Raw genomic sequence first — 144179 nt, 5'->3', positions numbered from 1 at the left:
TGCTAGCCAAATACAAGATTAAGCATCACCATTCTTCGCCCTATAGACCACAGACTAACGGCGCGGTAGAAGCGGCAAACAAGAACGTTGTCACAATTCTCAAGAAAATGACTGACAACTATAGAGATTGGCCAAGCAAGATACCCTTTGCTTTGTGGGGGTACCGTACATCTGTCAGACGCCCACCGGGCTACTCCTTTCTATTTGACCTACGGCATGGAAGCCGTACAACCAGTCGAGCTAGAAATACCATCCTTGCGTATTCTACTAGAAAGTCAAATCCCGGAGGCCGATTGGAAGAGGGACAGATATGAAGAACTCATCCTCCTGGATGAACGTAGGCTACGCGCCTTACATAATGTCCAAACATATCAAGCCCGTATCAAACGAGCTTTCAACAAAAGGGTTAGGCCAAGAAACATCAAAGAAGGAGGCTTAGTCCTCAAATCGGTTAGAGCTCTTTTACCTGTCGACCCACGAGGAAAATTCAAACCTAACTGGGCCGGACCATATCTAGTCAAATCCATACTCCCAGGGGGTGCGGTTAGAATCACAGACTTAGATGGGAATGAGTTTTCAAACCCCACAAACCTCGACCAATTGAAACGGTACTATGCCTAGAATAGGACAAAAACGCGCCTCGCGTAAACCCTTGTGTCGCTCTTGTGGCACTAAATAAACGGCCCCTGGCCAAGCTGAAATAAGCTAAGTGTCACTATGCTCTTGCATCTTGACAAAATTGTCATCCTCATATCATCAAATAAACTAAATTCGCACCTTCAGAGTAAGCAAAAGCTCATGCTTATCTTTCTACGTTCATCACAAGCTCTTGCTTCGAACAATTATTCTTTTACATTTACTTGAACTACGTGCAAGGGTTTGATTTCGCTTTTTTAAGTGAATACGTAGGCAATCCTTCACGGGATTCAACCCATTATATCTAAAAATAAAAAAAAAATGTAAATAGAAGGACATCTGCATTGCATTTGAAATTCGACAAGAATAATAAAGTAGAAAATCTCAACGGTCTCATAACCATTTAACCTTTTTATTTCATTCACTTTCTAATAATAATAATACGACAAATAATAAAAATAGAATAGGCTAGGATTCTAAAAATCTCTCCTTTTTTATTACAACAATAATAATAATAATCAAATAATAATAAAGAGACTTGGGCTATTCCTCCATCTTCCCCTTGCCCTTGTCACTCTTGTCATATTTCTTGTCACGACCTCGAGCCGGGCGCTCTTGCACCACTTCAGACCTTATCACCAACGGTCTTTCTCGAGGCCTGACTCTTCCGTTCTTGCCAACCACCATTTCCGCAACAGGAGTAGTCTTTGATTTCTTCAAGGATGAATGACTTGAAATCCACTTCTTCTTCTCCCTCCGTCGATGATGCTTCTCTTTCTCTCCCTCGCGCACCTTGTAATCAACAGGCTCGCGTTTCCTCAGTCTCTCGCGCTCTTCCGGAGTTGCAGCCTTTCTCCACCTCAGATAAGAGTCCGACACCCACAAAGCATTGGCGGAGAAGCTCAAGAACCACATGTTTCTTTGGGCCCATTTGATAGCCCACTCTCTTCGGCTCTCTGTAGTAAGCGCCACAGCAGTCTGCGGGACGGTATCAAGCCTAGGGATCGTCTGCTTCAACCCAACTTGCCTCATCAATCTTTCCGGAAAGATGCATACCATAAACTCCAATCCCGGAATGCGCACAGACCTAGTGGGATCCAAAGAAGATACTCCAGTGACAGACTTGAGGTGCCACCACGGTACAACCCACCTGATCAACGGGCCATCATCACTTTTCAGCTTGTTCTTCCAATAGTCGCAGACCCGGGTGAAGTCCACCATGTACAACCGCGTCCTCATCGCAATCATACGGGAATGATAGGAAAGTGCATGAACTGGGGGCTCGATCAGTCGGAGCCGTTCCATAAGCCAAACCTACCAAAAGCAGGTATTAGAAGACAAAAAAAAAACGAACAAAAAAAAACGAAAAAAAAAAAAATGTCATAGAGGATGTCTTTTACCTGCAAAATGATGGGACTCCCCAAAAACGGCAGATCGCGGTTGGATTTCCTATTATCCAAACCCAAGATAATCTCCCCTAAGCACAAACAAGCTGGGCTCCTGCGCAGCTCCATTTGCTCGATAAGACCCAAAAGACGGGGATCACCTCGCAAATCTTCATCAACGTGTCCTTGGAAGACATACACGTGCAGCAAACAAAAACCAAATGCCCTCCTCCTGGCAACATGGGAAACAGTAGGGTCGGCCCTGTTAATGAATCGGTCTACAAAGTCCAACATTCTCACGCCTTTCGGGGTAACTAGACGATCCACCTCAAGTCTAGTCAGTCCAAGCAAGTCTCTGAATTTGCTCTTATACCCTTGTGAAGTGGAAGGAATGGCAGGTAAATGTTCGAGGTCCCACCCACCAATAGCGGCAATTTCTTCCGGAAAAGGACAAATATCACCACCTGGGAACGCGAAAACATGATAATTTGGGTCCCAATAGTCAACGCAAGCATCCAAGAACGGTTTTACAACCTTAATGAGTTTCAAACTCAATAAAGACCCAAGGTTATGAGCACCCATGTCGTGCTTCTCCACATTCGAGAATTCATTAGTCCATTCCTTCAAACGGATCTCCAAAGTATTCATGATGACAATTTTCTCTGGAAAATTTATTTTGGGAGTTTTTATGTGAATTAACGAAGAAGAGACGGAAGAATTATATGATTTAAAGCTTCGTCGACGCTTCTATTTATACTAATTGCTGTTTCAAAAATCCGCCGTAACGGACAGGAACAAAGGCGCAAAGACTGGCTGCGCCTATTCAAAGGGACGCACTCATGCCGCGCCTCTTCCCCAGTCTCACTTTTGTGATTTCCGCGTTTGGATCTTTCCTAATTCTATAACGAATAATTTCCTATTCCTACGGGATTTTATTTTGGTAAATACGAGCAGTTTACCATGTTTCAAGTTTCCTAAATTCGCGGGCACGCATTTCGAGGCGACGTCGACACCTTCGCCATTTTCATCACACTTAATTCTTTTTTTTTTATCATTATTTTAATTCATTTATTTATTTTTAGGAAATAAATTTCATTTTCTTTTTTAGGAAATAATTTTCTTTTGTTTTCATTTTTAACGACTTTCAACATTTCCGCATCTCTAACTTACAGATTTCCCTTTTTCTTTTTTTTTAGGGGGTAACCCTCCCTACCGTCCGGTCATTTCCGACAAATTTCCGGCAAATTTTTTGCATTTTTGTGCTCTTTTGAGTCTCATTTTGCGCTGATTAAAGGCCTTATGTATATAAAATGTATGTTTTGCGTAATTTCCATGTAAATTTCGGCAGCATGACGGCGTAAACCGTTGTCTACCAAACCTGTTCAAGAACTAACCTGCAGTACAAGCAACACAACCCAAAGAAAAAAGGCACTCAGGCCATCGTATATACAACTGTACAAGCAAAATGGGGGCTTGCACCCCGAATAAAGTCCAAAAGTCCAAGCAAACTGGGGGCTTGCGCCCCAAACAGAGTCCAAAAATGTTTCAAAATCAAATGTCCAAAATGTACAAGCCTACAAAACTACACAAAACTACTGTTGGGCGCCCTCCAACTCGGCAACTCTGGCCGCAAGAACGGCATTCTCGGCATCTCGAAACTCGAGCTCCCTCAGCAAGCGAGCGGTCTCCTCCCGGGACTGGGCCAACTCTCGCTCCAGCTCGCGGTCACCCTGTAAACAAGAAATTGGCTCATGTCAATCAATTCAAGCAAGATCAAAAATCGGAAATCAAAAAACTACAAAAGAAATCAAATGAGGTTCATGCCTGACGACCTCGACCACCGACGAGTGCCTCGATGGCAGTAGCTCGCAGCCGGTTGGCCACCCTCCAAAGCGCCACGAAACGGGACGGCGCGACCTGCATTTTCAAAAGAGATTCTCAGCAAATTGAACAAGTTCAATCAAATGTGTTCTTACACAAAAGTTATATAAACAAGAGGCTTACCCTCCGAATCGATGATCGCCGATCGTCTAGGCCAAATCCATCACGCCTACGTCAAGTCACGCAACTCGGAGATCGTCGTCCTCCCGGGCGTCGGTGTACTCGAGGGTCTCGGGGTATACTGGGGGCTCGATGCCCGCCGCCTCAACCTCCTGCAAAGACAAATAGCTCTCGTTAATCGATGATCTTTCGTCGCAATTCTCGAAATCTAATCAAGCAAAAAGTAAAAGATACTCACCACTACCGCCGACGCCAATTTCCTCAGTAGAGGAACGCCGAGTAGTCCTCGCCGGGAGAAGAAGGTCGTCGCCACGACACCGCCAAGTCCGCCTCCCTCTCGGCCTCGAAGGCTCCATAAACATCGTCCTGGGAGGATCGACGGGAACCGTCAACGCGTCCCGAGAGCACCGACGAGCCAACCGCTCGCCCGGATACCACACAGACCCATCGACGTCCAACAAGAAGCCGACTCGGGCTCCTAGGTCGAAGGACCTCAGCGACAAAAGGAGGCGCTCTAGCATACTCCGCCCAAGGTCTGGGCACCCACTGCGACAATGTAAAGGCAAAGATCATTCCTATGATCAATTAAAAGCGAAGTATAAATGAATACAAATGGGATACTCACGCTGCTCAGCTGAAGGGCGTTCACATCCCGCCGGTAGACATTGTGAGAAGAACGCTTGCTCTTCGTCCGGCACATGACCCAATCCCTCACCACGGGATAGGCCCTCTCCAGCGGCTCCGTCCTCTTGGGCGCGAGACTCGGGAAGTAAGAGTACACCCACGCCTGTAAAGCAGAATAATCAATGACGATCTTTCGTGATTTAATAAAGAAAGGAATTTACTTTGGTCCAAGGAAGGTTCATACCTCCAACAGAGTCCAGTCCGACAGCGCCAGGAGAAGTCCCCTTCTCCATCAACTCCGGACGAACCATGGCCCTCATAAAGCGGATGAGGACCGCAAAACCAGCGAGTGACCCAGGTCCCAACGCCCTAGGGAACTCAGTCGAAAAGGAAGGGAAGAAGCTTCGTCGATAGCCTCTCGCCCTTGTCTCCGAGGTAAATCGAAGACAGAACCACCAAAGCCACAAAGCGAGCCCTCCGCTCAATCAGTACAGGAGGAGGAGCCGTCTCCCTCCCATCGATCGTCACCAGGCCACGGGTCTTCCCCAGCAAAGTAGTCTCGAACGTAAGTCACTGGGTACCAAACCCGGCAGATCGCAACAGCCTTCGGCGACAAGTTCCACCCGATCAATCTCCTCGCCTCGGCCGAATCCGCCCTCATAGCGCCTCTCCGCCACACCATCTCCTCGGCCCCACACGGACACTGAAATCATGCCATAATCCTCCAAAGTGACTCCCACCTCACCGAAAGGTAGGTGAAACGTGGAAGTCGTATCCCAAAACGATCCAAGAAAGCGCGGACCAGGCTAAGGTTAGCCCGCAACTTCCTCTTCACGATATCCCTCCCGCAGGACACGAACCAGAGGACCGAACGCTCCACGCTCGATCATGGCCCTCTCCTCCGCCGACAGCTGCTCGTAGTGCTCCATCGCCGTCGTGTAACCCGAGAACGACCTGATGTTCCCGGCCTCCTATTATGATTTGAAACAAAGCTATCTTTAGTTTTGACTGAAATTTGAAAGAAGTTTGGACAAAAAGAACGAAAGAGGATGAATAATGAGTAGTGAATTCTTATTTACCAAGCTCTTCACCGTCCTGTAGGACAGGTGACCCTCTGCAGCCCACACAAGGTGCCTACTCTCCCAGGTCTCAGCCCACGCAGGAGCTCCTCTCAGCTGACGGCCTCCTCGCCCGACGTTGGCCCGTCTCGGGGCCTCCTCCTCCTCGGCGGCCTCCTCCTCGTGAGTCTCGTCTCCAGCAGCCATCACCGCAGCGGTGAAAGCCTGCTCTAAAGCCTCCTCAACAGTAACAACGTCTATCTCCATGGGAGCTCTCCCAGAAGTAGAAGCCTCATCACCTGCAACATTAAAATAAATTCAGGCCGCGTCACATGACGACGAGCCTTTGTTAAGGAGTTTTCGAGCCCTCAAGGCCCTGAAATCGCCCCTTTCTGGTCATCCTTGGCCACGTTCCCACCAACCCGATCACTCATGTGGTAAATTAGGTCAAGTCAAGTCCGGTTCAAAGCCTAGTTCCGGGTTCGAGTCGAAAATTCGGCAGCATTTCGTTATAACGGCGATTATGCCCTAGAAAGTGTCCTGAAAAAGTTGTCACAAACCAAAATTCCGAGATGGTAGGAGGTTTACCCATCATCCAAGGATCCCAAATATCAAATTTCATCGCCAATGGGCAATCCTAAGGCTATTTTCGAAGCAATTTACGGTTCAGCTGTAAAACCGCCTCAAATTTCATTCAAAGGCTCAAAACTTGATGAAAATTCGAAACAAACACATGGTTATGTTCCTAACATCACCTACTATCCATTTCTAGTGTCAATTTGGCATGGCAAATCCATTTGGGGGAAAAGCCCCAAATTTTCGATCAAAAGGGTCGAAAACCCTAATTTTCGCGGCTCAAAATTCGACAAATACAGAAGATTAATGCAAGATTAAGACACATACCTCGATTAGTCATGTTTAAATCAAGCTTTTGAATCTAACCTTGGCGGAAATGGTGAAGATTTGAGAAAGAAATGGTGTGAATTGTGTTTCGAAATAATGAAAACAAACCCCTCTGATTTCGCGTTTTTACGCAGGAAAGCCAATTTGGGGAAAAGACGCAGCAGGCGCTGCGCCTCTTCCAAGAGACGCAGCTCTTGCTGCGCCTCTTCCTTTGGTTCCCTCCATACGGATTTTTCAAAAATTCGTTATAAGTTCGTTATTTGTGGGCCCATCTTTGGTGCGCCTCTTCCTCGATGCTATTTTACTCTTTTGGCCCATTCGACGATTTTCTTTCGTTCCGGCCCGCATTTCACCAGCCAGCAGCGGGCTGTTGCATATTATTATTCATTTATCCCCGGCGCAGCAGTATTTTGCAGTATTGCTCACTCAAGATTTCTCCCATGACGATCAAGATGTTCCTAGTCGTCAAAATATTTGTCCCCAGCGCAGCGGTATTTTGCAGTATTGCTCACTCAAGATTTCTCTCACGACGATCAAGATGTTCCTAATCGTCAATATATTCCCCAACAAGAGTTCGCTTGAGACCAACGCAAGCAGATTCAACCTCAAGTTTTGCAAGAGTTCGCTTGAGACCGACGCAAGTGGATTCCCCAGCAGTTTCTACCGACGTCCTGCTGCTTTCGATATTTATTCTTCACGGAGTTCGCCAGGGTTGAAGGAAATGTAGATCTATATACATATTTAACATACTCATATATGTCTAATTAATTTGTCATAAAATTAAAACGGATTTTATGCATGCAAACATTAATAAAAGAGAAGAGAAATAATGTCCTTACATTGTAGATTTCGGCTATTAGGGCACAAGAGAGATCACCTTTCTCTTCTTGTTCTTGAGCTATTCCAATGGATGAACAAGATCTAAGAATAAGATCTCTCCCCAAGCTTTATACCCAAGGCTTTCACTTAATCTAATTAATATTATAAGTACTAGTATAATATTAATCTTAGTAGAAAATTGAACCAAAACTCTTTAAATCACATAATAGTTTCGGTTTTTAAGAGAGGAGAAGAGAGGATTTTTCTTCTCACTAGAACTTGTATTTTGGATGAGTAGTTAGAATGAATAATACACACATTACATTATGGTGTATATCAAAAATAAGAAGAAAAAAACAAGTGGTTTTTCTTCTCTAAAAATCCGGCCAAGAGGAGGTGGAAAGGAGCCAATGCATGGGCTCATTTGTCTTCACAATGCACTATAGGCATGTAAGGCTACTAAAGCAAAACAATCATTATGTTTAGCTACTAATTAAACAATTTAATTAGCTTAAACCTCTTCTTTATTTCGGTCCATATGATAATATGGAATCCATATTATTTTGTCAATTGTCAATATGTAACATGTCACATGTAACATAATTTGTAATGTATTTTTTAACATATTAAAAATCAACGTATTAATAAAAATACGTCACATACAAAAATTGATTTAGTAATTCCATAATTACTGTGCCGAAATAATTTTTACCAATTTATAAATCACAACTGATTGTATTTATAACAATTCATTCAATTTAATTGTTACATTAAACAATTTATTTCATCCGAGTAATTATACAATTTAATTACTCAGACCGTATCTCATTTAATCACATTTCAATTTGATACGTAAATTTTACTTCCAAAATCGTCCGTCAATTTTCAAGTAATTTAATTAACTCGCAACATTATACGATTAATTAAATAATCAATTAAGAGTATTGCCCTTTAGGTATGACCTAGGGGGTCAACTGATCACCACCGTCACACGACAGTAATGTCAAACTCTAGTCGCCCAATCATTACCGATATATGTTGACCAGGTTGACAAGAATAATATTACTTCCCAATTGTATTCTTTAAATGAGATTTAATAATGATATTTAAATCATATGATCGCACTATTGTTGAGGACACATTTCCCAACAATCTCCCACTTGTCCTCGACAAGTGTGCGTCACCAATTCTCTTGTCCTATTACTATCTCCCACTCAATGCAAGGTGTCTTTCAGGTCGTACTTGCAAGTGATCATATCGAGAGTGGTTTCCTCGATCTGGAGAATAACTGATTGACCGGATTTATCCACTCTGGATACCTTCCGAGCGTGGCCACGCATTTCCAGTTCATTACTCCTCGAGTGGCCCTGAGATATTGTTTTAACCCTGACAAGGGGATGGACAATTCCTATCGCACTCATTCCCTTCGACTAGCCACAGCCATCATAACCCAAAATATGCCCATTTGACCCCATTTACGAAGGTCGTAGTAACACAAATCAAAGTTAATCTGAAACTGTGCCATCTTAGGTGAATAGTCTTTAGTCAAAAGAATCGACTCATTAGAATACTATAGCAGCTCTCGCCACGACCAGGCTATATAAATTTGCCAAAACTCTATAAGCGGTCATAAGGCCCGACAAGGTGTTCCTAACATCTGCCTATGTGATCGACTAGTCATCTCACATGACTGTATGGCACTTGAACTTGCCATCAATCGCATCACACTCTAGTCACTTCGAGACGTCACCTCATATAAGTGACTATGGGCGAATACTATGCTAATCCGTGTTCACTTTAACGGGGTTCAATTGTCTCTACAACCCGTTTGGATGTAACAAAGTATAATAAAAGAGTTTTAAAATAAAACTCGAACGACAAATGCGATTATCACACATGTATAGTCAATGCCTGATTACTCTTTCATGTTCTATAATCTAATTTGATCTTGTACATAGTTGTTCATTTCAATTCAATTGAAATGACATGACTCATCATGTTTAGCCTTTGAGAAGGCTTTGGTTAGTAGGTTTTATCAACTTCTTGTACCTTACTCAACCTTACTACATATTCGTTTTCCTTTGTAATGTATACATTTGCATCACAACACTTTCTGAGTACGTGTCGAGATCCAATCAAGACACAGGCCCTCTTAGCCTAAGAATAGCTCCCACTGTTTTCACAGTGTGCGGGACTCATCCTCTTGCACATCTCATGATTGCAAGTGTACTCAATTTCCGTTATATATATATCTCTCATTGTTCTTTATTGCCTAGAACGATTCTAGAAAATCTACTTCTTAATTATCATAGCCACAATGGTATCTTAACCATCCTGATGTGTTTTGATTATGGTTTTGTCGGAAACCATGCGCAACCTCAATTGTCAATTGTCACTTGTGTAACACCCTTACACAAAATTGCATCATAAACACTTTGCTTTACTTCCTTAATGCTTCTGCAAGCACTTAAGGGTAATCTTTATATACTAGGTAAAGATTACTTAAATTCGATTTTGAAAACAATTCATCATACTCAAAGTATATGAAGTGTTATACATCATTACTCATTTAATTGATCCGGCAAGAAATTTTAAGCAAATGGAATCAATCAAATATGTTCAATTTAATTAAACTAGTCATGAATCTTATCAACATAAGACTTCTTACTGACGCTAATATCATGTGGATTTATCTTCATAAATCCGGATATTCAAGATGTATTATAATACTCCAAAAGTCTTAAATCATTCTCGATGATCAATATGTCATCCACATATCGGACTAATTAAAATTTCCGTAACTCCCACTAAACTTCATGTATAAACACAACTTCTCGACATATCGAGAAATGTTTTATCACATGATCCAAAAATGTTGATTCCAACTCATTGATGTCCTACTTAAGACCCTCTCTTAAGTTTCACATTATCTTAGGATTGCAAGAATCTTCAAAACTCAAGACATGTATTGAATACATTCCTTCTAATTGAAGAAGTGGGTTTTAGATTCACTTGCTATGTATTTCATAACCTCATAATGAAACACAATCCCTAAGAAGATCCAAATAGACTTAAGCATTTCAATTAGTGCAAAACCCTTTGCATCCAATCAAATTTTGAAATTTGTCTTTATTAGTGCAAAACCCTTTGCAACTAATCAAGCCCTTTTATTTTGGATTTTCATGGCTCTAAGCTTTATATTGAGTTGTGACTTAAACACTCTCATGTAAGTCATATGTTCATTACTTTCTAGAAGTAATCAATTTGAATCAAACGATTTCTTTGTAAGTTATAAGCTCTTTACTTTCTTAAAAGTAGCATGAATCCATCATTTTTAACAAGTGATGAATTTTAACCTCCTAGGTTTTGAAGAAACAATGTCTCACACAAAACGTCTCATGTAGCCAAGAAAGACCAGTTTCTTGCGACAACGTTTTACACAAAACATCTCATGTAGCCAAGAAAGACCAGTTTCTTGCGACATAACATCTTGTGGCTCTTTGTGGCTCTTTGAATAATTTCTCCCACTCTGTCTTCAAAAATAAACTTGTATTTTAGAAAGACAGCTTCATGAGCCGCAAACCCGTCGTACTCGTGATAATTGGAAAGGGAAAAATGAGCATTTGTTTCTTGTGAAAACTTACAAACATGGTACCCTTACCATTTCATATCTCATATGATTCGTTTTAGTGGAAAAATAATTTAGACAAAAATGATAAAAACCCCAAAAGGATCAAGTAACTCAAAGTAACTTGATTGAAATCCAAACCATATCGAATAGCGTTTGATTTCTTATCCATCCACACATTATTTCATAATGCGTGCTAAGAGAGATTAACTTGTGATACTATATCACATTTCCTTTGGCTTATATCAAAGTCTTCACTTTGATAATCCCATCACGACTAAATCGTGATTCCTTGAACTCTTGAACTTCTTCAAAGATTTCTTTATTTACCTTATTAAGTGAACATATTAGTGTCAACTTAAATCGTTGGTAAAAGATAATGATCAACCTATTTTGGATCGATGATATACAACCTCGATCACCTTTTCAACCAAAAGGCACGAGACATCTTGCTTTGAATACAAGATACACATATACCATTAACAATCTAATGGTTTCAAGAGTACTCGATAACTCTTTGCGTTCATCATTCCAAAATTTAAGGTTTAATCTTGGGTTACCAATTTGAGTCTTACATCATCTTCATGATATATCATTCTAGTTTGGTTTAGAATATAATCACCTTGATGATGGGCTAGCCATACATCAAATCATGGTGTAAAGGGTCACAAAGGTGAAAACCTCTTTTGTATCTTAACAAGTTTATATTCTTATTTAGAGTTTATGTACTTAATAGTCACAATTAAGTACAACTCCAAACCCAAAAACTAGATTGAGTACACAATTACTCTATCTCTCGATATTGTTGTTGCTAGTCGTCATATTCTTATCATCCCATGTATCAAACATAATGATGAAAACCACCACCGGTTTCTAATATTGACGAAGTAGTACTAGCAAAATTTATGTCAATCATATAAACATTTATAGAAGAAGATCCCATTAGATGTCCCACAACTAACTTGTTGATTCTTCAATAATTTGGGGTAGTTTCCTTTCTCGTGTCCAACATTTTAAGACAATGGAAACTTTATCGGTCGGGATTGATAGGTTTAGTATCGTCATTCTCAACAACTTTACTTTTAACATTACCTTGTATCAATTCCATTATAATCTTTACTTCTTGAACCTCGTCCTCATCTTAACAGGTTAAGAGAATGCTCCCACTCATTTCAATGAGTCTTTGCTTTGAGAAGCAAAATTGAATTCATGAAGATTACTCTTCATTTGTTCGTTTTAGTCTTAAAAACTTTCATTGAAGTGGTTGCGTTATTTTGGTCAATTACGAATTCTTGACAAAACTAATTACCAAAACAATTTTATCGCTTCGATGTACTTAATTCATTTAAGTATATGAAACATAATCCATTGTAAGTAGATGTGTTAGTCTAGAATCAAAAACCTGTTTGATAATGAATAACATTAATCTATACTCCTTTCAAGAGATCCTTATCAATGGTTCATTTGAGGTTTTAGAAGCAAATTCATATTTTGTCTTTAGTTACGATATTTTAATGGAGATTTGAATCAAAAAACGAAATGATATCGTATATGAATTGTGGTAAAGAAATAGAACAATATGATAACGGAATAGTGGAAAACAAAACATTCATCGTCATATTAATACTTGTAAACAAGTATAGCATTTACATAGTGACCTCTACCCAACTATGATAAATGATTCCAAGATCCAAATTCATATTAACTTGGGCACGGGGTAGCCGATGAAACCCTTATCAATATAACTCGGTGGATTAACTCTTTAATCGATTCTACTTTTAGAACTCTCGGTCGATAAATTTACTCTAATATTTATCTATAGCCCAAAACACATCAACAAGGGCACCGGGTAGCCGATGAAACCCTTATCAATTACTTTTGTTGAGTTCAATCCAAATTTCGAATAAATGTGTCCATTATCCAAACCCACATTAACTTAGGCACGGGGTAGCCGATGAAACCCTCATCAACATGAATTCGGTGGATTAACATTTATCACCCACTTCCCCTACGTAACAAGGTTTGTACCCCGGGGTAGCCGAGTGCACTCCCTCGCGAAATAGGTTTTCATGGTTTCTACTATTTGGTAAGGCTATGTCTCAATTAGTTGTTTTAGCGAGAGGTCATGTCAATTTATTATCTATCACGTTTTAAGTGAACTAAAGCGGTGAACTACGATAATTCGAATTGACACGGTCGATAAACTCGATAAAATAACAATGCATGTTTAGTTATGGCGATTTAGCGATGCATGTGACATAAAATAAAATGCAAGCATAAAAGTAAATAAATCCTAGTATGGCCTTTCCTAAAAATAGAAAAACTATTAATCTATTACATATTCGGAAACCAACTCCATTGGTCCCTTGAACTTCGGTTGTGACACGCATCTCGAGGTAACACCGTCTTTATGTATCGCCATTCTTGAAGTAATCCGTCTTTTGGAACTCCTAATGAATAAAATTACATAATAAATTACATAATTTCCTATTATACATTTGTAACTAAAATAAAATAAATCTATTAAATTACAAAACGGTGATACGAGATCACAATAAAAATTACAACCGAATCGATATTCCCATACATTTCGGGAAATACCAATTAAAATCTAAGGCCATACTAAGTAAAATTACATAATTCAAAATTACATAAATTAAAAATTATGACAATCATAAAGAAAATGCAGCATTATAATATGTATGAACATGCTCAATTTTTTATGCTAAATCGCCTTTTAAATAGCCAATATCGCATATTACTCGGTTTTTACGGATTTGCGTGATTTCAACATTTTATAATCACAAAAATGCATAAACTCATATTTATGCATAAGTTAATTACCCTAACCTCTTAGGACTCAAAATATAGTCTTCACTAATAATTTGACCATAATTAACCTTTATTTATAAAATTGTTCATAAATGGACCAAAAATTACAAAAATAAGCCATTAAACTTCAAATAAATCGAAAAATTTCAAATAAATTCAAAATTTGAAATTTAAATTCATGAACATTCTGGAAAAATTCCATGACACTCATAATGTTCAAAATCTTAGGTTAAAAATTTCGAAAATTTTCCGAAAAACAATGTTGCGGTTTATCGATATTTAATAAAATAATCATAAAAACATGGAAAAATTATTTTCATTAACTTTTCAATTTTAGATCTGAAAAATATAATAAAATGCAACATTAGACGTTTTTCCTAAGTCATAGATTATATTTTATTAATTTTTCACTAATAATGTCACTATTTATGTCATTTTTCTTCAAAAATTCATAAATCATGCTAAAAGACTTCTTTATAGCCAATTATTTTACACACATCTTGTAAAATTGCATGTGACAACATATAAATTTTCTATGACCAGATTCGAAATTTAACTCATATTAACCTATTTTTCTCTTAAATCCGAATTTAATAATGAAAAATTCATTTTTCGAGCATAACAAGTGCAAAAATTATGAAAATTTACAGGTTATCTCAAAATAATATATGTAACAACATATCCAAAAACCAAGTGAAAATTCGAAGTATAGATAATTTTCGACCAAAAATGACATTTTTACTCATAAAATCACATTTAAATGTCATTATTATTAAATATGAACAATAAAAATCCGAAAAATTAACCAAAATATCCTAAAACACTTTAGGACCAGAAATATTAACATGCATGTCATAATTTCGTGATATATCATAATAACACAAATTTTACAAGTTTTATTTGTTATTCATATAACTTGGAAAAACTTTTAACCAATTTGCATGCAAACAACCGTGGCTCTGATACCGATTGAAGGAAATGTAGATCTATATACATATTTAACATACTCATATATGTCTAATTAATTTGTCATAAAATTAAAACGGATTTTATGCATGCAAACATTAATAAAAGAGAAGAGAAATAATGTCCTTACATTGTAGATTTCGGCTATTAGGGCACAAGAGAGATCACCTTTCTCTTCTTGTTCTTGAGCTATTCCAATGGATGAACAAGATCTAAGAATAAGATCTCTCCCCAAGCTTTATACCCAAGGCTTTCACTTAATCTAATTAATATTATAAGTACTAGTATAATATTAATCTTAGTAGAAAATTGAACCAAAACTCTTTAAATCACATAATAGTTTCGGTTTTTAAGAGAGGAGAAGAGAGGATTTTTCTTCTCACTAGAACTTGTATTTTGGATGAGTAGTTAGAATGAATAATACACACATTACATTATGGTGTATATCAAAAATAAGAAGAAAAACCAAGTGGTTTTTCTTCTCTAAAAATCCGGCCAAGAGGAGGTGGAAAGGAGCCAATGCATGGGCTCATTTGTCTTCACAATGCACTATAGGCATGTAAGGCTACTAAAGCAAAACAATCATTATGTTTAGCTACTAATTAAACAATTTAATTAGCTTAAACCTCTTCTTTATTTCGGTCCATATGATAATATGGAATCCATATTATTTTGTCAATTGTCAATATGTAACATGTCACATGTAACATAATTTGTAATGTATTTTTTAACATATTAAAAATCAACGTATTAATAAAAATACGTCACATACAAAAATTGATTTAGTAATTCCATAATTATCTTTGTGCGAAATAATTTTTACCAATTTATAAATCACAACCGATTGTATTTATAACAATTCATTCAATTTAATTGTTACATTAAACAATTTATTTCATCCGAGTAATTATACAATTTAATTACTCAGACCGTATCTCATTTAATCACATTTCAATTTGATACGTAAATTTTACTTCCAAAATCGTCCGTCAATTTTCAAGTAATTTAATTAACTCGCAACATTATACGATTAATTAAATAATCAATTAAGAGTATTGCCCTTTAGGTATGACCTAGGGGGTCAACTGATCACCACCGTCACACGAATTTACGAAATGTCAAACTCTAGTCGACCAATCATTACCGATATATGTTGACCGGTTGACAAAGAATAATATTACTTCCCAATTGTATTCTTAAAATGAGATTTAATAATGATATTTAAATCATATGATCGCACTATTGTTGAGGACACATTTCCCAACAAGGGTGTCATTCTCCGTAGGCATCTCGAGAAAGAAGTTCCTTCAGAATCCGTGTGACCCCCTAATGCCTTCAGACACCAAGTTATCTTCAGATCAAAGAGTTGTGCCGAAGCGTCTTCAGTTCCGTTTCACCCAGGGGTATCTCAGGTATGGTTTCTTCTTATGGCTGGCGAGCCTCCTTACGTAGTCTAATGGACTTTAAACGACCCTCCCCGATAGTCGACAGACTCTAAAACGTTCCCGACGACAGGTCCTTGGTTCAGACCCCTTGAGCCGCCTCGCGTCGCCATAGTCGTCAGGTTGTAATCTTCGATTGACCTGATGGCTATACTTTGACTTTCGCCTTGCCAAGCCTCGGTCAAAGTGGGGCTCAGAGATACCTCATTTCGCACCTCCCGCAAACCACCCGGTGATGATTGGGCCGCATGTTTGATACGCGGAACGATTTGTGATTAAATGAAGATTATCGTCAAGTGATTACTCAAATATTAATGTCGACCTCTTAGTTGTCATCTACGCCCGATACGGTCGTTTTTGGCGTAATTAGAGTACATTCGAGTCCGGTCAAAAACCGTCTCCATTTTCTCGATAATCGTTAAATCCCGAGTCGAATATTCTCGGAATGTTCCGGATATTTCTATTCCATATTTCATAAATTTTATCTTTTGGCAAATAATATCCCGTAATATTCATAAGATAATCGAATTATTTCCGTCCTACCATAACTCAAACGCGAAATCTTTCTTCAAAGAGGAAACCTCCTGGGAATAGACGCAACAGTCTTTGCGCCTCTTCCAAGAGACGCATGGTGCTCCGCGCCTTTCCCAGTGCCCTTCTTGGCATGTCTTACGTATCTTTTTCATATCTTTCCGAGATTCACTTCCAAAGAGTCTCCGAAACCCTATTCCTTCACGTGATTAGTATAAATAGGAGCCTTCGCTCCTCATATTTCTCACGCGAGTGTCCGCCCTTCTCTTCTCCCTTTGCATTCTAGACTTTGTTCTTACTAATTGGCGCCTACGTGCTTGGACTTCCGACCACGTAAGCTCGGATCTTTCCGGGTACCAGCCTCTCCGTTGCATGACCGACCAATTTGACCAACTACACCAATAATCAATCTAATTAATCGATTAATCAATCGTTTTCCTCTTACGAGGGCACTCTCTTTGCATTCGCGTCGAGCATCACTAGTCGATATCTTAGTTCATCTCGTTTCGTCAACATGTAAGTCTGAGGGTGTATATTCCTCTTTTATTTATTGTATTTTATTTATTGTATCATCCATTGTAAGATTTATGTCGAAAACACCATTAAAACCGATTTCTAAAACCGTGCTTTAAAACTCTTTTTTTTGCGGATTTCCAGTAGACAGACGTCGAGAAAAGACGCAGCAACTGCTGCGCCTCTTCGAAGGAGCGCAGTTCCTGCTGCACCTCTTCGTGAGGCTGCCGCAGTTCCTGCTTCTTTTCTTCTTCCTCGTTCTCTGTAATTCGCTTCTTTTTATTTGTTATTTGTTCGTCCGTTAATTCTTTGATATAATCGTCACTGATAATTCACATGTATATTGCATCATATAATTCATCATTCATTAGCATGTTTAATCATCATAAATCCGACTTAAATCCTAAATAATCCATATTTACGGGTTTTCGTCATTAAATTCAAACCCGGATTTTATAGATTCAATTTGTTCATATTGAGTTTCTGGAATTTGTCATTGATATAGTTTAATCTGTTTAGTCGCATGTTAGTCACATATTCGTTGTATATCCGTCGTATTTAGCCTAATTGACATATTTTCATTATCTCATGTAATTAATTCATTCACATCCCTCTCATTCATGTTTATCGCTTTCATGACCGTCATTCACATGTAATTAATCTGTTAATCACTTTCATCCGAGTAAATAATATAATCAATCCTTAAATTTACCAATCGACATTAACGATTTGCGCTTAAAACTACGACGAGAACTCACCCTTGGAATGACGCAAAGAATCGCTGCGCCTCTTCCAAAGGGCGCGATCTCCGCTTTGTTCCAGATGAGTTCGTCCTCGAACTCCTTTTCTGCCTTGACATAGATTAATTAGTCTACGTATTTACTAACTAATATCCGTAATATCACCTTCTGACTTGTTCGTGATTTATTTCTTTTATTCTTTTATCCTTTTTCTCAAATCATCCGTTTTAAAGGTATTTTCGACATAAATCGCCTATTCCAATGTAATTATTGTAATTTCCATTATTGTAATTTTCATTATTGTATTTCTTTTGTTGTTTGTATACTTTCACATGTAAATCAACCTTAAATCCCTACTTCGACCCAATTGTTTGCTAATTACATGTTTCACCGACTTAGTTAATTCCCACATGTTAGGATTAAAACTTGGATGTTGCATTGCATGCATATAGCCGACGATATATCAAGTACGAATAACTTCCCTAATCATTAGTAGAGGCCGCTATCGAGGCGGGCGGGATTAGGTGTTCGATCAAAAGAGCTTCCTAATACGTACCCTCACCCCTTACTCCAGATCTCCGTGAGCACCCGTGTTCATTGGCATCCACGAGAGTCATTCTAGACATAGAATGCTAAGGGTAACGATTGCTTAGTGTTCATGTCACTACTTTGTGTCTTGACATGACACGAGGTACTCGAACGGTTCCAATTTCCCATAAAAATTGGTGGCGACTCCATACAAAATGCAAACGCTTGTCTCGTTTCTCACCAAGCGCCCCCGTGGGCGGCCCGCTGTCCACAGATAGCGACCCAACCGACCATGCCGAGGCTTTCGAGTCGTACATGTCGGTATGGGAGCAGCCTGATGAGGTGTGGTGCCGAGTCTTCCCAACGACCCTGCATGGGATGGCCCAGAGTTGGTACAAGGGGCTACCTAATGGCTCAGTATACTGTTATGCCGACCTGAGAGACAATTTCCTAGCCCAGTATGCTTGCAACAAGAGAAGGGCCGTGGAAACATCGGATCTCCTAACTATCCGACAGGGGGAGGACGAGTCCCTCCGAAGCTATGTGAAGAGATTCGACGCAAAAGTTCAGCAGATCCGTGAGCTGAACACCGAACTGGCGGCCTTCGCACTGATGAAAGGCCTCCCGAAAGGCGAGTTCAAAAACGAGCTGATCAAGTGTGAAGACCTCCACCTAGACTCCTCCAGAAAGATGGCCGACCGAGCCGTAAAGGTGGAGGACTATCACAAGACCTGGGTAGGCCACAGTGAAGCTGGGCACCCAGAGAGGAGGAGCCGCCGGGACAACATTGATGAAGGTCACCGTGACGTGAATAGGTCACGGCCCGAGAGATTTAATAGGAAACAGAACTCGGCGGGCGCCGGGGGGAGTTCGGGACCGTACAACTAGAAACGGTACAGTAGTCTCACCCCCCTGGTCGCCTCTCCGGCCGAGGTCTTCACCCTAAGCAAGAACGATGGACAGAAGTGGGCAAGGCCCCCCAAGGCGAGGGGGGACGGTAACACAAGCCAGTTTTGCGAATACCACGGCCACACCGGCCACAAAACCGACAACTGTCGACAGCTAAGGAACGCCATCGAAGAGCTAATCCGAAAGGGGAGCCTCAGCAAGTATGTAGCTGGAGGCCCAGGAGCAAGCGCCGATGGGGCGAAAAGAAAATCAGTATTCCAACGGATGGGAGTGATCCAGGTTGTCATCGGGGGAAACGAGAACGGTGGGTCAGCTAATGGGCACAAACGGCACCTAAATGAGTTGTACCAAGCCATCAACTTTGTGCCCAAAACAGCGATCCCCGCATCCACCATCCCCGATATAACCATCGGAAAGAAGGACTACGAAGGAGTCGTCACCCCGCACAGCGACCCGCTCGTAGTCCACCTAGATATAGCCAACCACTTGGTCAAAAGGTGCCTGATTGACACAGGCGCCTACACGAACATCATGTTCAGGGAGTGCTTTCTTAATCTCGGTCTGAAGATTGGAGACCTGAGCCCCTGCACTAACCCGCTATACAGCTTCTCTCGGACCGGGGGGGAAGCACAAAAGCTCGTCTCAAAGGACGAGAGAGATGAAATAGTCAATATCCAAATATCCAAGTATCGGCCAGGGGGTGCAACATGCAATCCCTCAAAGTGGCGAAGAAGTCGGAGAAAGGGAAGAGCCCATCCTTGCAGCAAGAGGGCGACCCGATGAATACCGGCTGACAGACATGGAGGGTGTGCCTCTGATGAGCCACTGGAACACTGACAACCTTAGGAACTATTTCATATAGCGGCGGAGGTGTCCGAGACCGTTGTGGGCACCCCAACGCGTGATTATGTCTAATGGAGAGTGATCCAAGTTTTCCATCGAAATGAAGAGTCCCCTCCGTAGTCGTACCAAGGTAGACGCCGCGGCCAAAGCCGGGCAGTCACTAGTAGACGCCACGGCCAAAGCCGGCAAATACTACAAATGCAATTGATACTGTGAAAGCGACCAACATGCTTAAGAACGTATAAGTACGCTTGAGAACGCAAATCTGATCGCCTCGCCAATCCGGAGTGGCAAAGGAAGCGATCAATATGTCTATAGATACGAACGCTTGCCGAGCCGTAACCTCGATTGCCTCGCCAAAGCCGGAGTGACGGGGAAACGACCGATACGCTAACATGTTCACAACAGTTAGCTTGGGAAGCGCAAATCCGACCGCCTCGGCTAAGACCGGGAGTGGAGGAGGAAGCGACCGACATGCCAACATGTTTAAGAACGTATAAGTACAAACAGAACGCAAATCTCGCCTTGCCAATCCGGAGTGGCAGAGGAAGCGATCAATATGTCTATAGATACGAACGCTGTCGAGCCGTAACCTCGATTGCCTCGGCCAAAGCCAGGAGTGACGGGGAAACGACCGATACGCTAACATGTTCACAACTGAAATAGTTGGGAAGCGCAAATCTAACCGCCTCGGCTAAGACCGGGAGTGGAGGAGGAAGCGACCGACATGCCAACATGTTTAAAAACGTTTTACAGTTGAGATACGCAATCTAACTGCCTCGGCCAAGCCGAAGGTAAAAACGAAAAAAGCGCTCAATATGTTTAAAAACGTAAGAAGACAACTGAATGGAGGATGAGAACAAAGCCTCGGCCTAGCCGAAGGCAAATAAACAGACTTTATTAAAAATGTTTACAAGTGGGGCAAAACAAAGTCGACGGCCGTCCCCATAGGGATAGCCTAAACACAACCTACCAAAGTTTAACAAAAAAGAAGAACAACAAAAGATTACAGACATTAAGACTTGAAGCGCCAAAAGGATGGCAGGGAGGAAAGGCTCAATAGTTGGCCCCCGAACAGCTGAAACTGTCCGAAGGGCCGGGTGAATCTGGTGACAACCGCCCGTCTCCCTATGCTTGTTGCTGCTCGCCACCGGCAGCGAGCAAAGATCACCAACGGTGGGCGGCCCGAGAAGACGGCTTGCAGCTTCACTTGCCTTTGCCCTCTCAGCCTCCTCTCTGGCCTCCTTCACCTTAGCATCCCGGGCCGCCTTCTCCGCAGCCTCCTGAGCGGCCTTCGCCGCCTTCGCCTCATCCGCGGCCATGGCCTCCGCAGCAACGGCCTTCTCATCCAAAAGCCTGTCAAAATCTTGCCACGGGAAGGGGCCTTCGGGAAGAAGCTCTTTAATCGCATCCCTGGTAGCATCTTCAGCTTGGTCCCGGTACCGGGCACACATGTCAGGGATGATTACGGTCTTCAGCGTCTCAATATCCTTCTCCCTCTGAGCAAGGATAGCCTTTGTGTTCTTATGCTCCTTCGCCTCGGCCAAATGCAGGGACTTCCATCTTTTCCTCTGCTCAACCATGGCCGTGTAACCACCCTGAAGCTTGTTCCTCTCCTCCCGCAGCTTAGCAGCATCAGCCAACGCAGCCTCAACCTTGGCTCTCTCGGCCAGGACCCCCTTCTCGGCCTCCTCCTTAAGCTTTCGCTCAGCGAGGAAGTTTTTCATGGTGGCCAGGAAGTCCCTCTTCGACCTCTCGGCCTCCTTCTTAGCAGCGGCAAGCTCAAGCCTAAGCCGTTCGAGCGCAGGAGCTGCTTGAGCCATGAGCTTTTCTTGCTCGATAATATGAGTGACGGCTAGTTCAGCCCACTTCCCCAGCCTCTTGGCCAACCTTATGCCTTCCGCCCTGAGCTGAGCGGGGGAAACCTTCTGGGATGAGGAGTCGGCGGTGACATTTTGATCGCCCGTCTCCGCACACAGTCGCTTCTCCAATTGTCGTTCAACAGAACGACAAATGGCGACTCACCGATCTACAAAAAATCCAGACAAAGCATCCATGTCAACATTCATCGACATATCGTAAAGCCCGTCATCGGGAATGCCTAGGGAACCCGCTAAATCCGAGCCATGGGTTAGATCCGTCACGGTCCTAGCCTTTTTTGGGCGAGGGGTCGGCCGACCCCTTCTCTTTCCCCTCGCCTCGAATAACAAAGAAGAAGGCGTTGTTTCCTTCCTCTTATTTGAAGGAGGAGGACCCTCCAGAACGGTGACGTCCTCGTCAACATTGACGACCACCGTCTCCTTTTGGACTGCGGGGATTGAAGATTGAGTTGGGGTCGACGTCGTAGCCGCCGTAGACGTTGCTTTTGGTCTCCGGCGCGGCACGTTACCGCCGATCTCCGCTTGAGCCGCCGCCACATCCATTGCCTTCATCGCCTGCTCCATAAGTTCGTGAGGGGCCGGTCTGCGATCACGTGGCGCGGCCTTAGGATGCAGCTCAACAACTCTCCCGTTCCGGTCAAGTCCCAACTTGTTTAGAATGGAGACGGAGAGATCCCGGCCAAATCGATCTACAAGAAACAAAATCAACAGTTAAGCAAAAGAAATAAACCGAGGCTCAAATACAGAAGCATAAAAGCAAAGGTGGGCCTCACACCGACCCCACTCACCCTGGCCGAGGGCCGGTATGAGGCCGACGTGGCAAAGCGTCTCGTCTTGAAGGACGATCTGCGTCGGGGGCATCCATCCCTTCGGCGTGCCATCCTTCTCAGCCTCGAACAGGCTCATTGCCCGCTCTTCGTCCTCCTTAAGATAGACCTTCTTGGCGTCCATCTTAAGCTTATTCCGGGAGACATATCTATCATGCTCCCCCGAATCTCACACCGCAAATTGACGCGCGCGCCGAAGGACCGGCAAGGGATAGTCCTCCTAACCTCAACATATACCCACCGCCCCATCCAAATTCCTTGCAAGATGTCGCATGGAAACAAGGACATAACCCGCTCGGTCTCGCACGCCGTACCACCCCGAGCCGCCTAGGTAGTCTGGGTCAAGATGGTGGAGCCGGCGGAAGAGGTTCACCGTTGGGGCCTCCCCTTTAAAAAGACATAACCATACAAAGCCAATAATAGTCCTAATGGCCAACGGATGCAGTTGTGCCACGGCGACATTCATGGCTTTAATTATGGCCACGACGTGTTCATTAAGAGGAAATCGGAGCCCATACTCCAGATGTCTGATGTACACGCCGATACAGCCTTCGGGAGGGCAACAGACCACCTGAGGGGGATAACAATTCTATACCCCCTGCCGAAGGAGTAATGGTCTTCAAAAAGATCAGGCCCGGAACAACTAGCGAACTTGTTCGTCCAAACACGATCAGGATTGATCGAGCAGGCATCGCCGTGCCACAAGAAATGCGGCCTCTCTACGTCAGAATGGGTCCTTTCCTCATCATCATCATCAATACCCTCCAAAAATTTCTCATCAATTTCAGGAGAAGGCGACAAGCGCCCCCCGAACCCTATCGGGGTGACAACCAGTGGCTCCTGTCCATCAGGATGCGGCGGTTCGCCCCCCGGAGTAGAGGTACTAGGAAGAGCATCAGCAGCAGACATGGTGACAATAAATACTTAACAAATAAAAGTTGGGAAAAATTTGTTTGTTTACCTTGGAAGAAAGTGTTACGCCGAGTAACGCTTCGAAAAATAAGAGAGAGAAAGAAACTCTTCGAAAAACTAGAGAGAGAAAATTTTTGAAGAAAATGAAGTTTGCAAATCAAAATGAGGGGCACACTGCTCTATTTATAAAGCAAAGCCCATCCAAAGGGACCAATCGAGCAAAGCCCATGAAGCGTCCACCAATCGGCACTGTGCCACGTGTCAAGCATGCAACCACGGAATGTCAATCGACATACAGTGATGAATCTTCTTCGACACGCTCCTTGGTATCTACTTGCTAACGGCCACCGATCAACCAAGCTTGGCAAAGACGGCGGGGCAATCAAAAGCACACGCACCCTCAACCTTGGTCTCGCCAAATATTTTTTCTTTTCCACATTGGATGTCCATTACACAACCATGTGGAGGGGGGATATGGTACGGCCCGAACGGTAACCAAGCCGAGGAAGAAGTTCAACATGCACGAATACGCTCAACACTCATCGAAGGTCCATACCACGGCATGACTACGCTGGGGCAAATTGATGGGGCATATTCGCACCCGTGACCGAGTCAACACATTGAGCAAGGTCAAAGATAAATGACAAGAAGTCAACATATTAATGTTCCTAACCGACACGGGATGTCGGCTGTCACTGGTCTCGGTCTCGGAACTAGCCGCCGAGAGGCATATCCGCGTACTCACATTCGGTCCCCTCGATGGAGTCAACCAGGCTCGCGCCCGGCATGGGTCCCTCGGCCGAGGGTAAGATAGTCTTTCCACCTGCTAGCCACTTGGCCACTACGTGACAAAAGGTGAAAGTCTATAAATACTCCACTTCTCTCATTGAGAAAAGGATCCCAAACTATCCGAAAAACACCTAATAATCTGGTATAAAACTCCCTTATCTCTCTACAATATACTTTGCCAAGTTAACACACAACTTATCTCTTTAAGTTTACTGACTTGAGCGTCGGAGTGAGTACACTCGGTACCAAGCCGAGCCCTCAGTTTGTTCATCTTTACAGGAGAGAGCGAAAGGAAGAGACAAGCAACGACGTCATTCTACAAGCTTAAGTGGTCATAATCCTGCTCCGGAATTACACTCGGAACACAACCTGTTCGATTTCAGCCTCAAATAACGAGGTTTAACACATTTTTCACGATAATCCGAGTTTCGGCGAATGTTGGTTTGTGGCACACCGGCACCCCCAAATGTCTTCCGTTGGTGCTCATACTTTGCGTGGCCGCTTTATTTGACCCGAGGAACTTTCTATGTGATTTCCGAAAAATTTTGTTCCGGGACCCCGGAATCTCGAAAAACCGTGTACTATACACTTCAATTTCTAGTTCGTAAGGTCGTGGGACCTGTTTCTTTTTCTCTCTGTTTTTCAATCACGCGTCCGAGCTCATTTCAGGAATCAACCTGTTCGATTTCAGCCTCAAATAACGAGGTTTAACACATTTTTCACGATAATCCGAGTTTCGGCGAATGCTGGTTTTTGGCACACCGGCACCCCCAAATTTCTTCCATTGGTGCTCAACCTTTGCGTGGCCGCTTTATCTGACCCGATGAACTTTATATGTGATTTCCGGAAAATTTTGTTCCGGGACCTCGGAATCCCGAAAAACCGTGTATTATACAATTCAATTTCAGTCGTTCGGAAGGTCGTACCGAACCCTGTTTTTTTTCCCTGTTTTTCAATCACGCGTCTGAGCTCATTTCAGGAATCAACCTGTTCGATTTCAGCCTCAAATAACAAGCTTTAACACATTTTTCACGATAATCCGACTTTCGGCGAATGCTGGTTTGTGGCACACCGGCACCCCCAAATGTCTTCCGTTGGTGCTCATACTTTGCGTGGCCGCTTTATCTGACTCGGGGAACTTTCTATGTGATTTCCGGAAAATTTTGTTTCAGGACCCCTGAATCTCGAAAAACCGTGTATTATACACTTCAATTTCAGCCGTTCAGAAGGTCGTACCGGACCCTGTTTCTTTTTCTCCCTGTTTTTCAATCACGCGTCCGAGCTCATTTCAGGAATCAACCTGTTCGATTTCAGCCTCAAATAACGATGTTTAACACATTTTTCACGATAATCATGTATTATACACTTAAATTTCATTCGTTGTTCCGGGACACTGTTTCTTTTTCTCCCTGTTTGTGTGGCTGATTTACAGACATCTTTGTTCCGGAACCCTGAAACTCCCAAAACTTATGTATTATACACTTAAATTTCATTCGTTTCGGAGGGCCTGTCGGGTCATGTTTATTTTTCTCCCAGTTTTTCTAACACGTGTCCGAGGTCGCTTCATGAGTTATTGTATTCAATTTCAGCCTTAAATAACAAGTATTTATCTATGTTTAAGGAGTTCCCGATTTTTGTTAGAGACTCGTTTATACGATAGCGGCCCTCTCAAATGAGATATGTTGCTTCTCAAAACTTGTGTGTCTGCTTTATCTAACTCAACGAACCGTTCGTATGATTTACGGATATTATTGTTCCAAGACGCTCGAATGCGGAAAACCGTGTATTATACACTTAAATTTGAGCCGTTTGAGAGGTCGTATTGGGTCCTGCTTCTTTTTCTCCCAGTTTTCCACACGTGTCCGGGGTTGTTTCATGAGTTACCGTATTCGATTTCAACCCTAAATAACAAGTATTCATCTACTTTTAAAGATTACCGATCTCGTCCGAGAATTGTTTATCGCGTACCGGCACCTTCAAATGTCCTTTGTTGATTCTCAAAATGTGTGCATCTAAGAGCCGTTCGTATGACATTTTTCTTTCAGGACCCTCTAATTCCGAAAATCGTTTATTATACATTTAAATTTGAGACGTTTGGGATTCTTAATTGACAAAGTTTCGGAGAAATACCTCCAACAAGACACAAAAATGTGTCTCGAAGATTCATCCTCTTGGCTATAATAACCAAAATCAAGATACCAAAGAGGCCCTTGAACCATCGAGAATGTGCAAAAATGCACTTACGCCACTAGGACGTAGAAAGAAAAGGTGGAAAGCACTCAAGCACACCAAGATCTATCTCTAGAGGAGAGAAAACTTATACACTGAAAAACAATCCCTGCGGAGAAGAAACTCATAGCCTAGAAAAGCGCGGAAAGAGATAGCTAACTATATAGAAATCAACTTACATAGTCCCCTAACCAAAATCATGCCGGATACAAAGTTATAGTCGTCATTATTAACCCCTTAATAATCTGACGAACTATCACCCCAATGTTTAAGGGATAGGACACCCTTAGTCAAAAGAAGGTTATTATGTGACGAACTACCACCCCAATGTATAGGGACTGGACACCCTTACTCCCTTAGCCAATAGGAGGAGATTATTATTTGGAATACCGAAAAACAAAATACAACGATTAAACACCATGAAAAGATTGTAGTGAAGACCACCGCATCTAACCCAACCAACACCACTACCAAACCGGCAAACCCCTACTCGAACCTACCAAGTCACTTCCGAAACAGAAAAACCCCACCATACAAGAACTCATTCTAGACGAAGAAAACGGCTACCCCATTAGCCACATCAAGACCAACGAAAATGGCCCGGCAGTCCCTGAGACCCGAACCAACCTTACATGCAAAAGACCAATAATGTCCCACACAGAAATCTGACGAGGGAGACAATACTGGACATACAGATGTAGCCCGATAGGTGAGGGAAGGGGCGAGGGGAGGGGGGCACCAAATCGGCCAGACCTATAACCATAAAACAATACCACAATGCAAACAAGATGAGATAAACCCATCGACATAAAACAGGGACAAAGAGCCTTACCAGGGGTTTGGGAAGGGGCGAGGGGAAGGGGGGCACACCCTGGCCATGGTTGCATACAAGTCCGGTGCAGACAAGACCTAGAAACGGAGGCACGAGAAGGCTTGTGGATCAAAGAAGCAAGCAACAGTCATAGCCAAACGGCCAGTCGAGATGGGTCGAGATGAGCCGAGCCGCGTAAAGAAAAAAGAAAAGGAATGAGATCAGACCAACAAGGCGAGATTAAGGGAGGCGAAGTGACAGAAAAGGGAAGTAGTATGTGGGAAGAGGAGGCGGCGGATCAAGAGTACATTAAGCTTAACTACATATATCATCTATATATGTCCGTACAACTTTGCACGGGTTCTGAGCTAGTTAATGGAATAATGCTGAACTTCTTGTTCTACCCATGAGATTCTAGCTAAAAATCTAGGCGTAAGTATTTCTATCGTAAACAGGCAAAAGAAAAAACACACACACACAACGTACAATCACTAATCCTGGAAATCGATACCACAACCTTCGATATTATTGCAAAGATTATGTTAGGAGCTTTGGGAAAACAATAACAGGAGGGGTATAAAACATCCAGTAAGTTTCCCTTGTGACGGGTCAAGTATCACCCACACGGGTAAATAAGACAAAAGTGTCTAGGGAATTCCAAATGGCTTGTCTTTATCTACCCAATTGGCTTTTATTTGACCTATCACAAGCTTGTGACGGATATTGCCCATCACAAATGAGAATTTATATGTCAGCAAATTGGCTGAGAGAACAGCAAGCAGACAGTTAGTTTGCAGTTAGTTAAGGTTCAGGAATCAGGAGCATTTCAGATGAGTACCTGACCTACTGAAGTTTGGCCAAAATGGGTATGAGATTAACTATAACTGGCTATCTCCATATTGAGTTACCGACTTTCCGGATTTGCTCAAATACCCGACTAATTGTCAACTGATTCCACTTATTCGTAATTGTATTACGATGCATTATGATATTTGGCTGAAATCCATCATATTGTAGCTAACAAGTTCGTATTGTGTGTTCGTAAATCGTACAGTATTACATAAAAAATAAAGCGGAAAGGGAGGTGAGGGGGAAGGGGAGGACTTAGTTTTCCCTCAAAATCATTCCAGGGAAATAATCTGCCAACAGAGGAGTCCATTTTCTGTTCCCTCCAAATCCTTCCACTTCAATATATCTAACCAAATAAACAAAATCATCTAACTTCAAATCCCTCCCTTTCCTTTCCCTTCAAATTCCCTTGTCCGAACAAAGGGAAAAGGTTTCCGGAAGGCATGTTATAATTTTACCATGAAGATTTCACATTTACTGAAACACAGAAATAAAAATTTGCTTTTGTTTAACATTTGCCAATAGAGAAACAGAAGACAGAAAAGGAGGTGAACCGCCCAAAAAAAATACAAATGCCTCACACCAGCTTATGTACCTGAGTCCTGACTTGTTGGGTTATAATTATCAGTTTTCCTAGTGTTAGAACGCTGGACGATATACAACGACCTCATAATAGTTGATGCACCTCACTTATTGTGATCATGGAATGAGGCGCATAAGCTATTATGAAGTCGTCTGTCGTCCTATATTGTCCAGCTGTCTAATCGTAGTAGAACAACAGATAAATATAACCGAACAAGACAACAATAAATGCTTTACAAAGTCGCAAATACAGTGTGATCATAGAGTCAAAAGAACCAAAATGTTTAACTGCTGTTTTGTACATTTTACACGGTATATCAGATCAGATATCGTTTTCTTTCTATGTGAAGTCCTTTCAAATTATTCCTATAACCTAAAATGTAGCAATATAAAGTGCCTTTACAAAAGCCTCCTCTTTGTAACTTCTAATAAGCTGGAACCCAAGAATTTATTACTTCAGCTCCATATATATGTATGAAATTTACGTTTCGGTAACAGCGTTAGAGGAATAATATGGAAGAAAGAGGCAGCATAGGTAGTGGCAGTGGGTAAGAGGGAAATAAGAAGCCACGACGGCTAGCGCTGAGCACGAATCGGATATCAAATGCGAACACCACTTTTGGATTGGATATAATATCAGAATAATCCAAAATTCGATATCTGATATCCGATCCGAAAAATTCCTGATTATATGTCACGAAAGTCAAGCTCAGACATGCATGCGGATAAAGCCTCTCTTACCTGGAGATTATTAGAACCCATGTCAAGAGCATCTTTATAAAGCCTCTTAGCCTGCTGCAATAACTTCACTCTGTCTCTACTGCTGTTTGGCCGCAGTCGTGATCTTTGCTGTAGTGCCATACCCCATCTATATAGAGCTGCAATATCGGCAATGTAATTAAAACCTCACAGAATAAAAACAACACGATGGGGGTTGCGAACTTGCGATTATTGATATTCATAGAAGAAAAAAACGTATTTTGGGTACCTTCTGGTGCACAGACATTGCTCTTGGACATCATCGCATCAAATTTATCGATCGCAGCCATGAACAACTTATCAGCATCTGGAACTGCTTCCTGAATTTTTGAACAGAACAAGACATTAGGCCATCATTTTAGACAAATTAGCATAAACCATATAGCTTTTGTGTTGTGCCTTGTCTACAACATCATCACCGGCCCAGTGTCTTAGGGGCTCACCCACATGCGGATTAAGAGGGTCACGTCACTCAGATGTTTGCAAACATACCCACCCATGTACGGCGTATTAACAACGCAAAAAGGTGGTTTAATTTGCTCTTAGTTGGAGCAAGTTGAAGTGTGCAAACTCACTCTGAGAACGAATCCCTGAGCCAAGTTACACAGACTTGGCTGCCAGTGTCGCCCACAAGGCCACAACTATACTGTGAAAATTCGTGTTTTCCCCAGAGTAAGTTTCCAAAGCCGTGTTGTGTCAACACAAAAGTGTGGCTTTGAAGTAACATAGTCCATGATCGTCCAATGTCTAGCAAAAAGACCATGTTATATAGAACTAACAAACTCTGCCTATCGGAATAAGGTAGAGCGAAGGGAAATACAGAATTAAAAAATGGCTTACAGGTCCAATATCAGCGATCAACTGCGCCCGAAAGAAAAGGGCAAGCCCCCAATTATATAAGGCTCTCAAGTCATTTCCGTCAATTGTCAGAGCTGTCCTATACTTCCTTCCAGCTTGAACTAAGAGAGTCTCACACTCTTCACATGTTTGACCTAGAAGAGTTTCAATCCTATCTCGATTTGGCCGTGCCTCATTAACCGACAAGAGCAAATCATAACTTTCATAACTGAAATTCTCATTTCTTAAAAGACGGTTTCTCAATGCCCTAGTGGTTCTCAATTTCAGCTCTCCATGAAGAAGATAGGTGTTACCCAACTGACCTATAGCAAGCAAACTCATTGGTTTCATAGTTATAGCTTGAGAAAGCAAGTTGGCAGATTTGTGAAGCATTTCTTCGGCAAATATCTCATCATTCCCCACTTTTAAACACTCCTTGGCTTGTTTCAGAAGACCATTCGCTTTTGTGAGGTAGTCATTAAACATCAAATCGTCTGAAACCGTAGACGATGAAAAGGGACCTTCATCTTTCTCCGCTCTAGGTTGGTATTTCCTTGTGTGGAGTTCATCTTCTACATTCATCCTTTCTTGACTGAAATCATCATTATAATTTCCAAAATCCACATTTGTCATGCTTCCATTAGAATCATAACCTCCAATGCGGTCGCCAAAATGCTGTTGGCTACTCCAGGAATTCCCATTCTCCTCCTGTTCCTTGGTGAAGCCAACTTCTTTGTAGCTACTAATTATACTGTCATCTGCTGTCCATTTCCGAAATTCCCTGTGAGACGACATATTAAAGCTAAAACTTTGATTATCCACCAGTCTCGAGCTTTGATAATTAAATCTGTCGTTGCCATCATCTAGAAAACTTCTTGAATCCATTTCACTCATTTTGCGACTTTGTGAAATCCTCTCCATTTCCTGGTTCCTCTCACCCAATTCATTCATTCCGCCATCAATACTCAAACCCACCCTAGAAGCACTACCATTTACACTAGACACGGAGTCTAACGCTTGCTCAACTTCAACGCCACGCATATCTCTTCGTCCTCCCTTATCCACTTCCTTGGCAATACTTCCTCTCCTAAACACATTTCTTTTACTACTCTTCGGCGCTCCATTATCTCTAACAAAACTCCCGAAGAACCCCATCAAATCAAACCCATTCCTCCCAAATTCTTTCTTATTCCGACTACTCTTTTGATTGGACTTCTTCACCGTCTCCTCCAACTCACAACCAAAATCCTCAACCACATTTCTAGCATCTAAAACCAACCCACTAATTGACTCCAACACATCCACATACCTCTCCAACTCACTCAATTCAACACTCTCATCATCAATACCTTTCTTCACAACCCTTTTCAATTCACCAACTTTTACATCAAACCCATCAAACAATTTCTCCAAAATTCTCAACTTTTCAACATGAACCCTAAAAGATTCATCTTTTGAGCTAAACCCTTTTAGGGTTCCATCATTAAAAAACCCTAATGAAAACCCAATTCCAAAAACAATAACAACAGCAGGAAACACAACAATTGATGAAACCCTAATCCTAGAAATTACCAATGCAACAACAAAACCTAAAATACAAGTAAATAAATACTTTTTATCATCAATTCCAATCAAAAAGATCAACTTTTTAAGATAATTTGACTCACCCAACTTGTCTGAGTCAATCTTGACTCTTAAATCGTCCCAACCATTGAAAGAACCCTCTGATTTTGCAGTGCAGGAAGCTCTGAAACAACTGTTAATGGTGGGTACAGTGTTTATTGGAGAAATAAGAAGATTTGGGTGTAAATAAAAGCTGGGTTTGATGTTAATTTGAGGAATTGATGAAGGGAATTTGGGGGGAAAATTAGGGTTTGAGTAATGAGAGATCATAGTCCTCATCACTGGGATTCCTTCTGCTACATTCCATGTGATTGACGATCACAAAGTTTGCGGAGTGAACTTACTACGGAGTCGAGTTTTGAGCATTCATTGGTTCAGTTAGGCTCCGTTTGGCACGATACTTCAGGTAGTTTATTTGACCAAAATTTCAGCTACCTGATTTTTTTGCGAGTGTTTGGCAAGTAGCTTATTTGGTCAAATAAGGTCGACTGAAATGAAATCTTACTCGTAGTAGCATTTGAGAAATCGTATCTCAAATGACTTATTTTCCATTTTGTAACCCTTTATTCTATAATATTAAATAATTTTCATATCCTTTTACGTCATTTTTACCAAAATCATTCCTTTTCAAATTTAGTTTGTCAAACACATTTTTATATAATCGCATTCTTATCGGCTCCTAATTTTCACCTACCTTATCGCTTCCTTTTTCGTATTTCGCTTAGCTTTTTCGTTTTTTTAAATACCTTTTCGCCAAATACCTTTTCGCCAAATACCTTTTCAGACAGTTTTGTTAAACAGAGCCTTAGGCTTGCTGAAGACGGGTCGGAGCAAGTAACGGGTAATGTCACTCACAAAACGGATAGGGGGACAAGGTGGGGTACTCTCATGTGTTTCCCTCTCTCCTCTATTTGGGTCATTTGTGAGAGAAAATGGTATCAATCACTCCAAAGTGACGGATACGTGTCGTCTTCAATGAGATTTTGTTTTTGGTTTTTGGTATAGCATTCGGTTTAGTCGGGATTTAAGTTGGTACGGTTATTGAATTAATGTTACAAATTTTTAATGTAATTTCATTATGACTTGGCTTTTTTTCCCGGTTAAAATGAGTTAAACTAAATTGAATAGAGTTGAGTTTAGCTAAATAAAACTGCAATAATTTATGAAGAGTTTATCTGAACTAAGTTGAACGAAGCTGAATTGAACTGGATTGGATAAAGCCGAGTTAAATCAATTAAGCCAGAAAGAACGGACCGGAGTGTTTTGAGGTTTAACTTTGGAACAAAAAAGAATTTTACAAGATATTTGCATCACGGTCATGTCATTTGTTCCATTATTGTTTATTGCCTCATGACGCACAAATATTATCCTACAATCAGTTGTATAATAGCATTGTATAACCGCCACAAAGTTGTTGAGCTCTTACACAAAGTTGTTGAGCTATTTTACAAGTTATTGAGCTATTTTACAAAGTTATTAAGTTTAAAAATTATTCTATTAAGCTCAATAACTATGTACCATAGCTCGATAATTTTGTTAATAAAGCTCGACAACTTTGTAACAAAGCTCAATTACATTGAATAAGTTGTATATACTACCAGTTATATAATACATTAATTGCTCAGAGTCTTAATACTCTTATAAAGTGAAACACATCGTACCTTAATGAAAAATTTTATACAATCACTTTAAGGATAAAAATACTCATATAACTAAATAATTTACGTTTAGTTTTGGCTGTCCTACAGTAAATTGGCCTATTTGCATACATATATTTCGTACTAGATTAACTTTTATCTTCCCTTTTTTAATGCAAAATAGTTGGTTTATTTTGAAAAAATAAATGTTGAAAATTTTAGAATATGTACGTGTATAAAACTACTACTCCACCATTCAACTTTTATCTTTACATTTTAATTTAATAAAATACGCACATATATTGGAGAATTGGAAAGATACAAATTGAATGAAGGGAGTATATGTTAGGGTAAATTAAGTATAACTCCCTTATATAATCCATTTTTTGAAACTTACACCCTTGTATAAACTTTTTTGAGACTTACCCCTATAAAATGTTACTTTCTTCAAAAATCGCTCTCATTTAATGATTCCGGCTAAAATAACGAGAATATTTCGGCCAAAATTAAAATCTGCTACTTAATTTGTTTTCCTTATGACTTATATTGTGCTTACCTATTATATATATGCTCAAATTAAATCATCCTCCTCTCTCCCAAATCTATTAAATCCTTTTATTCCTCTTTCTCCAATTAATTTTTTCTGTCTCTTCGGTTATCAAGGTCATAATCTTTTTCTCCTTAATTTCAAGTTTTTTTTACGTTAAATCTTTTTGAAAACTGAATATTTGCAGATTTTCAATTAGGGTTTACAATGGCCACATTAGCTATGATTGTCATTATTGGTTGTGTCTCATTAACCATTAAGACTATTATGTAATCTTTTGTTGGATTGGTAATATTAGTTGAATGAAAATGGAGCAAAAAAAAATTGTTTCTCATCTAGGATTAGTTGAACGAAGTTTTGATTGTAGATTAATAGTGTGTTAGTTTTATGAGAAAAATATATAAAGAGATGAGTGGCTGATAACAGTGATAAGCTTCTAATGTGTTTATCAAATAGGATTATACATCCACTTGTATAGTTGTACCATATGCATGGTACAACTAAGGTTTAAGAATCCGAGCTTATATGTATTCTTTCTAAACTAATTTAAAGTTTATGTTTTTAATTTGTAAATGGATGAGCTTAATACTTTCTAATAAAGCTCGTATTATTTAACATAAAACTCGGATACTTTATCGCAAATCACATTTTCTACATTGTACAACATATACAACTAGTTGTATAGTCCATAAATTGTGTTTATGATGTGTTTTTCAAAAGTCTATTGCAAATCAAGGGCAAATTTGTCATATTCTATATTTTTTTTGCCGAAATTATTAAATGGAAACAATTTTTGAACATAGTAACATTTCATGGGTGTAAATTTCAAAAGGAATTATATAAAAACATAAGTTTTAAAAAATAAATTATATAAGAAAATTATAATCAGTTTATCCTATATATTATCCAAGATTCAAAGTCGTGCAGTGCATACTATAATACAACTTGGTCTATAACTCTCATTGTCACAGTTAGATATTTCAAAGGGATGATTATCAAGCCACTCAAATAGTAAAGTCAACATTTAAAGCAAGAGGAACCGAAAGCAATGGACAAAATAAAATAAACATAAAAGGAGTGAAGACGGAGGACCACCTTTTTGTATTATAATCTTATCTTAATAAATACAGAAACATTTCATGCATCCACATTGATCCACGTCACCATATGTAGTTTTTTTTTTCTTTTTTGTTTTTTCCCATAAAATAAATCGTGGGCCCCTTTGCCAGTTAGATGAATTAATTTCTTTTTCATTACAGATTAACCGTGTTTATAATCTGATAAGTTAATATGTTTATATAATGATTACTATTCCTTCCATTTTATAATTTTAATAATATTAAGTAAATAATATAATATAAAATATCAATAATGTTCCCAAAAATTGAACAAAATAAAATTGATAGAATAAGGGCCTTTAAAAAATTACGGAGTAGTTACATCAATCTTAAATAATTCTTTAAGCATGCAATTACCAGATTTACATATTTTTAATTCTAAAAAAGAAATTATCATTTGATTCTCATGAAGTATAACTATTACCAAAGAAAAAAATAACGTAATATTTTTATGACTAATTAAAAATAATAAAGAATCTCAAAAAATTACTTTAAACGCTACAAGGAAAAATAATGAATTTCATCAATACCGCTGAAAACAACAAAATTAAAAAAAAATTGGTTAACACGAACACAAAACAAAACTTAAATGAGTCGGGTTAGGGTTGAACATTTTTACACGAACCCGATACGAATAACCCATTTATTTAAAAGTGACATACTATGTTTCGGTTGAGTCAATAATTCAACCAAACAACTTAAAAATAAGCATTTACATTCATCATTTTTGTGATATTACGCCTATAAAGCTTAGTTTATTTGATTAGTTTATTGGGTTAAGTGGATTAAGTAGTACATTATTTTATATACTTGATCCGTCGAATTTGTCCAAATGTACATAATGTCAGGCCGTTTTTCCAAGCAACTCAGTCATAGCGTCGTCCCAAATGATAAATTCACATAGTGTTCCGTCTTCAATGAGATTGTTAGCTATTTATAATTTTCCATAAGTTGCATTAATATAGTATATACTATATATCATATTTTAACGCTGAATTTTTGCATTTTTTTTTCACGGATTTAAAACATGTCTAAGTTTTAAGCCCTCGCAATTTTTAGACGTGTTTTAGTCAACATTTTTTAAATGTTAATCACTATATCAATGTTCTTAAAAATATAACCGTGCAATTTTTGCACGGGTTGAAAACTAGTACATTATTATTATTCAATTAGTCTTGCTGAAGACGGGTCGTAGTAAGTGACGGATAATGCCATTCATAAAACGGATAGGGGGACAAGGTGGGAGCACCCCTATGTGCTTCCCTCTCTCCTCTATTTGGGTCATTTGTGAGAGAAATTGGTATCCGTCACTCCAAAGTGACGAATACATGCCGTCACAAATGAGATTTTGTGATTATTATTCATCATAAAATGAATGGCGTTTATATTAATTGTATTTTATTATGGGTTTTCATAATACTAACTTCATATTTTTTTGGCCGATATAAAAAATATTACTCGTATATGTGTAATACATTTTCACGAAGTGACAAGAATAATACTGTAATAAGTGTGAAAATTGTAAGGAGTATTAAATAGGCCATAATTCCTTTTACAATCTTATCTATATAAATTCAGAAGACAATACTCATTGTACAGCGCGTCACGTCATAAATGCATTTTTTTTTTTTGAAAATCCAGGTTATGGTGGGACCCATGAGTGTGCAACGTATTTAATTATTCAGATATCCGTCTTTTCGAACATGCGCTAAATTCCGTGTCGCAACAAATTATATAAAATAATCTTATGGAATACTTCTTCGAATTAATATTATGATAAAATTTTATACAATCCGTGTAAAGAAAATGCATAACATTTACGCAGAATTAATTAGAAATGCGATTAATGTGATTAAATTACATATTTTATGAAACAAAATTACACAATAAAATTACAGAAGGAATTACAGTTATATACAGGATCGAACATACAACGGAAATGAATTACAAAAATGAATTACATGTATTTTTGTTAATATTATTGTACCACAAATTCACAACATAATTTTTTAAAATTACAGGGTACAAATTTTCTTTTCCAAAAAAAGATACTGCCGCATATGTACTTGGAATATAAAACTCGGCATGTTAACTATCAGCCGCGCACACCGAAATTGAAACATTAATTATGTACATCGTTGATTTAGACCAATTAGATAGGTACAATATAAATGCAAAAACAAATATACATAAAAAAACATTCATTCTGACCCAAATACATACCCGTGCAATTTTGCACGGGTTTAAAACTAGTTGATATTTGATACCAATTCCCTATATACTAAATGAATAGCCATTTTCGCAAATTTTCCCTCCAAAAAAAATTCCCTATATACTAAATGAATAGGCATTCTTACAAATTTCCCTCTAAAAAACATTTTCCTAAATAAGGTAGCTAATAACTATTTTTTTGGTACATTAAGAAGCTAATAATTAAAATAATTTATTTGACTGATGCTATTATTCAAGAATAATTTGACTCATACTAGGTATAATACAAAATTATAAACCATTTTAATTACCTTCGAGGCAAAAAAAAAATGAGAAAATTTATAAATTGGAATCATTAGCTTTGTGATATAAAAAAAAAAAAAATTTTCAAAAATACTTTTCAACATACTACTCAATTTTCTTAATTAATTTCCAGTTTTAACTTTTTATACTCAAAGCAAAATGCATTGAAGGAAAAAAATAAACAACTAATGAAATACCACCATTATATTTGTAATTTAATATAATGCACGCGGTCTAATCTAGTGTATATATAAATGTCTTTCTTTGTCAAAATAGCGTTAAGGGAATATATTTAGCACTTCAATTTAAATATTACACCCTGTATTCAGTTAATTTTCACACATTTGTTTAATATCATATATATATATTAATCAATATATATATATAAAAGAGGCTTTTTTCAGGCATTTCTAGAGACTCCAACTTTTCTAAAACACGATTTTTATTTTTAATAATTAACTTAGTTGAAGATAATTATTTTGAGCTTATAAAATAATAAGAGATAGTAAATTACAAAAAGATTGAGTTATATAGTATTATTATAATATTGTTGATATACTACGTAACTAATAATCTCATATATATAATTATAATAACTATTGAAAAGTTATCTATTAGTAATTATAAACTATTGAAAAGTTATCTACTTAAATATTATTAATTAGAAATAGTAGGAGTTTTACATGACCTAACAAGCATTTACCCTATATATAAAAAGTTAGAGAGTATATTCTACGTGAGTCAAACTCCTATTACTTGCATCATATATTTAGCTCTCTTAGCTTCTTTATTTTTTTTTACTATTCATTAATGTTGGATGAACGGTCTTATGATATTGATTGGGTTAGCCTATTATATGTTAGGATCATGTCGTTTCTTAGCCAATATTAGACGGTATGTCAAACGTTCTAACATAATTTTATTCGAAATTGCAGGTACAAAGTGTATAACAAGGTTGTCGAATTCATATGTTGAACAAATTAAAGGTAGGTGTCTAATAATTTTTTCGAGTCTGCGTCGATGTAAAAGTAGGCAAGTAGCTAGATAACTTCTTCGTTGTATTTCACAAGTATTACATAATTGCACTTACTTACTCTTGATAAAAAAAATTGCAGATTCTTAACAAGATTTTTCTAAGGGTGGGTTAGTTAATAGTTAATACCTAGGTTTCCAAGGAAGACATTATTTTCTGATCAAAAACATTAAATTTGCAAACACGATTCTACCCTAAAATCTGAATTGATTTGTCATTTTAGGGGCACTAAATAGTTAACGTATAGAGAATACTAAAAAATTATTCCGTAGTAACTTTGGGAGGATGTAATATTATTGTTAAACTAGGGATAGAGAATAGATAGAACAAATAGATGATTAAACAAAAATAAATCGTTTTCTGAGAGACAGTCTTTCAATAAGCTTATTTAGAGACTATGTATCCGGCACTTATTTTATTCCAAATACTTGATCCGTCTTAAATAAGACTTTGTGTTCTAATTAAGCACTTCCCATGTATATGCAGGCCCTGTTTTTTATTCTTATCAATTTTATTCCGCTTCCTAAACTAAATACACGAATACACGACATTAACTTACACGATTTTCCGTCGTGGCAACCGTTGTTGTCAGAATCCTGATTCGATCCTATGATTCTACGATTTTACGATCCAAAAATGCTTGACCGATCCCGAATCCTACGATTCTATCATGTTTGTAGAATATTACGATCCTATCTATTTGTAATTTTCTAGAGGTAGAATCATAATACGATTCTACGATCCTACGATTAGACTCCATAGTAAAATATTAAAATATATTTTTATATAATGACATCGTAAATTCTAAATTTCATGTAAGTTGTAGAAACATGTTCATGAAATGATACTAAACTCATTAACTATCGATATTTTGTGTATAAATAAGTGTTTTGATCTTCAATTATATATTTTTACCAAATAAAAAACTATATTTAGTGAATTTGTAGAATCTTACGATTCTACGATCCGATTCTACCGATTCGATCCTACCCTCTCCATCGATTCAAAGTAGAATCCCGATCCTGACAACATTGGTGGCAACGTTTAAGCTCAGGACATTATAAATGGTATAGAGAGAGAGCAACTTCTACTTGTGTTACTCATTCTTGATTTGTAACCCATCATTTGTAAATAACAAACTATTAGAGTTATTGTTGATAAGATAAATCATCAATTTTATTTCTAAAATCGGATTTTCACAATATATGGTAAAAGAAATATATTAAAAAGTGAAATAATTAGATTTGATTTGGTTGTAGAAAAATAGATTTAATTTGAAATCGGTCAATAGGAGTATTGGATTACTTATCTTACTAGTTGAGATCCCGTGCTAAAGCACGGCTTATATAGTGAGAATTTAAGATATTTATATAAATGAGTTATACTGATAATAAGTTTTAATGTACTGGTTATAATGTTAGTGATATTTTCAAAAAAAAGTGTACCATTTAAAGGACTTTTAGATTAAATTATTTTTGTGCGAACCTTTTTTAATTATTAAAAATAATGAAAGCCGGCTATTATTCAAAAACATAATCTAATATAGAGTCACTACTTATAGGGGATATAAGCATTGAGTTAAAAAAATGTAAGTATATTGTAATGCGGAAAATTTCTGGTGTTACAAACCAATAAAAATGACTTGGTGTTACAAACCAATAAAAATGACTCAAATTGCCATCCTAAATTATAGTAGCAAAGTCAACCGCATTTTAAGAAAGAAATAAATCCAGCATGTAACGTGATTCTATATACTCAGCATGTGTACTGTATATTACGTACAATATCAAAATTATATACGTAGTATATTGTAATGTGATTCTATAAATTATATTAATAATTTTTTGTATTTATTTTCCGTTTTTTTTTTTGAGAAGAAGTTATTTGTTGGTGTATAATTTATATACTCGGCATAGAATAAAAATTGTATAGAATATTATGGGACCCACTTTCTTTTATTAGTCAAATATTAGTCAATCAATTGATCCACTTTATTTTGTACTTTATTTTGTACCCAGTTACATTTTGTACCCAGTTACAATGTAGTGTAGAAGATTGTATAGAATAACATGGAGTCCCACTTCATTTTGTTAGTCAATCATAGCAATTATTATAATTTCAGCATGGCCCACCACTATGTCAATTAATCAAGGAAAACTTTGAGAGTTTCTTATTCTTTTAGTTTAGTGGGGATGCTTTGATTTTATGCTTTGATTTTATCTTCACACATTCACTGGTTTGGTAGACTTTTTTTTAAAACACGATTTATATTTTTAAATAATCAACTCATTTAAAGATAATTCAATGCGTTGAAAATAAAAGAATCGTAAAAAATAATAAAACGGAAAAAAGTTAATTTGAAATTGATTAAATGTATCTGAAAAAAGATTTGATAAAAAACACACATTCCTTCGTCAAAAACCAAGTTTATTCAACCACTGGCACATACGGACCACATAGTAAATTTTGATACATATTTAGCAATTGTATCCTAATTCCAATGATATTTTCTTCCCTAAACAGGTTTCTGTTACCAACATTTAAATATTTGATGAAGATGAATATAAGGAAAAGGAAACTATTCTTTCGACAATTAATGACTATATATAAGGATTTCGAGTTTTAAGGTCAAAGAGGCGTATGTTGTGATATAGGTTACTACGTAATTTTGATTCCATTAGGATTTCTATTGATATAAACTCATGTTATTTAAGAAAATTTTGCTCCACTATTATGAAGTCATGAGTTATTTTACGAAAAAAAAACTTACATTTTACACATGCTTACTTAAAAGCAAAAACACAATTTAGTAACCGTGCAACGCACGGGCATGAAATCTAGTTAGGTATATTTTAATCAAATACATATAAATCATTTATATGGAGAAAGGATAATATAGGATTAAACTTTACAAACAATCTGTAATACCCCGAATAAAATTAGTTTTAAGATATGTATTATAATAGGAGTATCTGAGACTTTATAGACTAAGCTCGTATATTTTTCTGTATACATGAAGACGGCTCCATTTTAGTATTTTTGTCTAAAAGTATATGAGTCGGAACCGTTACGATTTTTACTACGCTATTAGATAATTATGAAAAAGAAAAAGAAAAAAAAAAAAAAAAATTCTACACGTGGCTTAGGGGGGTGACTCACCTAGGATATCATTTAATCATATCCTCATATATACACAAAAATTGCGTAAGGCAATTTGGGCTACGCATAAGAGAACAACATAAGGAGAATCCTAGCAATAGTACGGGGAAGGGCAATAGCAATAAGGTTGTCCGTATATTATATCAACCTTCACAATAAGGTATGATTTCGGGACCCTTTGTCGATATAAATAATTGTTTACCTTTGAAATAAGAGATTAGAAATAATTGGTTATATTAGTTTTATTGTTAATTTCGTCTTATGATTGTTATACTACTCACATGTTATATTATTGACCGTCTTATGAATGTATGCTGTGATAATAGTGCTGTCGTCATATTGCATAATTGGCCAATTGTAGCATTCGGGATACGATTATTGGATTGGGATGACATTATTATATAACCTGTGTACACATGAGGGGCGTTGGCCCCAGGAGCAATAGCTCCAGGAACGTTGGTTCCATATATATAAACTGAGGGCGTTGGCCCAGCGAGCGTTGGCTCAATATATAAACTGAGGGCGTTGGCCATGGAGGAAAATTATTTAGCTTGTGTACACGGAGATGGGTTCTAGACCCGGTGGGAGATTTACTCCGTAATGTCTATTCTTTTCAGTAATGGTATACCGGTAGTAGTGTCATATGAATATGTATATATCCTGTTGGAATGGTAGTCATATAATGTTTTTGGGATACCGGGCTGGTCCCTGACAGGAAATATTTGTATTCTGGTAAGTATCGTATTGGGCAATATAAAGTTGATAATTCCTATTGAGTAAATGTTATGACATAAGGCCGGTGGAGGGAACCGGAGTCATACTCAGCCTGTGGTTGGCTGATTCCGTTACTTTCACTCTTTTTCAGGTACAGGTATCGGGGATGGTCAAGTGTGAGGATTTGACTTTATAGAGGATAATAAGTATAAGTTGTAAATAGTTTTAAGCTTTAATTTATTTATTTCAATTGTAAGCCTTATATTCTTCGGAGGGGGAATACGGCGGTGACGCCCTTGTAATTCCGCTGCTGCCTTTTATTTATAAAGGAGATATTTTGAGCTGCCTGCTTGATTTTCGGGGCGTTACACAATCATATAAGAATTTTCTAGGATTTTCTAGTCACACATCAAGGAGTTTCAGAACAACATACAGTCCATCCCAATGCACCACCGGCATTGTCACAGGAAAATTTCAAATTTTTTAGTTAAAACTATTGATTTTTTTTCGAGATTTCCCTATATTATCACCCGTTTGCTCTGATATAGTTTTTTCCCTACTAACTCCAAATCCCGACTCTTCCACTGCCTATACCAACATTTAAAAACTTAGGCCTCGTTTGGTTACACTCTCAATTCATGGGAATTCTAAACTCACAGGAATTGAGTTTTTGATAACATGTTTGGTTACCCCCCATATTACAAAATGGGGGAGTTTACAATTCCAAGGGAGTTTCCAACCCCTACCTAGGTAATTGGAAACTCCCCCATCCTATTTCCTTAAAATTACACATTTGCCCATTTGTATAAACTAGTTGTCAGTAATATTACGGAGGGGTATATTGGTAATTAGAAACTAAAATCATGTAAATTGACACGGTTCAACCAAACATTGCATGAGAGTTTAATTCCTGGGAAAAACAAACTCTCCCATGACAACCAAACATATTTTTATCCTTTCATGGGAATGGGATGTAGGAGCTGGATTCCGGTGAATTTCAAACTACCACGGGAATTCTATTCCCGCATGAACCAAACGAGGCCTTAATCTAACAATCATACCTTCATACCATCAAAGTAAATACGGAGTATATGTAAATTATTGGCCTAAACAAAGTAAACATCTTATTATTATACCAGTTGATCTATTATACCAACTGGTTGTATATACAACTTATTCAATGTAGTTGAGCTTCGTTATAAATTTATCGAGCTCTACTAACAAAATTATCGAGCTATGATACAGAGTTATTGAGCTTAACAGAATAATTATTAAGCTCAATAACTTGTAAAATAGCTCAACAATTTTGTGTAAAAACTCAACAACTTAAGGCTGTTATAAAATATTACTATACAACTGATTGTAGAATCGTACTCCCTCCAATTCACTGTTTTCTTCCCTATTTCCTTAAACGGATTATTCAGGTTTTCTTCCCCTTTCTTATTTTGGAAACTTTTTACTCTTATTTTATTCATTCATTTCTCCATTATCAAACCCCACCCAACTTTTACTCTTATTTTATTCATCCCTCTCTCCTATCACCATACCCCACATAACTCACAATTCCTTATTTAATTCCCAATTATTCATTCCTCTCTCTAATCTACAAACCCCACCATCTTTGTTTATTCATTTTTTAACTCCCTCCTTAATTCTTATGCCCCAAAACAAAGGGAAGAAAACACTGAATTGGAGGGAGTATTTGTGTTATTATACTAATATCAAACGATTAAATTATGAATACTCAAACAAAAAATCCACGTACCAATCCATTACACAATCCACCTCTCTCTGTTGCTTTTACTCACAAGCAAAAAAAACTCCCAAAAAATATTTTTTTTTAAAGAAAAAAGAAAAAAGTTGGTCTAAAGAAGAAACCAGAAAAATCCATACCTCCAACCTCTTTTAGAGAGAGAAAACCACCTCCCATCCTCTAGAGAGAGAAAGTTAGTGGGTTTGATTTTATCCAAATTTGAGTGCTTTTTTGTGTGTTTGAATTGTGTGCCATTTACTATATAAAGTTCACATTTTTAACCTTTTGATGCTAAAAAACAAGAAAATTCTGTGAATTTATTTATTGGGTTTTGTTTTTTGATATATAATTTATGTTGGGTAATTAATTTTATGTAATTTGGGGAAAAAAATTTGAAGAAAAAGAAGTGTAAATATTAAGAAATGTATGTTGCTTCCATGAGAAAGTCTTTCAAGGATTCTCTAAAAGTTTTGGAAGCAGATATTCAGCATGCTAATACTGTGTAAGTGAATTTTTTTTATCTATTTTACATTTTTACCTCTTTTTTGATGTTTTTATGGTTATTTTATGATAGTTAAGGGTTTATGATTGATGGGTAATTGTTATTTTAGTCAGTTTATGTGAAAAGTTTGTATCTTTATCCTCTATACAGATACTTTGTGTAAAGCGGTCTTACACAAATTTATTGTGAAACAGATGTTTGAATCCGTTTTCGACTATACTATGTAAAACCGTCTTACGCAAGACTAACTGTAACCTCTAAGACTCTTGTTGTGTGTTACCCCTGTAAGAATTGAGGTTAATTTGATTGATTTTGTGGTGATTTTTATCATATGATCTTCACCCTTTGGTTTTGATTAGCTCTTTTGTGGTTTTTGTTGTCAAAGTTGTGATCTTTTTTGTTGTTAATTACTCCCTCCATCACAATCATTTGTTTACATTTTAAATTATCTGTGAGGAGTATTTTAATCTTAGGCAAACAAATGATTGAGACGAACGTTGTATTTTTGTATTTAAGTTTATTATCTGTTTTTGAGTCAATGAATGTTTGCTTTCAACACAAGAAGTGTTGCAGAAGAAAGAAGTGGGGAAATGTCGGTGTGGCGATAGTAGTAAATGAATGGGAGGTGAGAAGTAGTGATTCTAAGTTGGTTGGGATTTTAATGAAGTCCCTTCATTAAACAATTGTTGGATTGAGAGCGAAGTTGGTGAGTTATTCAGTATGATCAATGATGTTCAAAAATATTAACTCTTGAGGGAGCGTGAGATTGTCCACTTTTGGATGTTGCTTAGTCCCGGCATTATGGTTGATATGGTTATTATTCAGATTTGTTTTTCGTATGCTTGTGTCCACTTTTGGATGTTGAATTTCTATTGGAATGATAATGGTGTTCAATGTCGAGGCATGTCTTTGCGTCCCATTACATCTCGTATGATTAGGGCCAAATCTGTCTCCTGTTATTGATTATTCAGATTTGTTTTTCGTATGCTGGTTGTTTGCTAGCTTTATAGTGACAATGCTATGTTACTAAGATAATTATGGTATTTTTTGTGGTATATCTTGTGATTAAACTTTGATTGAGCTGTCGACTTGGTGGAAGTTCGTTCATCTGTGAAAATTGCTTGATTGTTATGCTAGTGAATCTTTCTTATCAAAAAGAGTTCGTTTTCAGGGCATCTGAATTGCCTCGAGAGTATGATGGGGCTTGCCTCCAAATGAGAATGTCATATGCTCCTGCTGCCCACTTCTTGCTCTTCCTGGTTCAGTGGACCGATTGTCAGCTGGCCGGAGCTCTAGGCTTGTTGAGAATTCTCATCTATAAGGTGAATAGTTATTCTTTTTGTCTAGTTGTAACCTGGTGCAGGGCAAAAAGCCAACAACTCCATATTCTTTGGTTTTGGATTATGATCGGATAATGTAAAACTCTCCAAATTGTCCGCACTTTTTTGTCCGTTGGAAGTAACAGTCGTTCAATGCATATTGTTTTGTTAAGACATGTGTAGAGCAACATATGACATATATCCAAGTATTTAATCCCATCTATCCCGCCATTTGCGGGAGCGTTTGAGACATTGGGGTAATGCTTAAGATGATGTCTAATTCTTATTGGGAAGGTTTTAGTTTTTTAGATCTTCGGTGATGATAACCTGTAATCTTCGTCTCCAGGTTTATGTTGATGGTACCACTACTATGTCTACACATGAAAGGAAGGCAAGCATTAGAGAGTTTTATGGTAGGCCTGAATGCTCGATCTTGTTTAACACGAATTTACTGTGTAATGTGTTGTGTTTTTCTCTTTCGTATTCATATGTGAAAATATGTTCATTTTGTGCAGCCGTAATTTATCCTTCCCTACTGCAACTTGAAAGTGGTGTTACTGATACAGAGGATAGAAAACAGAAAGCTGTGTGCGTGGAGAGATACCGTAAAAGAGATGAGGAGGAATATAGGCAGTTCTCTGATATGGATAATGAAAGAGACGAAGAGTGTGGCATTTGCATGGAGAATTACAGTAAAATTCTGCTACCTAATTGTAACCATGTCATGTGCCTAAAATGCTACCGAGAATGGTAACCTTTTCATCCTTTTGATCTCTTTGTATTCCTATTGTATTTTGCTCGCCTCATTTTGTGACATTTACCTAATTGACTAATTTTCAGTTAAAAGAACATCTTCATAGCAGTTCATTAGCTGCTGATGAAAAGTAACCTCCCGACTTTCCTTGTTCACTTCGTCTCCTGAGAGATAGTCTCGTGCTAATATAGTGTGAAACTGACCACCGTGAACGTGTGTTATCAATACCTAACCCATATATTGTTACCCTTTTACATCTATATCTAATTATGAGTCGTGTTGAAACAACCTCTTAGTGTTTCGACGTTTGAACACCAAAAAAGGTTGCATACAGTCGATCTTTTAGACCCTTACCATGCCACATGCAATGGTGTTTCAAGCATTGTCTGACAAACTTGATAGGGATTTCTGTTTGTTCCTTTTTGTCGTCTTTTTTCTACTTTGAGTCAATTGTCATTTGGCTTCTTAACTCATTGAAGAACTTGACCATACTCTTGACTCTTGCGTGTTCTGAGACATTTTAATTCTTAGTCTTGACCTTTTTTTTTTTTTTTCCTTTTTTGGTTTTTTTGTGCTTTAAACTTCTTTCTTAGATTCTTAATTTCATGATTGACCTAATCTCTTAAAAGGGCAAGAGCTTTGAACTGGGCACTTGTTGATTTCCATTTCGCTTGCGCTCCAGCACAGTATTACAATGGAAAAAGCAGCTGCTATGACGATACCTTTGGATTCAATACATTTGCTTTGGTACCAATGTTTTAGGAAAAGATACCTGAGACATAAATTGGGACTACAGTCCCAAATGGAAACATAATGAGTTGGTTTGGATGTCTTCTGTGTCGGAAAAAAATAGTGAATTCTATTATCTGTCCTCTCGGGCAGATCAGTATTTTTTTTTTTTGTTTTTGTTTTTCTTATTTGCTGGATTGGTACTTATGGTAGCCGTAAAGATAGTATTTGATGTTGGCGAGGTTCAAACTCACGTCTAGAGTTCCACCACTTAGGTACTACTCCAACTAAGCTAGCTGATACGGGTTGTGTGTATCAGTTCTCTGTAGTGTCTTGTGAAGTTGCTTATTTCTTTCGTTTCTGCTGATGTTTCAGGCGATCGAGGTCACAGTCATGCCCCTTTTGCCGAGATAGTCTCAAAAGGGTTAACTCAGGCGACTTATGGGTGTTCACCGACAGCAAAGACGTGGTTGATCCTTCAATACTAACCAAGGAGAATCTCAGGAGGTTGTTTATGTATATAGAGAAACTGCCCTTGATTATTCCCGAATCTTTATTCGACGCCTATGATTCTCACCTGAAATGAAGTCATCCATTTCCTTAGAACCTACAGTAGTCTGTTAGTCCCTTGCTATTCCCCAATTGCAGGAGGACCTTGTCTATTTAGATTAGTCATGGGAAAACTCTGCCTTTATTATGGTAGGCAGAAATTGTGTGTTTCGAAAATTCGGTATTTAGGAAAATATGTAAATATTTGTACAGCTCTGTTGATCAGAAATGGGTTTTAAAGAATGAAAACAAAGAACCTAAACAAGTTCATTGTGTTGTACTGTTGTCTACATCTTAACCTTTTTTGGATACTCCATAACAAACGAAGGTGGAGGGATCAATCTCGGTTATTGTAGATTTTGACGCAGTTTTCATTTTGGGTCATACAGACTAAGGCCACGTACATCCGAAACTTGTAACTCGTTGCCTCGTAAACCCAAAAATAAAATGCTGCAGACGAAACGACTGCTTAGTTTAACCAAGCGCACCTGAGGCGTGCCTAGGCGCAGTGAGACGCCAACCAAATCGCATCACACTGAGGCGCATGGAGTGCAAAAGGCGCATGACGCGCACCCAAGGCGCAACTAGTGAGGCGCACACGAGGCGCATTAGTGTGTAATTCTATATTTTTTTTTTCAAAATTCTTTTATTTTACCCTTCTTTTCTAGCCCTTATCCTTAATTTTCACTTTTAAAAACATGTTAGCTCTCTTTAAAACAAAAAAAAAGGACTATTCTCGCACAAAATTTGATTGTAAAATATGGATGTTCTTTTGAAAAATCAATGCGCCTCGTGTGCAAAATGCGTGCGCCTTAGCCCCTTGGGACCCCATCGCCTCAGTGCGCCTTGCGCCTTCTCAAACTAAGACAACGAGCAACCACACCAATCGACCACATCAAAGATAGACATCCGTCTTTTCTGATGCACTGATAAAATTTGCTTTCAGGAGACATAAATCAAATGCCATGTCTTAGAGACTGTTAATTTGTATGCTACCAAACTATCTGTTGTAAACCTCATTGACTGTTCGACAGAACACCACAGCTGGTTTGGCAGGACACCGAAAAGATAGAAAAAGAAAACAAGCTCTTTTTCCCGAAAAGTGAAGAGACGAGATGGGTAAACTACAGAAATGCCCTGCCAAAACCACCAATCAAAATTGGAGTATCTGCCTAGAAAAATGATTAACTACTGGATTACTTAGAGGTATAACTAGAAATCAGGGGTAGACGGAATGTGGTCTTAAGCAGAAGTGCCTGGGACGTCATCTGCCGGAGGTGCTTGTGGAAGAGTAGTTTTTGCGGGTGCTTTTGCAACAGGAGGCGGCTTTGTTGGCCTGTTTGGATGGCATTCTTCAACCTTTTTAGTCGGCATCTCAAACTGCAGCACATATAAAAAAGACACAAGACTTCAGTTTTTTTGCTAACGGGGAAATCATGAAGTCATTAGAGTTTTGAAGATGTATGAAATCCATTACAGCAAATTAACATCAACATCAGATAAAAGTGCCTTCTTTGGCTTTTGAAGTAGGAGGAGCAGTTATGCAAGGACAAATTCATGTGTGGACACGGGTTTGTTACTCGGACACAGGTACGTATGTGTGGACACGGATATATATTCAAGTCTGGAACTCATTATTGACACACCTATGAGGCTCATGGAATTTTCGTTTAGGAAGGACACAACATATCTTGGAAACACGAGTTTTAGTTATAAGTTTAAAATATTTCGATTTTAGGAAATTGAGATATTTTATAGAAAAAATGAGCCTTAAGATAGTAAAAAATCATTCTACACACTTCATGCAAAGATTCAATACCCATAACTTTTGAGTATCTATAGGACTCTTGTATTAGTGTGACGCAACGCCAGTCGCGCCATCAGCATTTCACGGTATTGATAAGGTCATGGACCCATGCAATGATGTATTTTGGCAGACACATGTAATTTGCACAGATCAGTAAAGTTGCGAATAGAACTACTAAGAAATTGCATCTCCCCAAAAAAGCAATTGAAAAAGTTCTCTTAGGAATGCGAACTGACCTTGTAGCCGCAACCAGCAACACAGGCATGGAAGCATTCCTGTAATTGTGGATGAAAACAATGTATTAGATGAGCAGCCTTATTATGGATGGCACATAATATGTTGAAAGAATCGGGACTTCAAACGACATTATAACAAGGATTTCAAACAAGAATGTAAGAAGAGAGTGGACAATGTAAACAAAAAGCGATTTTCCGCTGCCATAGCCACGAGACAATTCTGTGTAGCTATACCAAATAGTTATATTCCACCAAGTCATCGTCCAAGTTAAATTTAATTAATATGAGCACTAGTATTATGTTGTAGCTGACAGTCGTCGATTAGTGCACAATAGCAAGGATCGTTGCACAATACAAATTCAGTACTAGAATATAAGTATCACTATAAATTAAGAAATGATAGTAGAGACCTCTGAGTAAGTTGCAGCCCCGGGAGACCGATCAATGTAAGAGCTCCACTGTTGGTCCTTCAAAACAGGGTCCTTGTAGCATATCTGGTCACATTCACTCACACCTGAAGTAACCGATTTAGATTGTAAGTATATTAAGGCTATGCAAAGGAAGCCTAATGTACGACTAGTCGATCACAAACCCTAATTCGCAAAATCAGCTTAATCTTCAAACTTCACCATGTACAGATGTACTATGGTCTATGGCAGCAACCCAAAAAAACAAATTTTAGTGAACGTTAACGAAAAGAAAGGATTCAGAAGCAAGATGTGATTATCGGACGATTACAAGCTGAATTTAATATATAATTATATACATTATTATAAAGTTGGGTTTTCGAAGAAAAGAAAGTTCCACACTGAAGTCGAAGCTGACCTATAAGATAACTTACAAGGGTCTTCCAATATAAAGAAAGACAAATACTCACATTCATCCCATGTCTCCCCATCTGCACCGCACCCCTTTTTGCAAAATACTCTCCCTACAGGAATAACAAAAACACAAGTCAGAAGTTGAAACCGTAACTGTATTTGTAAACTTGTCATCGCTCAACGGTCAAGGCAGAAATCAGAACACAAAAAACATGAAAAAGAATTCCACATTACTCGAGTTATCAATCACATGTCACTAGAACAAATCACCAACAACAATAAGATAGCTTCATATTTCTTTGCAGTACTATGAAATGTTTCGCTTTTCCAACAAATTTCCCACTTCGACTTTTGTCATGTTTAGCCTCGCTTTTTGGCTACTGTCCTTAACTCAGTAGAGTTATTATGATTGATACCGCAACCATAAAATCCATTACCAGAATCTCAGTAATAAGGGAAAACATTCCAAAAGCAATTTCAATCATTAAAGTACACATTTACTTTCCTTGATATGGTTTAGGAGCAGGAAATTCCTACTCTCTCCACCGGTAAATTGGATGAAATATTTCCCTTCATGAAGGATAGTATAAGTAAAACAGGAGATATCTTAACTGAAGTTGCATTAAAACATTACTAATCAGACGCAACTTTGTATTCACTCTGCTTGAATCATTTGTTTACCTTTGATTATTTATCTTTCACGAAAAATAGAAAAGATGAAAAATTGACTGCGACAGAGAGAGTAGTAAGTTAACGCTCTAATACTCAAAATCAATATCAAATCTTTCAGATTTGGCCGGGGGAGTACAGCATTATTACTACCAAAGCAGTATCGGCTACCAACAGGTATCTAATAAAGTCGAGGCAACATTATCAACCATATCCCACAAATGAATTGGACTACACTCCGACATTTGTCGACCTAATGTTGCAAAGTGATGTACAACATCAACAACAACAACAAAATTTAGTCAACTGACAATGACCAAGAAGCAGCAACTAAAAATCTTGACTCCTTGTTCAAACACCAATAGTTTCACCATTAAGGGTGTAATGGGTCTTCCCCTCGTTGCCAAGACCCCTGAAATGGCTTGACCCAGCTAAGAGGCAGTGAGGCGCGCCATGGCCCATGAAAAATTTGAAGCCAATCTATGTTATATATTCAACAAAATTCCAAAATTTGATAACATTGGACAAAATCAAATGTCTTACATTATGTCATTTCTTGTGAAATAGCATGTCAGTGATGGGATAGGGGGGGCTAGCAAGGGCGCTCGTCTTCCCTCACCTCTCCACCCCGGGAAAATGGAAAATTTTCGATTTTTCCTAATTTACCTCATTTTATTAGTAATTTATCCCCCTAATTTTCTTTGCCCCTAACGACAAATCCTAGTTCCGCCACTGAAGGTAAACTTGACAATGATACAATAAATATGATACATTCATCTATCACAAATTTTCAAACATAATAATAATTCTCAATAAGCAAAACATAATGCTAAATTCACCAGCTCCTATAATTGATCAAACAATCAACCCCAGCATCAATACATCAACCAACATAATCATAACCCAGAATCCTATAATTGATCAAATAAGCTCAATTATCTCATAAAAAGTCATACCCAACAAAATTCATCAAAAACACATGACAACAAATACATAAAAACTCCATCTTTTGACATCACCAACCAAAAAAAATCCCAGAAATAAACACACATATAAAATTCAAAAAACCCAACATATAAAGAATCAAACTTTATCAAAAAAGAAGCATAAAAAACAATAAATTTACTGAAATTAATAGAAAAATACATGGAATTTGGGTGAGTGCAGCATATTTGTGGGTGCATTGATTTCCACAAGGTGATGCCCATTGTTGAGGAATTATGTCTCCTATTTCTTTCATTTTATTTTTTTTCCTATAAATTTTATTTTATTTTTTGTTTTTTTTTCAATTTTTTTGAAAAAATTAAATCATGGGTCCTTTTTATTGTGGACAAAGTTTGAAACCTTGGAGAAAGACAAATGGGAAGAGAGTGGGAGGAATGAATGTGGGAGGGATGGATTAATGGAAGGGTATTTTGGTCATTTTTAGTTGGACTAAGTTTTGTAAATTTCACGACCAATGGTCCAACACAAATGTGGTAAAACATGGCCATCAACTAACGTACGCCTCCATAAAAATAATTAGTGTGTTTTTGGAACAAATAAAAATAAGGGATATCCCTTTATTTTTCGACTTTCTACATGGTACCCTTACATTTTTTAAAACATATATGGTACCCCTAATTGTTGTCATTATCCCTAAGTGTACCCTTAAATTTTAGGGGTACATTTAGTGATAATGACAACAATTAAGGGTACCATGTATGTTTTAATAAGTGTATGGGTACCATGTAGAAAGTCGAAAAATTAAGGGGTACCATGTAGAATAATAACGTTTAAAAATGAAAAAAAAAATCAACAGGAAAAAAATATAGTTATAAAATTGGGTATACGTATGATTGGGAAGCGCAAACTCGAAACATAAAAGAATGGCGGGTCTAAGGTGACTTCACCGAAAAAAAGAAAAAAAAAATCAGTTTATTTCGCTTGTAAATTTAGAAGGGTTGACACTTGGTTAAATTCCATCAATATCATGACAAGCTCCTATGGTGAGCGGATTGATTAATGATTATTCACACTATTATTCATGATGCTCATTTTAAAAGAAAGTTTTTTTATATTGCTACTACAAGTAATCAGGTTTTTGAAAACTACTATCAAAGTACTTTAGGTTCGGTATTAAAAATACAATCAATTAACACGGAAGCCTGAATTTTCATTTGGAAGACTAAAATACCTTTTTTTTTTTTTTTTTTTTTTTACCTCCCCTCATTTGTTTCCCAATCATAAAACACTTTTAACCTTTTATCAAATTTCTATCTTCTAAATCCTAAATCACCTGCAAATCATCCTGCTAAGTGATTTGAATATTTTTCACGATTTTCACCTAATTATTTATCTTATAGTTCATCTCATTCACCTAAGTTACCTTTAATAATCAAAATATACTGCTTTCTTCTCTAACAACAACCAATTAATTGTGTTTTTCTATCACTCTAATTGTTTCGATCATATCATATCACTAAAATAGTCCCTGTATCCATGAGTTGAATATGGGTTTTCAAAATTGCACTTAAGAAACCTTATTCTTCCGGGGTTGTCACCTTCGACTTTGCTACAAAATTTTAAAAAACCAACTCAAATTTCATAGACATAAAACTTGAATGATAAATCATAATTTGAAAACATAAAAGGTTAAATCAAAAGTTAAAGTGAAAGCTTAGTTGGTTACTTGATATTTTGACACTTCGTAGTAATATAGATTGAAGGAAACAGAGAATCAAAATCCAATTGATGAGACGAGAGAAATCAGAGAGAAAAACGGAAGAGAGATTAAGGGAGCCCAAATTCTCATTTGTGACGGACATTTTTCGTCATAAGCTTGTGACCTCTTAAGTCTCACATGATGCAAGTGGGATAATAAGTGGGAAAACAAATAGAAAAGAATTTGTGTGATGTCGTAAACTTGTGAACGTCACAAGGAAGACTTGTTTTTAATGGAGAGTTTCATGTAACATGGGTAATTAATGTTATAAGGAAGATGGAAAGGCCAAAATAGGAATAAGAAATATGACTAAATCTAAATATTTGAAATAAATAGTTTATTTTTTGGTGCGATGAAATAAATAGTTGAGATTCATGCATTTTGGCTCGTTTAATAAATTGGTAATATTTTAATACCGAGCCTTTGATTGTGGTAACATTTTTTTTTAAAAAATATTTTGGTAGCAGTTTTTAAAAACTGCATTACTTGTGGTATGAGTTATCAAAAATACTCTAAAAAAAACTAAATTAATTAAGAGGATAATGGGCTTTTGCGTAGGTTAACCCTTAACAAAAATAGTTTCTAATCGAAAAATAAATATTTTAAGAATGGTATTAGTGGGGGTGTTTAGTAAATAGCATATTGACCGATTTTTAACATATTCAAGAGTTTTAGCATGTTTAACCAATCAATATGCTAACTAGGTTAGAACTCGTGTCATAGCACGACATTTTATAGTGTGGTCTTATATAGAGTGTATCAAAATTAAAAAAATTTACATAAAATATCTATGGTTTTAATTTAATGTTATAATTTACTAAATTTAATAATGTATAATGATATTATTAAGAGGTAAAAAGAGGATACTTACCACCATTAGTTGATACTTGAATTATCTTTGTCTTAAACTCTATTATTTTTAATAAAATTAAATGTACAAGTATTGACACTAATTAAGAATTACAACAATTATTTAGTCGTAACATATATATATATATATATATATTTATTTATATATATATATATATAGAGAGAAGAGATCAACTAAGGTCTTTAGATATATTAAGTCCATAAGTCCTATTGTGAGCCATTGGATGGAGGGAGATGGATGGCCAAGATCAACCTCCAAAAGTGTGTTTATGGACTAATATCACTCATTCTCTCCTCCTTCACTAATCCTTCTAATTAATCACTAATTCACTATAACTTATTTTCCTCTCATCCACTTCTCTCACATATCACACAACTCATCTTCTCTCTAAAACCCCAAAAAATAAAAACCCAAAAAATCCAAATAAATAAAAAACCCAAAACCCAAATAAATAAATAAAACCCAAAAAATCCAATTAAATCAAAAAACCCAAAAAATCCAATTAAATCAAAAAACCCAAATAAATCATTCATTCTTCTCTTCCTCATTCACCACCACCCACCACTATCCCACCCGACACCAACTCACCACCCACCACCGCCGCCACCACACCGCCGCCACCTTTTTATTTTTATTTTTCGCCTCGTTTTTTTTTTTTTTTTTTTTTTTTTTTTTTTTTTTCGTTTATTGTTAATTTGTATGTTTTGAGTTGTTTTTTCCATTCATTATTTTTTTTGTCTTTTATTTTATTTTAGTTGTCTTTTATTTTGTTAGTTCTCATTTTTTTATTCATTTTCTTAAATCTCTTCTTGTTATACGTTTTTTTTTAAGATTTCGTGTTTTAAATCTCGTTTTTTTTTTGTGAGATACTTTTTTTTCATCTAAGACAAAAATGGACTAAAGTTATACAAAAACGAACCAAAGTTATACAAAAATAGACCAAAGTTATACAAAAAATGAACCAAAGTTATACAAAAATGAACCAAAGTTATACAAAAATGGACTAAAGTTATACAAAAATGAACCAAAGTTATACAAAACTGGACCAAAGTTATACAAACATGAACCAAAGTTATACAAAAATAGACCAAAGTTATACAAAAATAGACCAAAGTTATACAAAAAAAAGACCAAAGTTATACAAAAATTGGACTAAAGTTATACAAAAAATTGGACTAAAGTTATACAAAAATGAACCAAAGTTATACAAAAATGAACCAAAGTTATACAAAAATTGGACTAAAGTTATACAAAAAATTGGACAAAGTTATACAAAAATGAACCAAAGTTATACAAAAATGGAATAAAGTTATACAAAAATGGAATAAAGTTATACAAATATGGATTAAAGTTAGACAAATATGGACTAACTTTAGTCAATTTTTGTATAACTTTGGTTCTTTTTTGTATAACTTTGGTTCATTTTTGTATAACTTTTGTCCAATTTTTGTATAACTTTAGTTCAATTTTTTTGTATAACTTTAGTCAATTTTTGTATAACTTTGGTTTTTTTTTGTATAACTTTGGTGCATTTTTGTATAACTTTAGTCAATTTTTGTATAACTTTGGTTCATTTTTGTATAACTTTGGTTCATTTTTGTAACTTTAGTCCATTTTTTGTATAACTTTGGTGCATTTTTGTATAACTTTGGTGCATTTTTGTATAACTCTGGTCTATTTTTGTATAACTTTGGTTCATTTTTGTAAAACTTTGGTGCATTTTTGTATAACTCTGGCTCATTTTTGTATAATTTTAGCTCATTGTTGTATGACTTTAGTCCAATTTTTGTATAACTTTAGTCTTTTTTTGTATAACTTTGGTCTATTTTTCTATAACTTCAGTCCATTGTTGTATGACTTTAGTCCATTGTTGTATGACTTTAGTCCAATTTTTGTATAACTTTAGTCTTTTTTTGTATAACTTTGGTCTTTTTTTGTATAACTTGATCTATTTTTTGTATAACTTCAAAATCAAAATTGTATAACTTTAGTCCAAAATTGTATAACTTTAATGCACGCAGTGTATAACTTTAATAGACAAGATGTATAACTTTAATGCACCCAGTGTATAACTTTAATGTTTTAAGTGTATAACTTTAGTCGTAAATAGTATAACTTTTATAAAAACCAAATAAATATGAAAAATCGTAATTAATCAACAAATATTAAATCTGAAAAAAAAAAATAATAACAAAAACCAAAAAAACTCATAATAACAAAAACAAAAAACCAAATAACAATAATAAAACCAAAAAACCAACAAATCAACCCGAAATCTGAAATAAACCAAATAACAATAAAAAAAACCAAATTTAAATATCGTGTGTATAACTCTAATGCACGCAGTGTATAACTTTAATAGACAAGATGTATAACTTTAGTCCAAAAAATCAAATAACAATAACAACCAAATAAAAAAATAAAAAATAAAAACAAAAACAAAAAACAAAAACAAAACAAAAAACAAAGAACAAAACCAAAAAAAAAATGGAACCAAAAACAATAAAAACAATAAAAACAAAGAACAAAACCAAAAACCAAAAACAATAATAACAATAACAAAACCAAACTATAAAAACTAGATCTAAAATCAAAGTCAATCCAAACATCATCAAAAGAAATACATAAACCAAACATGAATCCAAACGCCATCGGTCTAGATTTGTTGATTTTACTATAATTTTATGTAATTTTTAGGAATATAAAAAAAAAAACACCCAACCACAAGTTAAAAACATGAAAATCAGCACAAACAAACACCCAACCACAAAAAAACGGAAGATAATCAAACAAATCATCAATACCCAACCACAAATAAAAAAAAAAAAACTGAAAAAGAGAGAACGATGGCCGACAACCAGCACAACCGTCGCCCATAAAACCACCAGCGATCCATAACCGTCACCCTCCGCCCCAGATCTAAAAAAAAAAAGAAAAAAGGAGGGTGGAGGTCAGCCGGAGGTGTTGGGCGGGGTAGTCGGGTTCTGTGGTGGTGTCGTGGTAGATGGAGGAAATGGCGAGATGTCGTGGTGGAGGGAAATGGCGAGATGTCGTGGTAGAAGGGAGGTCGTGGTGGAGGGATGTGGGCTGGGAGGAGGGAGGTCGGGTGGGGGCTGGGTAGAAGGGAGGTCGGAGGAGCCGAGAAGGAAGGAGGAAAAGGGAGGGTGGCCGGTTGAGCCGTGGGTGAGGAGAAGGAGGAGGTTGAGCCGTGGGTGACGGGTGGTGGCCGGGCAATCAAAAAATGTTAATTTAATAATCTTAGTTTGCTAATTAATTACCAAACACTTAAACTAATTAGGCTAATTATAATATGTTGGCCAAACCTTCTAATAAAATCTGACATCTATAATATGCTTTTACAATATGTTTATGCTGAATTAACCGTTGATTACCAAACAGGGCAATCATATTTTTTGCCAAGATGCGCAAGTTCACCTGAAGAAAAAACGCCCACGAATTTCATAACGTTTCCCTTCTTAACTGTTACCAATCACTTTCTTCCTTCGTAAGCGTTACGTCTCACTTCTTCGTCCCAACTTCTCTTAAATTCGCGAGTTATACATTTACTAATTTTCAAATCTCACAACTCTTCATAATTTAATTCAACTATTCATTCGAGAACAACAATTTATTTCAAAAATCAAATCAACGTTATTCAACTTCACAACTCAAAGTATTAAGGTAATTTCTCAATATTAGTTTTTAATATCAAATCTATAATTGCAACATGTACTTTATTTAACCTTTAACACAAATTTTGTATAGATCATATTCGGCAATTCGCATATTAATTTTCATATTTCTCGTATACAAATTGTGTGAAGTACACATATTTTAACACTTATAAAAGATAATTAACAACAAATAATTTCGAACTGCGAGAGTAATTATTACTCCTTCCGTACCAAACCAATGGTAACATTTACCTAATATAGTCGTACCACACCAATGGTAACATTTCTTATTTGGCCCACAACATTACAAATTATCCTTATACCCGTTTGATATTTACATAAAATGTCACTACATACTTCACCTACCAACTCACAATTAAACCCACAATTACATACCCCACCTATTTTCTTCCCTCTTTACCCCTTCTTTTACCCTCTTTTCTTAAAAACCCCACTTTTTACCACGTTACCATATGTATGGTACGAAGGGAGTATCATTATCTTCAATTTGGAGTAATGTCACCCCTATACCTTTCTCCAACATTGTTCTTCACGAGGGTCAACGATACATGTTTCAACACAACTTTCAATTAGTTCATTCTTAATTAAAGATTTATTAAAAGATTGGATTATCACTAATTAGGGTTTTATTATCTCTTATCTTAACATGCATAAAGTTTAAATGGTGTAAAATGGCTAAATATATAATGGGGTGAAATATGATTTAAGACAAATTTCCATATTGCTTGTATGTTAATAAATAGGAGTTTTTGATATGTTTGAGTTAGAATATGAGAATTTACGCTAAGAGAAACTTATAGTTTTAGTTGTTATTAGATTTCAAACGACATGAATTGGATAATCTAATTTCTCATATTGAGAAAGTCACGAGTATTTTACTGAAATGACTAATCTTAATTCTACATGCATCTCATTTTAGTGGAGATTGATGTACACAAAGGTGTTACCTGTTGGAAGTGTTGCTTTAAAAGAAACTTTGTTACCTCACATTGGTAGAATAAGTTGGAATTTTATAATTTATAAGTGATCATTTGGTTTATACTACTAATATGTGTAGTGGTGAAGAGGCTCTACCACCACACAAGCGCGTGCACGCCACACCGGGTCGGGCTCGGGCACGGGGCCCTGGTCTCTGGGAGAGCACCTGCAGTGCGGGCCATCGGCTCCTATTGGAAATGAGATCACTTATTTCTATATATTTTTTTGCACAATTTCCAAGTTTGATAGTTCAGTCTTCTATACTGATTGTCGCGGTTTTCCCACACGGATTACTCAGTCTTCTAAACCGAGTGTTGTTCTCTCCATGCTAAATGTGCAGTCTTCTAAAAACAAATTACAAGACGATATTTAATACGTATTTAGATCCTTCCTTTTGTGCCTATAAATACTACCTCTTTTGCCATTCTAAAATACACAACTAATTATTCTCTTCTCTTTAATTTTTCTCTAAATATTTCTCTTACTCTAAGTTGATATTTAGCAACGTTCTGGAATTACTTCTCATTCTGAGTCTTTGTCGTACACCTTAGGCTCGGAGGTCGTGTATTCTTTTGGGTTGGTTGTCAAGAGGCCGTGTGTATCTAGCGGGGCAGATTCAATTTTATGGCAGTGATGGTCATCACGCCACCACAAAATCTCTCCTTTGTTGTGTAAGATTTACTGTTCATTGTTTTCGTATAGTCACTTCACCTATATTAGCATAAGAACTTGCCAAGGTGACGAGGATGAATACATTGGTGGAGCTAGGGGCCCCTCATCCTTTTTGGCGGTTGAAATTTTCGAAGTTTTTAATTAAATATTTCGAATTTTTTTCGAGTGTACCTAATATTATTACTCATCCGCGCCCCCTAAAATTTTTTTGCCCCCTAAACTCAAATCCTTGTTTCGCAACTGGATGAATATCGTAGCTCTTATTTTTAACTTTTCATGCATATAAGGTTCGTCGTTTACTATTAAGTATTTTAGGAGATTGATTTGACATTTTTTTCGCCGGAGTCGGGATCTGTAAAATATCGACCCTTGACCTTGATAGTCCGTATGATCCGTTAGTTTTGGGTCGAAATCCGACTCAATCCAATTAACCTAATGGGAAAAAAAGGTAAGTTTGATTACATGTTAATATAATTTATAAATTTTATTAAAATATTAATATTTATTTATAAATGTAAAATAACAATTAAACATATTCATTTGACTATTTTGAATTACTAACTTGATTAAAAAACTCACTTGATATAACTTTTGTATCATTTAATAATAAAAATGATTATTAAAATTACTTAATTTTTATAATTATTTTAGTATAAGTATGCCAAGTAATGATTATGATTAAAATATTATTATATATCATAATTTTTTGAAATTATTTGTGTTGATTTAAAAAAAAAATGAAAAAATAAAGGTGCTAACAATCTTTTTTTTTTTTTTACCCGAGGACCACGTATCTGCCCGCCCCAAGACCCGACCCATTTGCCAAGTCTAGTAGTCTCCCTTAGACTTGGCAAAGTTAACCCGACCCGAATGGGCGGGCTTGAATCACCTGACATGTACGATAATACACAACCCGACATCTCTCTCTGAACTAAGGATCTGAGATTGACGCGACCAAATCGTCCCGAATGTTTATAGTTGCACACACTTCATTATCCGTAAGTAACTTTTTATTTAACTTGATAATAACAGACTCGAAAAAAAGCCGAAACTAAATTGCTCCTAGGACCCAACCCGAAATCAATTTAACCTAAAAATAACTCGATTCAAACCCGACCCAGATGACCGGTTTATCATATCTACCCTTTCTTATTTCACACAAAAATAGAGGAAATACTCAAAATCCCAAATAAATTTAGAGTTTGAGACCACTTGAAATCTTGATAGCAATAACCGCCAAGATTATTCTCTGTGTCCTGTCCTTGGGACCAAGTGACCCAACTTAAACTGTAAAGACATTAAAGACATTGATACAGTCAATCATTTCAACACTTTCACTTGAAAGTAGTTGAAACATGAATTCTGTATATACATAAACTTGTGCTATAAAGGGTAGCATAGATTCATCATATATTCTTATTTAAGGTGGACATATCCGTCTTAAACAAGAAACAGATCAAATAAGTAGTAGATTCATATCATAAATGCAGTAGTTATTTTTGGGCATGCTTAAGGATATGGTAGCAAACTAGCAGTGTTTGAATAACGGATTTATCTACTTTAGAAAACAATGATTTAATGTTTGGTGGTGTTACTTTTTGTGATTCTTGAGCATTGAATCCATACCCAATTCAAGAAAGTCATCAGATTGTTAACAAGTAAGTTTCTTTCAATTACCCAACTATCTATGGTATTTGATCCGTTTTAAGTTTAAGACGGAAAATAATTTGTGCACCATCAGTATTCAGTAATCTTCTGTTTTAAGTTCAATTTTTTGATGATGGGTTTGATTAATTATATGGTTTTTATTGTAAAGTTTTGATCTTTATGATTTGGGTTTGCTGAGTTAGGTCATATAGTTCATTTAATGTGCTGTATTGCCTTGCATTGTGGTTAATCTTCTTGAATGATAGCATTTTGTGGTATCTTGATTACCATATGATGGTTTAATGGTAGATTTTCTGGCATCTTTCTTGTATTTGATGCCCTTTTGGTTTATAACTGTGAATTAAACCAGAAAATAGAATCAAGAACTGTAGAAAAATGCAGGACTGTTAGGAACTAGGAAGTTTGAAAATCGGAACTTGACCTAACACTAACAGTATTAGATATTAGATTAATGAGTGGTAGGTTTTGCTGGGGGTAAATCGGAAAATATCATACTAATGTGACGGAGTGGTGGTGGCAGCAGTCCCAACTCTCAATAGGTCTTAGGGGTTCTCATTTCGCCAATGTTTGAGTTTTGTTTGCATTTGTGCAATATACAGTATGGTTTAATCATTAATGGACTTATTTGCTTCTAAATTCTAATGCACCCAAACAAGAATAACTGAATAAGTTGTTTGGAGAAGACGAGAGAGGGGAAGAGACGGTATGGGGAAGCGTGACAGGTGGAACTTGTAGGTACGATATAGTGATCCTATAACAGAAAACTGTTTTATTGCAGGCTCTATTTACTTATGGTAACTAACACTTTTATGTGGCATTAAATGTGCATCAAGGTTTCATCTTTTTGATACAAATCAAAATGATGTGTATCATGTTTCTTGTTGCATGATGCCATCAACAACTTAGATTCACTGCAATTTATCTCGAGTTTATATTCTTGACTGCTGTGAAAGAAAGAGTGAAATAGAAAGACTCACTATTGTTTCAAGATAAAATGGACTAATTCAAAATGGCTCTTAAAGCTGTTTGTCCTTCGTTTTTTTCAGGAAGTTGTAGAAGCTTATCTCGTTTTTGGTTAAGGGTCAATTGGAAAAACCTTTTTTTTATTGAAAGGGGAAAGGGTGCAAGTGTTCAGCCGCAACTTAGAAGGCACCTGGTTGTTGATAGAAAACGATTGAACAGTTGTAATATTGCTTCCTGCATTAAAAATGCCTCTGCTCCTTTGTTGCGTAGACATGTTAACCCATATGTTAACCCATGTGTCATTTGTCAAGTTGTTTATCGGTTTATTTAATACCTTTTTAGTCTTGTAAATAGAGCTTTTTTACGCTTCTTCTTTGATATTATCGCCTACTTTTACAATCTTAATTTTCCTTTTCATGCCATTTCTACACTACGTAGTATTCACTTACACTATAGGTGTTGGAGCATTTTGCCCCTGCGACAGTTCTTCTCTTTTGTGTTTCTAACTTCTTTCTCTTGTTTGTGATGCGTTAACAGAATGGAGGCACCGTCAGTTACACCAGAGTTCGCCAGCGAAGACAAGGACTTGAAGAGTCTGCTTGATGCCTTTGGTTCAAAATTCTCTCTTCAAGATATAGCTTCTGCTTTTTGCAAGGCAGGCCGAGATCCAGATTTGGCAGGCCAGATCCTGAGTGAAACGCAGCAAAGCCCGTCAACTCATGAAATGCATGTCTCGAATGTACCGTTGACAAGTAGAACCCATTCCCGAGCTTCTAAGGTCAATGGCTTTTGTGAGACACAACATGCAAATGGTAATGGCTTGAAAGCAACAATTTCAAAAAGAAATCCCGCTTCAATGGGAACTGTTTCAGGTGTTCTTGGGAACTATTATGTGTGGCGCGCTACTAATTCAAATGGAAATCCTAATGGAACAAAGCCTTTGAAAGTAGATGCAAGTGAGTCCTCAATGCCTGTGAGTTTCACTGATCATTCCCTAGAATCAAAGGATGCCAATTCGCGGACTTTTGAGGATTCATCTTTAAAAAAGGATGCCAATATGAATGATGATGTTGAGGAATTCCTCTTTGAAATGCTTGGACGGGGATTTCAACTCGAACGAAGTGCTATTCATGAAGTTTTAGGTAATGATTTAGCATCTTCCTTACCGAGTGATTGGTGCTCCTTGCTTATCCCCGTTGCCTTTTTAATAGTTCTTGGTTATAGGATGTTGTCTTGAATTTATCCTTTGATGTTTGGGATCGTACCCTTTTCTAATTACGAAATTTGTTCTGCATGGTTGGTTCCTATGTATGTTAGTGCATCAGAGGATCCGGTAATGGACCTTACAGAGAAGGATGAGGAAAGGGTGGGTGTGGCTTTGATTGGTGCAATACCAATTTCTAACTGCTCTATGAGCCTATGATTATAGGCAATTAAATATTTCGGGATGCTTTAACTCAGTTAAGCATATACATGCAACTACTAATAAACGGTAATTGTATCAGGTCAATGTGGATACGACATGAGGAAGGTATGTCTCATTTATCTTACTGGTTTTCTCTGCTTAAATTATGTTCTTTTTTTCCTTGTATAGTACAATGCACACATTTATATTCTTAATTAATGCAGAGCATGGAGACATTACTTGATCTTGCAGCTGCAAACCTCGACAAACGATATGATGTTCATAAGGTATGATCTGTGACTATTTTTCTCCAGTGAAATATTTTGCAACTTGCAGCTCTCTAACAATTTAAGTATTTTTTTGTTAATGTCTACAGAGTAATAATTTGCATTCCGACCCTGAAACTTTTCCATCACGGAACCAAGCACGACAACAAAAAGTCGCTGAGAGGTCTTTTCCTTAACCTTTCGATTCTCACTGCCTAGGTCTTAAAAGATCAGACTGTGCATCTTTTATGTGTTTTCTATTTTGTTATCCTCCAATATCGAAAGGAGTTTGGAATTTTGATTCAAGCCACAAAAATGATTTACTGCAATTAGTTAAATTTTCAGTATTTTCGCATCCTTCTTGCCCTCGTAGAATTTTGTTAAGAGCACCATGGTAATGGACCTAATAATCTTCATGAATACTGACTTAAGGCAACCGAGCGGGATATATGAGCAGCAACAGGAGGTTTTAACTTCATTGTTCCATGCTCCTGAACGGCCTGGTTCAATTTTAAGTGCTTCTATTAAGAAATCGGCGAGGAGATCTAGGGCACCTGAAGGAATGGTAGCTGAACTTCCGGAGGACATCTCTTATGAACATACGGTTATCCCTACAATGCCTCGTGTTCCTAGAGTGATAGGTATCTCTATTTTTAGGATCTTTGAATTTGTTGGAAATATCAATTCTTAATCTTATATAATTAAACACGCTGGTCGCTGATCTATTCCTTTCATAAAAATTGGGCACGAGTCATAAGATGAATTTTTAGACATTATTTTTGTGGAGCAATCGAGCCTTATTCACCGCTATTCTTTTTCATCGTATAAAGTTTCCGATCTCATTAGACGAGATTATTCCCAATTCCCTATTTTTTGGTTTTGAAATCTAATATAAATGGTCACTGCCTGGTTTGCGCTTATTATGCTAGATTTTATGTTTCTGTGTTCCTGAATGTTAGATTTTATGCTTCTCTGTCCCTTAGTTGAAGCTGATGATGATCCTTATCAGATCCTTCGCAAAGCTGTTAAAGAACACCGTGATACCATGAAGGAATACTACAGAGCCGTAAGTTTTTTTTGGTCGCATTCCCTGCAGCCTTGAATCTCCTACTAGTCTTTATCTAAATGTTGGTGAACTGAGATTTCTGATGAATGGCCACCACTTCGGTACTAGGCTACCGAAGCTTTTGCAAGTGGGGATCGTGCTCGAGCCACCTTGCTGCTGGAGAAGGGACAATATTTTTACAATATGGCCCGTGAAGCTGACGAAGAATCCGCCTCAAAAATATTCGAGACTAGGTGAGTAACTAAGTATCCATTGAGGCGAAGGCGGTTATACCCGCCTTAAATTAGGTGCACGTGTTTTTTCTTACGACTGTTTTTTAACAGCGGGAATGCTGAGGTGCAAGATGACATGTCTCTCGATTTGCAAGATCATGAAGTCAGAGAGGCAATACAACTTGTTAAATATCACCTACGTACACTTTCGGGTATTTCATGTGAGTCATCACTCCTCACTCCGCCTTCAAACTTTTGTTCTCATTTCTCGTTGTCTCTTACAATATCATCTATATGTTGTTTTTGTTCTAGCAATCAAGAATCTGAAAGTCATGATTGGGAGTGATGGACGAGATGCTGAAAGACGCAAGCGATTGGTAAGGCCGCGTTAATCTTTCTATGTTCCTTTTTTTTATTTGTTATCCGCTATATTTGGATGAAGGCAAGGAAGATCACAATGTATTGTATGTTTGTCAGGTTATAAAACTACTTGAGAGGGAGACGGTAAAATGGACAGAAGATGACACCGGGGGTACAATACTAATACGCATGGACGAAATAAAACCAGAGTCTCTTAGTTTTGTTAGAAAATGAAGAGTGTGTTTACATATGGACTCTTTTTTCCAGCTCTTCATTTATCAACTTTTGTAATTTGTAATTTTTGGAAAGAGGACAAACTCTTACTTCTGAAGCTCTTGATCGGAAACCATCGGAAACCACCTGACTCATGATCGGAAACTTAATTTACTTGTGTTTTGTAGAATGTCAGGTAAAAAAGCCCTGGTAAAACGCCCCTTTTCTTCCGAAGTTCATGCCATTAAGTTTATATCGAGTAGAGACTCACGAACTTAGTTTCAGCTAAATCGGTCGCAACACGTCACAAATGAGAATTTGTGAATATGTTGGCCCTCCTTCTCCCCAAGTTAATATTCATAGTAATTTCGAGGTGGTTTGATAGCCGGTGGTTTCAACTTACCTCCCTCATTCGAAAGGATGAGATAGGTTGGTCCTAACCTAGAGGATCAATCTAGTTTTCTTACCTTATCAAAAAAAAAATAAAATGACGGATCATCAGAGGTCAGTTGTTCTTGTCTCTCTTTGACCTTTAATAACTCGAATAAATTATTACGAGCAAATATTTTAAAACTATAAATCTGACTTGTTTCACCTAGAAAATATGGAATAACAAATACGGAGTAATAAAAGAATTAAGATTTATAGTCATCTCAATTATTTATGTTTACCTTTAAAATAGGGTTATTTCATAACAATAATTCATCTTATTGGTGGTCTGCAATAATCACTTCATCCTATTAATAATCCCAATTAAATCCAACCTACACATCATACCTTCTAATAACGAACCAGCTGATATTTTGTGATGTTTATGTGTATCAAATAAACCAAGTTCAAATAAAAAAAATAAAAAAATAAATCAAGTTTTGATTCATCACTTGAAAATATTACACATAAACTTCACATATACAAATTAGATTGTCCAAAAACTATCAAATATTCCAACATAAACTTCAAAAAATATCAGCTGGTTCGTTATTAGAAGATATGGTACTTAGGTTGGATTTAATTGAGATTATTGATAGGATGAAATAATTATTGCAGACCACGGATTATTGTTATGAAAAAACCCTTTAAAATATGAGTGATGTTAAATACAGCTCTTAGAATTGTATTTAAGCATTTAATATCTTCTATATGTGATATTAACTTAGAAATCTATAAATATAATTAAAATCTATAAAATATTATTAAAAGCCTACCCTAAAATGACCAATTAAGTCCACGTAGACAATGCCACGTAGGATAAAAAAAGCCACGCAGACATTTATAATTTATAATTAATATTGACATTTTAATTGAATTTTTTGTGATAAAACATGTTAATAAAATTTATAATTTATAATTGAAATTGAAATTTTAATTAAATTTTTTGTAATAAACATATTAATAAATTAATTAAAACTCTTCATATACTTAACACCTACCATTTTTATTAACATTTTTCCTATTTAATTCATTTTTTTAATTAAACATGGTAATGAATTGATTAAAACTCTTCATAATACTTAACACCCACCAAATTAATTAAAAGTTTTTCCTATTTAATTAATTTTTATAATATAATATGTTAATAAATTGATTAAAACTCTTTATATTACTTAACAGTTAACGCCCATAATTTTCATTAATATTTTTTCGTATTTAATTCACCTCTTGAGTTTCTCGGCAATCAATTCTCTAATTAAATAATACCAGAAAATAAATTAAAAATAAAATTAAAATATTGGAATTTATGGTTGTATAATAGCTATAAAACTTATAATACCTATAATAGTTTATGTCTATAAAATTTTATTAAAAGGCTAACCTAAAAAATGTGACATGGCAAGTTTAGTTGTGATGTGGCAACTTTTAATGTGACATGGTAAAAAAAAAAGTGAAATGAATTACCAATTTAAGAAAATTAAAAAATATAAGGTAAAATTTTTTTAAAAAATACTCGTATAAGATTTAAACACAAAAAATAAAGAAAAAAAATGGTAAACCATTGGTCTCCTCTCATAATTTTTGTTATTTATTTACCTTATTTATTTAACCATTATTTCTTTTATTTAGTCAAATAACCTTTTAGCTTTCCTTTCATCATTACTATATATACTCCGTATTTATGTACCATATTTTTTATTTTTCTTTCGTTCATAAAATTTTGAGAGAATTTGTAATCGAATTTTTCATATATATAACTATTATATTCACCCTAATTTTCAATTTTATTCAAAAAAATAGCTCCTAAAGTATACATAGAAAAGTAAACTAATTGTTTTGTTTTTTATTTTACTTATGTTTTGTATTAATTTGTTACTATTTTTTGTGTTTGTATTAATATTGCAGGAGAATGAATTTTCAACTTTATTCAAAAAATTGGTAGATAAGGTATAGCTAAAGAACTAAATTAAGTATTTCGCTTTTTATTTTTATTATAGTTTGAATTAATTAGAATCTTATTAGTTATTTTTTTTTGTGTTTGTATTAATTTTATAGGAGGATGGCATACTTACATATCAATAACAATGCACGAGATTCGAAATAATAGCTATGGATCTTCTTTACAGATTTTTTTTCTTTGTTTGGATGACTCTTTCATTTTTGTCGGTTTTTCTTTTTTCTACAATGGTGTATTTGAAAAATCGAATGGTAGCAAATCTTTAATAAATTGTTGACATGTTGTTACATTTTTGTCCTTCACTCTTTCGTACACTTTAGTCTCTTTTGTAACACTTATGTTCTATTTATATTTTGTCAAACAAGTTACAAATCAAATTGCTTAGCCAAATTGTTAAAGTACGATGCACATATGTCAATTTGATCTTATCATAGTGTTATAATATGCATAAATAGTAATTAGTCATAAACCGATTCTTATTCTCCAATTCATTGTCTCAATTCCAATGCTTTCAAGCCTTTAAATCATTTTTTGTTTTCTATCAAATATACTATTCTATAACTCACAATATCTTTTGGATAAGTATTTTTTTTTTGAATGATTTGTTTATATTTTATTTTCTCATGATTTAGGAAAGACTAACATTCCGTATGAAATATAAGAGTATTGTTTTTATTATAATTTTTGATGAATGATTGAATATGAAGAAGCTATGTTTAGAATCGTATATGCATAAATCTCTATTTATTGCGCGATTCCGATAAATGTGTAATTAGTTTTGCTCATCTTATACTACTAATAATAATTATTAGAGTTCACGTATAAAGTTTTGATTCTTACTTTACTCTCTTACTTTTTGTCCCAAATCTAATCTTATATATACTACGGAGTATATTATTATAATACAAAATGTGATATTTTAAATATATGTAATCTTTCTTTGGAATTATTCGGAATAGTTGTTAAAGTTGCTTACATAAAAGTTCACGACCGTTTCTTTGCAAGATAAACATAGGGCCAAGTACTTTAAAATGCACCAAAACGACAATAAAAACAATATCTCCATTCAAGCAATAAAGAGGTAAGTTGCAATGTTTGTTGGTGAAGAAAACCATTCATATTCTATAATCTTTGAGTCGATCAAAGCAATAGTCAAATAATAAAGAGACAATTGAAAAATCACTAATTAAAAAGGCAATTGAAGAACCATTAATTAATCAGGCAATTGAAGAATCATTAGCAACTCAAACGAGAAAATTGAAAGACATTGATTTTCTTTCTATAAAATCTCATCAAAATACAAATTCATATTATTTTATTTGATACCAGGTTGTCCAAACCAACATTACCTGTCCTTACAAAAGTCAGTTTTTTTTTTGTTCTCTCTGTAATTTAGAGTATTTTACTGGAATTTTGTGTCTCCTTTTTCCTTTTCTTTTTGTTCATGTATTTATATTTAATATTCTTAATTGGAGGTGCCAATTCAATTAATTAACTTGATAATTTAATTAATGATGTTATTGTAGGAGGTATGTATATGTTAATGTGATCCTAACATGGTTGTGCTTTGAACTTCGCGTAATTATTTTGCATGCCCAATAAGAAATATTTTTACGAGACTAGCATAATTATCCATATCGTACGAGTCTTAGTATTTTGACGGGAGTATTTATTTAAATTCTATATCTATATGTGTACTTACTATAAGTGAAGTAATAAAAAGATTATATTTTTGTAGAGAAAGAAAGGATAACGAATGAAAAGTAATCACGCTATATATTTCGAAGTTAGGAGGTTTTTAACTGCATATGAAGTAGAAAATAAATTACAATGCAATTTGTTCATAAATGGATCATATATGGAAGAGTGACTTCTTTTAATATTTTGTTTTATTAGTAGCAACCTGTACTCATTTTTAAATCCTTTGAAAACAGGGGACGACAATAGAGCGTAAATTCATGTTTCAATACTTCTATGGCGTCAAGATTATCCATAAGACCAGAAGTACCAGAAAATTCAATTTGAGGGATTGTGTCCTCGCTTCAAAACAACCAAGCTATTCACATTTTGGTTTGCGTATCATCCCGAATCAAAAATTTGGAGTGTATCTCGCCTTTTTTTTTTTTTTTTTTTAAATACCGCTGCCTCAGTCATGTTCATTTATTTACCTTTTTTTTAATTAAAATTAAACAAATGATTGAGAGAGGGGGACTACTCCATATAAGGTATTCACAAGTTAAACATTTAAACACAGTCAATTGTTAACGATCCCATGATTTTCACGGGTTCCAAAACTAGTTCTCCCCTAAAATGGCTAATAAACGCCACGCGGACAAATCCATGTAGACTGAAAAAGCCAGCTGGATTATGAAGACCCCACCTGTTGTACGCGTCATCCTCCACTCAATATTTATATACACTTATTTTGTTTCATCCACTTGCTTTTGGACCCCACACGATTATATACTAAATTACCCAATTATGAAAGGATAAAGGGAGAAGGTAGAAGAGAAGGTGGACCTTGTCTTTGTGTATCTCAAACTTTTAGAAGAACTTTTGAATGACTTATTGTCAATTAAAAAGGAGGGAGTTGATGGTCTTTGCATTTCTTTTTCCGCCTATTTTAGTTTGTATTTATGACAAGCCAGATTCAAATGTTAATGTAAATTTATCTGATCAATTTTAAGTACACTTATTAATGGTTTTGTTTGTAATACATCAATAATAAAACATTTTTTCATGCTACGATATCTTTTTATTTGCAGTGGGGCATCGGTGGACCTGTCGTCGACAATGATTCAAAAAAAGGTCGTTGGGATGAATTTTTTCGGCAAAAAAAACGCTTTACCCCATTTCTACTCTCGTCTATCTTATTGACATGTGAGCATTTCTTAAAACTCAGGTAAGTTCTCTTATCATGGAGTATGTGTTTGATGAGTAATTCTCTAAACATATGATATACACATATTAATTGGTAATTTGAAAAAAAACTAGGTTAAGATACAATACGCATATTAGTTATTATTTGCGATAACAAAAACATTCGTCTTTTAGGAGTGTCGTTCGTCCATCGTTTGGACTCAAATTGAGAAGTGTAAATGAGCTGAAGATTGAAGATTTGAAATTAATATATTTTAAATTCCATTCTAAAAATGAACCGATCATTAAAGATGTTACTATATTATATTGTCTCTTAATTTTATTTCGATGATACGTGTCTTTCCCTAGTTCCGTACTGTTTTGGAGGCTTTAAACATTTGAAATCAAATTTTTGTTCTTTTTGAATTTGGTGTATTCCATAATGTGTTTAGGTGACAAAGGGTCTCCTGCGGACAAGGCGGGAATATGTATCGGCAATGTAATAATTTCTTGAAATGGTATCAGTCTTAGTTTTTCAGTTGAGGTGATTCTTGCTTTTTATTTTTTTCCTTTTTTCAATTTGTAGTTTTAATGTATATAAAAAATAAGAGAATTTTGATTTACATCAATCAGTAATGCCACATTTGGTGGTATAAGAGAGTTAAACATACAAAGCTTTCTCTTGACGTGTTGTTATCTGTTGTTATCGAATGACTCATAATGAGAATTGTAAAATGAACTCTGTGTGATGTGAATCATTTATAAAGTCGCGTCTCTTTATTTTATACTGTTACAAGCTAAATAATCACAAGTCATAATAAAGGTTGTAATGATTTTTAGTTATATGATCCGAAGACTAGTTATTTAAGTAGTTTTATTACCCGTAAAATTCAATTTCACGGGACTAGCTATGTTGTCGATAGTGTCATAGAAACCCGAATTTGCGATCGCACTGGACCTTAACAACAAAATAGACTCGTAAGGAAAAAAATATTAATCAATACGCATATATTTATTATTATGTATTTGACCACAATTTATTAAACTTTTGCCCACGATTATTAGTATTTTGCCACGGATATTGCTACATTTGTTAGTGTTTTTGCAACAATTATTGTTATTATTATTATCTCCACTAAAGACATAATATAGTTGTTAAGTAATTATTGTAGTCATCAAGTTTAGTTTTAAAAATAATAAAGGTAAAATATTGCGTTTACATCATACCTATAATTTTATTTATTTATATAGCAAAATAAGAAATTCTATTAATATGTCTAATCAAATTGAAAAATATTATTCCTGTTAAATGGGCTATAATTATATACTCGTATTTTTTACATCGTATATGACATAATAAAGTAGTTTTTATTTAGGTCGAGAAAATATTGGAGATCTCTTATTTTTAAGTATAAGAGGATTCTCTCTTTTCTAATATTAGTGTAGGTGGCCACTTTTACTGTAGGTGGCCATTTTTTTTGGACACATACTAACAAGTAACAACACCACGGCGCCACCTTCCTTATCTCGCATTTGCAACATTACTTTTCTCAATCTTATGTAACGTAGAACTATTTTCTAGCTTTTCTAATTGATACACAATATTCATTTTCGGTTCATTTGTGCCATATATAATCATCAGCTGAAGAAGAATATTTCGGACAACCCCATACCAATTCGAATCGATACTCTACAAATTTGTTTATGGAGTATCAAATAAATGTCTTTCTAATTTGAATTAACAATGAACCATGCCGTTTTCAGAAGTAATATAATTGTTTTGGTAAAAATTTACCAGTTACGAATTAATTATGTGAGTGATAGTGATTAATCTATGGCCAACGACGGAATGAATGCAACGAATTTAACGTACGAATAAACAACAAAATAAGAGAGTGACACGAGAAATTTTTGGTGACGCGGAAAACCCGGTGTGGGAACAACCGCGGGGGGAGTCGGAATCCCACCAATTTGGCACTATAATCGAGGGGATAAAATGCAAATGAGGAAATACAAAGCTTATTTTGCTAGCGAGATATTGCTAAGTGTAGGCGGAATATTGATACGGGTGTTGTTGTAGAAGTGTCGATGTGTGGAATGAGATGAGATGACCCCTTGATTGCTTTTTCCCTCCTTTTATAATGGTTGTTTGCTAGGGTTTTAGTCCTCAACATCTTCCCAGATTCTGCTCCTGGATTCCTGCGTCTGCTCCTGTAAAGTAGGGGGTAGTTGCTTGATAATAGGAGGTGGTTGGTTGACTTTTCCACCCCTTTTGTGCGTAAGGTAACAAACATAAATGTGTTTGTCTATCTTTTAATCCAATGGTCCCTACTTGTCCATCTCATCAATCCCCTTACTTTTTCATCCGCCATTGAAAAGATGCCACATCATCATGGATAAAAAAGTGCTATTTTTATCCCCAACAATTGCCCCCAAATTTCCGTCTCAAAATATTTTAGGCGGAAATTTCTTCTTCAAGGCGCTAAAAACTGACGGGATTTGACAGTGCTTCCGACTTTAAACTTTCCTTCAATTAATCTTCTCCTACCGTCACTTTATGTCCCCAACTACCCATAATTGCTGCTGGGAATTTCTGCCTCTGAACAAGCTTTTGCCCCCACGTTCTGTCAAACCCAAGGCTACACTTGCTGCGGTTCTGACTCTGAGGGAGAAGAAACGTGCTGAAGATGCCTCCAAGCCAGCCGGGAAGAGAAAAAATGTCCCTACCTCTACTTGTGGTACCCGTGCAAAAAAAAAAAGCAAAAAAGGAGATCTGCCTCTGGTTCAACCAAGGAACAAGTTCCCACCTCGTGGCTTTACCTCTGTTTCTACACATCCCCTGCTTCTGAATCCAACCCTGCTTCTGAGTCCAACCCTGCTTCTGAGTCTCCTGTCTCTGGGTCCCCTCCAAAGTAGCACTTAGATTCCCAGCAGATTTTGGCTGGTCGAGATCTACACGAGACCTGAGTCTACTTGGTCGGATGTTTTTTCCTGCTCCTAGGTCTGCTGAGAAGAGAAAGGCAGATTCTGGTTCTGCGTATGGATCAGCGCCGGAAAGAGGGCTTACTTCTGATTTGGCCACATGGTCTATTCCCATTGAGATTACTTCATTTGCAACCATGCCCCCGGTCCCTGGGTCTGCTCCACCATTTGGCTTTGTTTCTGCCTCTGGGATTGTTCCTGTTTCTGGGTCTAACTCTGCATCTGGATCCGCCGCTGCTGGTGAATGATGGATCCAGCTGGTGGATTCTAGGTTTAACCTTCTCCTGACTCTACTGTTCTGCGTCTGGTCGACATAGGTAATTCTGGTGCAGAGAACCTCTAGTAAAAATTGCTTGCGCAGTTTATATGCAGCTGGTACCTGAGAAATGTTAGTAATGCAACCTAGGTGTGATGACCTTCTAATGTATGATCTAGCGATCTAGCCTATATAGACACATTATGAACTTATATGTCGGGAATGCAATGTTTATCAATGTGTCGTGAGAATGATCATGTTTGAGCGTGTGTCGCAGGTGTTCTATCGTTTACTTTGTATCTTGCCGTTTCTGGCGTACTTTTGATTTGTGCATGCACGTTTTACGCCGTATGTTTGGCCATCGCTGTTTGATTGCTGGCTAAGGGGTCTAGTACGCCCACTCGTTCGTTGGAGCCCAGGCTTGCGTGGGTGCTAATGCATCGCGGAGACCGATCGTCCCGGTTGTACGTGCTTAGCCACGTACACACGCCTTCGTAGTGAATACATACCCCTGCGCATTAGTTTGCATTTTTATTCACTTGGTCATTTATTTGAAAGATATTTATAAAAAGGAACTTCTTCACTTAAAATATTAAAGTGGTTTACTAACTTGAAAAACTTTCAGAATCAGGAAATATCGGGGTCAGAATACATGTAGGGTCTTTTCAGAACCAGAAAATGTTGAGATTGAAATACGTGCAGGAAATTTTAAGAACCAGAAAATGTTGAACTTAAAATATATGCAGAAAATTTTCAGAACCAGAAAATGTTAAATTCAGAATAGATGCAAAAAGTTTTCAGAACCATAAAAATATTCAGAGCCAGAGAATGTTCAAAGCAAAATCTAGAACCTGGTTGAGCTGTATCTGGTAGGCTGAGTACCCGGTTGCTGACCATGCTGGTGGCTGACATGTGCTTGCCTCTGACAGGTGTCACACCTTTTTGCAAATTCTACAGCATCTTTGCGCATTGTGGGCTAAAAGTATCTCTACCTCAGTACTTTATTGGACAGGCTCCCTTTTGCATGGTTTCCACATTCTCCACTGTGGAGAGCATGCAAAACAGCCTGAGACTTTTGCCGATCCAGGCATCTGAGGTAGGGTCCAACGAGAGATTTCCTCCTTTTTATCTGCTAGCAGGATGTCATTCTGCAGCTAGTTCTGGTATGGTTTTCTCCAGTCTAGAGTATCTTCTTCACTGCTGCTGCTCCAAAACACTTCTGCTTCCTGTTCAGGTTTTAGTATTCCTGGTTTCAGTATTGCTGGCTCCAGCACGTGGACAATTGGTATTCTGGAGATGGTATCCTGCTTTGAAGGTTGCCCCCAAGGTGGCTAACGCATCTGCTTCTGCGTTCTGGTCTCTGGGGTTTTGTTGAACGTGGCAAATCTTAAGGTGTCTGATTTTCAGATCCAGAGCCAGCTTCAAACCCAGGATCAAGGCCTCGTATTCTGCTTCGTTGTTTGTGGCCTTGACTTCACATCGTACCGCCTGGACGATGAGATTCCCTGGGGTGATTTGAGAACCAGACCTACTTCTGCTCCTCTTGCGTTTGGAGGCTCCATCCACATGCAGTTCCCACACTTATTTTCCTTTATCTTCTTCCAGATTCAGAATGTCTTGTTCTGCCTGGGTCTGATCTTGCTGCTTGCACTTACTACTGCTTCTGTGACTGACAGATACAGGGAATAACGGTTCTTCTTGCTCTGGTTTTGACAAGAGTGACGGGGTGCTGAGATAATGTTTCAATTCCTTAAATGCTTTTCTCATGTTCCTTTGTCCACTAAAATATTTGAAGCTTATCTTGGGGGTAGGTCTGTGTCGTCCTTTCCTTCTGTGCTTCCAGACATCTTGTTCTCGCTTCTGCTGTAGGGTCCTGATCTTTCGTTCCTCTTTTCTACCGGTGCTTTTCTGGATACTGAGTTCGAATCATAAGTGTATCTTCTGGGTCTAGAGTCCTCCTCCAGTCTCATGACAGCAATCGCCTTTGATTGTACCTCCTCAAAGGTAGTGCATGGATGCATGGTCAGGTCCTTGTATAGCTCTGAATCCTGGTGCAGTCCTCGGCGGAAGGCATGTATTGCGGTTGCTATATCACATCTCGGGATTGGCACCTTCTCTTTGTTGAACCTGTTCAAGTAATCACGGGTGGACTCCTCGAACCCTTGCACTATCCGGTAGAGGTCACTGGTCTGCTTCTCCGACTTTCTGCTGCTGGCAAACTGCTGGTTGAAGGCATTGACTAGGTTGGCGAAGCTGGATATGCTCTTGTTCGGCAGGCCGACGAACCACTGCAGGGCTGCTCCTGACAAGGTTGATCCGAATCCTTTGCACATGCAAGCTTCCTTTAGAGATCCAATTGCGGTTATCACCATCATTTTCTGCTTGTAGTGGTTGATATGGTCAAGTGGGTCTGTGATTCCGTCATAGAGCGTCATGGCTGGAGGCACACATCCTTTAGGGACACCGATTAGAGCTATGTCATCCACGAAAGGTGAGTCTGCGTAGCTGTCTCTGGCTGCTTTCTCCAACGGACAGGCTACGCCTGGTATCCTATACATCAGCTCCCTCAGCTCCTGGTATTGCTGCTCCAGTGAATTACCTGCTCCTGCAAGAGGATTAGAAACAGTCAGAAAGGAACCAGCAGGTGTACCTCCTAGCCAGGGCACTCCAGAAAATTGGCCTGGTGCTGGATGACTGGTTACTGGTGTTGCGCTGATTATGGATCCAGACTGCAATACTGGTATCTGCTGTAGTCCTCCGATCCAGGCTTCACTGGTGAACTGGTTGCAGGATGGAGCTGCTGCGTTGTTGACAGGACCAGATTGCCATCCTGGGGTCTGGTGCGCGGGAGTACCTGAAAAGGGTGGAAGGTCAGATCCAGAAGGGGTGCTAAACAAAGCGTTACCTGTTGTCTGCTGCAGACTGGGTGGATTATCGAATGACAGACATCCCAATCCTCTTGGCTCGATTAGTTCGTGGGTGCTACCCCAAAGATCCACCTGTAACTAGTTCTCGACGGGATTGGTCGACTCGATCCTCCACCGCTGGTTCTTACGCCGGAGCCTCCGGTCGATCTTTGGTTTGGGACCGGATCGTCACGATTTGAGCCATCATGTTCGGTTGTCTTTCCTCGGATCCTCAACGGCCCGACGCGAATGTCCATCCCCGAATCATCACCTGCATCGGATCGAGTCTTTGGTGACCCTCCGCCCGGAGAACTTCGCACCGAGCCTTCCCGGGTTTGACCTCGGATGCGGCTTCTCCTCTGTGGGGCTTTCCCTCTGGATTTGGGTCGACCGGGATGCACCATTGCCTTTGGAATCTGTGGCGGCTTCTGAAGCTGAGGTATGGCTCTGGTTGCCATGCTAACGGGGATCGTCTGGCCGGATCTTTGGGATGCGATGGTGATCCATGGATGCGAAGTGAGTCCTGCGCGCAAAGATAGGGTGATATGCTCGTTTGCCGGAAGGGTTAAATTGTTCGTTCCGGACATAGGTCACGGTTGGTTCGATCTTGCGAGTATTGGCTATAGAAAATGATCACTATGCCCCACGGTGGGCGCCAAACTGTTTTGGTAAAAATTTACCAGTTACGAATTAATTATGTGAGTGATAGTGATTAATCTATGGCCAACGACAGAATGAATGCAACGAATTTAACGTACGAATAAACAACAAAATAAGAGAGTGACACGAGAAATTTTTGGTGACGCGAAAAACCCGGTGTGGGAACAACCGCGGGGGGAGTCGGAATCCCACCAATTTGGCACTATAATCGAGGGGATAAAATGCAAATGAGGAAATACAAAGCTTATTTTGCTAGCGGGATATTGCTAAGTGTAGGCGGAATCCCCTTGATTGCTTTTTCCCTCCTTTTATAATGGTTGTTTGCTAGGGTTTTAGTCCTCAACATCTTCCCAGATTCTGCTCCTGGATTCCTGCGTCTGCTCCTGTAAAGTAGGGGGTAGTTGCTTGATAATAGGAGGTGGTTGGTTGACTTTTCCACCCCTTTTGTGCGTAAGGTAACAAACATAAATGTGTTTGTCTATCTTTTAATCCAATGGTCCCTACTTGTCCATCTCATCAATCCCCTTACTTTTTCATCCGACAATGAAAAGATGCCACATCATCATGGATAAAAAAGTGCTATTTTTATCCCCAACAATAATAATGATAATGCACTTGCATATGATGTTATGAATTATTAATATACTCAAAAAGAGTAATATTATTTGATGGATGAAGATCACAATGTGCCGTATTTTATTATCAAATGTAATCATAATAGTCCAACAGTTAATTTTAAAAATGATTATATTTGTATGTAAAATGGTTTCAAAATCCTATTTTTTAAAACATACCAAAATAGTCCGTTTTAAGGGAGAGCAATCGTAAAATTACTCGAGAGGGAGACCATAAAATGGACAGAAGTACTTTGCATTATTAACGGTCGCTTGTTTCACATAGAAAATACTCCTAACAAATAATATAAAAAATTAGGGTTTATAGTATAATTGAATTTGATTTATATATGGTCGATTTATTTTGTTTTGATAAATGAGAAACTTTATACTAAATGGTTATTTATTCATAATTATCTTTGTAAAGAATTCCCATATTCGATCCTTTTTCGTGCAACTCGCCACTATAAGCAACTAACGACATAAAATATCACTTGTATTTGTTCTCACATGTTTTTATTTGGTTTAAATAATTATGATAATCAAAGAGAATATGAAGCTTTTAACTAAAATTTCTTGCCAAAAGATAAAGAAGATGTTTGGTATATCACATATTGAACAGTAGATTGAGCTCCAATCTACTGTTTTTCAATATGCTGCTCACACAACATATTCACTTTAGTAGATTGTAAAAAATAAATATGTCTATAATTTACACATGTATACAACAATTTATTAACCTAATAAACCTGCTAATTATCAAACACTTCTACTAAATCTGCTAATTTTAATATACTAGTCAAACATGTCAATATCGAGAAGGAATTTGATGAGAAATAAATATTAAATCACTTTCATGTTTTTTCATGAGAAAATATTTTCTAATACATCATCTAGTGGGCACATGTTAGAATAATTGTTTAACCTATAAGTTGGCTCCACCATGATGCTCAAGTGTAATCAATTATAAAATTCTTTTAGTATCTTTGTTTTTTTTTTTTTTTAATACTCCTAATTTATATTTGGAATCAAGATGGTCTATTTATATGTAATGAGATACTAATGAAAATAGCCATCACACAACATAATACTAATAGTGATCATAGGTAAGGTAACCCAAACAACCATGGCACCTCCTAACTTTCCAAAAACAACTATTGAAACCTTCATATTAGTAGAACGTTATGAGGAAAGATTAGGGCAAAGGCCGAGGCCTCGAGTTTTTCATCCTAATAATTACCCTCAATCCAAGCAAGTTCAAGTGTTCGCTCCAAAACTCAAGACTATTGATAGTTTTCAAGCTGCTCAGAAATATGGTGGATTTACGGTATGTGAACACCGTGCCGTGAAGTCATTCTTCCAGAATAAGGCTTATTAATTAACCAGCAGGTACTCATCAACTAACTTATTTGGTACTCGTAAATTATAGAGAAAAAGGAACATACATCGGATATTAACTCAAACTTTATTTATTTGTGAGCATATGTGTATTTTTTCTGAGCTTATTATCTCAAACTTTATTTGTTTTTGAGCATATGTGTATTTCTTTTGAGCTTATTGAAGTTTATTATAAGTTATATTTTATTTTATTTTCGTTAAAACTTAAATTTAACCAAGGTTATATGTAATATTTTTGAGTTTTATTGTATTTTTTTTAGCTTAATGTTTAAGTGAAAAAACTAATAAATTTTATTGTAAAAATCATAGTTTTTAAAACAAAACTAAAAAACTTTATTATAATGCTAAAAAAACTACAGTATATAACTGGTGGTAGTATATCGAATGTATAATCTACTTACGGTAAATTATAAGGAGATATGCTCATAATCTAAATTCGAATTTCGTTAGTATCATATATATGCGCCTTATGGCTCTCGTTACACAAAAAAAAAAAAAGGCCTTAGATTACATGCATGTTTATGTCATAGATAATGGTGCGCAACATATTATGCATATTTATTATTTATGTATCTGATCTCATTTTTTTTTTCGTGTGCAAAGAGAATTGCAAGGACGAATTTGATGCTGGACGGAATTTAAACTCATTATGTGAGTATCATCGCTCTCGCGTGGATAAACGATTGTAATAACACAATAAAGAGCCATCTACGTAGGTTAATGTTAAATTGTTAATGCATGCTATGTTTCTCTATTTTATGTAACGTAATAAACTACTATCAAAAGTGAAGTACTATACGGGTCAGGTTGATCTTTTTTGCTCAATTGAGTTTTCAATTGGTCTCCCTTGTGACGGGTTACCATTTGTGGCGGATATTTTGTGAGACAAAATGGTAACAAAATGGGTTAGTGGAGAAAGGGGACCACATGAATAGTGTTGCAGAGAGAGAAAAAGTGGGTACTTTGTGAGGTAAAATGGTATCCGTCACTCAAGAGTGACGGATATGTGCCGTCACAAACAAGAATTTGTGTTGAGTTTTAATAAGATTGTAAGAATAAACTCGTGTGTTTACCTGGTCTAGAAACGTAGTTTATTTTTTCTTTTTGAATATGTAAAACGGCCTAAAAAAATATATATACATTGGATGTACGACATCACAGCATAACTGAGTTTATGCGTTTTTTTTTTGAGTATTATATAGTTTATAAGTTATATTTAATTTTTTAACGTTAAAACTCAAATTTATGTGAGCTTAAATGTAATTTGCACATAGCATTTTACATATTCAAAGTTTCTACCATGGAGAAAGGTTTAATCTAAGAGTATTTTTAAAAGGAAAATTAGATGGCGCCATCGAGTGGCACTCAAATTAGGCGTCACCAATGGTAGCAATAGTAAATTTCGTTGGCATTTTCATTTTCCTCTTCTACAATTTAAATTTCAAACAATTATTAGAAAAGGGTAGTTTAGGAACTTGAATTTACTTAATTAATCAAAAATAGAAAATAGTAGTAAATAAAAAACAGTAGAATTTTCCTAAAATTATGCCATTTTCTGAGGAAGAACTTATAACAAACAAATTGTTCTATTTGTGTTCACCTTTGTTGCCATCCTCAGTTTAACAAGTAAATGAGTACAGTAGCTTTGTAGATGTCTACATAGTTAAAGATTTTGGTGTATGGGAAAGCCAGTGACAACAAATTCTTCTTTGTTTTTTTTGTAATGGTAGTAATCTTTTACCTTGTTAAATATAAAAACGAAGAAGATGAACATAATACTCGTATAATGATGAAGAAATTAGATGAAAATAATTTAGTGTAATTTAGGTTAATATTAAATAAATAATTTTGGTGTAAAAATATTATAGATTAAATTGAAGTTAAGTTAGAGTTTAATTTAATTGAAATAGATATTGAATCGATATAAAATGACGTACATGTCCTTCTAACTTTGGCGCAATATGAAAACTAAAATTTTATTTTTTATTTTTATTTTTTCTATATGTATGGTGGCGCCGAGATTCGGTACCACCCGATAGATGGCCTATATTGTTCAGAATTTAACGTTCACAAATAAAATGGGATATATGCATGGAAACATGCAAACAATTTTTGAGCAATTTGTCATACACAAATTTTCATAGTAGAAGTTCGAAGTACTAACTCTGTTCCGATCAAGTCATCATTTATATTTATCTATTTTATTTTGGAGTGTCTTAATCAATTGTTTATATAATTTTTTTATTTTGAAAATGCTTTCGATGAACAACTTGTCTCTCCACAGTCAACCTGGTTCACTTTTCTTAGTTTTTGCGTCAAAATCAAAGATAAATAAATAACCGGAATGGAGAGGGACTGAGGGAGTAGTACATTCTTTTTTTTTTTTTTTTTTTTTTGGTGACGAGGGGTTGAATCCCCCGGGCACATGCAATACCCTGCAAACCACGTGTGCCATGTAAGACATCCTTTAGGATGACAGCCAGAATCGCAAAGACTCCCGTGTAGGAGTCGAACCGGGACCTCTCAATTCGTTCGCCATTCTCTGTGCTTTGAGACTCCCCGCACTCCATTACACTCAAGCCACTTTGGTTGAGTAGTACATTATTATTCCCATATATAATGAATGTACTTTCCATCTTCATCTGCTTAAATCTACTTAATATAAATATATAATACTCCCTATTATTCACCATTTTCTTCTCTATTTTCTTATTAGGATTATTTCAGGTTTTCTTCCCTATTTTCTTTTTTGGGTTGATTTGTGTGGTCCAAATTAAATTAATGTGGGGTAGTGTATTTTGTGTGGTCTAAAATCACTTTCTTATTTCTTGTGCAAAAAGGAAATGGGAAGAATATAGTGAATAGGAGGGAGTACTAATATACTTCCGTATCAAGTTCATCTCTTCTTTCTTAGATATACGAGTATACTCCGTATATTTTTGTTTGAGAATCTAATTCGAACATCACAAACAGTAGTACAATTATTATAGGAGTATAAATAGTTAGTCTTGCTGAAGACGGGTCGGAGTAACTGACGGGTAATGCTACTTACAAAACGGATAGGGGGGACAAGTTGGGGGCACCCCCATGTCCTTCCCTATCTCCTCTAATTGGGTCATTTGTGAAAAAAAATGGTATCCGTCACTCCAAAGTGACGGATACATACCGTCTTCAATGAGATTTTGTGATAAAACTTTTATCCGTGGTGATTATATTCCTTAATCCAAAAGAAAAGTAAAGGGCCGAATATAATGACCCCACCGAGTCACCTACTTCCTCCATTCAATTTCACTCTAGCACTTTCTTTTTTCACGTTTGTCAACGCGTGTTTTACGCGTTAAATATCGTTAGCTACGTATTTGCAAAAATATAAAAGTTAGTTATTTTTAATATACTCGTAAAGACGAATCAAACAAGATCTCACATGAATATATTTCTACTTACGTATCGAGAGAAAATCAAAATTGAACACACAATCGTGAATAGTGTACAAAAGTGAAATAAGTAGAGTGAAGTTGAATGGAGGAAGTACAATTTAATTATACCCATCATTAGGCACAGTGACGGAGCCAATATGTGAAGTAAAGGTAAACTAAAAAAAAATCAAAAAAAATATTCTACTAAAACTTTTAAACTTTTCATTGTTAAGCGGGGGCGAACACCCCTACTACCCCTAAATCTGCCATAGACTCCCAAGTGTCCCAACATGTAACACGCGACCAAACGGATATACTTAAAGTGGTGATATTTTTGGGCCCATTATGCAACTTGTTGCTTGTTTTATACTTAAAGTGAGTGGATATTTGCCCGTTTATAATTATAGACTGATATCTCCCGTCTATAAGAATTTGTGTACCATATAAAGTATGCAGACTTGTCAAAAGATCTCTAATAAAATCAAAAGAAGAAAAGTAGAAGGAATATATACCATTCAACAAAAATAAGCAACAGTCCGTCTTGCTTCAGATCGCCTTATTCCTGACCGCAATAAGACCTTTTACAAGTGAGAAGCGCATGGGTGGTGGGATACCCCATGTGTTTTCCCACTCACACCCTAAATGAATTTTTTGTGAGAGGAAATGGTATCCGTCTGACCATTTCAGACGAATATAGCTGTCTGAAATAGGAATTTGTGAACAAGCATATATTCTTGTTATCACAAAACAAGAATATTACCATAGCCTAGATAGTTATCACATTTAGCCTATTTAAAACCCATATTGCTCAATAAACTTCTTCAAAAAACAATAGTTTATCCACCAAAAAAACTACTAAATAAATTCAAGCACAATGGCACCTCCTACACTTCCTCAAATTGCCAAAGAAGCCTTCATGATGTTGGATCAATTTGAAGATCAACTCGGGCGAAGCCCGAGGAACACTAATCGGAATTATAATCCTCAGCCGCGAAAGATGATCATAGATAGTGAACAAGCTGCCCGCGACTTTGGTGGAGTATTGATATGTGAACACTATGCCAAGAAGAAACTGCCGTATCAGAAAGCGTACTAAAACTAATATTGCTGTAAAACTATGCATGCTTACGTCTGTAGACGATATAATTACTCGAATTTGTACTAGTTAAGTATAATTAGTCTGTTATTAGTAAGTGTCTGTATATTTAGTTAAGTAGTAGTTGTTCTTACCCTGGTACTAATGTGTGTGCTAAGTGGTAGTAGGTCTACCAGTAAGATCATGTAGTTCCTCTGCATCTGTACTGTGTTTGCTGTATGTGATACCTTAAAACTTCGGAATAAAATCGTTTCCTCTTAAACCACCGAGATCAAACAAGGTGACCGATTTAAAGATCATTTCTCGAATGTAATCCTTAGATTAAAGCAAAATCATCAGTGACAGTAATATACAGCATGTTGCCATTCCTGCAGAAACAAGATTGAAATTCCTGCAATTTTTCAGCTGACATTCCAGCATCAATAATTATACATGAAAATGAAACGATGACACAATATACGATGTCAAAAAGCTTCGAACTGATGAATCTGAAAACCCGAAAACCATCAACTGTTGACACCATCAAAGAGTTAATAGTGAACTGGGCAAGATCTGACCATGGCGATGGACAATCGATTGATCAGATATTCAGATAGCCAAGTCTCATGGCGAGATCACTAGAATACAGCAATACCACTGGGCACCGGTCCAAAACCGAGACCGGACCGGATTACAAAAATTCCGGTCCAAGACCGGACCGGACCGGTTGAACCGGAATTACCCACCTTTTCAAATTCCGGTCCATTGGACCGGATCGGACCGGAATAAAAATACAATTTTAAGAAAAAAAATGCAAATAACAATAATTCCGGGCATCCCAGTCCAAACCGGTCCGTACCGGACCAGGAACCGAAATCTTGGAAAATGGTGGACCGGAGACCGGACCGGAATTTTTAATTCCGGTTCCGGTCCACCAGATTCCGGTCCGGGCTGGAAAAATGTTCCAGTCCGGACCGGATTATGCCCACCCAACGTATACAGTATACTATTGAAACATACTGCCATTGCTGCAATAAACAGAGGACTGAAAATTTGGGTATACTATTGAAACATACTGCCATTCCTGCAATAAACAGAAGACTTAAATTTTGGAAAATTCCGATGACTGATATATAACGCGTTAGCGTCAATGAATAGGTTATACATGAAGCAATGTCAATGAGCTTTGAATGCCTAACCGATAAGTCAATAACCACCTTTTTACAAACGACTATACAAACGTACATAAAGAATTAAGCTTCCGAAACTGCAGATTAGAAGAGAAACAGGCAAAGGAGAAAGCAACATAATAGAAAAAGTGATATCCTACTAAGGGATTTGTCAACTTGCATCTCTTGCCTTCTTGACCTTGGGCTACTGTTCCCTAGACGATGATACGGATTTGGATACGTATCCAAGCTCTGCGAGTCTCCAAACACCCTAGCATAAACCATCTCCCCGAATAACCCAACAACCGGTTGAAAAACATTAGCCATCGTGTCACTTGTTGGATTAATCAATGAAGAAGAAGAGACTACCTCTTCGGGAGAGTTGTGTAGGCGGGCTTGATAAGGGTTATGTCGGTATGGACGGAGTTGGTGCTCGGGTTGAGATGCAGCGTTTAGCAACGCACGGGTCCCACAAGCCGGCGGTCTTGGTGGTATGACCGTGTCAGGGAAAGTTGACTTAGGCTCATCCTCTGGAATGCTCGGGAATTGGCCTCGGCCGTATAGAGGGATCACAGTAGTATGAGAGATTTCGGCTTTGCAAACCGGACATTGTGGGTATTCGTCTGAAGGAAGAGACGAGCTTTGGATATAAAACCATTTGTAGATGCAGGGCCAGCAGTATAGGTGACCGCACAGGGTGACTACTGGATCGTTAGCCGCGTCTAGGCAGATGTTGCACTCGAAACAACCATTGAGATGATCTATGGCTGAATCTTTCGATGGAATCGATTTCTGGCTCTGATCAAACTGTCGCTCTAACTCCATGACTTAATCTTCAATTAGAGCTATGCAAAGTGATTATAGCACAATAATGAAATCTTGCAAATTGGTCGAAATTTGATAAGCTGTAATACAAGGTAAAATACATTATTAATTTAAAAGAGCAACCACATGCATTTCCAGCAACATGTGCAGAGAGCACATGAAAGTAGGTATTGACATCTTACAATGTCTTTAATAGTTAACCACATAAACAAGCAACAATTAACATCGAATGGCCTAACCTAACCCAGCTCGCTTATTTTAAAATGCTTAAAAATTATGAAACCCATATTTCAAAATATTCCAACAGAGTTTAATACTCCCTCCGTCTCAGTCATCTGTTTACCTATGATTAAAATACCGCTCTCAAAGAATAGGAAAGGTAAACAAATGAATGGGACGGAGAGAGTATGCGATTAAAGGTGTGGTTGGATGATTAAGCATATACGTTTTGTCTATATTCTCTAATTAATTACAAATTACAAGAATAAGAAGCAACTGAAGAAGTACATCTACAAGCTGGAATAGAAGATTATAAAACTTACTCCGTCCGAATCAAAATGACAGGCATATGCAGATTTAAGATTTAAGAATTAGTTCAGACTTCAGACATGATTCGCAAGTAACGGTTAGTCTGTTAGTTTAATCATAATGATTCGTATGCCAAGAGCCCCACACCCACTTCTTTATCCATTGGTCGAAAGATCAATCATCGCACTTTCTAATTTTTAATTAAAAGGTGCTAATGATAGGACCTAATACCTTGTACACTAATCACATCCTGCCTCTGGTTGCTTCTGGTCGTATCCAGAGTCCAGACTAATTATCGAAATTCAACTCATCCAGGACGTAATATTATATTCCCAACGACGATTTTGCTGATTAACGTCCTTATTTGAATCTCACAGGCCACCAAGATGTGAGACTTAACATCAATTTCATCTTATAAAAAAGGAGTGCCGAGATAGTACCAGCACACTTGACGATTAATACATCTCAAAAGCTCAACGATTAGATTACATTATTGCTAACCCATTTACTATATACTTATATAGTACCAAGTCACACAATTATAATCAGGAAATGATGAAATTGAATCATAAAAACCCGTCAACTTGCCAACTTAACATATAATAGTCCGTTAACCATCCCCTTCATCCATAAGACCATAATCTTCTATTGCTCCGTGAATACAACAATCACTTAGTGCTAAACCATTACTCCGTATTTGGTAAGCAAAAAAAGGATAAGGACACCTCATACGATGGAGATAAAAGTTTAGCAACGCTTGCAAATGAAAAAGTGGAAACAATACACTCGCAAAAGTTGTAATTGGTTGATTTACAAGTGTTTTAAAATTTCATTGATTCAAATTTTTACTACCTACATCAAAATCAAACTTCAGAGAAATTGGGGGATGTCCAAATGACACAAAGTCAAAAACTTCCCCCTTTCAATGTGGTGATTATGAATTCCACCTTCCACGTAGCTGATCACGGTACAACTCTCATCTCTTGACAATAGAGATCCGCTTAAAGTTTCCAATTTTTTTTCGAGTGTACCTTATATCATTACCAGTTTGCCACCCCTAAAATTTTTCAACCCCCCCTCCCTAACCTTGAATCCTGGCTCCGCCACCGGTTCACATGACCTCACTCTCTACCACTAGGCAAAAACCTCGGTAGAATTCGGTTGTGCATTGTACAATGCGATCACAATGATCACTTAGATAGATATATTCCGGAAGATAGCATCTACTCCTAACAGATTTTGGTCCTTAGAGAAGCAAAAGGGCCAATCAGAAATCGACACAAAGCCCGTCTTAAACCAGATTAACAGACTTTCAATTTTCGACAACTTTACCAGCTAAGCTAACATTCATCCACATAATAGCAATAACATTGTCGTAAACAAGATCCAACTTCCAAAATTCAGTCTATCTACATTGTCGTAGACAAAACAGATTGCTACTCCCTAGCCACTCTGCTTTTGTCTTATCTACCTACATGGGTAGTACTTAGCCGTCACAACATTGTATGGGGTCTAAGTGTCTAACTCATTTACCCAATTACCCCGAGAGAAATCACCTAGTGACGCTCTATCATTTTAAATCAAAATTAAATTCTAGTGTGGGTAAAAATAAAATTACCCATTTCATCACTGAGATATATGCAACAATATAACAATAAAAATGAATCAAGCAAGGTAAATTCAAGCATCAAAATCAAATAAATGCAAAAAAAAAAAGAGAGAAAAGAAAAGGGTACCTAAATAATTGGAGAGTCGGATCAAGATCAAGAATTACGAGAAATTGACTAAAATCAGGCGATAATTGAGAAAATTTGATGAAGGGTTTTGATTTTAATAGCTGAAGAAAGAAAGATTTTGTTTGGTTTTTAGTTTTACGAGTTGAAAATTGTGAAAGTTGTGAGAAAGTGAGATTTAGTGGTGCGCTTGTCTAATTGTCCCCCCGAATATACTCGGATGGAGTAATGTCCAAGTCATGTAGATGGTAGATATCGCAAAACAGATCCGATTCGACCGATTCGAAAAACTAGACTTGTAGTTGTACGTGTCTTGATGTCCGAATTGAGGATACGAACTTGATATTTAACCTGAATTAACCCAATTAAATATAAGTCGATCCGAATTTTTATTGTTGTACCCACTCTACTTTCACTAATAACTTGAAAATAGCTGACCTGATCCGAAATAACTCGACTCGGCCCTAATTCTTGCAAACATGAAACTGAGCAGACCGAAATGACCCGATCTGAACCCGACCCATTAGTGATTCGTTTACCAGGCCAAAAGTCTTGGTAATGTACAAACTATTGTTTAAGGCGATTTTATATATAAACCATTTAGTGTTAATATATCGATCTGTTATGTTTTACATTTTTTACACAACTTTTATATAAGACGACATTACAAGAGAACTTATACTCCCTCTTTTAGAAGATATTATCTTGTGTATTATGGTAATATCATAGATATGGAATATATTAGTTAATATTGTGAATATCGTTAAGTTATCCCCTTTTTACCCCTCCTTTTTTTTACATTTTCTTAAATTCTCCATTTTTCCTTATATTACCTTTAATTAATTAATTTGGGTCGGAGGGAATACTTATTATAAGACCGCTTAAGTGCATACAAAATGGGACCTTTTTCGTATCATGTTATTGAACCTTCGACCTTGGCCTCAGATTGTCATTATTGCCCAACTATCGACCATTTTAAACTTCTTTTCATTGTTCATTTATTTACCTCTTTTTTATTTTTGCGAGGAATATTTTAATCAAAATAAACACATAATTGGAATAGAGAGAGTATTATCTTGTGAATAAAGCACAATGTAAATGATCACAAACACGATGGCCTTCACATTTTATTAACCATATAAGACATATAACAATGGTGAATTATATTCTTTCACCTACATTGGGTTGAACTCAAATCTACACCAATAATAAATAGTTTGACATATAGGATACACACATAATAAAACCGACTTACAATATGAGACAGTCATTTTTTAGGTCAAACACTCATTTATCAGTATCAATAAATGCGTGTTTATATATAAAAGGGACTTCACATAGGGTAAGACAAGATACTACTAATTATTGAGTTTGCATATATAATTGCATAAATATTATCGTAAAGGCCTTTTTAGTTAATAACCCGTTTTACACCGGGGTTGAACCGTTTTCCTCAGCGACTTGAACAACTGAGGGGATGCCCTCATACACAAGTATGGCTGGCTTAAAGTTGTCGAGTGGCGAAGAGGCAGCCATTTGCACAATAATCAAGTTTTACTTGCAATATATTTTGATAAAAGAAAAAAGAGTTGAGGATTTGTGTAATTGCTACTTCTTGTTTGGCTATTGTATATGTGGAGTATAATTCATTTTGATGGTATATTTATAGAGGCTAAAACTCTACAACTACGTATGAAAATTGTTGGAGAGAACTATTCTTCTACGTAGTCTGGGGAACCTAATTAGTAGCAAAGGGCATAACTCGTTACTCCAAACTTTCAAAAAAATAATTAAGATTATTTTGCTTCCTAAAATTCTTATCACAAAAACTCCGGAGAGACGGTCTCTCAATAGCGTTATTGAGAGACCTCTCATATGATAGGGTGATGGACCCACTGAATTTTTTTTTCCCTATTATGTCTCCCACTAAATTAGTGGAAGACGGTCTCTCTCATGAGACCTACTAAATTCTTATATGTGAGACCTTAATATAATTATAATATCAAAATATGAGGAAAATTCGCTACTCAAAATTTTAGTTATACGTCTGCCTCTGTATACATTTTGAACATGATTTGCGTATCGAACTGTATCACTTGATGATGTGCAATGTATAGTGTGTGTTTAAAGGTGAAGAAGATACAAGTGTTTGTTATTTTTCCAGTTTATTAGAAGGTGAGAGTCAACAAGAGGTTTGTTTAACATGTACAAATAATAACCGAATTCCATAAATAGTCTCAACACTTGCACTCTTTAGCTTATTTTATTTGATGTCACTTTTTTTTTTTTTTTTTAAATTAAAGTTTGGACAAATGTCAAGTATATATGTTAATTACGTATAATTTGTTATATGTCATTTTCATCTTGATTTATATTTACCCGTGTTTTTCAGTAGGTGAATTATATACCCACCAATTCTATAATTTTTGAGCATTATAAAAAAATTTTGAGTTTTGTTTTAAAAATTATGAGTTTTGCTATAAAGTTTCTGAGTTTATTCACGTAAATATTAAGCTCTAAAAAATTACAATAAAACTCAAAAAAATTACATATAAATTTAATAAAATTTGAGTTCTGATGGAAAAAAATTAAAATCTAACTTATAAATTTTAATAAGCTAAAAAAAAAAATATGTTCAAAAACAAATAAAGTTTGAGGTAATAAGCTCAAAAATAGACATATATGCTAAAAAAAAAATTGAAGGTATTACATCCGATGTATGTTCCTTTTTCTCTTCCGTTTCAGTTTTGTATCCTCTTTTCGTACTTACCATATTCCAAGTTATATAATGATTGGATGTCACCCTCTCACATGCATCCTTTATTAAAGGGATTCTCACTTATTGCACTTATTGCATGTAAGAGGGTAGCGTCGAGATTAGGTGTCATCTAATGGCGCCAACTCATTTTCCTCTAAGTTATGCTAGTTGTCATGTAATTTCAGAGCATCACACAAGGTCAATAATATAGTAGCAACCCGTCTTACCACTAAAACTGAATGTAAAAAAGAGAATGTGAATATTGGAAGAAAGGAATCTTAATACCAAATATGAAAAATATTAAATGCTTATTGATGGGGCATATTCTGCACCCGCTGACCAGTCAATATATTGAGCAAGGTCAAAGATATCCACAGCAAGTCAACGGCTTAGACAGCCTAACCGACGCACATCGGCTGTCTCTTGGGTCCCGGTGGGGCAATCGCCCGGCCGAGTCACACATCCGCGAACTCATATCCAAGACCCCTCGGCGGTGAGTCAACAGGGCCCGCCGGCCTGCCATGGGTCCCTCGGCCGAGGGGTAGATCGCCTCTTTCCACCGCTAGCCACTTGGCCACTACGTGACAAAAGGTGAAAGTCTATAAATACTCCTCAACTCTCATTGAGGAGGACATCCACAATTTAACCTAAGAATCACTATTCATCTGGTAATATCTTCCTTATCTCTCTACAATATATACTTCACCAAGTAACAACAACTTATCTCTCTAAGTTTACTGACTTGAGCGTCGGAGTGAGTTCGCTCGGTCCAAAGCCGACCCTCGGTTGTTCATCGTTTCAAGAGACCGCAAGGAGGATTCAACTAAAGACGTCATTCTACAAGCACGGGTGGTAACGTATAATCGCTGCTCGGATTTACACCCGGAACAATTGGCGCCGTCTGTGGGGAAAGATACTAGAAGCTAGTCACATTCATTCCCAAACAAAAAAAAAACAAAAACAAAAACCCACCCAAAAAGCTAAGAAGATGTCGAAACAACCAGAGAAGGTGTTGGTGGAAAACGAATTCTACCAAGACGACACATTCCACAACTCAGAAATCGGGCGGTCCCACCGGCCGTATCATCACGATACGACGAACGGGACGCCGAAGGAACAAGATATGCCGCTGCCCGCCGACCAGGTCACCATCATGGGACATGTGGTTGATGCAGCAAAGCTGAAGCTACTCCTAGACATAATTGGTAGTACGCCGGCTACACTGTTACACCGACAAGAGCGGCGGAACCCGTCCAGGAGACCAGGGCCCAGAATGTGACTCCAAGAGACTTGAATGGAGCACTAGAAGAAGTTGGCCCTGTCAAGACGCTGGGGGAGCCCAGAATGCTAGTGGTAGACCTGAGTCCTTCCCGCACTCGCGGGAGGACGGCGTCGCCGCAGCACCGACGAGGCATCCCCCAGAGGAGTGAAAGAAGTCCGACTCGCCAGAGTCGGAGAAGGAGTCCGACTCACCAGAGTCGGAGAAGGAGCCCGACTCACCAGAGTCGGAGAAGCAGCCCGACTCACCAGAGTCGGAGAAGAAGCCCTTCCCGCCACGGGGAGAGGAGCCGGACTAGGGATGTGAGGAGCCGATCGCCGCGTGTCGCTCGACACGTGGTCGACACCCCTCGGCGCCTCGTCCTAGATACCCCGGTGCCGACTAAGCTGAAGTTGCCACCTATAGCATACAAAGGAGAAGGCGACCCAACCGACCACGTCGAGGCTTACGAGTCTCACATGTCGGTATGGGAGCAACCCGACGAGGTTTGGTGCCGAGTCTTCCCAACGACACTGCATGGGATGGCACAAAGTTGGTACAAGGGGCTACCCGACGGGTCGGTATACTGTTACGCCGACCTAAAGGACACATTCCTAGCCCAGTATTCTTGCAACAAGAGGAGGGCCGTGGAGACCTCGGACCTCCTGACTATTAGACAGGAAGGAGGCGAATCTCTCCGAAGTTATGTGAAGAGGTTCGACGCCAAGGTTCAGCAGATTCGTGAGCTGAACAGCGAGCTGGCGGCCTTCGCGCTGATGAAAGGCCTCCCAAGAGGGGACCTAAAGAATGAGCTCATCAAGTGCGGCGGCCTCAACCTGGAGTCCGCCAGGAAGATGGCCGATCAAGCCATAAAAGTGGAGGACTACCACAAAACCTGGGTAGGCCCCAGCGAGGCCGAGCTCTCAGAAAGAAAAAGCCGCCGGGAGGACAACCCGGATGAAAGACGCCGTGACAATAATAGGTCACGGTCTGACAGGTCCACCAGGAAACAGAACTCGGCGGACGCCGGGGAGTTCGGGAACGAACCGCCAGAAGCGGTACAATGATCACACCCCCTGGTCGCGTCTGCCGCCGAGGTCTTCGCCCTGAGCAAGAACGAGGGTCAGAAGTGGGAGAGGCCTCCCAGGCCGAGGAGTGACGGTGACACGAGCCAGTACTGTGAGTACCACGGCCACACCGGTCACCTTACTGACAACTGCCGGCATCTGAAGAATGCCATTGAGGAACTAATCCGGAAGGGGAGCCTCCGCAAGTATGTTGCCAAAGGCCAAAAGACTGATGCCGGCGGTTCAGATAAGAAATCCGTCTTCGAACGGATAGGAGTAATCCATGTTGTCATCGGGGCAACGAGAACGGTGGGTCCGCTCATGGGCACAAACGGCACTGAACGAGCCGTATCGGGCCATCAACTTTATGCCCAACACAGGCGGCTCCCGCTTCCAACATCCCCGATATAACTATTGGGAAGAAGGACTACGAGGGAGTCATCGCCCCTCACAAATGACCCACTCGTAGTCCACTTGGACATAGCCAACCACCTGGTGAAGAGGTGCCCGATTGACACAGCGCCTACACAAACATTATGTACAAATAATGCTTTCTCAACCTCGGTCGAAGGTTGAAAACTTGAGCCCCCGCACCAACCCGTTGTACAGACTTTTACGGGGCCGGCTGGTACCCCTTGGGTCAATCAGGCTGCCGGTGAGGTTCGGCGAGGGAAGTGCGGCCAAGAACGTTATGTCCGAGTTCGTGGTCATTGACGGCTCGTCCGCCTACAACGTTCTCATAGGCCGAGTCACCCTGAGCGAGGCCGATGCGGAATGTCCATCCGGGCTCGATATTGATGTATGTCTCGGACCGGGGGAAGCGCATAAGCTCGTCTCAAAGAACGAAAAGGACGAAGTGGTCAATGTCCAAGTGTCCGCCCGAGGGTGCAACATGCAATCCTTCAAAGTGGCGAAGAAGTCAGAGAAGGGGAAGAGCCCATCCTTGCAACGGGAGGGCGAGCGCATGGATACCACCGTCGGCATGGTCGAAGGAGCAGACCGAAGAGGTGGAGATTGACCCGAGCCGCACCGTAACTATCGGTGTTAACACGGAGCCAAAGTTCGAGCCGCCTCCTAGATCTGCTGAGGAAGAACAAAGACGTCTTCGCCTACTCGGCGGCCGAGATGCCAGGCGTGAGCCGGGAGGTAATTGTTCACAAGCTAAACGTACTCCCCACCGCTCGCGCTGTCAAGCAAAGGATGAGGAACTCCTCGGTAGAAGGATGAGGCCATCAAAGCCGAGGTAGATAAATTATTGGCGGCGGGCTTTATCATGCCTTGTACCTATCCTGAGTGGTTAGCTAATGTTGTAATGGTGAGGAAATCATCGGGGGCATGGAGGATGTGCGTGGATTTTACCAATCTTAATAAAGCATGCCCCAAAGATTGCTATCCCTTGCCTCGAATAGATAGTTTAATCGACGCGACGGCAGCTACACTATCTTTGAGCTGCTGGACGCCTTCTCGGGTATCATCGGTGTTCATGGCCGAGGAAGACATGCCTAAATGCGCATTCATCACTGCTAACGGCACATACATGTACAAAATGATGCCGTTTGGTTTAAAGAACGCCGGTGCAACTTACACAAGACTGGTGGACAAAGTGTTCCAAAATCAAAAAGGGCGAAACATTGAGGCTTACGTCGACGATGCTATTGTAAAAAGCAAGTCCGGCAGCGAGCACTTAGCCGATTTACACGAGACATTTTGTTCACTAAGGAAATACAAGATGAAGGTCAACCCAATGAAATGCAACTTCGGTGTCCGGGCAGGTAAGTTCCTCGGCGTACTTGTCAGCGCCAGGGGAATTGATGCCAATCCAGACAAAGTCCAGGCAATCCTAGACCTGCCGGAGCCGAGGAATCGAAAAGAGGTTATGATGCTGACCGGGAGGATGGCGGCTCTAGCCCGTTTCATCTCTCGGTCAGCCGACAAGAGCTCCCAATTCTTCAAGGTGTTGAAGGGGAATAAAGACTTCGGGGGGGGAGGAGCGAGAGCACGCTTTCAAACAACCGAAAGCTCATCTTCGACTCTCCCAACCCCGTCCAGCCGATCTTTGGGGAAACACTATATCCGTACATAGCTATTACCTCGGCCACGGTCGGTCTGTAATCGTCGTCGAGAAGAGGACAAGCAGCAGACTCCAATCTACTTTGTCAACCATACATTGTTGCCCGCCGAGAGAAATTACCCGCTGATTGAAAAAGCGCCTTTCTTTGTCGTCGTCGCAAGGAAACTGAAACCCTACTTCGACGCACATCCCGTGACGGTCCTAACCGACCCAGACCATTGGAGAAAGCATTGGAAAAATTTGAGCAATCCGGCAGACTCATCAAATGGGCGGAGAGCTATCCGGCTTCGGCATTCAAGACAAGCCGAGGCCCTCGATAAAGGGACAGACCGGCGATTTCCCGGCCGAATGCACATACCAAGAAGAGCAAAACCCCAGAGTATGGGAGGTATACACCGACGGGTCCTCCACGACGAACAGCTCAGGAGCCGACATACTTATCATCAGCCCAAACGGTGATGAGTTCGAGTACGCCTTGAAATTTACCTTCTCGGCCTCAAACAACGAATCCGAATACGAGGCGGTGATAGCCGGAGTCGAGCTGGCTAGGGCCGCAGGGGCGGAGCACAGCATTTTGAAAACAGATTCACTTTTAGTGGCTAATCAAATCAGAGGAGAGTACGAGACTCGAGACGACGGAATGGTAAGATACCTGGAAAGGGTAAAAGCTGACACCTCAAAGTTGAAATATTTTCAGATACAATGCATTCCCAGGTCTGAGAACAACCGAGCCGACGCTCTCTCAAAACTCGCCAGTTCAACCATCAAGAATGTCAGCCGAACCGTGCTGGTGGACATCAGGAATTCCAAGAGCATTATTGAGGCCGTCGGCATGGTGGGTAACATAGAGACCGAGACAACGTGGATGACTCCGATAATGAAATACAATTGACAAATGAACTACCGGAGGACCGCAGTCTCTCGCAGAAAATAAAGAGGATTGCAGCAAGGTACTTGGTGTTTGAAGGGGAATTGTACAGGAGGTCCGTGACGAGGCCACTCTTAAAGTGCGTCGGTCCGGCCGACGCGAGCTAATCTCGACGAAATTCACGAAGGCATCTGCGGCCATCACATGGGGGCAAGAACACTAGCCCACAAAGCTCTCCGAGCCGGCTACTTCTGGCCCACCATGCTTGCGGATTCCAGAGCCAAGACCAAAAAGTGCAACAACTGTCAAATGCATGCTCCGGTGATACATGCGCCATCCCGAGACCTGCAGCCGGTACTTAATCCCCTTCCTTTCGCACAGTGGGGGATGGATCTACTAGGGCCATTTCCAACGGCATCCGGCGGAAGAAAGTTCTTGATTGTCGCCGTTGACTACTTCACCAAATGGGTTGAAGCTGTAGCAGTACCTGCAAAGACGACGGCAGCCGTAAGAAAGGTAATCTGGGAAAATGTCATAACTCGTTTTGGGTTACCCCAAGTCATGGTATTCGACCACGGCCGAGAGTTTTGGAGTGACACAATAATGAGCTGGCTGGAAGAACTCGGTATCAAATTTGCATACTCCTCCGTCTGTCACCCACAGAGCAATGGACAGGCGGAGGCGGCCAATAAAACAATCCTCAACGGTTTGAAGAAGACAATTGAAGACCTAAAGGGAAGATGGGCCGATGAACTACCCGGCGTCCTATGGTCTCTGCGAACCACGGAGAAAGAAGCAACGGTGCAATCCGTTCCACTTAGTCTACGGTCCGGCGCCTCCGCGAATTGAAGCAACAATCTGACATTCGAACGGCCACCTTTAACCCGGTTGAAAATGAGGAAGGCTTAAGAACCTCCCTAGACCTGGTTGAAGAAAGCCGAGATACAGCACGCCTCAACTTGGCGGTATACCAAAACCGAATGAGAAGAGCTTACAACCGAAGAGTCCACAAAAGGGACTTGAAAGTAGGGGATCTAGTCCTAAGAAAGTCGGCCGCCACCAACAAAGGAAACATTCATGGTAAACTAACGGCCAACTGGGAGGGTCCCTACAAAGTGGTTGAAGAAATGAGGCCGGGTACATACCGGCTGACCGACATGGAGGGTGTGCCTCTGATGAGCCATTGGAACACTGACAATCTCAGGAAATACTTTGTGTAGCGGCGGAGGTGTCCAAAACAATTGTTGGCACCCCAACGCATGTTTACATCTAATGAAGAATTACCCAATTTTTCCATCAAAGTGTTTATCCCCTCCGCAGTCATATCGAGGTAGACGCCACGGCCCAAGCCGGCAAATACCCCAAGAACGCTGTCGCGCCGTAACCCCTAGTCGCCTCGGCCCGCCGAAGGCTGGCGGGGGGACACAACGGTCGATACGCCAAAGAACGCTGTCGCGCACAGACCCCTAGTCGCCTCGGTCAACCGAAGACTGGCGGGGGACACAACGGTCGATACGCCAATATACGCTGTCGCGCCGTAACCCCTAGTCGCCTCGGTCAACCGAAGGCCCGGCGGGGGACACAACGGTCGACACGCTAACATGTTCACAACGGCGGTTGGGAAGCGCAAATCCGACGCCTCGGCTAGACCGAGAGTGAAAGAGGAAGCGACCAACACGCTAACATGTTCGAGAAAAAGACGTTAAACGCAGTTGAGATACGCATTCTAGCTGCCTCGGCTAAGCCGAAGGTAAAAATGAAAAAGCGCTCAATTAATAACGCAAGAAGACAAGGAAAGACCTCGGCCAAGCCAGAGGCAAAACAAGCAAACTTTCATTAATGATAACAGATTACAAACGAGAAGAATGCAGACGGCGGCCGTCCCCATAGGGATAAGCCAAAACGCAACCTACCAAAGTATTACATAAACAAGTAAAAGAAAAGCAAAAGGTTACAGACATGATCATTTGAGGCGCCAAAAGATGGCAGGGAGGAAAGGCTCAATAGTTAGCCCCCGAACAGCTACAGCTATCCGAGATGCCGGGTGAGTCTGGTGACGACCGCCCGTCTCCCTATGCTAGTTGCTGCCCTCCATCGGCAGCAGCAGCATCATCAGCAGCAGCATCATCTTCGGTGGCCGGCCCAGAGGAGGGCTCGTCATTCTCACGTGCCTTTAGCCTCTCAGCCTCCCCTTCGGCCTCTTTCACCTTTGCATCGTATGCCGCCTTGGCCTCGGCTATCTGAGCCGCCTTCGCCGCCTCCGCCTTTTCCGCAGCCGCTTTTTCCGCGGCTTCGGCCATCTCATCCAGAAGCTGTTCAAATTTTGCCCACGGGAAGGAGCCTTCAGGAATGAGCTTCTTGATTGCCTCCCTAGTCGCTTCCTCGGCCTGATCCCGGAATTGAGCGCACATGTTAGGCATGATCTCGGTCTGAAGCACCTCAATATCTTTCTCCCTTTGGGCAAGGATATCCCTTGTATCCCTATGTGCCTCCGACTGGGACAAATACAGATCTTTCCATTCGTCCCTCTTGGCAACAACGGCGTCATAACCGCCCTTATACCTGTCCCGCTCCTCCAAAGAATCGGGCAAAGGTGGCATCGCGGCCTCAACTTTGGCCCTCTCGGCCGATGGCGCTTCTCGCCTTCCTCCGCACGCTTCCGAGCAGCAAGGAGGTCAAGCTTAGCCTTCCCGCTTCTCCTTTGCGCGGAAAGATCAAGCTTAAGCCGTTCGATCAATGGCCCAGCTTGGGCCATGACCTTTTCTTGCTCCATAATGTGGGAGCCGGCTAGTTGAGCCCACTTCGCCAACCTCTTGTGTATTCTTGTACCCTCTGCCACAAGCTCGGCGGGGGAAATCTTCTTGAGTAAGGAGTCAACGGTGACATTTCTATCACCCGCCTTCTCAGGCTGCTTCTCTAATTTCCGTTCGGTGAGAACGACGGTAAGACGACGCGGATCTACAAAAATTCACACAACAGATCCATGTCAACATTCATTGACACATCGTAGAGTCTCACATCGGGAATGCATAATGAACCAGCTAAGTCTCGAACCACGAGTTAGGTCCGTACCGATCCGGACCCTCTTAGATGGAGGACCGGGTGAATCATTCTTTTCCCCGGCAACGAGTAGAAGCCGGCGGTGGCTCTTTTCTCTTCTTCTTCGGAGGAGGGCCCTTCGCAACGGTCACCACCTCCTCGGAGACATCGATGACCTCCACATGCTCCTTCCGGGCGTTGGGGTTGAAGAAGGAGTTGGGATTGACGCCGTCGCCAACCTGGACGCCGCCTTTGGTTTTCTCTTCGGCACGCCTCCGAGAACCCGTGCTTGAGCCGCCGCCGGATCCGGTGCCTTCACCGCTTATCCATAAGTTCGTTGGGAGCCGCCTACGATCACGCGCGTCGGCTGAGGGTGCCGCTCAACGACGTTCCCGTCCTTATCAAGCCCTAACCTCTTCAAGGTCCTCTCGGACATCCTGGCCAAACCGGTGCAAGAAACCGGCAAGAGTTACATAAAAGAAGTAAAACAAAGCTCTAAAAACAGGAGCGTAACAGTAAAGATGGGCCTCACACCGACCCTACTCACCCTGGTTGAGGGCCGGTATGAGGCCGACGCGGCAAAGTAGCTCATCCTGAAGAATAATCGAGTCGGGGCACCCATCCCTTCTCGGATCAAACAACAGCATCGCCCGCTCCTCGTCCGCACCAAGAGGAACCCTACTGGCATCCATCTTGAGCTTACTCTGGGAGACCCATTTTTCACGCTCCCTCTTACTCTCGCACCGTAAGTTGACTTGGTCTTTGAAGGACCGGGCGAGGATAGTCATCCGGACTTCGACATACACCCACCGCCCCTTCCCTTGCGGAAGAAAGCTTATCAACAGAGAGGACGCCCGCTCCATCTCGCACGCTCGTACCACCCCACCTTACGGGGTCGATGCCCGAAGATGATGAAGCCGGAATAAGTTAATCGTAGGTACCTCCCCTTAAAAAGACAGAGCCACACGAAGCCAACTATCGTCCTAATGGCCAACGGATGCAGTTGAGCCACGGCGACGTTCATAGCTTTGATGATGGCCGTGACGTATTTATTCAAAGGAAACCGAGCCCATACTCCGGTGCACGATATATACGCCGATATGACCGAAGGAGGGCAACAGACCGCCCGACCCTCCCCAGGGATAACAATTTTGTACCCCTCACCGAAGTAGAAATGACCCTCGAAAAGAGTTCCACCGGAACAATCTGGCGAATTTATTGGTCCGGGCACGTCGGGACCGATCATGCGAGCCTCGCCGTGATCCAGGATATGCGGCCTCTCTTCACCGGAAGGAATCCTTTCCTCACAAATCATCATCAACATCATCATCCTCCCAACCCTCCAAAGCTTTTGGATCGACCTCGGGAGACGGAGAACTAGGGCCCCCAAACCTTATCGGGATGGCGTTTAGTATCTCCTCCTCATCAAGACGCGACGGAGAACCCCCCGGCGCAGGCTTACTAGGTCCGGCACCAGCAGAAGACATGTTTACAACAAAACTTACAAGTTAAAAAGAGAAAATTTGTTTGTTTACCTTGAAGAAAAATGCTACGCCGGAGTAATGATTCTCGAAAGCTAGAGAGAAGTTTCACAAAGAGGGCTGACAGAAGAAAATTTTTGAGAAAATGAAATTGGTGCCCAATTTCGGGGATTAACTCGCCCTATTTATAGGGGAAAGCCCATGAAGAAGGACCAATCAGGGCACAGACCCATGAAACGCCAAACCAATCGGCAATCAAAGAAACAGACACGTGTCAGACATGCAACCACGGAATGTCAATCGTTGCAACAGTTGAACGTCAATCAATGCAACAGTGACAAAACGTCTTCAACACGCCCCTTCAAATCTCTCTGCCCATTCATCTTCCTCAACAAACTCCTAAGTATCTGTTCTCCGTCGGCCACACGATCAACCAAGTTTGTCGGCAAGACCTGGGGGCAATCAAAAGCACACGGCGCTCACAACCTCGGTCTCGGCCGGTACCACTTTCTTTTCCACACCTGATGTCCATTACACATCCATGTGGAGGGGGGATATGGTACGGCCTAAGCAGAGCCGTGCCGGGGAAGAAGAAGTGCGCAGAATATACGCTCAACATACATCGGCGCCCATACCACGGCATAGACTACGCTGGGGGCAAATTGATGGGGCATATTCGCACCCCCGACACCACCAACATATTGAGCAAGGTCAAAGATATCCACAACAAGTCAACGGCTTAGACAGCCCTAACAACCACGACTGTCGGCTGTCTCTTGGGTCCCGGTGGGGATCGGCAACCGAGGCACACATCCGCGAACTCATATCCAAGACCCCTCGGCGGTGAGTCAACAGGGTCCGCCGGCCTGCCATGGGTCCCTCGGCCGAGGGGTAGATCAGTCTTTCCACCTGCTAGCCACTTGGCCACTACGTGACAAAAGGTGAAAGTCTATAAATACTCCTCAACTCTCATTGAGGAGGACATCCACAATTTAACCTAAGAATCACTATTCATCTGGTAATATCTTCCTTATCTCTCTACAATATATACTTCACCAAGTAACAACAACTTATCTCTCTAAGTTTACTGACTTGAGCGTCGGAGTGAGTTCGCTCGGTCCAAAGCCGAGCCCTCAGTTTGTTCATCATTTCAGGAGACCGCAAGAAGGATTCAACTGAAGACGTCATTCTACAAGCACGGGTGGTAACGTATAACTGCTCTGGAATTACACCCGGAACACTTATTAAATACGGCCCAATAGGTTGTACTCCGTATATATCAAAATCCTAATTTTAATAACGAATCAAAAACTTCTTCTACAATCGAATTATGATCCATCATTAGCCTATCTTATCTATATTAATACAAAAGACAATACTCAATCATCAGCGCGCCACGTCATTAATGCAATCTCTCTTTTATTTTTTTTGGAAATTCATGTTATGGTGGGACCCGTTAGTGTGCAATGTATTTATTTCTTCAGATTTCCGTCTTTTCAAACATGCGATAAATTCCGTTTTGCAACAAATTTTATGAAATAATATTATGAAAAAATTCTATGAACTAATATTATGAAATAATTTTATACATTCCGTGTAAATAAAATTAATAACATATACGCAGAATGAATTACAAATGGGAATAAATGAAATTGAATTACATAATTTTTAAAACAAAATTAAATAATAATAAAATTACATAATTACGAGAAGAAATTACATTTATATACGGGATAGAACATAAAACGCAAATGAATTAGATAAATAATTTTTTAAAACTACATGGTACAATAATTTTTGTTTAAAAAATAATTCTTGACCGAGTATTTACTTGGAGTATAAAATATTCATGTATTTTGGTTAATATTATTGTACCATGCAGCAACAACATAACAACATAATTTTATAAAACCACATGGTAAAAAAATTTTTGTTTAAAAAATCAATCATGACGGAGTATTTACTTGGAATATAAAACTCGGCAACTTAACTATCACCACAAGACACCGAAAATGGTAGGTGACAATGATAGGCAACCGAGTTAATTTAGTCTTCAACTAGCATTTAAAGCAAATTTTAATTTTTTTTACTCTAAAAAAACAAATAAATTTTAATTTAATTTACAAGTGATTAAAAAAATTTTAATAAATTTTTTTTAAATTTTTTTTTTAATAAATAATTCACAATTGTTGTAATAAATATTTTTTTAATAATAACAACACGATAAGTTTAACAGTCGAAAAACTTTAAAATATGTTGTTTTTAGAAATGCAAAAACAAATATACATCCAAAAACATTAATACTGACCCAAAAACATACCCGTACAATTTTGCACGGGTTTAAAACTAGTTCGCCTAATAAGAAAAACACAAATTTTTGAGAGAAAAGTATTGCGAAAATATAACCTTCACGAAAATATACTGTAATAGAGTCGTAAACAGAATACGGAAATCTACAATGAAGACAGTTTATGAGGCGGTGTTCGAAACACAGATCCATCATTCATTCATATCCCAAATTTATAGCCAGTTCCAGATTCCCTTAGTTTGCTGTTCGACAACAAACGCTCAACTATGGAGTATTACAAGTATCATCGTTCATATACACGTCCATTAGATTAAAAATCGTATATAGTTATAAACAGATGTCTTGAGGAACTGGTTTAGGCCGGGTTATGATCCAACAGATAGGAGCGTACGTAGATGCTTGTCCATTCAAAGCAAGGATAACTTGATATCTTTCATCGCCCTGAGAGATTTTTGTCCGCCACCAAACTCGGACACAGCACCATTCGTGTACAATAGAGACGAAGAGCAAAACGGAAAACTCAGTGAAAAAGTTAAGGCGAGTATAACAGGGCGAGATATATCGAATCTCAATGAAGATGACATGTAACATAGTAACATACTACATGACATTGATGAATTTGTCCACACGAAACGTGACATCAAACATACATCCTACACAATAAGTTCTACAGATTAGGAAATACATAAGTTCTTGACCAACTACTTAAATCTTTAGGAACAGCCACCTAAGAATTAGGAAACTTACTTAGACTAATATTTCGGATCATAATAATCCAACAAGACCCACAATAGCTTAATCTCTAGTTCTCTACATACACAAGAAGCAACAGTAGTTAGTTTTAAGTTACCCAAAGTAAATCCCAATAGCTGCTTAATCACTATCCACATAAACAACAGCATGATCCATGGTTTCTTGAACGCAAGCCGGAGCTGTTTGACCTGCATTAAAATGCAAAAATAGGACCAATTTATCAATATCAACAGAGTAAAATAATTATCCAACAGATAGTTTCAAATCAACAAATTATTAATAACCGCTACACATCATCAAATAGCTATACACGTTTTAGGACCAAGTGATGATGGATCGATGCATGAAGGCCAAGATAAAACGCGCTAGGCAGACATACAAAATCTAGATGGGAGTATGATATATCTAATGATGTGGGTTGGATGTGGAGACAAATATGCAGGGCGAAAAAAAAAAATAAAAAAATAAAAAAAAATTAGCTCCGGGTTTTCACAACAACCAGTGGATGGCAAGCAGACGTAAATTCTCCATCAGTTCAGTATTATACTTGGCTTATGCAGGCTAATAGTCATTCTTTGACAAAGGTTCCTTGGACCGACTGGGTTTGGAACAATAGTCCGTCTCATTGAAGACGGCCACTATCCGTCACAAGCTGAAGACGGATAGTGGCCCTCTCACGCAATGCAAGTGGGAGGGCAAGTGGGGGTATCCATTGTCCCCCACTTGCACTATCCATTTGCATTTTGTGAGAGGGACATTATCCGTCTTCAGCTTGTAACGGATAGTGTCCGTCTTCAATGAGAATTTGTGTTGGAACAAATTTAGCCTCCGAAAACATTGTATCATATCTTGGTTGGTCAAGCATCGATACGTCTAAATACCAGGGACAGGGTAATACAATGGGATCCTACTTGTGGAGTTGTGGTACTTCATGCTTATTTATTATATGCCAAAATGCTGATGCGAATTTAGATCACTTATTTTATGATTGTGGCATTCGCAATAAGGTGTGGAAAGAAGTTACGTGCTGGTTGGGTGTTCGTATGCAACCTGGTGGAGTCAACATGGTTAGAAGAAGAGCTATGAGACTTAAAAAGGTGCTGTCAGGAAACGTATGGTTATTGCATCCCTTAATGCTATGACATACTCCTTCGGTCCCAATCATTTGTAGGTAAACAAATGATTGGGGTGAAGGGAGTATCATATTTGGATTTTGAGAAATGATGCACTTTGGAATCCGAAAATTGACAACATTTCAAATGTTGCTAGAAAAATCCGTTTAGAGATTGCTATGAGAATTCAAGAGGCTCCTTCCAAGAACTACAAACAAGCTAATAAGTGGTTGCGAAATAAGGCAATTGTACTCAAGAGTTTGGATTATAAGGAAACTCATTTCCTTATTACGATTAGGAATGTCGTTATTTTCAGTAAATTGAGTCAATTATACTCATTATATTACACACAAGTTTATGCAGTAAGAAATCAGAAAACGATCAAGTTTGATCAATCCTCTTTATTTGAGACGTACTTCGAATCTTTCTTTAGGTTAGAAGACACTATTGGTTTAACAATTTGACTGTATATCCCTTCTATTCTCGTATACCTTTGTTACTTGGTTCGCTTACAAAAAAAACTCGCATAAAACCACCCTTAAAACTTAACTCGCTTCCATTTTCGTATCACTCAATTATTTCCCTTTCATAAGGCAGCAGCTATTATTATAGCGAAGAATTTCCAATTTCAATATTTTTCCGATTCTTTAGAATTGCCCCATTTTTTAAGATTTGCGCAGTGGTAGAGCTAGGGGGGCTAGCACTCTAGCAGGGGCCCTCCCCCCTGGCGGACAAAATTTTCGCTGTCTAGTTGAATTTTCCGAAATTTTTGAGTGTCCCTTATATAATTACTCATTCGCCCCCTAAATTGAAATCCTGGCTTTGCTACTGAATTTGCGAGGAACATTTTAATCAAATGGGGCAATTCCAAAGAATCCGAGTATAAAATTAGACATTAACAATAACTAACAATTAATTAATTAATTAAATTAATTAATTACCTGTAGATTCTTCAACAAGAAGGTTAGAATTAGCAACAACAGCCTCCAAGGCGACAACCCGCCTCTCGAAATCCCTAAACCTAACCGTAGCAGAATCAATGATAGATTCATTAGCTCTTTTAAGCCTCAACTTCTCCGCCACAACCACCTCCATATCTTTCACAGCTTTCTCCTCGGCCGCCTTGGCAGTCTCAGCAACACCCTTTAAGAACCAATTTTCATCCTCGAGAGCAGTAACAGCCACCGCTGATTTCTTCTTCATTTCTTCCAATTCAGCATTTGCTTCGTTACAGCGGTGTTTCAATTGTTTTACCTCGAGTCGTAATTCACGAATGACGGTCTCGTTGTTGGAGGTTAGATTGTTGAGCTTGGATTTTAGGTCAGCGAGTTCTGAAGCGGTATCGCCTTCGCGAAGTATGGAGTCGCCGAATTCGCGGTTTGCTTGTTTTAGTTGTTTGTCGAGGATTGCGTTGTCTTGAGTTAGCTTTTCGAGTTTTCGAAGGAGTTCTTTGTTTTGTGCTGAAGAATTCATGGTAGGTTGAAGATGAAGGAAAGGGAGAAATGGAAGCGTTGAGTCAAGGGTTTTGGACTTTTGGTGTTGTATTGTGAGGTGTGTTGAGAATTTGTGGGTTGGTGTGTCACATTTAATTGATCAATCTTAAAATGAGTATATCCGTCTTTCAAAACGGGTATATTCGACTTAAGAATAAAATCGGTAACTATTACCCCACTTGAACAATAAAACAATTTTTTTTACCAGTTCTTACAAACTTTAAAATTCTACTTCTAGTTTAGGACTTTAGGTCAAACAAAAATTGATAGTTTGGATCTTTGTCTTTGGATTAACTCGTTAGGGTTAAAGTAGGTCAGATTATTTAATGTTTGTTAGATTAATAAATATGTACATTACGAATAGAATAAATTAAGGGTAAAATTGTAAATTTATTAAAAAAGATTGTCTCGAAAAGGAACTGTTGAACAACTTATTGTCCATACCAAAAGAGGAAAACGTAAACATCTACATGAATAGGAGGGAGAGTGCCGGTTTTAGAGGTGATCATAGGCCGGGCTCATGTGAGCTCGGGCACGAGCTATGCTAAAACAAACGGTTCGTTTATGCAGGCTCGGTATGGCCAACTATGAAGGCATAATTTGTGAGCCCAAGTTGAACACAAATGGCCGAGATTGGGGTTTTGGGCTCAAATGTGTATATCGGGCCCGACATTTTATGACTTATCGAATGAGGTAAATAACAAAATATCGTCCACCAATACCTTAAATACATGCTTAGTTTATAATGTTCATACAGTCAATGGAAATTATATGATAAATCGTATATGAGTTGCTAGATAAAAAAATAAAGATAAACATACCAATTTTAAAATGTTTAATTATGCGCTCAACGATATAATCAATGTTAAGAAGACATAACTCACATAAGTTTAAATTTTAATGAATATACATGAGCTTTGTAAAAATTATATACGGAGTATAATTTTATTACTACTATTTTAATAACATAAAAAAATCACAAATTGTTTTATAAGACATAAATTTAGGTAAGACTGATCCAATAATATGAGGCTCATTAAAATTACTTAGTAAAAATATAAAATAATATTTTTATATTAATAACTTAATATTATAAGTTGATAATATACATATTTAAATTTGTTAGTTTTCAAAATAAGTCATAAAGTTATCTAAATAAAATAAAATATTTGATATAGTAATGACTTGTGCTTGGGCTTTCTCTTATTGGACTAGTCTTATGTTATAGGACGGTCCTATAGGAGAGTTGGTGTAAAAAAATTTGTTAATAGATTCCTTCTTATCAAATGTGGGTTGGGTTGGGTCATGATTTGGGGCCAACATGTAACTCAAACTCGGCCCAAAATTACTTTGGGCCTTTTGGATCGATATATGGGCTAATTTTGGCCTAATAAAAGGCCCAGGCCTGCCAAAAAAACAAACTTGGCTGAGTTAAGCCAATGAGGCAATGGGTACAAGTACAATGTTGAGAGTTTTACATGCCGCAAAAATAATTTACGTAGATTTAATGAAAAATGTTAATTTAAATATCAAAATTTTCATTGTTGAACCATTCGCCATTTTTGAATATTAACTTGAAAGTAAAGCACGATAATGTAGATGATAATAATAGATGTCAAGAAACCATCTCAACCAAAAGCTTAAGCTGATGGTTGAAGTTTCTTGATTCGTTTTATATTCTAACATATTAGAATACTAGTATTGGTGCCCGGCTTCGCCCGGGCTATCTCTACTTACCGTTAATTTTTTTTTAATTAAATAAAATTACTTAAAGTTGTATAACCCATAAATTTATCATTAATATATTTTTCTATGACATTTCCTAAAATTACGATGAAATAAATTTTGAGACAAATTCACTACTCGCGCTATGAATATTTTACTCTTATTAATGAAACAATAGTAATAACATTTCACTACTTACCCGTAATCATTATTACTTTTACTACTCTCACCGTAGTTATTGTTACTGTCACAACTACCACATTAATATTGATAATTTCATTACTTTTGCCGTAATTATTGTTACTTTCACTATTGCCGCATTAATATTGATTATTTCACTACTCCCGTTGTTGTTTCTACCACTTTCACTTTCACTAATTTCGCTGATAATATTGTTAATTTTACTATTTAAATGAGTGATTACTATCATATAACTATATCCATGTTACTACAATTCTTTTCTTTACTGACGAAATTACTTTTACTACTTATGCATGCAATTTTAAGAGGACTATATATTTATATAAATATATTACATATATGCATTAAATCAAATCGAAAGAATTATGCAGTATTATATATTATGGAATCTAACTTGAATTATTTATAACTTACCTATATTATATTTTTGTATGTTAAAAAATTAACATCTCTATACATCTAATAAATTATAATAAAGTTTAATAAAATTGCACAGATTTTAATTTAATATATAAGTTTATGATGATAATAAATAATACCATAAGTGTGAATGTTTAAACTAATTATTTATTTTATTTTAATGAAATTTATCATTTTCTAGTCTTCTATAAATATTTAGGAAAATTACCGAACATCTTCTTTCTTTTATTCTCCTTGAAATTGACCATCTTAATTAATTATTTTATTTTAAGGAAATTGACCATCTTAATTAAAATTATTTTATTTTAAGGAAATTGACCATGTTTTTTAGTCTCTTACAAATGTTTAGGAAAATTACCAAGCTTCAATATAATTTAATTTTAACTCAAACTATATAATATTTGCACTGAGATCCCTTAATCGGGTCCATCACACGGTGCTAGTGATTTAAAACTATATAGTATAATTAATTTGTATAACTTTCTTTAATTACATTGAAGTCCCTTGGTTTTTGAATTTAATATATAGTATTGATTAGGCCCATTAAGGCCGTCTATTGTCTAGGGTTAGGGTTTAACCTAGTACGGTTTATTATATATCTCTTTGTATTGAATCAGAATAATCATCAATAATACAATTCTCCCTTATTATCGTCTCACTCTATAATCTTAACATGGTATCAGAGACTCACGCTCTTGAGGCCTAAAACACGATATTCCGCCGCCTGCCGGTGGGCATATGATATACAACGCCCACTGGCGGGATTTCGCTATCGATTTCAGTTTACCCGTACTCTTCAATTTTTTCTTTATTATTAAAAAAAAAAAAAAGAAGAAGAAGAAGAAATTTATCCGAACAATTGGTAAAATCAAACGTGTGATGGTGTGTAATAATAGCTATTTTGATAATAGCGTTGAAGTTATCGATGTTGCTGATTTATCTTTTGCTATTACCTTCTAACGGATGTTTTTTCGTTGATCGAAATTTATCTTTTTCCCAAAAATTGTTCTTGCCGAAACAAATCTTAAAATCAAAGAAGCAATCTCTTCATTTTCCTTTGAAATTTGATTAATCGTCTTTTACTTCGTTTAAGGTGGTACTTTAATTATTTGTTTGGAGTTCGAAAAGCTTAACGTTCTCCAAATCTTGACATTGACGGATAATTTTCCGTTTTATTGAAATTTGTCAGGTTCGATTAGGGTTCCTGCAAATTAACTCATACTTTCGACAAGTCCGAAAAATTTAACGTTCTTGTTCGAAGAAATTTTCTAGCGAGTCTTAATACTCGTTTATTTTACCAACCTTGCGAAGACGGAGATGATAATGAAGACGAAGAAGGCGATGAACATTGATTTTTTTCTTTTTATATTTTTCTTGTATTTCTCCAATTGTAAATTTCGTGCTACGTACTGCCTTTACGATTGCGGGAGGGTATTAGAATATTAGGCCCATTAAGGCCGTCTATTGTCTAGGGTTAGAGTTTAACCTAGTACGGTTTATTATATATCTCTTTGTATTGAATCAGAATAATCATCAATAATACAATTCTCCCTTATTATCGTCTCACTCTATAATCTTAACAATAGACAAGCAAGAATATTAACTTGGAAAACAACATTTAGATGATAACAAAAACAATGGCCTTCACATTTAATATCAATACCTAAGCATACATCATAATGCAAATTGTGGTTTGCATTACAAATTATAGTTAAAGACCGTCTTACAGTGCTAGACGGTCCTTTGATTGGTTAACACTCATTTATTATTATAAAGGCATGAATGTAAAACAATTTTACGCAATAATTATTGGACTTGCATATATATACTTGCATAGACGAAGTAAAGGCCTGTTTGGTTCCTACTTCATTTACACCGGAGTTGAAGCGTTGTCCTCGTCACTGGTGATCTGAACGGCTTGAAAGCCAAAATAAGCAGCGGCTGGCTTTAAGTAGTCGAGTGATAAAGAGGGAGCCATTTTCACAACCAAGATTTACTTGCAATAATATATATAATGATAAAGAAAAGATTTGAGGATTTATTTGTGTATTTGCTTCTTATTATTGTATGTAGTATGATGCATTTTGTTGGCATATTTATAGAGAGCCTATTGCCCTTGACTATCACCAATCAATAAATCTCCCTTGTGACCGGTATACCACAAATTCGTGACGGGTTAAATACCACTTACATGCATGGTTAGATAAAATAAAAATTAGAGTGCTTAGAAAATCACAAATGATTTGTCTTTATCTACTCATGTCAGTTTTATTTGACCCGTCACAAACTTGTGATGGATACTGTCCGTCATAAATGAGAATTTGTGATCACTAATTCACTACCTATGAAAAATCTTGGGGAGAATTATAATTTCCTCTTCTTTTTTCACATTGATCTTTTTGTATAATTTTTTAAGATTACAGTTTTAGAATTTTGACTCTATAAATTTTGAATAGTATGACGAAATAATTATAATTCAATAAATTAAAGGATAAAAAATGCAATAAAAAAAAGGAAAGTGATAAGTATCAGTGTACCACCCTTACTAAAATATTCATATTTAATGAAAAAAATATTAACTTTTATTTATATACCATTATACCAAATTATAAAGTTTTCCCACAAAAAAGAAAATATACACTCCCTCCTATTCTCCATTTTCTTCCCTCTTTCCTAAAACGGATTATTCAGGTTTTCTTCCCCTTTCCTTTTTTTGAAAACTTTTAATCTTATTTTATTCATTCCTCTCTCATATCACCAAACCCCACCCAACTCACAATTCCTTATTTAATTTCTAATTATTCATTCCTCTCTCATATCACCAAACCCCACCCAACTCACAATTCCTTATTTTATTCATCCCTTTCTCTTATCACCAAACCCCACCCAACTCACAATTTATATTTTATTCCCCTCCTTAATTCTTGTGCCCCCAACAAAGGGGAAGAATATGGAGAATAGGAGAGAGTATAAAGGTTAATTAGTATAGTAATAGACAATATTACTGCGGCCGGTACCCAAATTCATTAACACTCTGTGTCGCTATCTCATTTTCCGCGTCAACAACTTCAACAAGAATACAAGATAGTAAATACAACCTCAATTTTAACAAACTTGGTTTGTAAACAAAAACCAAGTTCTTTCAAAAAACAAGAAAGAATTGTGAGTCCCATTGAATAATTAACCAATTAATTATGGATTATGGAACAACTTTATATCAAGTTTTTCCATTGTGACAAAAAATGTTAAATTACTGAGATTGTCAAAATATGACATGGTAAAGGAAAAATTTTATATAAAGTTATTCCGATCCATTGCACTTGTTTTTAGTGATTAGTCGTTAAAAATATTTCCTAAAATATATAAGATCTTAAAAAGATAAAAAAGTAAATGAAACGAAGCTATGAAATTGAAGGAGTAATAGAAAAAATACGTATCAAATTGTAACACTTGATAATTTGCATTTGTGCAACTTTACACGCATGCACAATTGTACGTAGTGTGTGTTTAAAGGTGAAGAAGATACAAGTGTTAATGTGTTATTTTTCCATTTTATTAGAAGGTGAAAGTCGACGATAGGTTTCTTTAACTTGTAGAGACGATAACCGAATTCCAGAAATAGTCTCCACATTTTAATTAAGTTTGGACACTGTCAATGTCAAGTACTCGTATAGTCGTATGTCACTTTTATCTCGATAGATATATACTCCGTATTACACAAAATCAAAGTTAGGACACGGTCAATGTCAAATATGTCACAAATAACATTATAGCTTGTTATATATCATTTTCATCTCGATATATTATACGAATATACTAAACTAAATACAAATTGTTGTATAAGCACTTTTACTCAAAAAAAAAAAATTATAAAACAGGTCTTTTAATTCAAACGGGTCATATCATTTTTTTTCAATTGAATGGGTCATAATATTTTCACTAGTGCTCCTTCTAGGCGTGTTACAGGTTTGTAACTCCTCCATTGTCGTCTTGGTTGAGTTATGTATCGAGATTAATTGAATTAATTGTTTATTTACACTAATTAATTGAAGTCGAGGTTGATCAAATTAGAAATTATATACAAGCTAAATAAGAGATTAGGCTAATTATAGGATTAAAATTAGATTAAATTGGCGAATAAAAGTCGGATAAATGTATCTACGTCCTTTACAAAGATAGACAAGGAGCGCCCTCTAAATAGCTATGTCGGTATGTCCTCTAATATATTAAGGAAAATGAGATGGCGTCACCCGGTGGTACTCAATTCGAGTACCACCAGGGACATAATTGTAAATTGCTTACTAGATTAATGTGGGGGTTAATCTTCCATTATTTTATAATAGTTTGAGGATTTAAGGATGCCTAAAAAAATACGAAGTAAGTTAAACTCAACTTCATTATAAGGTAACACGAAGTAAGTTTAAAAAGCAATGAACTTATTATTAGAGAACTAAATTGAAATGAACTTAGAAAAATAATTAAAGATTAAAAAAGAGGGTTTAAGTCTATGTTGATAAATTCAAGAATGACCCATTGCAGGAGTCAATGTATGAAAACTTTGGTCATACATGGTCCGATTATAATAAATTAATAATTCAAGTTCGATTAGAAAGAGAGACTGTTACAACCCGAATTCTCATTTTAGACGTGATCATTCATTCTGAAAATTTCAGACGAATATTTGTGATCATATAATGATAAAATGTTTTAGCTAGTGTTACAGCGAGTCACAAACAGATATTGTGTTACTTTTTATTAAAATGTGGTCACATTTGACTTAAAAGAAACGTATATCCTTCTGAAAGTTTGAGACGGTCTTAAGAAAAACTTGCTTGTACAATGTTGTTTTTGTGTGATGTCGTGAAATTATATGACAAATTGCGTAACGTTGTCAATTGTAATGTCATTTATACATATTAGAGAATATATTATCATATTAGGAAAGATATTATTATGGGTATCATAATAATATCCTATAGAATATTTAGGAATATGCTTGGAGTATCCTCCAAGACGGTCTACTATATATTGTAACCGATTTCATAATAATAATGACATCATTCAGTTATAATCTCTTCTATTATTAACATGGTATCAGTCTAAAAATCGATCCTCCTCACAAAACCTTTCATCTTGCTACAATCACGTGTTTTGATCGCCGTAGGAGATGGTGGTCCCTTCAACCATCTCCGGCAGGATATCACGTTACATTGTCAGTAGGCAAGTTATATAAACAATAAAATAATTAGTACGTAGTATGTACTGCTCATTGCTTTTTCAATAAAATAATTTAGGTCTCCTACCCCACAAACCCATGTCCCTACTTCTCGTCTTCCCCTTTCCCCAAAGCCCAAACCCCGACCCTGCCTCCATCTCCATTGACACTCCTCTGACCACCCAAATCCAACTACGCAAACATCGCCAACGCCACCAGCTGCTTCCGCTACCGACCCAAACCCCACCACAATCGCCGCCCTCAGCCAACCACCTATTCACAGCCCTTTCCCTACCCCAGACCAACCACCACCGTAACCCTAGATTCTCATATTAGGAATAAATAATTTCTCTGCCTCCTCCGTTCTTCACGTTGTTGTCCCTCCGCAGATGCCGCCGCCGCTGATTCCGTCCACGCCGGGCCGCCATATGTCATACTTGTCGTTGTCTCTGGTTGCTCAAACAACCTTCTCTGCCTTGTTGCTTCGGCAACCGCGCCACCATGCTAAACCTCCGCTACGTCCCGTCATCGCCTTCTCCTTGTCCGCCTTGGGTTCGCCCAGCAACCACCCCTGCCAAAAGCCGGGTGGCATGACATTCGGTCGTACTGCCGCCGCATCGAAGAGCATGGACGTGTTGTGTTCTTGGTTTACTATTATTGTTATTCTTTTAATTTAATTATACTGTTGAGCTTGCTTCGGCCCTCACAGTCCGGTGTTTCACGAGCTCGCTTCGGCCCTCGTGCACCATTTGTTTTGTTTTTTTTTTATTTAGTCGGTGTTTCACGAGCTGCTACGGCCCTCGTGCACCTTGACGTCCATTTAGTTTGTGTCTCACGAGTAGTTTCGACTCTCGTGCACAATTAGTTTTATTTGTATTATTGTAAGTGGTATTTCCTATGGCATGAACCTGACACACGCAAGGTAATCACAATCCGGTACCGCGTCTACAAATCAACTTGGCTCATCTACAATGGTTTCATCAACTATATTTCGTCCAGTCAAAGTGTCCGTTATCTACCGTTTCGACTGAGGGGGTGTATTAGAGAATATATTATCATATTAGGAAAGATATTATTATGGGTATCATAATAATATCCTATAGAATATTTAGGAATATGCTTGGAGTATCCTCCAAGACGGTCTACTATATATTGTAACCGATTTCATAATAATAATGACATCATTCAGTTATAATCTCTTCTATTATTAACAATACACTTACTGTCTTACTGATCCTCGACTCCCCGGCCATCTATTTCTACTAATCTACTTTCAAAATGACTCAACCAGTTCACCACCGCAAACTGTAAGAAAGTAAAAACCCTAGAAAGACCATATAATAAAAAAAAAATTAAATCGATAATTTCTATAATAGCGAATAAATATTATGTTCAACAACAATAGAATTAGGATTCGTTATTTAAAAAAAGCGAGGGATAAGGAGAATGATAGATGCGTACTTAGAATTTGGGACGAAATACATTTTTAGTAAACCAAAATATGCAAATAAATATTTTTAGGAAAAAGGTATTGCGGTGAAGGTTTTACATACTGCGAAAATAAATTATGTGGAATTAATGAAAACAAAACCCTTAATGATAATGTTGAGCATATGACTAAAGCAATGAATAGAATCAATAATAAGCAGTGAGAAACAACATCTAGACGATCAGAAAAATAATAATAGCCTTCACATTTTATTATGAATATAACACATGACAATGGTGAAATATATATAATTCACCTACATGGGATGAACTCAAAATCAAAAAAAAGTATAACAAAAAAAAAGTTGACATACAAGATACGCGTATAATAGATAAACGTAGACAATAACGGAGCATCAACATAATGCAAATTGTATTTCCGCGTTACAAATTATAAAATAAAACTGTCTTACACTATAAAACTGTTTTTATTAGGTTTGCATGAATACTTGCATAAATGACGTAAAGGCTAGTTTAATTCTTAACCATATTTTACACCGGGGCTGAAGCGTTGTCCTCGTCACCAATGACCTGAACTGGGAGAAAGACAGGAATAAGCATAGCGGCTGGGTTTAAGTTGTCGAACGACAAAGAGGAAGCCATTGCGCAACCAAGGTTTACTTGCAATAATTAGTGACTGAAAAAAGAGGAAGATTTATTTTTGTAATTGCTACTTACTTATTTTGTGGTTTAAATATGGATATATGTAACATTTTGTTTACAATATTTATAGAGAGAGGGGTACACTTCCTACATACACTAGCACTAGTCCTCTACGGCACTATATAAGAATTTCAACTATTTATTCCTTCACTTTGATCTTTAATTTGTATTTAAGTGCTTAAAGTTAAAGTTTGAAAAATAAATTAAATGTAAACTATTAACTGAGACGGAAGGAGTATATATATTAACCTTCAATTTTGAAAACAAATATAAGTGATGATGACTATTAAATAATACGGTTTTTTTGAGGTGTGCCCTTAAAGCAACGACCTTCAATAACCTGATTGTGGAATATAAACTCATTTGTAGTTTTGTACCATAATTAATGAGAATCTTTCGTTAATTTTATCACATTTAAGTTATTAATGTGTACCATGAGGAAATATATTAGGAACTTTAACAAAAATACAAGATATATGGTACTTTCTCATTTTCACCATGTGTTATTCTCATTTGTTAATTAGAGATCAAACATTCCAAATCTTTATATTTCTAAAATATTTAATGTTGTAAGAAAGTTCTTTTGTAAAATTATATTTTCAATTAAATTAAAAAAGTAAGGTACAAGTACAATTATTCATGGTCAAAGCAAGTCCTTAAATACAACCAAAAAAATTGATGAAATTAAAATATCGTATAAAAAGAATCGAGTAATATATATTATTTTCGTCCGGTTTATTTGTTTACCTACAACCTACCTATTGTAATTAATCAAATAATCGGAGACAAAAAAAATATGGCTATGATTACGTGGGATTGAAAAGGCAAATTACATTAACTTCATGATTTACGTATCAAATTGTATTCCTTCATGACATGCATTGTGCAACTATACTGCTATACACACATGTTCAATGTGCTTAAAGGTGAAGAAACACGTGCTCTTTTCCCAATTTATTGGAAGGTGAGAGTTAACGAGATGCTTCTTTAACTTGTAGAGATGATAACGGATTTCCAAGATGGAAAATGAAAGGGCGCCACCGGGTGACACCCAATTTGGGCGCCACCCTCTCACATGGGGTGAGTGGGGACCCCTTCAATAAACAATTGTTGTGAGAGGGTGGCACCCAATTTGGGCGTCACCCGGTGGCGCCCTATCACTATCCTTCCAAGATTAGTGTCCTGTTAGTGGTGGATCTAGAGAGGCTAGTAGGGACCTTCGTCTCCTGACGGATGAAAATTTCGTAAATTTTAGCTAAAATTTTTGAAATTTTCCGAGCGTACCTTATACCCCTCCCCCTTCCCATAAATTTTTTCGCCTCCCTAAATTGAAATCCTGACTTATACACTGCAAAAATAAATTAAGTAGCTTTAATAAAAACAAAACCCTAGTAATTTATGATAGCTCATTAACAAATTATTCTAAGGAAAATGAGATGTTGTTTTTATTAGGTTAACACTTATTTATTACAATAATTATTGCGTTTACATATATAAACTTCGTAAAGGCGTATAAAGTCCCTTCATCCTTTTGAAGTTTTTGCTTAATTGGGGTTCAAACCCAAACTATTTAACAAAATAGGGCGGGTTTCAAACTATTTACCAAAAATGGGTCCACGTCACTATTTTCGTGTTTTCCTTTTTTTTTTTGGAAATTCTACATATCTCGCTGTCTGGGATAGCGAGATACTACCGATGCCAAAAACAAAAATAAGCAGTATGCTACTTATTTTGGACTTGTTAAGGCTCGTTGTATGCGAGAGCGAGAAATGGCATTTAATTGATTCTCGCTATGTGGGACGGCGAGAATATACGGGTCTAGTGATAAAATGAAGCACTCCCCCCCATTACCCATTCATTAAACGTTAAAAAACAAAAAAAATCCCCAAATCACTCCAAACCCTAAATAGTCGAAAATCCCTGCAAATCATTATAATTAATCCATCATTCATCTCTTGAATCACAGTATAAGAGGTAAACAAGTTTCATTCTTGTTATTAAAATCCTACTCATTGCAATTAGATTATATGTATTTTCTCCCTTTTGCATATTAGAGTCAATTTTCGGTCTATACATTAGATTTGTTAGCTGTTTTTAGTTTTAAAATTTGGGTGGGATCAAAGCATTCCCGAATTATGTAATACTTCTGTGGATTTGCATAATGTTAGCAGACAAGGGAATTGTACAACGGATTTTGCCCACCTACATAGGATGCACATAAGGCAATGGGACAACCGTATGCAAAAAACGGTTCAAGGGGGAGCCCAATACTCCGGGTTAATGAGCCGGGACAATGAGTACTATGAATGGTACATCCCTATCACTCGTCAACGCATTGCTCCACATAGTAACCAAGTCTATGACGACTACGAGGATCATCACTACTACTACCCTACCGCAAACACTAGTAAGTCGTTTTAAATTATTTAGCTTTAAATCAATTTTACTTATCTAACTTTATCATGTAACTTTTTAATGATGTTGATTTGCATAATATAGACCGAGAGCAACGTATACAACTACAACACAATGACAACAATGCTTGAGAATATGTCGGACGATGTCCCTTTGAGGTATTGTACATTGATTGAAAAAATGCGTAATATGTCACTTAATGCCTTGCGCACTACCAATCAAGGGCATCTTGTCAACTATGAAGAGCCAAGACCTCCATCCCCTCCACGATACAACTTCCGCCATTTAGAGCACCGTCTCCAATTTCCACCAAGCCAAGAGAGTGAAGAAGGCGCATCATCTTCAAGGTCAAGGAAAAAGGGGAAAAGTCGTCAAGAATAGAAATTATGTGATATACAAACTTATGGTTGTGTTTAGTTTGGTTTAATTTTAGGACACTTATTTTGTATGAAATTCAAACTTATTTATACAATGAAACGGTTGTGATATATTCTTATGTGTTTAACGTTAATTGCCGCTGGATTGATGGTTACGTACAGGTTTAGGTAATTAATCATAGTGGAGCTTAATGCATGCTGAAGATGTCGCTTGAATTTTTTTTTTTTAACCCCTTTACTTTCTCGCCATGCAGTACAGCGAGAATGGGAAGCAATACATAAAGTGCACAAAGTCAGAATAGCTGTAAGTTGTGGCAATCACTATCTCGCTGTCCCACATAGCGAGAAACACGTAAATGCCATTTCTCGCCGTCGCATACAACGAGTCTCTACATGCCCAATATAAGTAGCATTCTGCTCGTTTTTGTTTTTGGCCAGTCAGTATCTATCTTTGTCCTGGACAAATGAGATATGTCAATTTCTGAAAAAAAAAAGAAAAACGCAGAAATGGTGACGTGGACCCATTTTTTGTAAATAGTTTGAAACCCGCCCTATTTTGTTAAATAGTTTGGGTTTGAACCCCATTTAAGCAAAAACTTCCATCCTTTTTTACACCGGTGTTGAAGCATTGTCCTCACCGCTAGTGACCTGAACCGGGGGTAACGCAATAAGAATAAAAATGGCTGGCTTTAACATGTCGAGTGCCAAAGATGGAGCCATTTGCACAACCAAGATTTACTTGCAATAATAATGATAAAAAAAAAACTTGAGGATTTGTATAATTGCTACTTCTTGTATATTTTGTGGTATATTAGTATGAAGTACGATTCATGTTGTTGGCAATATTTATAGAGGGTATGTACATTACCACTACGTGTGAAAATTGTTGTACAGAATTTTAAGTACTATTTTCTTCTTGAGGATTGATCTTTGTGTGTAGTTTTTTGAAATTAAAGTTTCGGGATTTCGACCTTACAAATTTCAGAAAAATAATCGATTATTTTCTTCGTGTTCATATCGTTTGCGATTTAGAGATCAAATGTCCAAAACTTTAGTCATTAGTGTAACCAAATTAATTAATTGTTTATAATATGACCTACTCAAAACAATATATAAGAGAACCATCTCACAAAATAATTATTGTACCATTGGAGATAAAAGAAGATGGTATAGAAGGGATTTCATAAAAATTAATGGGTCTTTTTTTTTTTTTTTTTGATGACGAGGAGGTTGGATCCTCCCGGATCTGATCCCACCGCTGGTTGGCCGCTGTCTGTGTGAGTTCTTTCCCATGGGGATTATTCCTCTCTCGTCGTCGGTCCCCAGGAAAGTGTTCATCTAGGGAATCGAACCCAGGACCTCGCAATTCCTTCTTAGGAGGCTTTGAGGTTACCCTGGAATTCCACTAGACTCACACATCTTGGGTAAGCCCTCTTTTTTCTTATAACGAAAAGATTTTGGAGACCGTGAAAATGTAAATGGAAAGCCCTCTTTGAAAAAAAAAAAACGTGATTAGTTCATTATTTATCGAGCAAGCACACTATTATTGTTATTGTTTCATTGTTGTCAATATTTGTAATTTGGCAACATGATTTACGTATCAAATTGTTTCATGCATGTGATTATTTGCATCGTGCAACTCCACACGCATGTAGTATTGTAGTGTGTGAGGTGACGAAGATACAGCTATTGCAACTAACACAAGTGTTGTTTTTCCATTTTATTAGAAGGTGAGAGTCAACGATAGGTTTGTTTAACTCGTACAAATGATAACCGAAGTCCACAAATATTATATTATATATTATTATTTCTCATTTATCTTATTATCAATCATCTATATCGTAAAACTGTTCTAAAATATAATTCTGGCCGTTAAAAAAAATGAAACAAAGAGAATAAGTTATGGAGAGAGGATCTAAATTGCATGCACTCATGCCACGTTTTTTTTTTAATATTTGTTTATTTTATACTCCTATAAACTACTTGTTAAATTTAACAATTTAACTGATAGGAAAGACCCAAACGGAGGAGAAAGAGTCACAACATAGGCCAAGAGGGTTCCACTCTAAAACCAATTGGCAATAGAGGGAGTAGCCCTTGCTTGCTTATAAAGTGGTAATTCTTCTCATCTTTTATCAATGTGGGACAACCCTCACATGTGGGAACTTCGGGTTTCTTCACACTCCCACTGAGCAACTTTGCTCGTCCAGCTGCAAACATGGCTCAGTATTAACTCAGACCGGACAAATTCAACTGAGCAATTTTGCTCGTCCGACTGCAAACTTTGGCCCATGAAACCCAGGTCTTTAGCCATGGGCTCTGATACCATGTTAAATTTAACAATGGGCCTGAGCCGCACCCAAACGGAGGAGAAAGAGTCCACAACATAGGCCCAAGAGGGTTCCACTCTAAAACCAATTGGCAATAGAGGGAGTAGCCCCTTGCCTTATAAAGTGATAATTCTTCTCATCTTTTATCAATGTGGGACAACCCTCACATGTGGGAACTTCGGGTTTCTTCACTACTACTCCTATTATTGTCAAAAAAAAAAAAAAAAAAAAATAAACTACTACTCCTGTAAAGTTTGGACAAAGTCAATGTCAACCGTCTCAATTCGATTTGATTCGATTTTTTTGGGTCAAAGCCATATATTTTGACCCAAGACCCGAATCAAAGTAATCTGTTATTTTAACGTCGAAAACGACCAACTTGTTTGATACGTTATTGTGTAACACTTTTGGAGATTATGAGATTAAGTTGTTTCATCATATCGGGAAATGGAGTAACTTATGAGTAATATTTCTACAAGTGATTTCACCTATCACATTTGATGGGGCATATTCTGCACCCGTTGACCGAGTCAACATATTGAGCAAGGTCAAGACCAAAAGACAGCAAGTCAAAGGAAAAGTCTGTCGGCCTGTCACTTGGGTCTCGGCTTGGCAACTAGCCGGCCGAGAGGCATATCCGCGTACTCACATCCAGTCCCCTCGGCATGGAGTCAACCAGGCATGCCGGCCTGCCATGGGTCCTTCGGCCGAGGGTAAGACAGTCTTTCCATCTGCTACGACCACTTGGCCACTACGTGACAAAAGGTGAAAGTCTATAAATACTCCACATCTCTCATTGAGAAAACTAACTAGAAATCCAATAATCTGGTATAAACTCTCTTATCTCTCTACAATATACTTTGCCAAATAACATACAACTTATCTCTCTAAGTTTACTGACTTGAGCGTCGGAGTGAGTACACTTGGCCCCAAGCCGAGTCCTCAGTTTGTTAATCTTTTACAGGAAAAAGTGAAAGGAAGAGACGAGCAACGACATCATTCTACAAGCTCACGTGGTCACAATAACTGCTCCGAAATTACACTCGGAACAACATTAGTGTTAAAGTCATATGCTTTTGAGCTTAAGTAAGGATAAATGGATCTAAAGATAGATATCTCATCTTTAAGAGGAGGTCGGTATTACTACTACAATATATAATATCATAGTAACCATGTCATTGTGTGAGAAAATAGAATGGATAAACTTGTTGAGTTCGGTTTGGGTGGAGTCAATTGTAACACCCCGTATTTTATTAAGTTGGATAAAATTCTTTTAATTGCTATTTTGAATTTAATTACATCATTTAACGATTTATATATATATATGCTTAGCTAATTAATTAATTTCATCATAATTCGATACGTTAATTTTAATAATCATTAATAAGTTTATTTAAAGTTAGTTCGAGTTTATTTATTTAATAATTTCTGTTTCTTTACGAGTCCTTATGAAAGTTGTTTTAAGTGAACCCGAGGTGGATTTTGGGAACAAAACCGTCCAATTAGCTATTTTGAGCTTATTTCACTAAAATAGCAATTTTTATTAATATCCGTTAGTTTCGTAAAAATCGCTAATAATTCCGATTCAAGCTGATATCGTATTATTTCCGTTAACTAGCTGAGTTTATTTTTTTTTTTATTATTCACTAAATTTATTTATTATTGATTCCGTTTTATTACTGAAACTTTTACTAAAAACCGATTTTATTAACTCGAGGCGGTTTTAAAAACGAGCGAAATTACTTAACGATGAAGAAACGTACGTATAATTAGTAGCTAGCTTAAGCTAGCTGGTGTATCATTATTATTACTCCCTCACCCGTCCCCCTCACTCTTTCTTCCTCTTCTTTTCTTTTGGATAAACAAACAGAAGCAACAAACCATATACGTACACCATTTTCGTCACCTCCAACCCCAGATCCCGCCTCCATTCTCAACCAAATTCGATAAATTTTACACCAATAGCTTCCTCATCTCGTCCTCCTTCTTTGTATGTAAGAAAGAGCCAAGCTTTCATCCTATTTCAACTGGGCCGTCTTACAAAGGATTCGGATTTTGGGCTAATTTCTTCTATTTTTGGGTTTAAGATCATCCTAGGGCAATTTCTTGGACGTTTAGGAGAGCAAAAAGGTAACGGTGATAGGTTACTCGACAAATGTCGAAATTTCCGTCTCATGCGTTGTGTTATATGCTCTTATTTGATAAAGTTTGAGTCTTTATACTTTTTCCTCATTTATATGCTCAATTTTATCGCATCAATCCCGTCCCTATGCTCGTATTCGCTTGCTGTATTCTCGAAGAAAGTGTATTAAATTTCCGTCTGAATGTGTTCTTGATTTGGACGGTTTAAATGCTGGTTTTGGAGCCGTGTTTGGCACGGTTTCATGTAGTCTAGTGGACTGTTGTTGGCTCGGTTTCTCTAGGGGATTTGGATGTGAAGGGTGCGGCTGAGACCGGGGTTCCGTCTCAGGAACAATCTGTTTTACACGACATTTTCGAGTATAGCTAGGTTGAATTTAAAGGTTACTAGTCATTTTTTAGTTGCGTCTCGTTCCCGTTTCATTTCTGTTTTATTTCCTTCTTGAACTTGAGCTGAAATGACGGTGGGGTTTCTGTTTGGGACGGATAAAATGGTGTCTTACGGGACTATTTTTGGGGCGTAAGTGTGACTGATGTGGGACGGTTGTCTATACATTTTTAGGACTATTGTGAGTCACTTTGTGCAGGTTGTTGTTCATGGACTGTGCAGGCTGTTTTGGGATGTTTTACTCGGGGTTTTGTGGGGCTGGCTGCTAGCTGTTTAGCAGCCGTGGAGGAAGGGTTGAGCAAGTTGGTTATGGGCATGGTTATATGGGGTTTATGAGGACTGTTTTGGGCAAGAATTTGCAGGCCAAGTAGACTGTTTTACACGGCTGAAATGAGGACCCAATGGACTGAAATTTGGTTGTATGAATTGGATAAATTGTTGTTGTAGTATTTGAGACCGTCACATTTTTGGTTTGAAATAAATTCTATTCTTATGGCTACATGGTTATATGGAATGGGTGATTTAAGTGAGTGAATTCTACCTTTTTCATACTTTAGATTTTGTCTTTAAGTGCCTTAGTTACGAGGCTGTTTGGGTGGTAGATTGTCGTGTTTGTGGTGCTGTTTTATGGGCTGATGAGGGACTGTTTTTATGGGTTATTGTTGTTGGATTGTCGGCCTAGCAGCGGCCTGGCCGTGGCCTGCTGTAGCCTGGCAGCAGCCTAGCAGTAGCTGGCAGTGGCCTGTCTATGGTCTGGCTGTGGCCTGACAGTGACCTAGGCAGTGGCCTAGCTGAGTCGCGAGTTTGAGGCCATGTGTAGTTGGTTGTTAGGCCGAGTTTGAGGTTGCCATAATAACTTTTGGGCCGTGTCTATAAATTGTTTTGACGCTAGTTTGGTTAATTAAAATATTATTTAATATCCGCCTCATGCTTTATATAACTTAACTCGTTAATTATTACACATTGAGTTAATTGGACTTCACATAATTATTTTGTGGGACTCATTTGATTTTAGTAATTTGTGCTAGTCACAGTTATAAATCGTTTGGGCGCTAAATTGGTTTAATTAAAATATAATTAATTTCCGTCTCATATTTTATATAACGATAATTCGTTAATATCGTCCTTTCACATAATTATTTTAGGTGACTCATATGTGGTTGAAGATGAAGAGTAATTTTGGGTTTTAGAAGCTTTCTCAAGTTTATTGCTTGTCTCTTTGCTAGCTTAAGGTAACTATTCCGAGTTACTCGACAAATTAATGTCACATTAGTAGTTGATGCTGTGTTTGGTGTTTGTTAAGTGTTTAGGTGATTGATAATGTGTTACTTTCGTTTTTCACATGATAGAAATTGGAAATAGCATGAGAATGACATTGTGATACATTTTGTTAAACCGGTCAGCCTCGATTTGACCGATGACCCGTCGCGGGACTCGGGTCGAGGGTTTGTCTTTGAGGTGAGATTGGTTGTTATTGGAGGTTTTATGTTATGCCTTGATATTTGTAATTATCATTTCACATGTCGGTTGTTGGATGAATTGGTTGCCTTATACTTGAGTCTTCTTGCCTTGTTACCATTTTAGCTTGTTCTCAGGAATTATGAGATTAATGGTTAGCTGGAATTTGGATTATTATTGATATTGTAAATATTGTTGAATTGTCTGCTGAATAGACATTTATATAGCTTTTCACATGATAGAATGTTAGCATTTATGTTGGTAAGTTGGACTCTTTGCCCTCTTATGGTTAAGTGGGTGTCCTACTTGTCTTGTGTGGTGTGGGCTAAAGTATTCAAGCTGGGACTAGCTGGGACTAGGTCCTAAGTGAGTATTTCGGCCTTCATCATAGATATGTCTTTATAGTCTTTGACGAGTATATGTTCACTGCTCAGTAGCCTTTGTGTTCCTGACTTGGTGGGTTTATATCCAAGTTGGGGCATGACCTCGTTACTTATTTTGAGAGTAAGTGGTCAGCTTAAGTACTAGCCAACCCTTTGGTGGACTCCTTAGGGTACTCACTTTGTTTTAAAAAAATTGTGAGTCTTGGATGCGGTGGTGTGTATCCGCATGTCTAGGTCTGCGCAGATTTAGGACTAGGGTTGTGTTGTGTCTTGGCCATGTTTTGATAGAACCTCTGAGCCAGGATACCGGTTCGATTACCTTCCCTACCTCGTGGTATAGACTCGAGTTACAGAGTGACTATTGACCGTGCTAAGAACTTATGCCTGTCTTTGATATATTGCCCTTTCTTGTTTGATGATTCTATGAATCATAGAAGGTGAGATGCAAGCCGGCTATGGTTGATAGAGTTTGGATTCCTGGATGTTATGTGATTCACATGATAGTGTAGTATGAGTCGGTCTAGTATTCACATGCTAGGACTATGTGTTGTTATATTGTTGTTCACATGATAAGCACGATTGTCTAGCATCTATATGCTAAGGCATTGTGTGATTCGTATTCATATTCTTATGTTTACATGTTATATTAATTATGACATTTCGTGGCTGGGAGAACTCGGAGTTACTCCCCACTGACTGTGGCTTTCGTATTTGTATAAAATGCGAATGACAGGTAGGTGATGCATATATGGGGTACATGGACGAGCTAGCGAGCAAAGTAACCTTGGCACCTAGATTGGCTTTATTTTATTGTGACCCTTAAACACTTTTTATGTCACATACATTTTTGGGACATATGTCTCCCTTTTTACTTTGGTTTGTATCACTTTACTCTCGCGACTTTAGCATGGTTATGTAAATTAGTTTGTTAGTATTTGCAGGTTTTGACACTCTTCATTTGGAAATGTTTGTGAATGGTTTAGAAAAGTTTTTAAAAATTACAGGTTTTTACCCAAATGAACCTATTACAAACATATCCATGCAGTTTTATTCTAGAATTACGTGTTTACTTTTCCGCAATAAATGAGGGTGTCACATCAATTCGGTAAGATTAGTTCGACTATGTCATATTTTGGTTAGTTTAAGCCGGCTCGAGCTATTTTGAGTGTTTAGTATGTCATTTCGGGTCGATCATGTCGGTCATGAAGAGAGAAAAAGTTTGTTTTGGATATTAACTTATTTATAGTACTATTTGATTGGATAATTGATTATATATTCTAATGTAAATAATAAGTTTGATTTAAAGTTTTTTTTTGTCAACAACATCATCATCAGAGCCTTAATCTCAAAATGATTTGGGGTCGGCTGACATGAATCATTCTTTAGAACCGTCCATGGGTGAACGTATATATACCTAAAAATGCGAAAATATAGAAAAGAAAAAGTGAAAAACAAAAGGGGAGTGAAACATAATACAAAAGGAGGTAAACTTAAGGTTTTAAAATCGAAATCCGGATTTCTTTTATAAAAACTTAGAATTTAAATCGAGAATGAAGATTAAAACGATTTTGAAAACCGAAATAAAACTTAAGGGTCCGGATAACCTTAAAAGTGACCCAAGTATTAGTATATAGGAAAGCTGTTGGTAAAAAGGTGAAATAAAACCGAAAAAAACAAATACATTTTTAAAAATTAATTAAAAAAACATTAAATATTTCAAATAGCGTCAAATACTAATGAATCGACAAAATTCAAGTCCGAGAAATCTCATATCGTGCTCTATCACTCTTAGCCATGTCTGTTTTTTCGAGTCAGGTTATTAATGAATCAACAAAATTCAAGACAATTCAGGTTTTGGGCCCCGTTTAGGTTCTACAATTTAGGAGAATATCAAATCTCGAGTCAGCTTTTTCGGGTCCTGGTTAATCGGTTCTGGTTGGTCTTAACGTAAGTGTGAACTCGTGAATTTTTCGACTAAGAAAGCGGAGTACATGTGTCGATGAGTTACATGCCATGATCGGATCGTCAAGAGAAGGGTTTTCAGATTGATAAACACCTGAAATTGAACAATATGGGGGAAAAGTAGCTCCACGAATGAATATTAGGGTTCAGTGTTTCACCACAAATTCTCATTGAAGACATGACATATCCGTCACAAGCTTGTGACGGATACCACTTTACCTCACAATATACCCACTTTTTCTCTCTCTGCAACACTATTCATGTGGTCCCCTTTCTCCACTAACCCATTTTGTTACCATTTTATCTCACAAAATATCCGCCACAAATGGTAACCCGTCACAAGGGACCCAATTGGTGTTTCACAAATGCAAACCTAGGCCTAATTAAAGGGCTCCTCGAATACTTTAAATGGAAACGGCCTAAAAATTTCTCAATTAAAAATAATCTCAAATACTTATCAATTCATGTAACCCAACCCAAATGACTTGTACTCAACATAACCCAACAAACCACCAACTATACACCAAAAACAAAACCCGACTAATACCAATTACCGACTCGATTCAAACTGAATCGGATTAACCTTTTGCCGGTTTTACACACACTCACGCGGTCACACCCTCGTCACACTAGTAAGTACTCAATAGTCACCTAGTGTTTACAAGTTGAGCGGAGCCATATGAAATCTAGGGCTGTTCATTTAGTGATCCGGACCAAACACCAGATTAGACCGGACCATTTGGTCTGGACCAGACCGGACCGAATTTTGTTTGGTCCGGTCCACGGTCCACCTATTTACTCTACTTTGGTCTTCGGTCCGGTCCTGAACCAACTCGAATAGACCGCGGATCGGACCATGGATTGAAGTTATGTAATAAAAGAATTTTTAAATTTGTAATATTATTGATTTTATTTTCTATTTTGTTTATACGCATTATAAGATGTGTAATTATTTAGTTAAATTAAGTAAGAAAATAATGTTGTTTATTTTGATCATTACGAACTTCTCGAATTCTAGTTTTATATGCTAAAACATGCCAATGCCAATAATATTTTGTCCACTTAGGTCCATTTGGTCAGGTCCACGTGTTTTTATGGTCCGGACCGGACCGGACCAATATTAATATGGTCCGGTCCTCGGTCCAGCTCTTAACCCTTATTTGGTATTCGGTCCAGAGAATTTGGTCCGGTCCGGTCCGGTCCCGGACCAATGAACACTCCTAACGAAATCCTCTCGTAATTTTAGGATATACAAACGCGCGAACTTGAAAATCGAAACAATTTCATCTTCACAGAAGAAACTCCATTTTTAAACTCTCTTTCTCTCTCTATCACTATCACTCTCGTAGAAATGTCGGCAATTAGAGGAAGCGCGAAGAAGCGTATCGAAGCCGAACCTCTTCAAGCTTCTGATAAGCGAGTGAAGCGTAACTGTGATGTTGAAGATGACGAGGATTTCTTCGACAACGATCTTTCCAGGTTTTAATCAATTCTTCTATTACATCTTACAATTAGTTTGAATTTTCGTATTCGTATGAAATTTGTGATTATTTTCGTGTTTTAATTGTTTTTTGATAAAATTTCAGCGAGATCAAAGGAATTGTCTCGGCGTTGCAGATGATCAAGCAGAAAGCTCATAGCGATGGCCAGAAGAAGAAGGAGGAAACAATTTCTAGGTTATTTTATTTTTCAATTTCATGATTCAATTATTATTCGCGTTATTTTTGTTGTAATTATGTGAATTGATTTCTGAATTAGTTTGAATTTTGTCATTATTTCAAATTTCGTGATATAGTGATTATTCGCGTCGTTTATGTTGTAATTATATGATTTATTTCGCAAGTAATTTGAATTTGAGTTCATAATGCTGATTTTACTACGTGGATGCTGAGTTTGTGTAATAGCTGATTATTTGGCGTAGAATTAAAGCGAATTATGTAGGAACATGATCTTCGGACTCAATTATTCATTAGTTGATTTGATCGGTGAATTATTGATGAGAATTTGCGATGTATGCATTGCAGTCTTTGTGATTTTCCAGAAATATACTGCTGGAGTAAAAATTAAGCGAATTTGGAGTATATTTTTTCTGCTGCTGTTGAAATTCATAGTTATCTGATTATCGGCTTCAGGTTCTTGCTGTCGTAAATTTCGTGGTCTATGCTCGATTTAGGAATATATTTGAGTGTCTGATGTTGACAATGAGCCAGATGAAAGCGTATTTGTTGAGTTCAGCTGTGCAGTGTGCAGGAAGTTGTATAAATGTGATCTTTAAAACAACTTTCAGTCATAATGTCTATAATGCTCTGATTGAATCTGATGAGACTTGAACGTGTTGTCGTGAATTGTTGCCATTACAAACTTTATAGCAGTGAAGTTAAGAAGCTGTAGCTTCAATCTATGATGTTGTTACTACGTTTCTAGCATCATTTTTATGGAGGAACAGCAACAATGATGTTTTAGGAATGATATTTGTTTATTGGCATAATGCTTTAATGACATTCAGCTCCGAGTAAGAGCATTAATGTTAGATTGATCACATTATGCTCCTCTCCGTGTGAAAATCGTTTTTTAGTTGTGCATTTTATCGTCTCTGCGTTTCCACTCATCTTGCTATCTCCTATCTAACAGCATTGCCAGTCTCGTTCTCGAATAATTCCATAAGAACAGTGTGAGTCCATTATAAAACGTCTCTGCATGGTGGTTTTAGGAGTTAGGAGTATTTGTTTTGAGTAGAGAATTGGCTCCATTATAAGTACTAAGTACGTCTGCTAAATTGCTTGTTTCTGAGCAGTGTGGCAACAGAGATCAGGTCTATGTTCGAAGAGTTGAAGACAAAGATTGAAAAGGACAGGTACATAGTTCAATGACTTCAATCATTGATTGTTATTTTTTATTGTCGTGAGCTTTATGAGAAATCTGTTCAAGTTCAATGCTCTTAGCCTTTGGTGTTGATTCTGTTGATGTTGTCATGTTTGTAATGTTTTATTCTTTGCCTTCTCCAATTTTCCTTACAGGCAAACTTTTGCAAAAGCGCTGTCGAAGAGCTCAAAAGAGGTTAGCTTAAGTACTCACCCGATTCAATGTTCAGAGCGTATTATATGAGATTGTGCTGGTGTATATTGCAAGCACAACAAATTACAGTCAATTACTCAACGTACTTGCTGCTTGTTTTTTTAGTGTGAGAATGTACTAAAAGAGGAAACAGTCAAGTTTGAAGCAATCTATGAGAAATTCAGCAAAGAGAAAATAACTCATCTGCAAGCACTAAAAGGTATTCCTTCATTCATGGTGCTTAATTAAATAGGTCGTTGTATAATGTATATGCCTATTTCGGGAACTGCTTCAGAAAGGAATACATATTTAGTAGTAGTAGTTTGAAGTTATAGAATGATGTGCTACAATGAAAATGTGTATGTTTCGGTTTCTAAATTGCTGTACCCCAGTCAGAGGATCCAATCACAACAGTAACCTACGTGGTAGAGTTTTTTCGGGTGTACAGGAATATACCCGTCATAACTCATAAGTACCATGTCTCAAGGACCTTACGAGCTAGATTCCCGACCTCTGCACCTGCTTAGTTGTGTGGCATACTGGCATGGCTGTTAATTTCAGTTTTTTTAACTGACAGAAGAAATGAAACGGCTTTGATTAGTTAGTTTCTATCATCTGCATTCTGCTTTGTGATTTATGTTAACTGCAATCAGATAACTACACCCCAATTTCGTCTTCCTAGGTCTTAATCTTGTAAAAAACTTACTCGTATTTGAGAAGCTCTTTTGCTGCAAACTCCTGGTACGAGCAATTGAGCATAATATGTTATTCTTTTTTTGAGTTCTTCGTAAATCTTTAACTGATTCATTGTATAGGCAGTATAACCCCTTGTAATGTATCTTCATAAGGTCCTGAATAAGATAACAGAAACCTCGCACTCTCGCAGTATAGAGAACGCCATTGGTTGTTGTTCTGATATTAACGACAGCAATCAAGTTTTACCTAAAAAGTTTTACATGCTACATGTATAAAGTTTACTGATCTGTAGACCTGGTTGTTTTTGACAGATACCATTTCCAAGTATGAAGAAGAGAAAGAGAGGCTGATCACACGATACGAGCAACTACGTGAGCAATTAAACATACTCGACCTTAAATTTCCTGATTGTCAGTTTATCAAAATAAATTAACCGTGTGTGTTGGTTTCAGGAAAGAAAGAGAAAAGCATGTTGCAGGAAAAAGATAAAACTTGTGCTGAAAAGATCGCAGAGCTTGAAAATTCCTTGAAGAAGAAGAAAAAGGTTAATCTCTTTTCTCCGATCATCATTCCAAATCCTTTTAACATCAACTTTGCCGTTATTCTGAACAAAATTTTACTCCGTACAGGATGACAAAACTTTTAGCCTTCTAAGGAAGACTCTGGGATCGTTCCTGGACCCTGCTTCAGATGAAGACTTTCCTCCTGATGATTAATGCATATTATGGTGCAAGGAAGCCAACGTTACACTGCCAGTCTACTATATACATTATCGACTCTTCATGTCAGTAGTTTGTCGAGTATGATACAACACGTTCTACTTCATTTTGCGCTCAAAATATGATTTCTTTTCACTATATTGCATGTTCTCTGATGTTCATCTGTTTTGGACATCGGCTGCTGAGGACTAACATAGTTAGGTTACGCTGTTACACTGCTACTGCAGTGGTATTTGTTTAGCTTAGTAAAAAGAGCGACTAGTATATACTTCGTCTACTGTTTTTGAAGTGTCTGCACTCTAGCGAAAATTCTAAAGCTCAAAACAGTTGCATTATGAATTTATCAATAGTTTGGTTGAGCAAATTATCAAGAAGACGTTCACGTTCTCTGTAGACATAATGGAGAATTTGACCGATCCATGAAAAATGCTTATAAATGCCATTGGAATAATCTTGAATATAAGGACGGATTTGAGTAAGGTTGAAGGCTGGAGCATGGACTGGCGAAGCTAACGAAGGTACGGTCCATGCTCTATAAATTCATGTACACCACTGAGTACTGACCATGTCTAACCAGGTACAATCAATTTCTGTTTGATGTGTGAAAATTTAAACCGAAGTGTTGGACATACTGCAATATTTTTTATTTTTTTTGCGACATAAGAGGGGCTAACCCCGAAAACTAAATCGCTATTACACGGGAAATAGCAACACATGAATTTCTTCACGAGGAATTGATCTAAGCTTCATAGGAGGTTGGTCAAGTAGTGTGGGATTGAAGTCGGAATTGATTCCTTTGTTTTTTGTTTTTTTTTTTGTTTAAATGAGCGCACTGTCGCGGGTGAGAATCAAACCCCCATCTTTATGGTTTAGGTAAGAGGACTCTCAGCAGCATGTTTTGATTCTCGATATGCAATACCGCAATATAAGATTATGTCATATAAATTCTCTTGATTCTAGCAGTAAATTAACATTGAAATGAAGGGAGTAAATTAGCTATTAACAAAGATAAAAATGATTTTACTGGGGACTAAAAATGTAAAATCCTTAACTCATCCCCGCGCCAAACGACTAGAGGAAAGCTAAGATATTTATATTATCCAATAAACAAACAGTTAAAATGGCGGGGATAGCTCAGTTGGGAGAGCGTCAGACTGAAGATCTGAAGGTCACGTGTTCGATCCACGTTCACCGCAATTATTTTGCTTTTTTGTCTTTTCAAAAATTTCTTGCTTTTACGTAATTATTTAGTTAACTTTTACTAATTTGTTATTATTTTTCTTTCATTTGTCATTATTTAGGCAGGCAACCTTCACCAAACTTATCCTAATCGTTGGAGATTTTTTTTTTCCCTAAAAATTATAGCGGTATTAAAATTCACCAAGGAATTCTAAATTCATTGGAGCTACCAAAATTCCAATTCCGGAGGAATTGAAAATTCACGTGAAGTACTTGTTCACGTGTTTTATCTCGGCCAAATTACGTATGATCCCGACAATTCCGACGAATTTGATAATAGGTGTTTTTTCGGGGGCACATGAAGCCTACATTATTCTTAATTTTCAGTTGACAATGCTAGCAGCTTAGCACATGAAAGGCCGGCCCATGCTCTATAAAATTGGGTGCTCCTATCGATTTACACATACAGGTATCAAACAATGAATTTATAGTCATTTCCGATAATAAAGGAAAGTTAAAACACTTGCTTTCAAACGACCTCGAAAGATTCAAACAAGAATGTCTAACTTAGGCCATAAAGACGGCCAATTTGTTAGCCTCACGATGTATAACAATCACTCATAAAAAAAAAAACAGTCTAATTTTACATCTTTGGATGTTAGTATTTTATTAATTTTTGTAGTAGTTCTATTTTCTCAATAGCGTTATTGAGATACCTCTCACATGATGGATGAGGGACCCACTTAATTTCTTTTTTCCTTATTATGTCTCCCACTACATTTGCAAAATGCAAGATAACTACTCGACCATAAATTTAACAAGTATCAGTCAAACAAGCACTCTAAATTTTGGATACTAGCCTAAAAAGCGAACTCTTCGCAACTAAAATCTGTACAATAATAATTATTAAACAGGAACACAATCATCTTAACATGGAAAAAAAAACTAGGGTTTAGGGATATGCAAACCACCCTGCTATCGAATTCATGATCAGAATGGTACGTGATTTGGTTGCGATAATCACCACTAATCTCTATTCATGATTCCCTTCTTCTTTGAAAGGGAATTAGCTACTTTTAACAAAAACTATAACAATGAACATAATAAGAGAAGAAATAATTAAATAACAATAGTGAAGAACAAAGACGAATTAAATACCAATTGAGAAAAGATTAGAATCCGATTGCAAAGTAGAAAGTTAGAAAAAACTAGGGTTCTAGAGTTGTACGTAATGTAAAAGTGTATCATAATGAATAATCGTTCGTAACACTTTTAACCTAATACGATGTAAATGGTATTTATACAACTCAAATATTAAATCCCGAAAACCAAGTTAATCTTAATTTAGACGCAATTCGATTGAGTCGAGGAGCTAGATCGAGTAATGGCTACTGGGTCGAGTTATTCCTGTTTCAGCTCTTTTTAGCTCGAATCATCCCCTAATCATCATTCATTGCCTCCTTGCACGTATGCACTTTCTTCCATAAGCACCAGTAACGGCTTATATCCTGCAAAATGGGAGAACAATCGGGAAAAGCGATATTCCGCCAAACACAATACATTTGGCAATAACATGCACTAATAATGACATGCAATGGATTGCAACGGGGTATGATAGAGTCATATTTATACATTTAATTATATTCCTCCCTTTAGTTACTTTTGATACGGTTTTTGTGCTAAATTACATTGTTTTTATGCCATTTATATTAGAAAGTTGTTACTTCCACTTTTTGGTGTTTAATGCAGGAATGATGCATTTGTGGAGCAAAATAATGAAATGTAGCACCGCGGAGATGGTATGAAGGAATACACGAAGCATGGTACGTAAATCTAGAAGAATAGAGGAAGAGAAGTGAATTGAAAAAGACTACACGAAGAAAGGAGGTGAAACGATAAGTATTCGATCAAGTGAGCAATAATTAGATCGAATAGGTGTGTACTCGATCGAGTTCAGCTAGGCTCGATCGAGTATACCCAGATTTGACGACTTCCGCGAAATTTTCTAAAGTCAGTTTATGTTTTCTATGAATACCTAATAGTCCCCTATTATAATTTACATCTTATTTTACCCTAAACTCCTTGAATACTTTAGATTTACTTTATTTTACGTATTGCTTCCGGATCTACATTCTTTAATTACGGTACTAATCTTTTTTTTTAGTTATTGATTAATTCAAAGTTCTTATTATTAAAATTGTTTTATTATTGTCCATCTTATCATGTTTTTAGTTATGCTTTCTTCTATCGTTATTGTTGTTATTATTAGTATGAATAGCTAATTCATTTATCTCGGGTGAAAATGGAACTAGCTAGGTTGTTAGAATGGGGTAATTAATGAATTGTTTATCTTAGGTGAAAAAGGATCTAGGTTGTTAGAATGGGATAATTAATGAATTGTTAGTTAAATTGCTTCTTCGTTGTCCAATTAATTGTTTTGAATCTAGTTGATTAGTTTCTGCAGGATTAATTAACTAGTGTTGAAAATTAGGATTTTCACCGACCGTGTTAAGACTAGTAAAGGCTACGATAACTGAATAGAATTTAACTTAATGATAGCGAGCGCATGTTAAGTTAGATCTAAAGGACATATTAGAATCGACCGATCATATGACCTTAAACAACGTAAATCGCTCTATCAATTAGTTAAATCACACCCCGTATAACTACCTAGTGAACTTGATCCCTAGACTCTTTAATATTATTGAATTTGTCTTTTATTTACATCGCAATTATTAGTTTTAGCAAACCAATCAAATCATTCAAGAAAACGGTTACTTTAAGACGGACTTAAATATCAACAAACTAGAATAATTAACTCGCATTCCTATGGATTCGACCCTTTTTACCGCTAGCTATTAATTAGTAGTAACTTAGGTTTATTTTGATTTAAATGATACAACTAAATCCTTATCAGGATATAAATATCATATAATATACGCACATCTCAGTTTGTTTATCCTTTAATTTTGAATCTTACAACTCATATGTTTATTCTCGGTACACGTTCTATGATTCCCATGAACTTCTATCTGTAGGTATTAAGAGGATGACAATAGTGAGACGTGCAGCAAGGCAACATGCAGCTGAAAAGTGGAGAGATGATGGAATCTGCCCAAACATATTACAAAGGCTGCGCTAAGAGTACTGAAAAAAGACTCAATAGGATGTCAAGCTTATGCTTCAAAACATAAATAGGAGTAAGTGTCTCATGATTGTGCATTATTACCAGTTTCACTCTCAAGGACAGAACTTGCACCGGTAGAAAATGGCAAATAAGTGAGTTATTATGTAAGCATGGCATAAGAGCTAGCTATATTGTTTGCTGGACTAGAACCTACTAGTTTTGTAAGTAACTAGTTCTCAGTTAGGTATACAAATATGCTTTATTTGGCTTAACAATACACCTCATCCATGATGTAGAGTGTCATTTAGTTTAAAATACATTTCAACACATTACTCGATTCTCTCGATTAACTGTCAGTTATAGCCATTTTTTCTCAAAGCAAAATACAATGACGAGAAATATGAACAATGAATGAGATATCACTATTATATAAGTAACTTATTAAAAATAAAACTATATCGAGCATTTATTGCACGAGGTATATATTAGTAAATAATAATTTAATAACACACCAACAAAAAAATTCTCAAAAAATTATGTGAATATCAAGCCACTACAAAAGTAGTAAAAATAATTTATGTAAGTAGACATTTATTATTGAAAATTTAGAAGTCACGTGATTTTTTTCATGGGAAATTAAACTAGTATATAATAAAAAGGTATGATAAAGTATCACATTAAACAACCACTAAACATCAAAAGAAATATTAAATAAAGTATGGGATTTTATTGTTAGAATAAATTTTACGGACAAAATAATCATTTATTTTTTCAGCGTTTATAATTCGCACCATATTCTTTCAAAACAATGATAACAGATCAATTTACCTTGAATTATATCGAAGGCAGGGAGGGAAATATTGTAGGACACTCGAAGGGCCCAAGTCGTGGAATGGTTGGGTGTGCGAGCTGTCGAAGAGCAGGATAGATACCTCGGGTTGCCGACTATTGTAGGACACTCGAAGCAGGTCATTGCCCGGGTTATCAGGGATAAACTAAGTAGGAAATTGCAAGGATGGAGAGGTATGCTTCTATCGAAGGCAGGGAGGGAAATATTGATAAAGGTCGTGGCCCAATCGATTCCCACCTACGCGATGAGTGTCTTCAAGCTACCAAATAATTTTTGCGACGAACTACGGTCCCTGGTTTCTCGTTTTTGGTGGGATTCGGAAAATGGGAAGAGGAAGATCCCATGGATTTCGTGGCTACATTTGTGTAAACCGAAATGTCAGGGAGGGTTGGGCTTTCGAAATTTCCATGAGTTCAACATGGCTCTCCTAGGTAAGCAAGCGTGGCGTATGCTTACGGAGCGTAATTGCCTTATGGTGCGAGTTTTGGGGGGGTAAGTACTTTCCCAATCGATCCTTTATGGCAGCTGAACTTGGGTCGAACCCAAGCTATACATGGAGAGGGATTTTTGAAGCTAGGGAGACGCTAATGGTGGGCATAAGGCGCAGGGTGGGAAATGGGCTAAGTACTCGTGTTTGGAACGACCCGTGGATTGCAGGCTCCTTCTCTCGCAAAGTGATTACAAACAGAGAAGATTATGATCCGAGTATGATGGTGGCAGACTTGCTTACGGCTGATGGATGTAGGTGGGATACGCATAAGTTACGTTCTATTTTCTTACAAATTGACCAACAGCGTATTCTCAATATGCGGGTGGGGAGGCAGCACGAGGAAGACATTTGGCTTTGGGATTTGGAGAAAAATGGCAATTACTCGGTGAAGTCTGCGTATAGGGCGTTGGCTGGGAACTTAGAGGCGGGAGAAGAACAGTCGGATAGGGGAAGAGAACGGTGGCTGTGGAACAAAATATGGAGAATGAGAGTGTTACCTCGAGTCAAAATATTTTTTCTGGCAATTCTGTTGCAATGCAATCGCTACTAAGCGGAATATAGCATCCCGTATAAGGTCTTTTGACACGACTTATCCGGTTTGCTTATGTGAGGTGGAGACTTGTCTCCATCTCGCACGGGGTTGTGGTTGGGTGGCTGGGCTGTGGGAGGGGTTGGGACTGGAGATAAAGTCGATTGCGGGATTTGAGGGGGTGATGGAGTGGGTGGAAGCCGTTCTTAGGGAGTTAAGTGAGGAGGAGACAGTGAGGTTCGTGATGGGAGTATGGGCAGTATGGGAGGTGCGGAATGGAGTGGTGTTTGAGGGGCGCGATGTTCAATTGAGACGTGTGGTGGCCAGGGTAAGAGAGTTGTTGAAGGAGATGGAGGAGGTTGAGGTGGCTGCTGTTGAACAGAGGACGAGAAGAGAACAGGGGGAGAGAGGAACGAGGCCAGGGGAGGTACGGGGGTGGCAAAAACCCAGTCATGGATTGGTCAAAATTAACGTCGATGCGGGGGTTAAAGAGGGAGATGAGATGGGTATTGGAGTGGTATGTAGGGATGAGAATGGGACAGTCCAATGGGGATGGGCAAAGAGACGGAGGGAGGAGTTCACAGCTCGGGTGGCGGAAGCAGAGGCGGTGTTGGTTGGATTGCAGCTTGCTAAGAGGATGAAGGTTCGAGATATTTGCGTTGAAGGCGACTGTAAAGAGCTCATTGAGGCACTTCAGCACGGTCACACTGGACGGAGTGATTTCCACGTTGTCATCGAAGAGATTAATTTGTTTTGTCGTAATTTTAATTCCGTTTTTTGGTCTTTTAGTAGTAGAAACTTTAATTTAATTGCTCATGAATTAGCTCACTTTTGTAAGGTTGGTGGTAGTCTGTTTTTCGATGATTCGACTATTCCGAGTCGTATTGTTGATCTTGGAGCTGCCGATTTGAATGGAAGGATGTAAACCCGTGGGTGGGTTTTTCTCAAAAAAAAAAAAAAATGGAGAAAGTATAATAAAAAGGACGTAAAAAAAATCGAATACAACAATTGTGGCAAAATACCAATTAACGTAACAATATTCAAGGCAAAATACAAATATACGTATTGATTAATTGATTTTTTTTTCCTTACGAGACCCTTGTGTCCCCAGGATCCAGTGCAATAGCAAATCGGGACTTGCATTATACTACCAACATCACTACATAGTTAGCCTCGTAAATTTCATAGGTAATAGAACTAGTTATACATAAAAATTGACATTAATCCTATGATAAATTTTGTAAAACTATTTCTCAATATCGTAGATATCCAAAACGTAATGCAATGTTTTATCGGCAAGGTTTCAATATGTCACTTACAACTTAAAAAAGATCCGCTGAACATTAGGCTTTTTTTTCCTGCGCAAAAACTGCAACATCCTGTAGTGATAATGAAACATCATAAACAACGTATGTATTATCGCTTACAATTTTACAAAGATAAGATACTCATCCTCTTGTAACTCCAATACACAATAATCTAAATATATAACCTAAGAACGAAGTGTTGTCGCAAGATCCAAAGCTGAAATTCCCCTGAAATTTCTTCTAAAAAAGTCGGCTTTTAATTTCAGAAGATATCTAATGAATTCAAATTTTTTTTTCAAAGAAACAACATAGTAAATGGGTGTGTATCCATATCGATCAAAGATTGGGTTTATATCTCCTCCAAGATAATGAACTAACTCGAGCAATTTCAAATCAGCATTATCAATTGCAGACTTGCAGTATTCAACGACCTTGTCACTTGGGACTCTCACACCTCTTGCACGGAACACATCTAGAACCGATCTCCTTCTCTTGTTTATAACATAATTAATTAGTTTTGGAGCCCGTGAAAATCACGGGATCGTTAATAATTGATTGTGTTTAAGTTTTTAATTTGTGAATAACTTATATGGAGTAGCCCCCCTCTCTCAATCATATATTTAATTTTAATTAAAAAACCACTCACAAATAACTAAAAAAAAGGTAAATAAATGAACACGACTGAGGGAGCGATATTTTGAAACAAAAGTTTAATACACTCCAAATTTTTGATTCGGGATGATACGCAAACCAAAATGTGAATAGCTTGGTTGTTTTGAAGCTAGGACACAATCCATCAAATTGAATTTTTGGGTACTTCTGGTCTTATGGACAATCTTGACGCCATAGAAGTATTGGAACTTGAATTTGCGCTCTATTGTCGTCCCCTGTTTTCAAATAATTTAATAATATGAGTACAAGTTTCTACCAATAAAACAAAACATTAAAAGAAGTCACTCTTCCATATATGAACAAATTACATTCAAATTTATTTTCTACTCCATATGCAGTTAAAAACCTCCTAACTTCGAAATATATAGCGTGATTACTTTTCATTCATTATCCTTTCTTTCTCTACAAAAATATAACTTTCTTATTACTTCACTTATAGTAAGTACACATATAGATACAGAATTTAAATAAATAATAGAATTAAAATAAATACTCCCGTCGAAATCCTAAAACTCGTACAATATGGATAATTATGCTCGTCTCGTAAAAATATTTCTTATTGAGTATGCAAAATAATTACGCGAAGTTCAAAGCACATCCATGTTAAGATCGTATTAACATATACATACCTCCTACAATAACATCATTAATTAAATTATCAAGTTAATTAATTGAATTGGCACCTCCAATTAAGACTATTAAATATAAATACATAAACAAAAAGAAAAGGACAAGGAAGACACAAAATTCCAAAAAAATACTCTATATTACAAAGAGAAAAAAAAAACTGACTTTTGGAAGAACGGGTAATGTTAGTTTGGACAACCTGGTATCAAATAAGACAATATGAATTGATATTTTGATGAGATTTTATAGAAAGAAAATCAATGACTCTCAGTTTTCTCGTTTGAGTTGCTAATGATTCTTCAGTTGCCTGTTTAATTAATGGTTCTTCAATTGCCTCTTTAATTAGTGATTCTTCAATTGTCTCTTTATTATTTGACCATTGCTTTGACCGGCTTAAAGATTATAGAATATGAATGGTTTTCTTCACCTACAAACATTGCGACTTGCCTCTTTATTGCTTGAATGAAGATATTGTTTTTATTGTCGTTTTGGTGCATTTTAAAGTATTTGGCCCTATGTTTATCTTGAAAAGAAATGGCCCTGAACTTTTATGTGAGCAATTTTAACAACTATTCCGAATAATTCCAAGGAAAGGTTACATATATTTAAAATATCACATTTTGTGTTATAATAATATACTCCGTAGTATATATAAGATTAGATTTGGGACAAAAAGTAAGAGAGTAAAGTAAGGATCAAAACTTTATAGGTGAACTCTAATAATTATTTTTAGTAGTATAAGATGAGCAAAACTAATTACACATTTCACGGAATCACGCAATAAATAGAGATTTATGCATATACGATTCTAAACATAGCTTCTGATCTTCATATTCGATCATTCATCAAAAATTATAATCAAAACAATACTATTATACTTCATACGAAATATTAGCTTTTCCTAATTCAGGAGAAAATAAAATATAAACAAATCATTCAAAAAAAATATTTATCCAAAAAATATTGTGAGTTACATAATAGTATAATTGATGGAAAACAAAAAAATGATGTAAAGGCTTGAAAATTGGAATTGGAACAATGAATTGGAGAATAAGAATCGATATCTAACTAATTACTACTTATGCATATTATAACACTATGGTAAGATCAAATTGACATATGTGCATTGTACTTTAACAAGTTTGCTAAGTAATTTGATTTGTAACCTGTTTGACAAAATAAAAATAGAACATAAGTTTTACAAAGGAGATTAAAGTGTAGGAAAGAGTGAAGGGCAATAATGTAACAACATATCAGCAACTTATTAAAGATTTTTACTACCATTCGATATTTCAAATACACCATTGTAGAAAAAAGAAAAACCGACAAAAATGAAAGAGTCATCCAAACCAAGAAA

The 144179-nt window shown here is 37.4% G+C and overlaps 8 protein-coding genes and 1 non-coding gene across 10 annotated transcripts; 5 read left to right on the top strand and 4 right to left on the bottom strand.

Moving 5' to 3' along the window:
• Positions 1-29498: 29498 nt before the first annotated feature.
• LOC141637836 (uncharacterized) lies at positions 29499-32822 on the bottom strand. Its single transcript, XM_074447255.1, has 3 exons — positions 30837-32822; positions 30226-30316; positions 29499-30115 (listed from the first exon to the last, which is right to left on the bottom strand). Exons 1-3 carry the CDS (start codon positions 32733-32735, stop codon positions 29925-29927), a joined length of 2181 nt encoding a protein of 726 aa, XP_074303356.1. The 5' UTR covers positions 32736-32822; the 3' UTR covers positions 29499-29924.
• A 12162-nt stretch (positions 32823-44984) lies between these two features.
• On the top strand, positions 44985-49052 carry LOC141637851 (E3 ubiquitin-protein ligase AIRP2-like). The gene is made up of 5 exons (XM_074447272.1): positions 44985-45433; positions 46605-46755; positions 47099-47165; positions 47268-47502; positions 48611-49052. Exons 1-5 carry the CDS (start codon positions 45354-45356, stop codon positions 48819-48821), a joined length of 744 nt encoding a protein of 247 aa, XP_074303373.1. The 5' UTR covers positions 44985-45353; the 3' UTR covers positions 48822-49052.
• A 646-nt stretch (positions 49053-49698) lies between these two features.
• LOC141637848 (uncharacterized) lies at positions 49699-53732 on the bottom strand. The gene is made up of 5 exons (XM_074447269.1): positions 53464-53732; positions 51705-51758; positions 51238-51341; positions 50828-50866; positions 49699-50164 (listed from the first exon to the last, which is right to left on the bottom strand). Exons 1-5 carry the CDS (start codon positions 53555-53557, stop codon positions 50027-50029), a joined length of 429 nt encoding a protein of 142 aa, XP_074303370.1. The 5' UTR covers positions 53558-53732; the 3' UTR covers positions 49699-50026.
• Positions 53733-62559: 8827 nt separating this feature from the next.
• On the top strand, positions 62560-67506 carry LOC141637847 (putative nuclear RNA export factor SDE5). Its single transcript, XM_074447268.1, has 11 exons — positions 62560-62895; positions 64406-65010; positions 65374-65399; positions 65498-65560; positions 65650-65723; positions 65972-66180; positions 66523-66605; positions 66714-66838; positions 66929-67038; positions 67130-67194; positions 67295-67506. Exons 2-11 carry the CDS (start codon positions 64407-64409, stop codon positions 67409-67411), a joined length of 1476 nt encoding a protein of 491 aa, XP_074303369.1. The 5' UTR covers positions 62560-62895; position 64406; the 3' UTR covers positions 67412-67506.
• Positions 67507-87052: 19546 nt separating this feature from the next.
• LOC141637843 (E3 ubiquitin-protein ligase RMA1H1-like) lies at positions 87053-91860 on the bottom strand. 2 transcript variants are annotated; one of them, XM_074447264.1, is made up of 3 exons: positions 90639-91859; positions 90204-90551; positions 87053-88019 (listed from the first exon to the last, which is right to left on the bottom strand). In XM_074447264.1, exon 3 carries the CDS (start codon positions 87937-87939, stop codon positions 87220-87222), a length of 720 nt encoding a protein of 239 aa, XP_074303365.1. In that variant the 5' UTR covers positions 87940-88019; positions 90204-90551; positions 90639-91859; the 3' UTR covers positions 87053-87219. The 2 variants fall into 2 exon arrangements, with proteins under 2 accessions (XP_074303365.1, XP_074303364.1); XM_074447263.1 differs by having other exon boundaries at positions 90204-91860.
• Positions 91861-105611: 13751 nt separating this feature from the next.
• LOC141637850 (uncharacterized) lies at positions 105612-108495 on the bottom strand. Its single transcript, XM_074447271.1, has 2 exons — positions 107857-108495; positions 105612-105991 (listed from the first exon to the last, which is right to left on the bottom strand). Exons 1-2 carry the CDS (start codon positions 108386-108388, stop codon positions 105924-105926), a joined length of 600 nt encoding a protein of 199 aa, XP_074303372.1. The 5' UTR covers positions 108389-108495; the 3' UTR covers positions 105612-105923.
• Positions 108496-130819: 22324 nt separating this feature from the next.
• On the top strand, positions 130820-134431 carry LOC141637845 (uncharacterized). The gene is made up of 8 exons (XM_074447266.1): positions 130820-131051; positions 131159-131248; positions 132367-132426; positions 132590-132629; positions 132753-132846; positions 133634-133693; positions 133775-133866; positions 133952-134431. The coding sequence occupies exons 1-8, from the start codon at positions 130924-130926 to the stop codon at positions 134036-134038; spliced, it is 651 nt and encodes a 216-aa protein (XP_074303367.1). The 5' UTR covers positions 130820-130923; the 3' UTR covers positions 134039-134431.
• A 733-nt stretch (positions 134432-135164) lies between these two features.
• Positions 135165-135237, top strand: TRNAF-GAA (transfer RNA phenylalanine (anticodon GAA)). The gene has a single exon. It is a non-coding gene; the product is annotated as a tRNA-Phe (tRNA).
• Positions 135238-140400: 5163 nt separating this feature from the next.
• Positions 140401-141141, top strand: LOC141637829 (uncharacterized). The gene has a single exon (XM_074447249.1). It carries the CDS (start codon positions 140401-140403, stop codon positions 141139-141141), a length of 741 nt encoding a protein of 246 aa, XP_074303350.1.
• The last annotated feature ends 3038 nt before the right edge of the window (positions 141142-144179 follow it).

This window comes from Silene latifolia, unplaced genomic scaffold, assembly GCF_048544455.1.
Source record: "Silene latifolia isolate original U9 population unplaced genomic scaffold, ASM4854445v1 scaffold_150, whole genome shotgun sequence".
Taxonomy (NCBI): Eukaryota; Viridiplantae; Streptophyta; class Magnoliopsida; order Caryophyllales; family Caryophyllaceae; genus Silene; species Silene latifolia.
The sequence above is the reverse complement of the archived record's forward strand: the minus strand, read 5'-3'. Positions and strand labels throughout refer to the sequence as shown.

What these genes read in the sequence shown, in the direction of transcription:
- LOC141637836 (XM_074447255.1), bottom strand. Translation starts at nt 32,735, where the DNA reads ATGAGGACTATGATCTCTCATTACTCAAACCCTAATTTTCCCCCCAAA. An exon ending in TGATCGCTGATATTGGACCT is followed by an intron (nt 30,317 to 30,836) that starts GTAAGCCATTTT and finishes TCAAAAATTCAG; the next exon opens with GAAGCAGTTCCAGATGCTGA. An exon ending in CAATGTCTGTGCACCAGAAG is followed by an intron (nt 30,116 to 30,225) that starts GTACCCAAAATA and finishes CCGATATTGCAG; the next exon opens with CTCTATATAGATGGGGTATG.
- LOC141637851 (XM_074447272.1), top strand. Translation starts at nt 45,354, where the DNA reads ATGTATGTTGCTTCCATGAGAAAGTCTTTCAAGGATTCTCTAAAAGTT. An exon ending in TGAGAATTCTCATCTATAAG is followed by an intron (nt 46,756 to 47,098) that starts GTGAATAGTTAT and finishes CTTCGTCTCCAG; the next exon opens with GTTTATGTTGATGGTACCAC. An exon ending in AAGCATTAGAGAGTTTTATG is followed by an intron (nt 47,166 to 47,267) that starts GTAGGCCTGAAT and finishes CATTTTGTGCAG; the next exon opens with CCGTAATTTATCCTTCCCTA.
- LOC141637848 (XM_074447269.1), bottom strand. Translation starts at nt 53,557, where the DNA reads ATGAAAGAAATAGGAGACATAATTCCTCAACAATGGGCATCACCTTGT. An exon ending in GGGCTGCAACTTACTCAGAG is followed by an intron (nt 50,867 to 51,237) that starts GTCTCTACTATC and finishes CCACAATTACAG; the next exon opens with GAATGCTTCCATGCCTGTGT. An exon ending in TTGCTGGTTGCGGCTACAAG is followed by an intron (nt 50,165 to 50,827) that starts GTCAGTTCGCAT and finishes TATGTGCTGCAG; the next exon opens with TTTGAGATGCCGACTAAAAA.
- LOC141637847 (XM_074447268.1), top strand. Translation starts at nt 64,407, where the DNA reads ATGGAGGCACCGTCAGTTACACCAGAGTTCGCCAGCGAAGACAAGGAC. An exon ending in TCGTGTTCCTAGAGTGATAG is followed by an intron (nt 66,181 to 66,522) that starts GTATCTCTATTT and finishes TCTGTCCCTTAG; the next exon opens with TTGAAGCTGATGATGATCCT. An exon ending in CTGAAAGACGCAAGCGATTG is followed by an intron (nt 67,195 to 67,294) that starts GTAAGGCCGCGT and finishes TATGTTTGTCAG; the next exon opens with GTTATAAAACTACTTGAGAG.
- LOC141637843 (XM_074447263.1), bottom strand. Translation starts at nt 87,939, where the DNA reads ATGGAGTTAGAGCGACAGTTTGATCAGAGCCAGAAATCGATTCCATCG.
- LOC141637850 (XM_074447271.1), bottom strand. Translation starts at nt 108,388, where the DNA reads ATGAATTCTTCAGCACAAAACAAAGAACTCCTTCGAAAACTCGAAAAG. An exon ending in TCTTGTTGAAGAATCTACAG is followed by an intron (nt 105,992 to 107,856) that starts GTAATTAATTAA and finishes ATTTTAATGCAG; the next exon opens with GTCAAACAGCTCCGGCTTGC.
- LOC141637845 (XM_074447266.1), top strand. Translation starts at nt 130,924, where the DNA reads ATGTCGGCAATTAGAGGAAGCGCGAAGAAGCGTATCGAAGCCGAACCT. An exon ending in ACAAAGATTGAAAAGGACAG is followed by an intron (nt 132,427 to 132,589) that starts GTACATAGTTCA and finishes TTTTCCTTACAG; the next exon opens with GCAAACTTTTGCAAAAGCGC. An exon ending in CCTTGAAGAAGAAGAAAAAG is followed by an intron (nt 133,867 to 133,951) that starts GTTAATCTCTTT and finishes TACTCCGTACAG; the next exon opens with GATGACAAAACTTTTAGCCT.
- LOC141637829 (XM_074447249.1), top strand. Translation starts at nt 140,401, where the DNA reads ATGGAGTGGGTGGAAGCCGTTCTTAGGGAGTTAAGTGAGGAGGAGACA.